The 135,129-nt window shown below is 42.3% G+C and overlaps 2 protein-coding genes and 2 pseudogenes across 18 annotated transcripts; 3 read left to right on the top strand and 1 right to left on the bottom strand.

Moving 5' to 3' along the window:
• The first annotated feature begins 25,000 nt into the window (after nt 1-25,000).
• Nucleotides 25,001-55,929, top strand: ZNF131 (zinc finger protein 131). Of its 13 annotated transcripts, XM_047866428.1 has the most exons (9): nt 25,001-25,204; nt 25,451-25,588; nt 26,109-26,247; nt 27,289-27,390; nt 34,032-34,176; nt 45,426-45,786; nt 45,889-46,111; nt 53,497-53,627; nt 54,296-55,929. In XM_047866428.1, the coding sequence occupies exons 3-9, from the start codon at nt 26,124-26,126 to the stop codon at nt 54,980-54,982; spliced, it is 1,773 nt and encodes a 590-aa protein (XP_047722384.1). In that variant the 5' UTR covers nt 25,001-25,204; nt 25,451-25,588; nt 26,109-26,123; the 3' UTR covers nt 54,983-55,929. The 13 variants fall into 13 exon arrangements, with proteins under 13 accessions (XP_047722384.1, XP_047722348.1, XP_047722395.1 ...); XM_047866392.1 differs by having other exon boundaries at nt 26,114-26,247; nt 45,426-46,111; XM_047866439.1 differs by having other exon boundaries at nt 45,426-46,111; nt 54,566-55,929.
• Nucleotides 55,930-66,001: 10,072 nt separating this feature from the next.
• Nucleotides 66,002-133,097, top strand: NIM1K (NIM1 serine/threonine protein kinase). 5 transcript variants are annotated; one of them, XM_047866469.1, is made up of 7 exons: nt 66,002-66,299; nt 70,865-70,979; nt 71,354-71,398; nt 82,364-82,457; nt 114,378-115,404; nt 130,001-130,269; nt 132,229-133,097. In XM_047866469.1, the coding sequence occupies exons 5-7, from the start codon at nt 115,113-115,115 to the stop codon at nt 132,976-132,978; spliced, it is 1,311 nt and encodes a 436-aa protein (XP_047722425.1). In that variant the 5' UTR covers nt 66,002-66,299; nt 70,865-70,979; nt 71,354-71,398; nt 82,364-82,457; nt 114,378-115,112; the 3' UTR covers nt 132,979-133,097. The 5 variants fall into 5 exon arrangements, with proteins under 5 accessions (XP_047722425.1, XP_047722443.1, XP_047722415.1 ...); XM_047866487.1 differs by lacking the exon at nt 82,364-82,457 and having other exon boundaries at nt 70,865-70,973; XM_047866459.1 differs by lacking the exon at nt 82,364-82,457.
• On the bottom strand, nt 70,942-71,498 carry LOC125170180 (N-alpha-acetyltransferase 20-like; annotated as a pseudogene).
• On the top strand, nt 121,788-121,869 carry LOC125147693 (uncharacterized; annotated as a pseudogene).
• Nucleotides 133,098-135,129: the final 2,032 nt, after the last annotated feature.

Raw genomic sequence — 135,129 nt, 5'->3', positions numbered from 1 at the left:
GCACTCGTTGGGCTCTGGCCGGCGCCTGAGGGTCCCTGAACTTCTGGGGGAGTTTGGAGAGGGGGGTGGGGGAGTGCGGTGGTGGCGGGGGCAGAGACATTTGCCGATGCCCCGAGGGCTTCTGAGACAGAGCCCAGCTCCGAGCGGCCAGGGCCCTGCGGCGGGGGCGTTTCCCCGCTGAGCGGAGTCCTGGAGGCCGCCGGCCGCCTGTCTGCTGTTCCAGGAGCCATCGTCTGCTGGACCCACCAAGCGCCACGCTGTACTCCTGGCTGCCCCCACTGCACCCTAATGCACCGCAGACCCCACCGCCTTCCCCGCGCGCAGCAGAGCCCGCCGGCCGAGGGTCCGGCGCGGGAACCGTCACCGGCCACCCGCACCCCTGCGCCTCGTCGCTCCCTGGCAGACGAACCGGGGACACGCGGGAGAAATAAAGACTTTGGCGTTGTTCTTGGTCAGTGAGTAGCGGAAAGAAAATTGTCTGCGGACTCCGAAGACAAGACTGCTTCCGTGGTTATCCTGCAAACGCACAGGTGTCACCGTAACGCCTTCCGTGCGCGAAGGATGGTGAGCGGAGAAGCGTCTCGGCAGAAATCTCAGGGCTCCTTGGTGGCCAGGGGCGTCTGGGCCACAGCGCTTCGGATCCAGTGCCTTGGGACGTGCGGTGGTGGCTCCTGGGGTCAGGAACAGGGCGACCCTCTGAAGGGTCCCCACCGTCAGAGGCCTCGGGCTCCTCTCGTGGGTCCCGGAGAGAGGCGACCGCGCCGCGGGAGGCTGCGGGGGCGGGCGGCGGCCTGGCTCCTGGCTGGCGTCCGGCTGACGCGGGGCGCCTCTGGCTCCTAGGGGGTTTCCTGGTGGGGGGGCGGACGTCCTGGGTCATGTCTTCCAGGCTCTCCAAGTGTCGGTTACCGGAGCAGCGCCAGCGCAGAAGCCCACGGGGACTGGAAAGCGTTTTTCCCAGGGGAAGTCTTGGCGGTCCCATGAGAGCCCTCCCAGGTCCCGAGAGAAGGGAGCGGCTGAGCTCAGGGTGGTGGTGCACTCAGCTCACACCAGATAATTGCATCAAAAGACCTGATGATATTCATACAAAACCCAATCACCTTGGATGAAATTATCCAGGGTCAAATTCTCTTCGTGATAGATTGAATTGGGTTTGACAATAAAAAGGACTAGTGCACCTGAGAAAAGAAAACTGGGGGGGGACATTGGTTTGTAGTGTTGGAATGGACACAGAAACCTGGGTTTCCAGGCTGAACACTCTGAATGGGGGGAGCGACAAGGGAATTTGTGACGTGAAGGAGGTTGCAAGGGTGGTGAGCCAGTTCTTACATTGGACTTTCACTTCCCAGTGTTGCCTTCTCCTGGTGATTGCTCAATTCCAAGGACCTCAGACTGTGTTTGGACCAGTGTTTCTCCCAGAAGCTGCAGAAACTGGACGGCTTGGGTGAAGGGGAAGTTCTCCTCAGCAGATTATCTCACCTCTCTAGGCCTCCTTTTGTCATCTGTGAAATGGGGACAAATCACCTCTCCTTACAAGGTAGCTGGAGCAGTGCAAGCGTGCACGTCCATGAATTTAATTTGCTCAATTATTACTGTGATTATCATCATTCTCAATATTATCATGGGTAGAATTATAATCTTAATGAGAACAAATGTTAAATACTGCCTCTGGGGGAATTTTTTTCTCTAAATGGATTATGTTTTTCCTTAGTATATCATGTCTATGGTGTATTGCATTGTAATACATTCCTCTTCATCTGTGTCTAACAACCTGTTGACAAAAGCATCTGTGAATACATTATAGGTTTCCTCAACTAGATATTCATCTTACTGTAATAAAGTCTAGTTATCCCCAACACTTAGGAAGCAAATTTTGATATCCTTCTGTGCTGTAAGGGTGCTGTAAGGGGAGCCACCCAACACAAAGACAATTGGCTGTAGCTTTCAGACCCTACCTTCTAGGGAGAGAGCAAAGACACAGTCAAGAGAACACAGCCAATGCTGTGAGCATCGCCAGACATATATTCCAAACATGATACCTCCCTTTAAAGTGAGACTTGTATTGTTTGTTTAATTGCAGGGGGAAAAAAATAGGCTACAGTAGAATAATAAATGAGAAATAACAAAACAGAAAAATCGAACAATAAACAGTGAAGATGGCAGATTGAAAGCTGTAGCTAGTTGAAAGGTTTATGGGAGCAATTTCGGATTCTCATAGCTGAGGTGAAGATCAGAACAAAGATACACAGAATAGGAGAGCTCAGCCTGGGTTCTTAGAAGGGGGAGGCCAAGTCAGAATTGTCTGAACCCAGTGACTGCTGAAATCCAAGGGAGAAGGAAGGCATAGCTGGCCCGTGTTACGGGTGCACCAGAAAGAAGTCGCTACAGAGAGAACCAGCAATGGCGTCCGTCTGCTCCGCATCCATTACCAACAAGGTACAATGGCAAAATGCATGATAATATTTCAGGGCCGGAACAAAGAGGTATCTGGGCTCTCATACTGGGTTGTAAACATTGACCTCCCTTTCGAATTCAGATGAATAGTACGTGCATATCATGTTAGAGATTTGCTGAATCTGACATTGGGAGGTCAACCAATTTTTAAACATATTTGGAATGTATCTTTTACATACACACAGATAAACTGTGTCATCAAGTTTTGAATTACTTATATTTATATATCTTGGACACCTTTTGATATGGTTCTAAGTTTAAAAATTTCATTTCAAATGTTTATTATGGAGAAATCCAAATATACCCATGGAGAAAAATAGTTTAATGAACCTTAATGTATCCGTCAACCAAGTTTTAACTATTTTTCAACGTTTGGCAATCTTATTTCACCTGTCCCTCACATTTTTCCCCCAGAGTATTCTAAAGCAAATAATAGACATCGTATCATTCACTCTGTCACTACTACAGCATCTATCTAAAATACACCAGGACTTTCTTCATAATCGTGTTGCTACTATTACATTTTATAGTTCTAACAATAATTTTAGTATTATATAATCAGTATGTGTTCAAATTGCCCCCAGTCTTAAAAATGTCCTTTTTTCACCTGATTTCTTTAAATCGGGATTCAAAGAAGATCCACACATTACAACACATGTAGTTGATTTGCCTCATAAATATTTTTTATTTGTGGCAATTTACCAAGGCCTTTTTTCTGGCCTTTTATTGTTGAAAATGTAGGTAATTTATCCTGTAGAATTTTCCACTTCCTGGATTTGACTGATCTCTTCCGGTGTTAATTGTTCTTTTATTATTCATAACTATAAGAACATAAGATCTTGATATTTGTTAGATTTAGTTTGAATTTTATAGGCAAAAATACTTCATAAGTGATGCCGTTTACCTGTTAATGAAAAGGTACATAATATCTTACAGTGAGATTAAGAATTATAGCTGGATTTAGGCGATATATGTTTGATGCCTCAGTTACATATTCTCCCATTAATGTGTTAATTAGTGGCATTAGCATCTGTTAATGATTATTACCTAGATCCATTATATCATGGGGGTTGGGGACGTGTTACAAAATGATGATTACTTCATCCTATCTTTCACCTTCATGTATTAATAGATGTCTACTATAAATATGTACTTTCTCTTACTAATTGTTTTCTTAGACTAAGATGCAATTCATATGGCAATGACTGAATAAATGCTTAATTCTTTTCCTTTATCAATTTGCAGAGAAAAGGTATGTCATAGCAACATCCAATGGTGATTAATAAATGTTCTGTTAGTTTATATATAGTTTATATAGTTTATAGTTCTGTTATTTTTTAATGTTTTTATTTATTTTTGAGACAGAGAAAGAGCATGAGCAGGGGAGAGGCAGAGAGAGAGGGAGACACAGAATCCGAAGCAGGTTCCAGGCTGTGAGCTGTCAGCACAGAGCCCGACACGGGGCTTGAACTCACGGAGTGTGAGATCATGACCTGAGTTAAAGTCGGATGCTTAACTGACTGAGCCACCAGGGCGCCCAGTTTGGTTAGTTTTAAGTATCAGTATGAACACTGGTTTTCTGGTATATTTGATGAGTTTGATACTTACTGTTCAGTTCTCCCCTGAATAAAAAGATTCGATGCCCAGCTGTGAGGAGCATAGCTATCTGACAAACCTCCAGCTCTCAGCTTCAGCAGAGACTGACTCAGTTTTTGAATCTACCCAGCTATATTTGGAAGAAAATCACCAGGTCCAGCCCACCTCAACAGAAGATGAAAAGACAGACATGAATACTAGCAGATAGTGATCATTAAGGCCTGGCTTAAAGACTACCTGCCCACTGGGAGAGGTTCTGAGCTCAAGTGGTGTGAAAAGAACATCCATTCATGAAAGCAATCAGGGTGTGAAGGGGGGGGGGGGGGCGGGCGGGTAGGAACTGGGAGGGACTGGGAGTGCCATAGATTAGGCATTGATTATATGCAGAGGAACTCTAAAATTTTTCTTATTTTAACATATTGGGAATCAGGATATGTCTCACAAATAGTGCTGTTTCTAGTCTATGAGACATGTGGTGTCCAGATTGTGCAGAGCTGTTTTTAGGCTCAATATTATGTTCCATTGGTCTGTTGGTCATGTCTCTCCATTTACATCACTGTAAATGGCATTTATATCATGGAATCTATTCTTTTCCATAACAGTGGACTCAGGTGTATCTGTGAGGGGCAGAGAGAAATGATAAAGAGAACAGGGAAGAATATGGGCTCATTTTATTATTTTTTAAAATATTTAAAGTTTATTTTGAGAGAGAGGAAGTGTGCATGCACAAGTGGGGCAGGAGCGAGCGAGAGAGAGAGAGAGAGAGAGAGAGAATCCTAAGCAGGTTTTGTGCTGTTAGCATGGAGCATGATGGTGGGGGGGGGGGGGGGTAAGGGGGGGCTCCATAAGATAGATCATGACCTGAGCCAAAATCAAGAGTCAGACACTTAACTGACTGAGCCACCCAGGCGCCTCCATGGGCTCATCTTGAATACACCTGCATTTATGCCACAACCCTTCAAGGCTGCACGAGTCTTGGTTCTAGACTTGGAAAAGAAGATGACACCGAGGCTTAGAGCTATCAGAGCAGGTGAATCGAGGGAGAAAAATAAGGTGAAAAAAAAAATGGGAGAGAAGGAAACCGTAAGCGGGGTACAGGGGTGCAAGAGCACCTGGCTCGGGGGCCCCAAACAGACCAGGTTTGGCCACACTGACAAAATCCAAAGGCAGAGAGACCAGCGGTGGTGAAACAAGAAAGGAATGTATTTCAGTGAGGCCAGCACTGGGACAACAGTGGACTAATGTCACACAGCCTGTCCAAAGTGCTGGAAATACTTCTAGGTTTATATAAGGAAAATGTGAGACAAAGTTGCTGGGTATGTGCAGGTGGGCAGTAAAGGTCAGATCGGTCATCATCTTGGGATCGATCACAGGGTCTTGCTGGCACAGGGCAGTGCTTATTGCTTGAAGGGGTAATTTCGGTTCCCATCACAGGATGCTCTGTCCACAGGGTCTTTTGTCTAAGTTAAGAGATACGCTGGAAAGAAGAACTTAATCAATTAGAAAGTACAGACTGGGGTCAAAATGGGGGTAGTGGAAGTCCTCTTTCAAAATCTAGGGCTGGGAAGCAAAAACAAACAAACAACCCCAAACTAAAACAACCAAAACACCTGTAGAATTGAAAGGCGAACTAGAGTGTGACACACGTGTCACTTTTGATCCATTAGAGACACCCGCCCCCGCAAACCAACAGTCACCTGAATTCATTTGGAAAAAAAAGAAAAAGACCATTTGGCCCTGGGTCACTGCGAGCAGATGCGCTCCGTCCTCTTTCCGAGTCGTGTTCATTTTGCATACACACAAGTAGGGGAATGGCACCGACAGATCCTGCAGCTCCACCGAAGAACCACATCCCAGCCCTCTTCCCAGTGCAGGCCCTGACGATTCCTCCTGCCTGACTCCAACATCTCCCGAGGCTTGAAGGGAGGATGGTGGACTGTGGCTGGTTTCAATAGCCCAGCCAATTTCAACGTTTGCTAACTTTCTGCCTGGAAGTTTCGCATCCCCTCCAGCCTTAGAGAAAAGCTGTGAGGCCTGTGCCTGCTCACTCACCACTAGGGGGCAGCAGCACGCAGGGCTTCAAGCAGGACCTCCTGGTTCCCTGGAGAACCTGGGACTTGCAGGGGCCTAATGCTACGCAGTCCTGAAGATTGATCAACGTTGCCATTCTTGATACAGCCACTAGGAGGCGATGCTGCCTTCCCCCCAAAAAAGTGGAATTGAAAACTCATTTTGTTTTGGTTTTTCCAGCTTTACTGAGCTGTAATTGACATATAACATCGTGTCAGTTTAAGGTGTACAAGGTATTGATTTGACATACATTGCAAAATGATTATTACCATAGCCTCAATTAACAGTTCCATTACCTTGTATGATTACCATTTCTTTTTCGTGGTGAGAACATTTAAGATTTACTCTCTTAGCAACTTTCAGTACACAATGTAGTGTTGTTAACTATAGTCACCATGCTGTAGATTAGATTCCCAGAACTTTTTCATTTCTAACTGGACACTTGTACCTTTTCACTGACATCTCTGTATTTCTCCCTGCACCACCCCCCCCCCCCCACCAGGCCCTAGCAACCACCATTCTACTCTGTGTCTATCTTTTTTAGATTCTACATGTAGAATCTACCAAATAATATTTATCTTCTCCACCTGACTTATTTCTCTTATATAATTTCCTCATGGGGCTCCTGAGTGGCTCAGTCGGTTAAGTGTCCAACTTTGGCTCAAGTCATGATCTCACGGTTCAGGAGTTTGGGCCCAGCATTGGGCTGTCTGCTTCCTGTTGACTGGGAACCTACTTCTCATATTCTCTCTCTCTCTCCCTCCCTCTCTCCCTTCCCTTCCCCCACTTGCGCCCTCTCTGTCTCAAAAATAAACATTAAAAAATACTTTAGAAATAATATAATGCCCTTAAGTTCCATCTATGTTGTTGCAAATGGCAGGATTTCCTTCTTTTTCATGGCTGATTCATATATGACACACACACACCATATCTTATCCACTCACCTTTTGAAGGACACTTAAGTTATTTCCATATCTTGGCTATTGTGAACAATGCTGCAATGAACATGGGAGTGCGGATATCTTTTTGAGGTCCTGATTTCATTTGCTTTGGATGTATACCCGGAAGTGAGATTGATAAATCATATGATAGTTCTAGTTCTAAGTTTTTTAGAAATCTCCATACCATTTTTTATAATGGCTGTACTAATTTACATTCCCACCACGAGTGCACATCCACATCCTTAGTAACACTTATCTCTTGTTTTCTGATGACAGCCACTCTAAGAGCTGTAAGGCAGTATCTCATTGTGGTTTGGTTTGCATTTCCCTGACGATTAATAATGGAGTATCTTTTCGTGCACCTATTGGCCATTTGTATGTCTTGTTCAGTTCCTATGAGCATTTTTTAATGAGTTTTTTTTTCCATTGTGTTGTAAGAGTTCTTTATATATTTGGATATTATCCCCTTATAAGACCTATAATTTGCTAATATTTTCTTAGATTCTGTAGGTTACCTTTCATTTTGTTGGTTGTTTCCTTGGCTATGCAGAAGCCTTTTATCAGATATACTCCTACTTACTAATTTTTGCTTTTGTTACTTGTGCTTCTGGTGCCATATCCAAAAAATCATTGACAAGACCAAAGTTAAGATTTTCCCCTATAGCTTTTCCTATTTTCTTCTGGAAGTTTCAAGGTTTCAGGTCTTATGTTTAAGTCTTTCATCTATTTCGAGTTAATTTTTGTGAGGGGTGTAAGATAGGGATCCCATTTCATACTTCTGAACGTGCTTTTCTTTAGACATAACACATATATAATATTTATATATTTATTTTATATTATATATGTTTATAACATTACATATATATGTATATATACACACACACATATATATATATAATCATCTGTAAACAAAGACAGTTTTATTCTTCCTTTCATATTTAGATGCCCTTTATTTCTTTCTCTTGCCTGATTATTCTGGCTAGGACTTCCACTACTATGTTAATATGAGTGGTAGGAGTGAGCACCCTGTCTTCTCCCTGATCTTACAGTAAAAGGTTTCAAACTTTCACCATTATCATATTGGCATGGGCTTGTCATATGTGGCCTTTATTATGTTGAGGTATGTTCCTTCTACACCCAATTTGTTAGAAGTTTTTATCATGAAAGTATTTTTCTCACATGCTATTTCTGAATCTACTAAGATTATCATAATTTTTACCTTCCATTCAATTAATGTGGTATATTACATTTATTAATTTGTGTATATTGAGCCATCCTTGTATCCCAGGGATAAATCCCACTTGATCATGGTGTATGATCCTCTTAATGTGCTGTTGAATTCCGTTTGCTAGAATTTTGTTGAGAATTTTTGCATCCGATTTATCAGGAATATTGGCCTGTAGTTTTCTCATATTGTTCTTATCTGGCTTTGGTGTCAGGGTAATACTGACCTCTTAAAGTGAGTTTGGGAATGTTCCCTCCTTTTCAAATTTTTTTTTTTTTTTGAAAGAGTGAGAAAGATTTATGTTAAATCTTCTTAAACATTTGGTAGAATTCACCAGTGAACCATCTGGTCTTGGGCTTTTCTTTGTTGAGAGGTTTTTGATTACTGATTCCATTTCCCTACTCATTATTTGTTCAAATTTTTAACTTCCTAATTCAGTCTTGGTAAACTTTAGTGTCTAGGAATTTATCCATTTCTTCTAGTTTATCCACTATATTGGCGTACAACTCTTCACAGTCATTTTTTATGATCCTTTGTATTTCTGTGGTATTCATTATAATGTTTCCTTTTCATTTCTGGTTTTATTTATTTGAGTGTTCTTTTTTTCTTGGTTAATCTAGCTAAAAGTTTGTCAATTTTGTTTAACTTTAAAAACAAAATCTGCTCTCATCGGGCACCTGGGTGGCTCATTCGGTTGGGCATCCGACTTAGGCTCAGGTCATGATTCAGAGCTCGTGGGTTTGAGCCCAGTGTCGGGCTCTGTGCTGACAGTGCAGAGCCTGGAGTCTGCTTCAGGTTCTGTGTCTCCCTCTCTCTCTGCCCCTCTCCTATTCATGTTGTCTCTCAAAAATAAATAAAAAGTTAAAAACAAAATCTGCTCTCAATTTTGTTGATTCCTTTTGTTGTTTTTCTGGTCTCTATTTCATTCTTTCTGCTCTGTTTGTTACTTCCTTCCTTTGCTAGCATGGGCTTAGTTTGTTCTTTGAGTTCCTTAAGATATGAGTTAGATTGCTTATTTGATAGATTTATTTTTTCTTAATGTATAAGTTTATTTGTCACTGTAAACTTCCCCTAGTATGGGATGTCTGGGTGGCTCAGTTGGTTAACTGTCTGACTCTTGATTTCGGCTCAGGTGGTTCCTGGGATTGAGCCCCGCATCAGGCTCTGCACTGAGTATGGAGTCTGCTTAGGATTCTCTCTCTCCCTCCCTCTGCTCCTTCCCAGCTTGCACTCAGGCATGCGCAATCTCTCTCTCTCAGAATAAATAAATAAACTTAACAAAAAGAGAGAGTCTGTTTCTTGGTTTCCATCTCTTTATAAATTAAAAAAAAAAAAAAGAAAAAAAACTTCCCTCAGAACTGCTTTTGCTGCATCCTACAAATTTTGGTGTGCTGTGTTTAATTTTTGTTTCAAGATTTTTTTTTTAATTTCCCTTTTAATATCTTCTTTGACGTGTTGGTTGTTTAGCTGTGGAATGTTTAATTTCCACATATTTGGTAAGTTTCCCGTTTTCATCCTGTTATTGATTTCTAGTTTCATAGCATGTGGTTGGGAAAGATATTTAGTATGACTTCAATCTTCTTAAATTTGCTAAGACTTGTTTTGTAACCTATCATATGGTCTATGCTTGGTATAGATCTTGTATTTTGGTGTATCCAAAATACATCACATGTGCTTGAGAAGAATGTGTTGGATTGAATATTCTGCATATGTCAATAAGGTCTATTTGGTCTACAATGTAGTTCAAGTCTAATGTTTCTGTAGTGATTTTCAGTATGGATGATCTATCCATTGTTAAAAATGGAGTATTTAAGTCCCCTACTCTCACTGAATTGCTGTCTATCTCTCTTCAGATCTGTTAGTACTTGATTAATATATTTAGGTGCTTGATGTTGGAGTTATATATATATATATATATATATATATATCATACAATTGTTGTATCTTCCTGATTAATTGACCCTTTATGATTATATATTGACCCTCTTTGTCTCTTGTTACCACTTAGCTCAAAGTCTATTTCATCTGATGTAAGCATAGCTAGTCCTGCTCTCTTCTGGTTCCACTTGCATGGAGTATCTTTTTCTAGCCTGCACTTTGAGCTTATGTGTGTCTTTAAAGTTGAAGAGACTCTTTGGCAGGCAGTATAGAGTTGGGTCTTATATTTTTATTCATCCAACCTCTCTATACCTTTTTTTTTTTTTAATGTATATTTATTTTTGAGAGAGAGTGAAAGCGCGTGCACACTAGTGGTGGAGGGTCAGAGAGAGGAGGAGACAGAAAATCTGAAGCAAGCTCTGTGCTGACAGCAAAGAGTCCTATGTGGGGCTCAAACTCAGGAGCCTCGAGATGATTTGCTGAGCCGACATCAGATGCTTAACAGATTGAGCCACCCAGGTACCCCTCTATACCTTTTGATTGGAGAATTTAATCCATTTACATAAGTAATTATTGATAGGGAAGGACTTACTAAAGCAATCTTATTCATTGCTTTCTGGCTTTCTTGTATTTCCCTTGTTCCCATCTTTCTTGCTTGCTGCCTTCCTTCATGAATTGATGACCTTCTGTAGTGGTATGCTTTGATTCCTTTTTCTTCCTCTTTTGTGAAATCTACTATGGATTTTTGCTTTCTGGTTACCATGAGACTTATGTAAGACATCTTATAGCTATATCCATATTTTATGCTGAGAACAAGTGAACTTTATTCACATACAAAAACCCTACCCACTTACTTCCCTGTTTTATGTTTTTGAGGTCACAACTTACCACTTTGTATGCTGTGTATTCATTAACAAATTACAGCCATGCCTCATTTTGTTGCACTTCACTTTACTGTACTTCACGGATACTGTGTTTTTTACAAATTGAAGATTTGTGGCAACCCTGCCTTGAGCGAGTCTAATTGGTGCCATTTTTCAAACAACATTTGCCCCTGTCATATTTTGGTAATTTTCACAATATTCCAAACTTTTTCATTATTATTTGTTATGGTGACCTATGATCAGTTATTATGACTTGCTGAAAGTTCAGATGATGGTTAGCATTTTTTAACAATGAAGTTTTGTTTTTTTGTTTTTTTTAGTTTGAGATAGAGCACAAGTGGGGGAAGGACAGAGAGAGAGAGAGAGAGAGAGAGAGAGAGAGAGAGAGAGAGAGACAGAATCCAAAGCAGGTTCCACACTGTCAGTGCAGAGCCCAACACAGGGCTCCATCCCATGAACCAAGAGATCATAACCTGAGCTGAAATCAAGAGTCAGATGCTTAACTGACTGAGCCACCCAGGCACACTAATAAAGTATTTTTTAAGTCTATTTATTTATTTTGAGGGAAGGGGAGGGGCTGAGAGAGAGGGAGAGAGAGAATCCTAAACAGGCTCCTCACCACCAGGGTGGAGCCCAATGTGGAGCTTGAACTCAGGAACCATGAGATCATGACCTGAGCTTAAGTTGGACACTTAACCAACTGAGCCATCCTGGTTCCCCCTCCAATAAAGTATTTTTAAATTAAGATATATATATTAGAATGCTATTGCATAGTTAATAGACTACAGTATAGTGTAAACATAAGTTTATATATGCACTGGGAAACCAAAAAATTCATTTGAGTCACTTTGTGATATTTGCCTTATCAAGGTGGTCTGGACCTAAACCTGCAATATCTCTGAGGCATACCTGTATCGTAGCTATAGCTATTTTTAATATGCTTAGCCTTTATACTAGAGTAAGGGGTTAACATACCACCATATTACAGTTTTAGAGTATTCTGAATTTGACCATGTATTTGTGTATATTTTCATATTTTTCGTTATTCATTAGTGCCCTTGCATTTCAGTTTACAGAACTCCTTTCAGCATTTCTTGTAAAGCAGGTCTCATGGCAATGAACTGCCATGAGTCTGGTCTCAGCTTTTGTTTATCTGGGAATATCTTTATCTCTCATTTCTGAAGGTTAACTTTACCAGATGGAGTATTCTTGATTGGCAGATTTTTCTTTCAGAACCTTGAATAGTATCATTCCACTCTCTCCTAACCTCTAACATTTCTGCTGGGAAATCTGCTGATAGCCTACCAGGCTTCTCTTGTAAGTGATGTTTTATTTCCCTTACTACTTTTATGATTCTCTCTTTGTCTTTGATTTTTGACATCTTTATTCAAATGCATCTTGGAGAAAAACTTTGTAGGTTGAATTTGTTTGGGGTCCTATGAACTTCCTGAACTTGGATGGACAAATCCCTCCTTCAGATTTGGGAGTCCAGTCATTATTTCTTTCAATTAACTTTCTTCCCCTTCTGATTCTCCAATAATTTGCAGATTGCTTCTCTTCTATCAAGAGAAAGCTTTCTTCACACCTTCATTCTTCCTTTGTTCTTTTTTGTTCTCCTCTGAATTTCTCCTCCTGTTTTCTACCTCACAGATTCTTTATTCTGCTTGATTCATTCTGCTGTTGGTGCTGCTCTCTGTTGCATTTTTAAAAATTTTATTCCCTGTACTCTTTACCTCCAGAATTTGTTTTGTTCCATTTTATGTTTTTTATCTCTTTATTAAACTTCTCATTTGATAATACACTGTTTTCCTGATTTCCTTGAATTGTCTATTTTCTTATAGCTCAGTGACCTTCCTTAAAATTTTGAGTTCTTAATCAGGTAAATCACAGATTTCCATGCCTATGGGATTTGTTACTGGAAGATTAGTGTGATCCTTTGGTGGTGTCCTGTTTTCTTGATTTTTCATGTTCCTTGAAGTTTTGCATTGCTGTCTTCCCAATTGAAATGGCAATCACTTTCTCCAGTCTTTACTAACTGTTTTCGGGAGAGAAGTGCCTTGTCAGCTGTGCTAGAGATTCTTAATCTCTCTTAGACCTGCTAAAGGTACACCTGCTTCATGCTTTTTGCTCCCTATTGTGGCAGAATTCTTAAGTTAGTATGCCTTCTCTGGATCCTACAGTGAACCTCGCCTAGTGCTGACCTAGTGCTGAGAGTTTCTCTTTTGTTTTCCCAAAGGTGGCGCTAAAGCTCAAGTTTATGGTCTCTGCCTTGCTGATTTGAACTGGCTTTCTGTGCATGCTCACTAGCCACCAGCCAAAACTTGTTCTTGTTGCCACAGTAGGGAGAGTGCCTCCTTCTGGGCATCCTGCATAGCTGGGGTGGTGTGGCAGGCAGGGCTCACTCACATGCGCATTCCCTGCCCCCACTCCAGAGAAATCACAGGCCAAGATCTTGGCCCCAAGCTGTGCTCGCTTAGGGGAGGGATGATGAAGATAAAATCAAGCTGTTTTCTTACTCTCTCCAATGCATCCAAACTTTTTTTTTTCTTCTCCAACGTCATGGTAGAACTTCTTCAGAAACCTAGATTTCCACAAAAGCTCTTTTTGTCTGTTGGTGATTGTGTAAGACAGTGTTCTCCAGGGTCTCCAGGACCACAGCTGAGAGGGGCTGGAGCTGGTTCATGGACCATTGCAGGGTCCACAGTCAGGACCAAGGTATGTATGCTTATTACCTCACATATAGGTGGGCAAGACTTCGCCTGGGTCCCTTGGTGTATGGTGCTGCCTTCCACAGCTCCCACAAACCACTTTTGTCTGTGGATGGATGTTGAATCAACGTTGTTGAGAGGGCAGCCAAAAAACAAAGGAAAATCTCTTATTCCACCATGATGCTAATGTCACTTCTCTGAAAACTCATTTTGGACCAATCTGCTTAGCAATGCCTGCAGAAGAACTTGAAAGGAAAGAATAGAAGGCAAATACTTGTAAGGTTTGGGCAGAAAAAAAAAAAAAAACAACAACCAAGAGCCAGGAACCACTTCTGCAGGCATGGCCACTGCTGACCATTTCAGCCACAGGTGATCTAAAGGAAAGGATGAATAATTTATTAAAATAAGATACAATCCAAGAAGAGGATGAAATGGAATTTTAGTACATTTAATAATTTTCGTATGACTTTTTACATGATAAAGATACATTCATTCGGGGCATCTGGGTGGCTCAGTCAGTTAAAGCATCTGACTTCGGCTCAGGTAATGATCTCGCGGTCTGTGAGTTCGATCCCCATGTCAGGCTCTGTGCTGACACTTCAGAGCCTGAGGTCTGCTTCAGATTCTGTCTCCCTTTCTCTCTGCTCCTCCCTGCTCACATTCTGTCTGTCTGTCTCTCTCAATAGCAATCATGAACACATAGACTGAGAAACATAAAAAAAAAGATTCATTCATTCAACAAACATTTATTAAGCACCTGCCATATATAAGATACTGTTCCAGAACTTCAAATACGTAAGTGAACAAAAAAATTGTATCTGACTTCATGGGACTCACATTGAATAACACATACTTGGTGTAAAACATTTAGAAAATACTGAACCTTGTAGAAAGAAAAATATTCTCTTATTCTACCATCAAAAGACAGCCAGTATTTTTTTTTCAATTTTTTTTAACATTTATTTATTTTTGAGACAGAGAGAGAGAGAGAGAGCATGAACAGGGGAGGGTCAGAAAAAGAGGGAGACACAGAATCTGAAACAGGCTCCAGGCTCTGAGCTGTCAGCACAGAGCCCAACGCAGGGCTCAAACCTATGGACCGTGAGATCATGACCTGAGCCGAAGTCGGACGCTTAACCGACTGAGCCACCCAGGTGCCCCAAAAGACAGCCAGTATTGATATATTGTTGCATTTTCTTAATGCCCACTCTTGCCATGCCCATACTCACATCTATATACTTTAAAATTGGGGATTTTACTGTACCCTTGACTTACATAACACTGTACAAATTGTGGGGCACCTGGATGGCTCAGTCAGTTAAGCATCTGACTCTGGATTTTGACACAAGTCACGATCTCACAGGTTCGTGGATTGGAGCACTGCATTGGGCTCTGTGCTGACAATAGAGCCTACTTAGGATTCTCTCTCTCTCTCCCCCCCACCCCCATGTGCTCACAGGTGCTCTCTCTCTCAAAATAAATAAAATTTTAAAAAATATTATACAACTTGTGGAAGGATATGAAACTGTCAAACTTCCTCTATAAAAATGGCCACACATCTTTCCAGAAATACCGTTAATCAGTTGCCTGAGAGTTATTAAGGTTTAAAATAAACAGGACTGGGTAATATATCAATTAGATGTTTGTGTGGGAGAGAAGTAGGGAAAAAAAGAAAGTTTCAGGTTTCTGAATTATTCTACTAATGGGTAGATGTAGGTATCAATAACCAAGAATATAATTTTAATGAGGGTAATGAATCTTAATGTACATCAGATGTGGTTTTGAGGTACCCTAGGGGCATCCCAACAGAGCCACCAGCCTGGGGCTGAATATTAATGTCAAAGCTGGAGATATAGGTGTGGATTATATATTCAGCAAGACCAAGAATGAGTTTACCAGGCAAAAGTGTATGGAATAAGATGATAGAAGCTGAGTTTCAGGGAATTCCCACTGTCCCAAAGACTTGGTGTTGGTCTTCCTAGTCTGGGGGAGCCTGGGATGGCTAGGATGTATCTAGTACATTCCAGAGTCTTTATCTACCCTAACATACACATAAGATGGCTCTAGAGTTCCCTGATTCAGTCATCCCTTGGATTTATCCATAATAACATGGGCTCATGGGGTCAAAAGTTGAGGTAGAGATTTTCTGTGTTTATTTGTTCCCCTGCCCCTTTCTCATTACACATACAATCCTTGAATTCAGCTTAGATTTTTCCAAAGGAGAATTATGAATCATGCTAGGAAAGCCTGAGGGAAAGTCATGCACTGGAACTATAGTAAAAGCACTTCAAAGTCTCAAAATCATGTGTAAAATGGAATTTTAAGAGTCCTAATAGAAAACTCATATTCTGGTACCTTGACTTTCAGAAGTCAAATGAATTGAATCATTCTTGAAAGATTTGGTTTCAGAAAAAATGTCAACAAACATTTGTTAAATGTCTGCTATGAACCAACCACTATCCTAGGCTTGAGAGTTGGTGCCAGAGGAGGCGGGAGGCCCCTCTGAAGCGAGGCTTCATCTACCTGAAAGGCCTCAACCACAGAGCTGCAGTGACAAGAATGATATATGGTAATTCTACAACTTTACATTTTCGTGCCTGTTTGGCACTATGAATTAATATCTTCTTTCCGAAAATCCTGTCATTTATCTTTCGAAAAGCATAACTACATTGTATTATATTTTGATTTGTGAAAAAGTAGAAATCTGTTAAATATTTTAAACAGGTCACAGTTTTTAGAAAGTTGTTTTGAGATTTCTTAATTTTTTTAATATACCTGGAACCTCCAAAGGTGAAAGTGGTCATGCCCTGTTGACTTTTGAGAGACCACAGATCAGACATATTATCAATCCTCAAGAAAATTCCAATCTCGGGGACAGACATATCAATGGGTCATTTCAGTGTTGTGTGAACCCTATGCACAAATAGGGTTCTTTCTTAAGCCCTATGCACAAATCTTTCAAGAAAAACCAATAGCAACAACAATGACGAGTGGGTCAGAAACAGATCTTAAATTGCAGTGTTGAAGGCTGCTCACCAACTTCTACTGATCCTATCAATGCTACTGTGATATTACTATGCCCAAGATCCATTTCAAATCTTTTCCATTTTGTTCTGTGATAGGCAGCTCCAAAGATTGCTTACAATGATTATATCTCCCAGAATGTGCCTTCCTTTGGCTATGGGCTGCACACAGTGACTTGCTTTTAACAAAAAAGATACAGCAACAGTTGTGGAATGCCACTTCTCAGATTAGGTTACAAAAAGACTTTGGCTTCTGTCTTGCTCACTTTCTCTTGCTCTTTGATGGAATCTAGCTGTCATTCCCTATGGTGAGCCCCACATGGAGGGAGGCCTTGCAAAGAAAACTGAAGTCTTCAGTCTAATAGCCCAGGAGAAACTGAATTCTGTCAATAACCACTTGTTGTTCCAAGTGACCTTGGAAGCAGATCCTCCCCTAGCCAACCCTTGGGGTCACAGCAGCTGACATCTTGACTGGAACCTTGTTAAGAGACCCTGAAAACCCACCTTAGTAACATCCACACTCCTGACTCACAGAAACTGTGAAATAATAATGTTTTAAGCCACTACATTTGGGGGCAATTTGTTACACAGTCTTAAATAACTAAAACATCTTCCAATCTCAAACTTCTTCTCCCCAGCACGTGCGCACTAGTGTGCGTATGCGCGCGCACACACACACACACACACACACACACCTCCTAATCTTGGCTTTTAGTAGATAACAGCCACCTATTTCATGGAAAAAGTAAATGTTTTCAGTTATAGAGGAATCTCAACCTCTTGAAAGTGAATCTACACTCCTAAGAGCATTCACTCTATTAATCTTTTCAATGATAAGACATGTCCTTCCTTCTGTCTAAGGCTGATTCATTCACATATCCTCTCAACATCACTTTCTCTAGTTTCTTCTTCTCTTACACAATTAGCCCCTTTTCCTTATGTATTTTCATCATCTTCCTCTACTGGATCCTTTTCCATCAGCTTTTAAATTGCTTAAGTTTCTCCCATCCCCAAACACAAAACTAGCTTGACCCACATGTACCCCTCTCTTTCCTCCCTCATTTTTTAATGAGAATTCTATCATTATCCTTTCATTTTATTTTTCTAGTTATTCCTTAACCTACTTGGATACAGGCTTCTCACCACCACTACCACCTTCCAGAGAAGTTAACTAAAAACTGTTCTTGCTAAGGTCTTCTACCAAACACATCATGATACTAAATCTAATGGACCAACCTTTGCTAATCTTTATTTAGTTAGCTTGACCACTTGGCAGCATCTGGCACTGCTGACCACAACCTCTCTTTTGAAACATTGACCTGTTCTTCCTCCTTTCTCCAGCTGCCATATTATCCTTTGAGGTTCTTCTTTTGTACTCAACCCATAAACATCGATACTTAGCAGGGATAAAATTCTACACCCTCTTCCATTGTGATCGTGTGTACCAAGAGTCCAAACTCATATGCTCTAAAAACATGGCAAGTAAAAATGAATGATATGAACTAGATTTAAGACCTTAGAAAGTGATGAAGACTGTGAACTAGATAGTTCGAATCCCAAATAGAGAGAGTTTCTATTTATCCTAACCCAATTGTTGTATAGGAAAGTAGTCCTATAGACTAGAATTTTCAAAAGCCTATTTCTGTGTGCAGTTTCTTCGCCTTGAAAAACACCATGTGAATAATGATGATAATTTTAAACAACAGCCAAGAATACTCTTTCCAGCAAGGCTATTATTCAGAATAGGAGAGATAAAGAGTTTTTCAGACAAACAAAAACTAAAGGAGTTCATGACCACTAAACTATCCCTACAAGAAATATTAAAGACTCTGTGGTGGAAACTAAAGGCCATACTTTCCAGTAAGAAAAGAGAGTATAAAAAAAAGGAAACACAAAAGCAGTAAAAATAAGTATTTCTGTAAAAACTCAAAGGATTCACAAAATAAAAGGATGTAAAATATGAAATACAAATACATAAAATATTGGGGAAAGAGTAGTAAAGAATGTGTTCAAACTTAAGCGACCATCAACTTAATATAGACTGCTATATGCAGAAGAGGTTATATACAAACCTAATGGTAACCACAAATCAAAAATCACTAACAGATATGCAAAGAATAAAGAGAAAGGAATCAAAGTATATCACTAAAGAAAAAGAGCAAACCAAAAGGATCAGAGAAAAACTACAAAACAACCGCATAACAAGTAACAAAATAGCAATAAATACATATCTATCAATAATTACTTTGAATGTAAATAGACTAAATGTTCCAATCAAAAGACATAGGATAAAAAAAAAAAAACAAGACCTATCTATATGCTGCCTACGAGAGACACATTTCACACCTAAAGACACCTGCAGATTGAAAGTGAGGCTATGGAAAAATATTTATAATGCAAATGGATGTCAAAAGAAAGCCCGAGTAGCAATACTTACATCAGACAAAATAGATTTTAAGACAAAAATTGCAAGAAGAGACAAAGAAGGACTATATAATAATAAAGGTGACAATCCAACAAGAAGATATAACAATTGTAAAAATTTATTCACCCAACATGGGAGCACCCAACATAAAACAGTTAATAACAAACATAATGAGACTAATTGATAGTAATACAATAATAGCAGGGGACTTTAACACCCCACTTACATTGATGCATAGATCATCCAAACAGAAGACCATCAAAGAAACTGGGGCTTTGAATGGCACACTCAAATGGATTTAACAGATATATTCAGAATGTTTGATCCTAAAACAGCAGAATACACATTCTTTTCAAGTGTACATGGAACGTTCTCCAGAACAGATCACATATTAGGCCACAAAACAAGCCACAACAGATTCAAAAAGATCAAAGTCATACCTGCATTTTTTCTGACCACAATGCTATGAAACTAGAAATCAACCACAAGAAAAAGTCTGGAAAGACCACAAATACATGGAGATTAAGTAACATGCTACTAAATAATGAATGGGTCAACCAATATATCAAAGAAGAAATCAAAAAGTACATACAAATAAATGAAAATGAAAACACATGAAATGGTCCAAAATCTCTGGGATGCAGCAAAGGTGGTTCTGAGAGGGAAGTTCATAGCAATATAGGCCTACCTGAAGAAGCAAGAAAAATCTCAAATAAACACCTTAACTTTACACCTAAAGGAGCTAGAAAAAGAACAAAAAAAAACAAAACCAGCAGAAGAAAGGAAATAATAAAGATTAGAACAGAAATAAATGATATAGAAACTAAAAAAACCCATAGAACAGATCGATGAAACCAGGAGCTGTTTCTTTCAAAACATCAGCAAAACTGATAAACCTCTAGCCAGATTCAGACAGAGAGAGAGAGAGAGAGAGAGAGAGAGAGAGAGAGAGAGAGAGAGGATTCAAACAAAATCACAAATGAGGGAGGAGAAGTAACAACCAACACCACAGGAATACAAACAATTGTAAGAAAATAGTATGAAAACCTATATGCCAACAAACCGGACAACCTAGAAGAAATGGATAAGTTCCTAGAAATATATAACTTACTGAAAGTGAAGCAGGAACAAATAGAAAGTCTGAACAGACTGATTACCAGTAAGAATATTGAACCAGTAATCAAAAAACTCCCAACAAACAAAAGTCCAGGACCAGATGGCTTCACAGGCAAATTCCACCAAACACATTTAAAGAAGAGTTAATACCTATTCTCAAACTATTCCAAAAAATAGAAGGAAAACTTCTAAATTCATTCTATGAGGTCAGTATCATCTTGACACCCAAACCAGATAAAGATACCACAGGAAAAAATAACTACAGGCCAATATCTCTGATGAACATAGATGCAAAAATCCTCAACAAAATACTAGCAAACTGAATCCAACAATACATTAAAAAAAAATCATTCACCATGATCAAGTGGGATTTATTCCCAGATTGCCAGGGTAGTTTAATATTCTCAAATCAATCAACATAATACATCATCTCAATAAGAAAAAAGGGTTAAAACCACATGATCATTTCAATAGACACAGAAAAAGCATTTGACAAAGTACAACATCCATTCATGATAAATGCCTTTAATAAGTAAGTTTAGAGGGAACATACCTCAACATAATAAAAGCCATCTGTGAAAAATCCACAACAAACATCATACTCAGTGGGGAAAAACTGAGAGCTCTTCCCTTACGGTTAGGAAGAAGACAAGGATGCCCACTGTCACCACTTTTATTCAATATAGTACTGGAAATCCTAGCCACAGCAATCAGACAAGAAAAACAGTACACATTCAAATTGGTAAGGAAGAAGTAAAACTGCTACTATTTGCAGATGACATGATACTCTAGATATAGAAAACCCAAAAGACTCCACCAAAAAACTACTAGAACTGATAAATGCATTCAGTAAAGTTTCAGGATACAAAATCACTGGACAGAAATCTGTTGATTTCTGCAGCAGAAAGAGAGATTAAGAAAACAATCCCATTTACAACTGCACCAAAAATAATAACATACCTAGAAATAAACTTACGAAAGAGGTGAAAGACTTATACTTCGAAAACTACAAAATATTGATAAAAGATATTGAAGATAACACAAAGAAATGGAAAGACATTCCACGCTCATGGATTGGAAGAACAAGTATTGTTAAAATGTCTATACTACCCAGGGCACCTGGGTGGCTCAGTCGGTTGTGTCCAGCTCTTGGTTTCGGCTCAGGGCATGATCTCATGCTTTGTGAGTTCAAGCCCTGCATCAGGGTCTGTGCTGGCAGTGCGCAGCCAGCTTGGAATTCTCTCTCTGCCCCTCCCCACCTCACACACACACCTCTCTCTCAAATAAATAAATGAAAACTTAAAAAAAAAAAAGTCTATACTACCCAAAGCAGTCTACAGATTTAATGTAATCTCTATCAAAATACCAACAGCATTTTTCACAGAAAGATAACAAACAATTCTAAAATTTATATGGAACCACAAAAGACCCCAATATTCAAAATAATTTTGAAAAAGAAAGTTGGAGATTTCATGATTCTGGACTTCAAGTTATATTACAAAGCTGTAGTAATCAAAACAGTATTGTACTGGCACAAAAATAGACATATAGACCAATGGAACAGAATAGGAAACCCAATTATGTGGTCAATTAACCTTTGACAAAGCAGGGCAGAGTACCCAATGGGAAAAGGACAGTCTCTTCAACAAATGGTTTTGGGAAAACTGGTCAGATAAATGCAAAAGAATAACACAGGACCACTTTCACACATCATAAACAAAAATAAACTCAAAATGGATTAAAGACCTAAATGGGAGTCCTGAAACCATAAAAATCCTACAGAGAGCACAGGCAGTACTGTCTCTGACATTGGCCATAGTAACATTTTTCTAGATATGTCTCTTGAAACAAGGGAAATAAACGTAAAAATAAACTATTGGAACTACATCAAAATAAAAACTTCTGCACAGTGAAGGAAACATCAACAAAACTAAAAGGCAACTTACTGAATGGAAGAAGATATTTGCAAATGACATATCCCATAAAGGGTTAGTATCCAAAATATATAAAGAACTTACATAACTCAAACACCAAAAAACCCCAAATAATCCAATTTAAAAATGGGCAGAAGACATAAAGAGACATTTCTTCAAAGAAGACACATAGATGGCCAACAGACACATGAAAATATGCTCAACATCACCCATCATCAGGGAAGTGCAAAGTAAAACCACAATGAGTTATCACCTCACACCCGTCAGGATGGCTAAAATCAAAAACACAAGAAACAACAAATATTGGTGAGGATGTGGAGAAAAAGGAACCCTCCTGCACTGTTGGTAGGAGTGCAAACTGGTACAGCCACTATAGAAAATGATATGGAGATTCCTCAAAAAATTAAAAATAGAACTACCCTGCAATCCAGTAATTGCACTAGTGAGTACCCACAGAATACAAAAACACTAATTCAAAGGGATACATGCAGGACAACCGCATGGCTCAATCAGTTGAGTGACTTCAGCTCAAGTTATAATTTCATGGCTTCTTGAGTTGAAGCCCCACATTGGGCTCTTTGCTGTCAGTGCAGAGCCTGCTTCTGATCCTCTGTCCCGCCTCCCCCCCCCATCCCTCCCCCACTTGTGTACTCATTCTCCCCAAAATAAAGAAACATTTTTTTAAAAAGGGATACATACACCTCTAAGTTTATAGCAGCATTATTTACAATAGCCAAATTATGAAAGTGGCTCAAGTATCCATTGATAGATGAAAGGATAAAGAAGTGACACACACACACTGGAATATTATTCAACCCTAAAAAGAATGAAATCTTGCCATTTGCAATGACATGGATAGAGCTACAGAGTATAATGCTAAGTGAAATAAGTGAGAGAAAGACAAACACCAGATGATTTCCCTCATGTAGAATTTAAGAAACAAAACAAATGAGCAAAGGAAAAGAGACAAACCAAAGAACAGACTCTTAACTATAACTATACAGAACAAACTGATGGTTACCAGGGGTAGGTGGGTGGAGAATCAGGTGAAATAGGGGATGCGTATTAAGAAGTGCACTTGTCTGATGAGCACTGGGGGATGTATGGAATTATTGAATTACTATGTTGCACACCTGAAACTAATACACTGTGTGTTAACTATATTGGAACTAAAGAATGAATGAATGAATAAATAAACAAAGTTTGCATTAGGATAGATGAAAAAAAAAATCTTATGTTTCCATGGCTTTAATATCCACTTTATGCTAAAAATTTCCAAATCCCTATGGCTAGCTCTCTCCCCTAAATTCTATACAGGTCCATATATAAAATGCCTTGTTGACATCACCTGTATTTAGTTGTCTCCTTAAAATCATCTCTCCCCTTCCCATCCTTTCTCCCCATTTTTTCCAGTTATATTCTCTATTTTGGTAAATTGTACCAACAATCCATCCACTCAAGCCAGAAATCTAGGAGCCATCCTTGAGTGTTTTTTCTCTTACCATAAATATATCCAACATTATTTATTTAGTACCCATGACATGTTTCCAGTCAATGTTGATTCTATTTCTAGATTCCATCCAATTCTCTAATCCCACTTGCCACCATGATATAATCCAGATTACTAACAGCTTCCCTCTGGTCTCTACTTGCATCTTCACCTATTAGACTATTCTCCATATTGGGGCTGGAACTACCTCTTTAAAAAGTAAATCTTCGTATGTCACTATCCTGCTCAACCTTCAAGGTTTCCCTTTGTGATTACAATAAAATCTATCATCTTTAACACTGTTTACCAGGCCCCGGTGGGTCTGCCCCACCAACATTCTTTTTTAGTTCTTCGAATGCTATAATCTCGCTGTCTCTGAATGCGCTGTGTACCCTTGCGTAAAAACACTCAGACTTTGGGGCGCCTGGGTGGCGCAGTCGGTTGAGCGTCCGACTTCAGCCAGGTCACGATCTCGCGGTCCGGGAGTTCGAGCCCCGCGTCGGGCTCTGGGCTGATGGCTCAGCGCCTGGAGCCTGTTTCCGATTCTGTGTCTCCCTCTCTCTCTGCCCCTCCCCCGTTCATGCTCTGTCTCTCTCTGTCCCAAAAGTAAATAAACGTTGAAAAAAAAAATTAAAAAAAAAAAAACACTCAGACTTCATATTGCTTCTTACAGGTCACTAGTTTTCCTCAAGGAGCCCTACTCCCCGCCCCAGATTACCTTGTTCTTCACATCTCATATAACACTCAGAAAGCTGCATCCAGGCAATTAACTGTACAAAAGATCTATCTACTCCATCAGACTAAGATTAGAAAGGAACAAACTACATACGCCTTATTCACCACTTAATTTCTCAGTCCCTTAAACAGTGCCTAGCACAGCGCTGGCTCTCAATAAATGTCTGTTGAAACAATGATTACACTCACCCTTGCATACAGCCAGGTATTTTGAGTCTTTCCCTAATCCTCACTCTATTTTCTTCTGAGAGAAAAAAGTAAATCTCGACTGTTACCCTCCAAAAGCATTTTTTTCGGATGAATGAATGAATGACCCAGGGAAGAGAGGCTGATTGTAGGTCACTGGTCTCTTTAAGCGCAGGGGTTGCGAGTGGAGAGCTGTAGTAATAGCATCATGTGTAAATAATCCGAGCAGATCCAGGTCCCAAGCCTAGCAAGCACGTGCCGCCTGCAGAGCGCGGAGAGGGCGGGCACCGGGGAGGAAGGTCCCAGGCGGCCGGAACGTGCTCGCGCCCGTGGCCGCCGCCCGCGCCGCGGCCGCCCGGGTCTCGGAGCGAGCGCACGTGTGCCGGTCGGACCCAGCAGAGGCAGTGCCCGGGCAATCGTGAGGAAATGGAGGGCGAGGCGCTATTTAGGGGTAGGGAACAGTGTGGGTTGAGTTTCGCCCAGAGAGGTGAGAGCGGGGAAGATCCGAGGGCCAGAGAGGAGAGAGGGAGGATCAAGAGCTAGGTAAGGCGGGCCCACCCAAGGCTTGGGAGGGAAGGGGGCGGGGCGGGAGGAGCCGCGGAATAAAAGCGCACCGGGGACGAGTTGTGAGTTTATTCCGAGGTCCGGGTCGGAAGCGCTCACACCTGGAGTCCTGCGAAGGTGGGTGGAAGGGCGGGGTTTAGTATTTATGATTTAGGATCCCTGCCCCGGGTACAGCCTGGCCCACAACTGGCTCTACCCTAGCACAGCCCGACTTCCTCCTCCCAGCGTTGGCCGCCTCACCCTCGCCGAGCGCCAAATCCGCCACTAGCCGGGCGGTGGAGGTGTGGCCTCTTCGCTCCGTGGTCGGCGCTTGGTCGGCGTCCGCGTCAGCCGGAGCCCAGCGCGGTGACGCAGTACGTCGACGTAAGTGACGCGCAGGCCCGGGCCGCTCCTCCTTCGCTGAGTGAGTGCCGGCCCGGTCGGGGCGGGGGAGAAGAGGGAGGGCGGGGGAGGGAGAGGCGACCCGGGAGTCGTTGTGGGCCGCGGGCCGGACCGGGTCCGGGGCCGCAGGAGCCAGGGCCGGGCAGAGGGGCTTGGCGGGCCGTTAGGGCGCCGCCACGGCTGTCGGGTCCCTTCCCCTGCCGGACTTGCGCGCCCCGGCGCCCGGAGCCTCCGGCGCTCTGCCCACCCCGCTTCAGCTCGCGTCTCCCGACTCCAATTAGGTCAGGCTCGGAGTCCCGCGGCCGTGGCTCCGGCCCCCAACGCGCGGCGGCCACCCGGCTCGCCTTTCTTTCTTCCCTCGCCTTCCTCTCCTCTTGCCTCACCCTCCCCCCACCCTTCTTTTCACGTAGCTGGGGTTTTGGGTTTTGTTGTTTTATGCTTTAGGGGTTTTGTGCCTCGGCCCGAGCTCATGGGTGTACATTATCATGCTCCTCTTTTGTAGAGCAGCCCGACGGCCATGGAGGCCGAAGAGACGATGGAATGCCTTCAGGAGTTCCCGGAACATCATAAAATGATCCTGGACCGATTGAATGAACAGCGAGAGCAAGATCGGTTTACTGACATCACCCTGATTGTCGATGGTGGGTAGGGTGGTGGGCAGAGCAGTGAATTTGTGGCTACCGTTCTTCTCTCCCCTTCCCCCGCCCGCCTTTTATACCCAACCCTCTGTGGACTGTGCCTATTGAGTGTGCGCTGGGACGAGGGGGGACTTGTCAGTGGCCACTCACATAGACCGTGTTGCAGAAGGCTAGTTGGCTAGTCATGCTTTCAACATAATCATCACATCTTAACTTGTTGCAGCCTCTTGAAGTTTCCCTATTGCACACATTAGTGTAAGATGATGGCGTGGAGATAGAGAGGATGTCTCTAAATGTTTGGTTAATAGCTTTCTTCTCATAAACTTCTTTGAGGAGCCTTTCACAACAATCATTTGAGAAGTGTTGATTGTTTCTACCTTCCCAAATGGTCTTGGAGGGAGAACGTGAGACATACCTTTGCAGCATTTGTACCCTCTTTGGGTACAAATCAAATGGGGTCTTTACCAGTGTTAGGAGTTGTCATTATAATGGAGACAAACGTAGCTTGGGTATCTTTTCTATTTAGTGAAAATAGACTCCTCAAGGCAAGGTATTTATTATAGATCTGCTTACTGTAGATCTGCTGCTTCCAAATATTAGGCATATTAACATGTTTTCCGTAGCAGATACATCCAGCATTATGTTTATTCTGTTGTTTTTTTTTTTTGTTTTTTTTTTTGTCTCTTTCCAAGTGATGTATAACTTTTTGGGTTGTGTTTATATTTAGCAGTTTAAACTGAATCCGATATGTCTTTCACTCTTTAGTAAGAAGCTTCTCTTATCTCTTTTAGTTTTATAAACTGCCTTTTATAAATTGACTTTATGAGGTCTTTGAGGTAAAGATTTGGGTTCATGTCTAATTGAAATTGAAATTTATCAAGATAGCTGCTTAGAATATTCTGACTTTAGTTTCATAATTTATATAGTCTTATGATTGTATTATGAAGAAAGATCTTTATATAATTTACTACTTTGTTTTATGGTTTTACTTTTGATTTTTGAATACATATACTCTTTTTTTTTTTTTTTTTTTTTTTAATCTAGGACACCATTTTAAGGCCCACAAAGCTGTTTTGGCTGCTTGCAGTAAGTTCTTCTACAAATTCTTTCAGGAGTTTACTCAGGAACCTTTGGTGGAGATTGAAGGTAAATGCTTGTTTTTGTTTGTTTGTTTTTTAATTAATTTACTTATTTGGAGAGAGGGCCCATGCGTGTGCACACATGCAAGTGGGGGAGGGAGAGGCAGAGAAAGGGGAGGGAGAGAATCCCTGGTAGCCTCCTTGCTGGCAATGCAAGCCCGACACAGGGGACAGGGGACACAGGGCTTGGGACTGGATCTCACAAACCCATGAGGTCATGACCTGAAGATGCTTAACCAACCGAGCTACCCAGGTGCCCTGGTAAATGCTTGTTATAAATACAATATTTAGCAAACATTATAATTAATGAAGAAGTGTTAATTTAGCAAGATACTGTAGGAAATAGGTATCAGTGGTTCCTATTACTTGACTGGATAAATTGTTCTTTTGACACTTGAGAATTCTTGCTTTCCGTAAAGTGCATGGTAAAATGATCCGCCAGGGAAAACCCTTACTTTAGATGGTAGATGTTGATCTCATAAAAGAGTCTTTTTTAACTTCTGAGACCAGTGCTCACTCTTTTGAAAACGTGTATTAGAAGTGAATTCCCATTTTTGTTCAGTGGGCTTATGTTTCAGACTGGTGGGGATGCCGCAGGTTATAGTAGAGCTGCTTTACTAGCAGAGGTACTTACGACATGCGCAAGATGAAGTGTGCTGCCACGATATGGAAAAGGCTAGGGAAGATGAACCGAAGCAGCATTCAGAAGTTGTAGTGGATATAGAGTCTGGGATGGAAGGAATCATTCAGTAGATACACCCTTAAAGTAGAAAGTGATTTTTGTACTTGTTTGACTTTTGTGATAATAGCTTCCCAAGTGCTAGCTATAGTGCTATTTAGGTGCATTTTCTGAGGTTTAAAGCAATCCTTTGAAGTAAGTGGTATTATTTCCAATTTATACATCAGGGAACAGGCTCCAAATGGTTACTTGCTCAGTGTTGCCCAGCTAGTAAGGGATTCACTTTGTGTATTAATTACCATGCTTTTGTCTTTTGATATGACATTACTTACCCCTCCCCACCATCCAAAACTGTAGGAAATACTTGTCTACATAAATACAGAACTTTAGCTTTTCCAGTGTTCTTGAGCTTTGGTTTTGTATCTTCTTCACTGTGTGTGTGTGTGTGTGTGTGTGTGTGTGTGTGTGTGTGTGTATTATGAATGGGTTGCCTAGAAACACTGTTCCCTTGGGAAAATTTGGTGCCCTGGGGAGTAAAGAAAATGTGAAAACTTAAACATATTCCTTTTGGGGAGGTGGCTTTACATTCCAGTTTACTGGCTGATACACCCATAGATAATCTTTTCATTATCTGTGATGGACAGCCACAGGCATAATGGAAATCCACGAAGCTTACTAAAGTGAGAATCTAGCTGCCTATACGGTATTAGTTTCTGTTACAGGGCAAGATTTCATCCATTTATATACCTGAGGTACTTTGTGATGCCAGGCAGGTTACTTTACCTTAGTTGCATAGACAGCTCGCCTTGAGGCAGGGCTGAGAGGAATAAAATTTTCATCTGAAAATTCCTCATTTCTTTATAGGCTTGTCACAATTACTTGAAATAACATGTGCAGAGCGCTGAGCATAGTGTTTGGTACATTGTCAAAGTTTAATAAATTGGGACTGTTTGTCAGAATTAATACTTGTTATGTGTTATGTACTGTACTGGACCCAGGAAGTAAAAAATTGATGAATGAGACAGACTTTAAAGAATTTGCAAATTTAATCACAGATGAGCGACAGATGCAGAAAAGAGAGCAAAGAGTGTTGCAGAGACTTTTATTGTGGAATGGTGTCGCCGAGGAGGGAGGACGAGTGGTTTAGTCTACCTTGGTGAGATAAAGATTTCAAAGAGGAGCTGACTTCTGCTTTTTAAACAAATAAGTGGCCCAGTCTAGAATATGCATTGCTTTTGGAACAAGGAATATACCTGGAGAAGTAGGGTCTTTTCTTCTGGAGACTAATCACCTTGAGATTCTCTTGCACTTCTTAGCACCTCTGACCTACCGCCTTCATTATAGGATGGCACATACGAGCCTTCAGTACTTACTTAACATGACAAATGAGAAAGTGTAAGAGCATTTTCTGTTTTTGTTATTTGCCAGGTTCAGGTTTAAAGAATCAATTTGGCTCAGTGTGTTTTTGTTTTTCTTTTGGTGTTTTTTTTTATTATTAAAAAATTGTTTTTAATGTTTTTATTCATCTTTGAGAGAGAGCACATGCACACGCGCATGTGAGCAGGGGAAGGGCAGAGAGAAAAGCAGAGAGAGAATCTCAAGCATGTTCCACACTGTCAGTGAGGAGCCTGAAGTGGGGCTCAAACTCATGGGCCACAAGATCATGACCCAAGCCGAAATCAAGAGTTGGACGCTTAACTGAGCCACCCAGGAACCCCTTGGCTTAGTGTTTTCTTTCTTTTTTTTTTTTTTTTTTTTTTTTTAACATTTATTTATTATTGAGAGACAGAGCATGAGCATGGGAGGGGCAGAGAGAGGAGACACAGAATACGAAGCAGGCTCCAGGTTCTGAGCTGTCAACACAGAACCCAAAGTGGGGCTTGAACTCATAAACTGCGAGATCATGACCTGAGTCGAAGTTGGACACTCAACTGACTGACCCACCCATGCACCCCTTGGCTCAATGTTTTCTTAAGCCCTTAACTTCAGGATCACTGTACAATCTGTCTAGGTCACTTGGCTATAAAGAAAGCCCTGGACATGTCATTAGACAACCTGCCTTGTAGTCCTGGCTTTACTGTTTTGTCAGTTATATAACCTTGGACATGTTGGCTTTTCTTTTTCTTATCTGCGAGATATGTCAAGTAAGTTTTCACTATGTCACGGACATTTTAATGTTATGACATGCTGTGCTGTTAAAATTCTCCGGAGAATGCTGCTGTTGTTGTTTCGATTTGGTTTTGTTTTTAGCAGGCAGTCAGCCTGGTTTAGGTTCAGTCTGGGCTTATGTGGGCTGTGGATGCAATGCCAGTTTATTTTTCAAAACCTTTGTTGTGCTGCTCGGGTGCCAGGTGTGCCAGCCTGGGTCCACATCATAGTGCAGGTCTCAGACCCTTTACTGTGCTGCCTCAGGTCAGTTCCACATGTGTAGCTCAGTGGCTAGTGCTAGGCTGCATTCACAAGGACCTTTCTCTAGCTCCCTCTTCTGACTTCTGTACTTTAGCTCCTCGGGGCAACTTTTCCTGATCCTCTGGCTGGAAAACTGGGATTTTTAGCTTCCCTGTGCTGACATAGACTTCCCGTAGTGGGATCCATTTTCTAGACAAAGCGATGAAAGGGGGGAAAAAAAATTCTCTCCATGTTCTTGGAGATCATTGCTAGTTTTCTGTCAGAAAGAAGAACCTTTTCTAAGAATTAGTGTCTGCTTGGCGGCCACCAGCCACAGGTGTGCAGCATCAGAACTGGGACTTGCCTTGAGGCAGGGCTGAGAGGAATAAATCCAAGTATCCCCCGCCCCCCCCCCCCCCCCCCCCCCCCCAATGTACTCTCTGTTCCCTTTCCTGATTCTCTAGCCAGAGTTTTCTTCTGTACCTGCTACACAGTTACAGGATTTGGGCTGTCTTCAAGTGTAAGCTGGGATATGTGAGAGGAAAAATAAAAACCAGGAAACTCACTGCTGCTCTTTTGAGTTTTGATTTCTGTCCCCAGCCTGCTTGTTTCTATTTATGTTTCAGAGTCCTTATATATTCTGCCCAGGATTTTTAATTGTAATCAGTGGACAAGATAGGGTGGAGTGTGCTTTCTCCATCTTAGTTATAATTTTAACCTCTCTCCGTAAAATATGAATAATGACCTCTATATGTCTAGAATGCTGCCCTGTTTTGCTTCTTCCTAAGGGAAAAAAAGAAGATTCAGGCTAAGGTGTTCATATTAACAGTTTCCTTAGATAACTCAGAAAGACTATATTCTCTTGCCCACTTCTGTTATGAAAGGAGCAAGGGATTAGTGAAGTAGACTGAGATTTGGAAGTTACCAAAGTAGTCCTGATAGAGAACCAAGTGTTTTCGCAGCTGTCACCACATCACTTCCCTGGGCACATGTTAGCCGTTTGGTCCATGTTAGCTAATTAGGTCAGTAGTTTATTCCTAGGACTAGTGCTGGACTGGCGACTTAAGCACCTAAGGTGCTTATAAAAAAAAAAAAGTTTCCTATCCCGGTTTTGATTCTAAGGATCGGAGACCCATGCTTTAAGTCTGCGATGATTCTAATTAACCAAAATTGGGAACTAAGTCTGTAATTCCTTATTCAAATCCTTGGAGGCCAGATGTTTCTTGAAATTAGAAATTTTCTAAAGATAATGCAGTCTGTGTAGTACATTATACTCCCAGTGGGGTCTAGGGGGGTGACATTCTATAACCAAATAATACTTCAGCAGAGTAGCATATTAATATTTACTCTAAGTGGGATAAAGACTAAAAATAGCCTAATGTCCATTCAGATCAAATATTGCTGCCAAATTAATGGGAAAACTTCTGGTCTTAAGAGATTTGGGGGACTTTGGAATTGTGAATAAGAGATTGTGGGCCTGTAGTGAATTAAGCTGTGGATATTCAAACTCTTCCAAGCAGGAGTGTTTCCTGCCATCATCTTACTTAAAAATCTTATGTTGGGGGCGCGTGGGTGGCTCAGTTGGTTAAGCATCTGACTTCGGCTCAGGTCATGATGTCACGGTTTGTGAGTTTGAGCCCTGCGTGGGGCTCTGTGCTGACAGGTCAGAGCCTGGAGCCTGCTTCAGATTCTTTGTCTCCCTCTCTCTCTGCCTCTGCTCTCTCTCCCAAAAATAAATAAACATTATTTAAAAAAAAATCTTATGTTGGGCTTAAGAGTAGAGCCATCTGTGTTTGATTCTAGTTTCATCTCTTCAGTAACTTGCCAAAGTCACAGTTATTAACTTCTGTGTGCCTCAGTTTTCCTGTCTGTGAAATGGGGATTATTATAGTAAGTTCTCCATAGGATTGATATGAGGATGGAGTTAATACTTGTGACGTGTTTAGAGTCATGCCTGGTATTTGTAGTATTATATGTGTCATTCCATTTCGAGAAAAATACACATTTAAAAAAGTTTTTTTAATGTTTATTTTTGTGAAGGGGAGGGACAGAGAGAGAGGGAGACACAGAATCCAAAGCAGGTTCCAGGCTCTGACCTGTCAGCACATAGCCCAGCGTGAGGCTCAAACTCATGAACGGTGAGATCATATCCTGAGCTGAGATCAAGAGTCAGACACTTAAACGACTGAGCTACCCAGGCATCCCAACAAAGGTGTTTTGTTATACTTTTAAACATTTGATCAAAACTCCTTAAATTTAGTTATCTGTACCTCAGGCTACTCTCATATAATAATGAATACCATGGTGAAAAGACAACAGGAAAACAAAGATTTAGGGGAGACTCAAATAAAAGCAACCTGAAAAGAATCCAGTCATTTTTAGATTGCTTATTCAGGTATATAAAGTGCATAGGAAGAAAATAAAAGTATTTTTGTATTTGCAGTTATGCAAATTGTGTGCAGTTTAGACTTGGGCATTTCTTAGTGTAAAAATTCAGTGTTGAAAGTAGCTTTCTCTTGGAGTGCCTGGCTGGCTCAGTCGGTTGAGCATGTGACTTTTGATCTTGGGGTTATAGGTTCAACCCCCCACTTTGAGTGTAGAGATTACTTAAAATCCTTAAATAAAAGTGGTTTTCTATTTCTTTCAATAGATTTTTGTAGTCTTGCATTAGCAGACTGAAACAATAATATATAGCATTGAAAAGAACAAAGAAATAGAGTATCCTTTTGGGCCAAAATCTAACCATAAAACTTGTAAAGAAAAGTTGGAATCATGGAAATTTAATTTTGGAAGTGACTTTAGCCCTTATTCACTCCTACTTTGTGTGTCTGCATTTTAGGGAGCCTTGTTTTAGATACTGGGAGGTGAGTGTACAGAGACAAAAATCATTTCCCTCGTGTAACTTAGAGTCCAGAGATGCCCATGGGTTTTAATTACCAGAACAGGTACAGAGTTCAGCCTGGGGGAAGTATTAGAAAGTTTCATTAAGGGTGTGGCATTAGAATTGGGCCTTCAAGGGTGATAGGACTTATACAAATACAAACTGAGCATTCATTAAGGAAGGTGAGTGTTAAGGCAAGGAAACTTTTAGAAGTGAAGGGTTTGTTTAAAGATCAGTATATAGTATGGGATTGATACAGTTTAAAATTTGGAAGGGAAAATAGTGGTAAATAGAAAAATAACGTGAAGTACCTTGAAATAAAGGCAGACTGGTTTGGAACTTTTTTGCTGAGCTGTGGAAAGCCCTTGAAGATTTGGAGCTGAGTTGATGTAGTGATCCCTGGCAAGAAACATAGCATGTCTGACATGTAATAGTTAGCCAATTCATGTATTTAAGTGATAGATTTTACTATTCATAAGAGTATTAGGAAACCTTTGGGAAAGATCTTAAAATAGTTTGGTAGGAACTTTGGCTATAGTATTACTGTACTGTTAATGAGAATTCCACCAGGAAATAATTTTCTGAAATTCAGATACTAATCAGGTTTTGAACACTGAGCTTTTTTTTTTTTTTTCTTTACTAAATGTTAGAAGTTTTGAATCAATGGGCAAACGTGCTAATGCACATCTTTGTTTTACAGGTGTTAGTAAAATGGCCTTCCGTCATTTAATTGAGTTCACATACACAGCAAAATTAATGATACAAGGAGAAGAAGAAGCCAATGATGTATGGAAAGCAGCAGAGTTTCTACAAATGCTAGAAGCTATCAAAGCCCTTGAAGTCAGGTAATTACTTATTTTCTTAGTGATGCGCAGATAGTTCTGTTCAGTCATGTACATCCTATTAGTCAAGAATTTATTGTATGTGTTATGCCATAAAGGATTGACATTTTGAAATTAAGAATATTTAAGGATCTATAAAATTCTGGATACTGATTGCTCTTTCTCTCACACTTGATTTCTTGTCCTTCTATAAAAACTGCTAAGGGTAATTAAAGTAGCATCTTTTGTATCTAATAAAATCGGGAAGACTAGGCAGCTTTTAAGGAGTTGTTTCATTGGGTTTGAGTTGTTAATTGTACCAAGCTTTATTCTAAAAAGAATTTGGCTTACAAAGATTAACATAGTCCTGTTTAAAAATAGTGAGGAAATGGATGAAGATGAATAGGCCACATGAGGTGATAATCAGTGAAGTTAGAAATACAGTAGCCAATATGCATGGCATTCAAGTCTATATACTTGCTAGGTGGGCTAAATCTAGCTCTGAATTCTGAAGCACCTAATGGAAAGAAAAAGGAAAGAAAAACCTTAAGTTACATTACTCATGGCTATGAGAACAAATCAGTTGCTTCGGAGCCATTCCTGGCATTAAGACACAAAATTTCTCAGAAAGTATTAAGAAAACATTAAATGACATAACAAAGACTCAACATCTTGCATAACAAACAGTGGCAATATAACAGTGACCAGGGTGCCTGAGTGGCTTAGACGGTTATGCATCCGACTCTTGATACTGGTCAGGTTGTGATCTCGCATTTGTGAGATCAAACCCCTCTTGGGACTCCGTGCTGAGCGTGGAATCTGCTTAGGATGTTCTCTGCCCCACCCCTGCTCATGCACATGTGTACACACAGTCTCTTTTTAAAATAAAGATAATGCATATGTTAACAAAATAAAAATAAATACAGTGACTGAGAGCAAGAGTTCTGGAGTCAGGCTGCCTGGGTAATAGCCTAGCTCTCTACCACGTAATGAAGTTACTCAACTTGTCAGCACCTCAGTTTCCTCATCTGTCAAAGGGGGTAATAGTGGTACTTTCTACACAGGATTATTTATGGGCATTAAATGAATTAATGCATGTAAAATGCTCAGCATGGTGTCTGGTATAAGGTACTCCGAATGTGAACTGGCATTGTTATTAATATCTCCCGGCTGTGTTTCTTGTGATGTCATTGGCGTAACACTAAAGTGCAGTTTGGTAAAATCCATTTGCACGTGGGGCAAAATAATTTAGTCCAACTTACTGGTATGGTTTAGTCAAAAGATGCAAATTAGAATAATTCTAAGAAATAATTGAATTATAATTATCCATAAGTACCATTTCTCCTAATGAACTTGTAATTAGTTTGATGACAGAGTTCAAGATTAAACCACGAGCTTGGTATGTATGTATTCTCTAATGCCTAGTGCCTGGCACATAGTATGTGTGTGCACATTTGTGAATGGATGGGTGGGTGCATACCGGTTAAAACCAGGTCAGCACTCCTGCAGAGAGAGCTGAGACCTGGGTAGCAAAATATAGGTATGTTGAAGATAGTACCTGATGTCATACCTTTTCAGAATGAAAGTAGAAAGGGAATATAATATGGATAGGGCAACATCAGATGTGGTTAAATCCTGGCTGAGAATCTACTGAAAAAGTGTTCTATCTGTGTAGTTCTCCTTGCTGCTCATACTAGTAAGTTAGTATCCAGCTGTGGGGAAAGTCCTTGGCAGCAGAACAGTGGAACACATTCTGACAGCCTGGGTTGGATTCGGGAGAGTTAGGACTTGAGTTCATTGTGTATAGTCACTGTGAGATGAAGGTAAGAACAACTGGGCATGGCTCTTTTCCCAGGCCTATTTAGAAACTTTGGGAAGATTTATTATTATAAGAGTGGGATCCTTATAAGTAATTACAACTATCAGTGAATGCTTTTCAATGTAAATACAGTAACATACTGAATTGTTTCTTGAAGCAGTTAGGCATGCAGTGTCCTCTGAAGAGTTCTTTAAAGACAAGACAGCAAGCAGCATTACATGTTGGCTGTTACGATAATGCAATTAAGGAATAAAAATTAATTTAGTTGTGGTTAAATTGACTGGTTAAGGCAATTCTATACTGAGAAGATTATTGTATAATTGTTTTGTGGATACAGAAGGTGAAATAAGTGCTCTTCTCACATTCGCACTATGCAAGTATTTTTGGCATACGGTGTTGGGGCGCCTGGGTGGCGCAGTCGGTTAAGCATCCGACTTCAGTCAGGTCACGATCTCGCGGTCCGTGAGTTCGAGCCCCGCGTCGGGCTCTGGGCTGATGGCTCAGAGCCTGGAGCCTGTTTCCGATTCTGTGCCTCCCTCTCTCTCTGCCCCTCCCCCGTTCATGCTCTGTCTCTCTCTGTCCCAAAAATAAATAAACGTTGAAAAAAAAAATTAAAAAAAAAAAAAAGCTGTGTATGAGAAGCTTCCTGATACTTGTTAGGGAGCAGCAGTTGCCTTATAGATTTTTCCTCGCCAGCCTATTGAAGTGTAATTTACATGTCAAACAATTCACCCAGTTAGGATAGAGTTTGAATTTTGGCGTTTGTATACAGTGGTGTAATCACCACCATAATCAAGACATAGGAACGTTTCCATCATTCTGAGTTTCTCATGACTCTCTAGTCAGCCCTAATCCCCAGCTTCAGTTATCCACTGCTTTTGATTTTTATCACTGTAGTTTTATCTGGGATGTCATATAAATGGATTCCTACAGTGTAGTTTCTGGTTGACTTTTTTCACTTAGCATTATGTTTTAGAGATTTGTCAGTGTTGTCGTGGGTATTACTATTTCATTACCTTTTATTGCTGAGTAGTGTTCCCTTGTATGGCTATACCACCTGTTGATGGACATTTAGGGTTCCACCTTTTACAAATAAAGTGGCTATGCTTTTATTTCTCAGTAAATACCTAGGAGTGGAATAGCTGGGTTGTATGATAGATGTTTTTAATTTTTTTTAAGAAACCGCTAAACTGCTTTCCAAATTGCTGTGCCATTTTGTATTCCAAATTGAAGTGTATGAGAGTTCCTGTTGCTCCACAGCCCTGCTGATACTTGACATGATCAGGCCTTTTCATTTTAGCTGTGCTGATGTAGGTGTGTAGTGGTTTTAGTTGGCATTTCCCTTACGACTAATGATGAACATTACTTCATGTGCTTACCTTCTTTGGCAAGGTGTCTGTTCAGATCTTTTGCCCATTTTTAAATTGGGTTTATTGTCAAGAACTGTGAAGGGTCTGGGATTTTATCCTATTTGCAAACTAATAAATTGTCCTGCCACTGTTTTTTGAATGCTGGCAGAAGACAGGAGACTCCTGAGTCAGAGAAAAAAGGACTTCATTTCTCTCACAGCATAAGGAGCAGCATGAACGCTCACGTTCACATCAATTTTTCTTATCCTCCTTAGCCCACCTGCAAGTCCCATGGGGGTGGCAGGGTGGCCTAGGTGTGTGCTGTACTCACAGTGGTTTGCATCACATTTGAGGAACACTGAGCTGTAGGAAACCCAAATCTTTTAAAATGAGCTATAGATGCACCTGTCCCCCACTTGGGAAGAGCAGTTCTCTCTTCTAAGGCTATTTGCTATACAGGCAGCATTGAAAAGATCCAGAACAAAAGGCTATCAGTGTCTGTTTACAAGACATGCAGAAACATGAGGGATCCATAACTATCTTCCAACAATATCCTTGTTTCTGTATTATTTTAGCTTCTGGTAAATTGTTCCATGAGTACACTACTCTGACCACTCTGATTAATCTGACCAATAGGGGCTGGGTCCTAATCCATTGAATTTTTTTCACACTGGATTTAATGAAGGCAACTATAAACAGAATTTGAAGCAGCAGGATGTGGCCACCCTGCACCACTGAGCCTACCCATCCACCCATTTTCCTAAGGTCCTAGACTCAGCCAGCTGAACAAATTCCTAGAAAGCCAGGTAGCTTTATTCTTTAGCCCTAAGTGAAAAGTGACCTTTTTCACTTAGCCCTAAGCATTAATCCAAGTATAGCAAGATCTTTTAGCACTTGCACAGTCCCTCATTGGCCCACAGGGAGGAGGTCTAGGGCAAGTCTATCCATAATAACCCTGGCCAGTGATTTGAAGCTGACATGAATGCCTTCCAGGGCCCAAGTGGTGTCCTTGATTACATAGGCTTACGTCAGGCACAAATTTTGTGTCACTTTTTTATTTAGATGGTTCGCGTTGTTGAGAAAACTATGCGTGGAGCACACATAAATAACAAGTCAGTTATTCCTCCAGGAAGCTCCCCCAAATAACCAAAAGTTGCCTCGTTTTGGGGAGATCTCTGCAGTCATCTGAGAACTAAACTGATCTACTGGTGGCGTTTTGTTTTAATTTTTTTTTTTTTTTTTTTCAACGTTTATTTATTTTTGGGACAGAGAGAGACAGAGCATGAATGGGGGAGGGGCAGAGAGAGAGGGAGACACAGAATCGGAAACAGGCTCCAGGCTCCGAGCCATCAGCCCAGAGCCCGACGCGGGGCTCGAACCCACGGACCGCGAGATCGTGACCTGGCTGAAGTCGGACGCTCAACCGACTGCGCCACCCAGGCGCCCCTGGTGGCGTTTTGTTTAAACAGGATGATCTCTTCTACCCACTCCTAAAGTGCAGGTCATCATACTTTAGAGAGGGAAAGAAGTTAGTACCTGGCTTGCATATGAGAAGTATGGTCCTAAGGGATTATAGGTAGGTTGGAAAGAAAGTGGTGTTTACAGTTGTTTGTGCCCAGTAGGACCTTCATCAGTTAGGGGCACAGGCCTCAAATGTGGCTTTCCCCTTTCCGTGATTGAATCTGGTCCTTGTTTTTAGAAGGGATTGTCTAAAGGTGGTCAACACCTGAGTTAATTACCTGAGTGGTAATTAATTATCCATCTCACGAACTGAGCCTTAGCTTTGGGAATGGTAGTGGGGCAAATACTTGTTTTTGCATGGAACATGCAGAAACTTGGCCATCCCCTGCTGTTTGCAGAAGACTTCTTGGTAAAGTTAAGAGAGATGATCGTCAAATCATGGTCCGAGTCATTTGGCAGGGGAGGGCAGATCTAGCAGTCAGTTTAAACGTTGGCTTGCAACAGATGGGGAGAACTGCATCAGAGGATTTTCCTACCCAAGGAAGGCTGTGGGGGCAGTTTGGAAGGATAAGAGAAGGACAAGTCTCCTCAGGTGCCAGGATTGTTGCTCTCTCTTCACCTCCACAGAATCATTGTGTTACATTCTGGTAGCTATAACCTCATTCTTTTCCAGTCATCCATTCCTCTTACCCAGACCTTTCATCCAGAAAGGTCAGGGACACAAGGGCATTTTCATAAAGCTTCTAGACCCATTGTGTCTTCCACTTTGGCTCACAAGGGCAGTCTTAAGTGTACTTGGCAACCAGTATATTCAGCCAAGTGGTCATTATTTTAGGATGTAAGATGATGTCGGGTCAAAAAGAGACTCTAGATGGCTGAACTAGAATTAAGTTTGAATCTCCTAAGCCCACTTTTGACTGGGCTGTCACCTGGAAGAGATACCAACCAGGCTGTGCCGGGGTTGCCATTGTGGTGGGAAAGAAAAGGATTGTGTCTAAGAATGGTCAGGGCAGAATTCAAATTTCCAATTAGGCTTCTATAACTTTCCACCCATTTTTGTCTTGATCATTACCCAGGAAGCAGATGAGAAGAGATAATCCCTTTCTGGAGACAGCTGAGTCTGGTCATCACAAAGTGCCTTACTCAGATTTTTGGACAAAGGATGGGAGGGAAGTAGAGTTAGAAATCTTCCTGAGTCAGTGTTTGAGGAGGCTTTGCAATGCTGTCTGTATTACAAGTGTCTGTGGGTGGTGGGGAGCTTAAAGCGTTCCTCAATACCTTGACTGTTAGCCAATTATTGAGTAGGTTTTGGCACAAAATTATCAGACTGCAAATGATCTAGAAAGCTAAACAAGACACAGATTAGTCTCAGGGGCCACAGTGGGGTGGCCAGAACCAACAGATCAGTCTGGAACCGCAGCATTATGACCTTAAAAAGTGTCAACACTGGTGAGGCAGTACTGATGGCTCTAAAGTGGGGTCAGAGGTCCAGTGGCCTCCTTCACGGTGAGACAAACAGGCCAGCTTTCGGTGGGTGTCACAAGTCTGGCATCCAGTGGCAACTTCCACATTGGAAACATAGGCTACTTTATGCTTAAAATATGATGGTGGATATGTCACCATGTTCAGGATAATATTGGATCCTAGGAGTCCGTGATGGAAGTCTAGGCAGTGCAGCCTTGATCAGCCTCTTCCTTCTGGTTGGTATCTGGTTGGTAGAGAACGGGCCCTTACCATGGGCATGAATCAGTGATCCAGATAGTTTTGATCAGCAGCTGCTATTTGTTTCCACAGTTGTGGTCCTGAAGATAGAGGTCTTTAATCTGCCAAGATTTCTGTGTCTTCCAAACAGCTAGGCCACTGGCAGCAGCCCAGGAGTCAATACAGTATAACATGGTTCATTGTGGAGAATGTTGTCTAGAGCTATGAAGAAAGCTTTTGAGTTCTGCCCTCTGAGCACAGCAACCGCATCCACTTTTGGTTTTGTGTAGTTGGTGCTAAAGCTGAGCATTTGCAGCAGCCCAGGGAATACCATCAGTCGTGAGTTTAGCCAAACCATTAGTGAATCAAAAACCCCATTGATCTAGTGGCTTTCTTTGGGCATCAGAGTGAGGGAGCAACCTTTTTTTTTCCCCCCCCATGTAGAGCCAAGAGGTCAATTGCTTTCTTGAGTATCTTATTTTGAGAAATGAGACTTAGTGGGCTTGTTTTACCTTGCTATTCGTTAAAGTCCTAGTTGACGTGCTCCCAAATGGCAATATCAGGCTAGAGAGAGCCTCAAAGCCTCACTGAATCAGGCATCAGTTTCAACAAGAGCCCAACAGCACACTGATCCTTTCTTTTCAAAGGGAGTGTGCCGTGCAGATGTGTCAGGGAATTGACCAGTACAAAACTACAAGGTCTACCTTGTGGGTGGAGCCTGCCTCCCTTGGTCAGAAGCTCTACTCTGCAAAAGCATCAGTGTCAGACTTGTAGTTCAGAGGGGTCATTAAGAGTTATAGGACGGGGCGCCTGGGTGGCTCAGTCGGTTAAGCGTCCGACTTCGGCTCAGGTCACGATCTCGCGGTCCGTGAGTTTGAGCCCCCGCATCAGGCTCTGGGCTGATGGCTCAGAGCCTGGAGCCTGTTTCTGATTCTGTGTCTCCCTCTCTCTCTGCCCCTTCCCCGTTCATGCTGTCTCTCTCTGTCTCAAAAATAAATAAAACGTTTAAAAAAAAAAAAGTTATAGGACCTCCGAAGTAGAGAATGTACCACAGCTTGATGGACAACTTCCAGTGCAGCCTTTTGATTAGAGCCTCACTTAGAAGATGCTGATTTGCAGATGAGCCGATACAAAGGAGTAGGATGCCCGAGTGAGGTACATGCTGTCTCCAGTAACCCCAAAAAGTACAATAAGATGCTGATCATCATTTTTAGTAGGGAAAGGAAGGAGGTGAAGGAACAGTTTTTCTTTTACTGCTGGAGGGATTGGGTGTTGTGAATCTACTCACTTAGTCCCAAGAAACGTCACTCGGTGAATAGGCCTCTGAATTTTGTTGGGGGTTTATCAGCAACACCTACTGATGGAGGTGTGCTAACACTGAAATCAGGGCCTTTGAGACAGACTTATAGCTTATAAGTCAACAGGACATCCGTATAGTGTAAACTTTAGGCATCACAAGATAGAGACACTTGTGCTAAACCTTGACCAGCTGTTGGTGGCATCTGTCAGGGGAGTTTCTTCCAATAGCTCCTCTCTACCTGTGGCTCTTTTCCGTTTGGGACAGTCTATCTCTGGTACTTACAGAATAGAGCAATGTAAATACCATACCAATTCCTGCTATACATTCAGATGTCAAGGTAACACCAGTATGTAGAATCGGCTCTACCCACAGGGTTAAGACAGCCTCCCTTTCCTGCTGTGAACTTTGCCTAAACCCCTAAACCTTGAATGTAAGTGCCTCCTCTCCCTGTGATAGGATGGTCAGTTGGACACCTGAATCTAATGGAGCCATTAAAGTTTGAATCTCTTCCATTCCTAAGTTTCCCTCAGCATACTTGGATACGTATATGGCGGTCTTCACTATACCCTTGGAAACAGGGAGACCTTGTTATCTTCCTCCAAGCTGGTGAAGTCAAGGCATCAGGCGAGGGGAGGTAGAAGAGAAAGAGATATGGAGGGAGAAAGTAACTCCATGCCAGTGAGCTTTAAAGTGTGTACGTTCAGGGTGCCTGGCTGGCTCAGTCGGTTGAGTGTTGGACTCTTGATTTTAGCTCAGGTCATGGGGCCAAGCCTCACATCAGGCTCTGTGCTGAGCATGGAGCCTGCTTAGGATTCTTTCCCTCCCCAACTCGTACTCTGTTTCTTAAAAAAAAAAAAGTATACCTTAATCCTAGACATTTGCTGCCCTGTTGTTATAAAACATCTCTTATGTTTTTACCTGGTTTAACATAAAAGTTGGGATTTTCAGGAGGCTTGACCACAGGAATTTATATTATTTTGGATTCTTATTCCCCAGTGACTCATCTTCATGAGCATTGTAAAATCCAGTTGGCGAGAAGGCTTACTAGACAGTGCTTCATCACGGGAGTTTGTCTCTGAGAAATCTCCCCAAGAGCACCATGGCACCTTTATGGCAGCCAGGACACACTGCAGGAAAAAACCCGAGACCTTTTACTGTCCTCTCCAAATGAATCTAAGGTAGATGTGACACTGCAGGAGAGAGAGCCCTGCCCAGGTGTTGCCATTCTTCCTTGGCAAGCATCGTGTTGCCCTTCGTCTCTCATGTGGACCAGCCAAAGTTCTAATGACTCAACTTGTTTTTGTTAGTAGCAGTTGCAAATTTCCCTCTTGTCACCCTTGGTTTAGATAACTTGTCTGTAAAGGGGTGGAACCTTCTGTCTCCACCCCTGTTCCCACCTGTGGATCTTAGTTGTTTTGATGGATTGCACTTATAACAGACCACTAGGTTGGCAGAGAGGTCCTCTTCCAACACTGGGAGAGTTTGCAACAACCAGGAACCGTTCTAGCAGCTGTCCTTGAACTTACTCTCTAGTATTCATCCTGCAACCACCCTCCTAGTTTTTCCTCATTAATAGATGTTTTAGTTTTCTGAGGCTGCCCTAACAAAGTACCACAAACTGGGTATAACAGAAATTTATTGTCTCACAGTTCTGGAGGCTAGAAATTTTAAACCATGGTATTGGCAGGGCCATGTTCCTTCAAAAGCCTATAGGGGAAGATCCTTCCTTGCCTGTTCTAGCTTCTGTGAGCTCCAGGTGTTCTTGGCTTGTGGCAGTATGACTGCAGTCTTTGCCCACATCTTCATTCACGTTGCTGTCTTCTGTCTCTTTGTATGGCTTTCTCGTGTGTGTGCCCAAATGAACCTCTACTTACAAGGACGGAGTTGTATTAGAGGAGGCCCACTCTAATGACCTCATCCTTGATTACATCTACAAAGACTGATTCCCAAATAAGGTTACATTCACACGTATGAGGGGTCAGGACTTCAGTGTATCTTTTTGAGGGACACAGTTTAACTCAAAGCAGTCGGCAACTAAATGGAAGATGATGCATTGCCCACTTGATTGTGCAGTTTGGTCAGCATGTTTATTGCCAGCTCCAATGCACTTCATCAGATCCCATTAATTGCTCTGTGAGGCCTGATTCTTTGTCTTCTGGTAAACCTGTTCTTTTTCAGCATCTTGTCCTTGTTGCCAAAACCTGGCAAGAACTGTGACAGATCTGAGATGTTACCCTGTTTGCAAGCCAACAGTTTATCCTGCACAGTTTTCATAGATACTGATAGAGGGTATGAGACTTTTAGGTTAGAAAGATTTTCTTTTTTGCACAGCAAGCAGCATGAGTTTTGTATTTGTGCCAGTTTTTCCTTCTCCCTCACAGGGGTGACATAGAGTGGCCCAGGTGAAAGCTGTGCATGTGGTTGGTTTATATCACAGCCGAAGAAACTCCAGCTTAAGAAGCCCAATCTTAGATAACGGGCTGCAAGCAAACCTGACTGACGTTGCCCAAAGGGGGATATTATTATATGGACAGTAAGCACAGCTGCCCTCTGCTCTAGAGGGAGCCATACTCTCTGTCTTTCCAGATTGCTGGCTCTACTGCAGACATCTTTGAAGAGAGTCCAGAACAAAAGCTGTCAGTTCAGAAGATGTGCAGAAACATGAGACTCATGGATAACTGTCACCTAATAGTTATCTTCTTTGTGTTTATTGGATTGTGGCAGTTCTTTTTATACTGTCTATATAAGACCTTTGGCAGATATACGTGTGCCCATGTTCTGGTCTGTGGTTTGCCATTTGTTTGGTTTGTGGCTTGCCTTTTTGTTAACTATTTCAAAGGGCAGAAGTTTTTAATTTTGATGAAATCTCTTTTGTTAATTTTTGCTATTAAGGTTTCTGTTTTTGTGTGCTATTTAAGAAATCTTTTTTTTTTAATTTTTTTTTTTTTTAACATTTATTTATTTTTGAGACAGAGACAGAGCATGAGCAGGGGAGGGTCAGAGAGAGAGGGAGACACAGAATCTGAAACAGGCTCCAGGCTTTGAGCTGTCAGCCCAGAGCCCGATGCGGGGCTCGAACTCACGGACCGCGAGATCGTGACCTGAGCTGAAGTCGGACGCCCAACCGACTGAGCCACCCAGGCGCCTCTAAGAAATCTTTTAGTAACCCAATGTTACAAAGATTTTCTCCTATTTTTTCTAGAAGTTTAATTGTTTTAGTTCTTCCATTAAAGTCTGTGATCCATTTTAATTAATTTTGGGGGGTATGATTTGAAAGTGATGGTTGAGATTTATTTTCTCCATTTAAAGACCAGTTCCAGTACCACTGTTAAAACATTCTTTCCTCCATTAAATTACCTTGGAGCCTTTTTTTCAAAAATCAGTTAACTGAATAAGTGTGGGTCTATTGATGAACTTCATTCTGTCCCACGAATCTTCTCGCCTTGTCTGTCCTTTCACCAGTGTCGCATCTTAACTCACTGCATTCTACATTAAGTCTTGAAATCAGGTAGTATAAGTCGTCCAAGCTGGTGTTTTGCCTTTCCATATAAATTTTACTTTGAGCTTACCAGTTCTTCCCAAAAGCGTGCTAGGAATTTGATTGACCTTACAGATTTTTAAATCCATACATTATGTATTTCAGGAACAAAGAAAACTCAGCTCCACTAGAGGAAAATACCACAGGAAAAAGCGAGGCAAAAAAAAGAAAGATTGCAGAAACTTCAAATGTTATCACTGAGTCATTGCCATCTGCAGAGTCAGAACCTGTTGAGATTGAGGTGGAGATTGCCGAAGGCACCATCGAAGTGGAAGATGAAGGCATCGAAACGTTGGAGGAAGTGGCTTCTGCCAAACAGTCCATAAAGTACATTCAGAGCACAGGTTCTTCTGATGATTCCGCCCTGGCACTGTTGGCAGATATTACCAGCAAGTACCGTCAAGGTGATAGGAAAGGGCAGATTAAGGAAGAAGATGGTTGTGCATCTGACCCCACAAGCAAACAGGTAGAAGGTATTGAAATTGTGGAACTTCAGCTGTCACATGTGAAGGACTTGTTCCATTGTGAGAAATGTAACCGTTCATTTAAATTGTTTTACCATTTTAAGGAACATATGAAATCACACTCCACTGAGAGTTTCAAGTGTGAAATATGCAATAAAAGGTATCTTCGGGAGAGCGCATGGAAACAGCACCTCAACTGTTACCACCTCGAAGAAGGTGGAGTCAGTAAGAAGCAAAGAACTGGGAAAAAAATTCACATATGTCAATACTGTGAAAAACAGTTTGACCACTTTGGACATTTTAAAGAGCATCTTCGAAAACATACAGGTAATTAGCAAATACTTTATGTTAAAAGTATATTTTTCCACATTCACTTCAGGTCTCAATGTCTAAATCCTTTTTTTTTTTTTTTTTTTTTTTTTTTTATTACCACAGAAACCATCTACTGTTTTTTCTAATATGCAGGTTGAGTTCACATTGTTCTTTTGGTATTAGTTTGTTGAAATATTGATACTTTAAAAGCAAAATCAGTATCAACTTTGAAAGTAGTTGTCACTCTTGCACCTTGCCAATTTTTATATATATATATATTTTTTTTTTTTTCCTGGTCCATTTTTATTTTTTTATTTTTTAAATACAATTTATTGTCAAATTGGCTTACATACAACACCCAGTGCTCATCCCAAAAGGTGCCCACCTCGATGCCCATCACCCACTTTCCCCTCTTCCCCACCCCCCATCAACCCTGTTCTCTGTATTTAAGAGTCTCTTATGGTTTGCCTCCCTCCCTCTCTGTTTGTAACTATTTTTCCCCTCTTCCTTTCCCCCATGGTCTTCTGTTCAGTTTCTCAGGATCCACATATGAGTGAAAACATACAATATCTGCACCCAGCAGACTGACTGCACTTAGCATAATACCCTCCGGTTCCATCCACGTTGCTGCAAATGGCCAGATTTCATTCTTTCGCACTGCCAAGTAGTAGTCCATTGTATATATAAACCACATCTTCCTTATCCATTCGTCAGTTGATGGACATTTAGGCTCTTTCCATAATTTGGCTATTGTTGAAAGTGCTGCTATAAACACTGGGGTACAGGTGCCCCTATGCTTCAGCACTCCTGTATCCCTTGGGTAAATTCCTAGCAGTGCTATTGCTGGGTCATAGGGTAGGTCTATTTTTAATTTTTTGAGGAACCTCCACACTGTTTTCCAGAGCAGCTGCACCAGTTTGTATTCCCACCAGCAGTGCAGGAGGGTTCCCGTTTCTCCACATCCTCTCCAGCATCTATAGTTTCCTGATTTGTTCATTTTAGCCACTCTACCCGGCATGAGGTGGTATCTCAGTGTGGTTTGGATTTGTATTTCCCTGATGAGGAGTGACATTGAGCATCTTTTCATGTGCCTGTTGGCCATCTGGATGTCTTCTTTGGAAAGTGTCTCTTCATGTCTTCTGCCCATTTCTTCACTGGATTATTTGTTTTACAGGACCAGTTTTTATATTTTTTAAAGAAATACATATAACACAGCTTGTGATTACTTACCAAGGATGATAAATTATGAAATCCTAATTATAGGGAAACTTCACTGTTCCTGTTTTTACATTTCCTATCTCATTTATATGTTACATAGATCAGTATGTTTACAAAAATCCCTGGCACGTTTATCCATTTGTGTACACTTGGTCACCTGTTATGACCTGGTGGTGAAGTAGTCAGCATATGTTCATCTTCCCACCCCTCTCCGAGGGCACACAGTGTTGGCACTGATGGACAGCAAAGGGGATGAGAAAGGTAAAGTCTTTTACTGCCTTCCTCGTGGGAGCCATCTCAGGCATGCAGGAGTGATTCCAGGGAGTGTCCCACTCAGCCTCTGGTCCTTATAGCTCTGCATCCATCTCCTGTGCCTGTTTTTGTCCTGTCAGACACCCCGTCCTTCTGCCTGCCACACACAGGAGCTTCTGCCAATGCTTTGAATCTCGGGTGTGGGGAGAGCAGTGGATAAGATGTGCCAAGTGTCAGACTCTGGACACGCGTTCCCAAGTTCTCTGTGGTGGCTAATGCTGTCTAGATTGTTTAATACAGTGAAGACAACACAGGGGTTCCATACTATTCAAAATCTTTCTCTTTGCTGGAGTTTGGAGAATTTTGAAGGAATTTTTTCATGGATTTCCTTGCTGTCCTGAGTTGCTTGCTGTATACTACTTGAAATTGAGGAAGCGGATAGATTCAGATAAATGTGGCATCCCTCACTTAAATGTTTAGTATCCATACTCGGGGACTGAATAAATGCCTAAGATCAATACTTAGTGGTTACATGAATAACAAGAGAATCTCATACTTTAATTTCATTTAGTATAGATGTAAAAAGCTTTAGGGTACTGGTTTGGGTAACTAATAGGTGTTTATGAAACCTTTTGGGAAAATGCTTTCTGATTTTCAAACATAGAGGTATATTGTATATTTAGAAACTGCCTATAGTAATAGTTTTTAATCCTTAAAACAAATATTCATCTGTTTTAATGTAGTTTTGCAAAAACGATCGCTATACCATTAAACTAGTAAATAAATGTTAATTGGTAACTAGTGTGTTTTAATAGGGGTTTCCTGTGTCCCAACAGATAATCAGTCACTTTCATATTATTTTCTAGCATTGTAAAAGTAGAAGCAATTGTCTCTTTTACCTAAAACATAACCTGATAACTTGCCTGTTGAAAACAGGCAACACAAACTATTTTGGAAGTTAAAATGTGCCTTTCAAGTCCTATACGTTGTATTTTGGATTAAACACAGAATATAGAGCTAAAGTATATTATGTTGTATGTCTTTATCTTTAAAATTATGTGAGATAATTACGTTGTTACAAATTATAGAACTAGATGTCAATTTGAAGAACAGTTTAACACATAAAGCAAACTGAACTTTTGTTGGCATTTAACCTCAATTAACTGTATTAGTAATTAGTAACAAGATAGTTGCAGATGTGATCAGTGACTTGGTGAATTCAAGAGGAGCATAAGTAAACAGCTTTAAATTGTGCTTATGTTAATGAAGGATGGATCGTTTTTTGCTTATAACAAACTAAGTGTAAAGATAAGGAACAATCCCATTCCTGTTTTCCTACCCTCAAAATATATATAAATCCCCCTCAGTTTCACATTTTGCATACTTTTATTAGTTTAGTGGTTTGATTTCTTCAGTGTTCTTAAAGCATGCACTATAATCTATGACTTGAATTGCAAAATTTTGGCTGTTACTTGTCCTCTGAATTATTTTGTTTCCATTTGGAAAATAGTAATGGTAATGCCAACCTGCTAGGTCGTGGAGATAAGGAATTTTTAGAGTCTCTGCCTTCAAGGAGCTCACAGTTATGTTGGGAGAGACAAGCAGGCACAGTCACATGTGACGGGCTAAGTGCTAATAGAGGTAAGCACACAGTCTTATGGGAATGCCTGCCTGTACTGTTTGTTTATGATGGAAGAGACCAGGATGGTTTCCTGGAGTAGTCACCCTATAATGACACCCAAAGGAAAAGGAGTTTGCCAGGAGATGGGCATTCCAGGCAAAAGAAATGAAGCATGCACAGGAATGAAGCATGCACAGGCATAGAGGAAAGGGCGTAAGCAACTTGTTTGGAATGCTGCTGGTAGGTTGAGGCTGGGGGATTGGGTCCAAGTTGAGGAATGCCAGCATGTGTAGCTGTTAGGAAGGGCTGCCCACATGGCATGCACTTAGGCATCATGGACGATCTACCAGTGGTTCAAGGGCAAGAGATGAGAAAGTGATGGGAGATAAAGCCAAGATCATATAGTTATTTTTCATAAGTGCTGTAAATGAATTCAGATTTTATTTTGGAAAACTGTGTCATTTTAAAGAAGTTTAAGCCAGGATAACATTTCTGTTTTAGAGTAATGACTGGCAGGATAGAGTGGAGCAAGATGAAACCTACAAGGTCTAATTAAGAAGCTGTTGGAGCAATCTAAGCAAGAAGGAGGGGCTGAGTAAAGGCAGTAATAGTGGAAGAGGGTTGGAAATGTGAAGAACATTAAGGAGGCAGAGTCAACAGGATTTGGTGACCATTGAGATATGGGGGTAAATCCTAGCTCTTTGGTTTGGGTGGCTCCATAGTTGGAGGTTTATTATTAATTTAGAAAAATATAGAAGGGTAAGCACTTTAGCGGTGGGAGGAGATACCAGAACTTTTGACAGATTTACCAGTGGGACACCTCATATGAAAGAGAACCTAAAGGTGACCTTTAATCATGTCTTTATTTTTTTTTTTTTTTTTAATTTTTTTTTTTTTTTTTTTTTCAACGTTTATTTATTTTTGGGACAGAGAGAGACAGAGCATGAACGGGAGAGGGGCAGAGAGAGGGAGACACAGAATCTGAAACAGGCTCCAGGCTCTGAGCCATCAGCCCAGAGCCCGACGCGGGGCTCGAGCTCACAGACCGCGAGATCGTGACCTGGCTGAAGTCGGACGCTTAACCGACTGCGCCACCCAGGCGCCCCTTTAATCATGTCTTTAAATGATAGTACCTCGTTTGCCAGAGAGGTAATGTGGAATTATAGAAACAATGTGGGTCTGGAAATCCTGACCTGACCCGAAGTCAGACGCTTAACTGACTGAGCCACTCAGGGGCCCTGGGTGGGTCTGAAAATCAGATTGGATTGCAGCTCCAATTCCAACATTTGACAGTATGATGAACTTAAATGGTCGCTTTATCTCTGGGCCTCTTTCCTTGTTTGTGTAAATAAGGGCAATAACTTACTTTACAGGGAAAAGCACTTTGCAGGCTACTGTCCACACATCTAAAGTATAATTAATCTGTTGCTATTTCTAGACTTCATCGGACTTACTGTTTTTAAAATGCAAAAGCTCAAATGACATAAAAGCTGAAATGACAATGAAAAATGAATCTCTTTTCTACTTCAGTAGATCTCTCCAAAAGCAGTTACTGCCATCATTTTCTTACTTATCCTTCCATATCTATTCTTTGCGTTTTTGAGTAACCATACATAGGCGTGCACACAGAGGTTTTTTTGGGAAAAAAAATAGAGGCATGTAGTAGTGTGATGCCATTTTACACTACTTAAATTTTTTTTTTTTTAACATTTTTGAGAGAGAGGGACAGAGAAAGGAGAGAGAATCCCAAACAGGCTCCACACCCAGTACAGAGTCTGACATGGGCCTTGAACCCACAAACCGTGAGATTATGACCTGATCTAACCAACTGAACCACCCAGGTGCCCCTGAAGTCTTTTAATACATGAAAATTCAGGAATCTACTTTTTTTTTTTTTTTCTCACTGTGGCTGCATGGTGTTTCAGTGTATGGGTGTACCATAATTTATTTATATTGATACACATTTAGGTTGTTACTAGTCTTTTACTGTTACAGGCTATGCCTCAGTAAACTTTTGCATATATCTTTGTGTACATGTTCAAGAGCAGAATTGCCAAGTCAAAGAATATGTACATTTTAAATCTTGGCATTGTTATGAAATTGCTATTTAAAGGAGCTATACCAATTTATATTTGTAGGTTTTATTTTTTTAAAAAAAAATTTTTTTATTTCAACGTTTTTATTTATTTTTGGGACAGAGAGAGACAGAGCATGAACGGGGGAGGGGCAGAGAGAGAGGGAGACACAGAATCGGAAACAGGCTCCAGGCTCCGAGCCATCAGCCCAGAGCCTGACGCGGGGCTCGAACTCCCGGACCGCGAGATCGTGACCTGGCTGAAGTCGGACGCCCAACCGACTGCGCCACCCAGGCGCCCCTGTAGGTTTTATTTATAGTGAAAAATTATGTACTACTGAAACCACAAAACGTAACCATTGTATTTAGCAGTATCTTGCAACATTGGGGGATATGATAAGGAATTTCTGTACCAGCACTAATTCTAGGTGATTAGGTCTTTCTAATTTTCCCATCTCATGAACATTACACAAAAAATAGAGGGTTTTTTTTGTCAGGGAAAAACTATAGCTCGAAGTAACTTGACTAGTATGAAGGTCACAACTAGGATCTCATCACTGGAGCCTGTTTCTCTGCAAGCGTCATGCTGTCCCTTGAATCCTCTCTCTTCTTGCCTTACTCCAGACTGCTGGAGTCTACCTGTTAGCCTGCCAGTCATTTCATATTTCTTTCCATCTAGCTTATTGCCCTATTTCTGACTTCTCTATCTTACCTTGTCCTCCTTGTATACAACTTGAATCACTTTTTCTTGTACTCTAAGCACATTCCCTTAGCTTTTGAACCCACTTGCTCTAAAAAGGCCTCTAAAAAATCCTGGAATTATTGCAGTCAATTACCCCTACTCCCTGCTGAGCACTGTTGGAAAAAATTCATATCAGACCTTAAATTAGGCCTTTTTGGTGTCTGATTTAAAGCTTTCTTTGCCAGATTGCTATTTTGGGCCTTCAGTCCGATACTCAAGACTCTGCCCACACCTCACCCCAGCAGATGACATACCTGTCATCTTTCAAAACCCTCCATCCCCTTTACTGTACTGTTTTCATGGGCTTGCCTCTCATCCCACTGTAGTCTGGCTTCTAACCCCACCATATTACTTACACTATTCCTACTAGAGTTAGTACAATCCCCTGTTGTTATTCTACCTGACATCTCTGTTCAGTTTAGCACTGTTTACTGCCCTCATCTTCCTGAAATTTCTTAATTTCCGCAGTGTTCTTTCCTTCTGCTTCTGGCTGTTCTGTTTCTGTTCTCTTTGCTGCTTCATTTACCTGGTGTTTTAACTTGGTGTTTCATTGAGTTCTGTCCTTGATTCTGTTATCACATAACATACTTAGAGTTTTCACCACATCAAAGGTTTTTATTACTATCTAAAGTAACTCCTGATCTGTATATCAGTCCACCCTCTATTTGACTTCAGAGGAGTCTGTTCAACTATTTACCAGACTTTTCCACCTTGAGTACCTTCAAATCAACAGATACAAAACTAAATCTATAATCTTTCTCAATACACTGCATTCCAAACCTACTTGGATTTCTGTGTTCTTGATTCTGATTGGCATTCTAAGCTAGAGGTCTGAGAATCATTATTAATACCTTCTCCCTCTTACTCCTCACCCATGTTGTTCTGTACCTCTGTGTCTCTGCCTAGAATACATTTCCTTCTTTCCTTCACTTACTCCATTCCAGGCAGAATTAATCCCTCTCCTTTTGTGCTGCTGCCTTACATTTTCCATTGCCCATTATTCTGAAACAGGTTTTCTACAGTACATTGCAGGTGTTTATTTGTATATATTTCACGTTCATAAGATACTGTGGCCTGTGATACGAAGTTTTTAAAGAAGGGCAATTTATCTTCATCACCTAGCACATGGTCTGGCACATAGTAAGTGCTCAAAAAATACTTGTGGAATGGATAGTGATGCATTTCCCCAAAATAGAGACTGAGCTTGATTTTTACCTAAGGGAAAATGTGCACTTTTAAGACATGCTAAAACATAGAACTCAGATCCAATTTTTATTTCTTCCTCAGAGTACAGATTCAATTATAATAATCACTGGAAACTTATTATTTTCACCTCTAGAAGAGTCTTTTGGATGTGATAGAAAACATCTGAATTACAAATTCAGACCTTCCTCTCAAGAAAGTGCTATTAGAATTAACCAAAAAGAAAAAAATTTATTTGCTTTTTCTGTTTTTCTTGATTTGCCAATAGAATTTTTTTTCTATTCGAATAGGTGAAAAACCTTTTGAATGTCCAAATTGTCATGAAAGATTTGCTAGAAATAGCACCCTCAAATGTCACCTGACTGCGTGCCAAACTGGAGTGGGGGCAAAAAAGGGAAGAAAGAAGCTTTATGAATGTCAGGTACGTGTGGGTGTATTCTGTCCTTAGCAAAGGAGTTGGGTGTTTGAAATCATTAAAAGTGAAGGGTAGCAGAGTCTAGAGTAAAAGTATAGAGCTGGCAGTTTGGAAAGAATGAGTAAAGAACATCATCCATCGTTTTGATTTTAGAAGGGAGATTAGAATAGAGTTTTTTGGGTTGTTGCCTTTTTTTTTTTTTTTCCATCAATGTCAATAAAATTATGTCCTAAATAACAGGTAACCTGAAACTATTCTTCACCGTTGAGCAAACAATAGAATTAGGGAGTGGAGCAGTGGAAGGCTCACTGGCTGTGATCAGCTCTTTTTCCATGATTAGTGTATATGTATCCCAAATAATGTAATGGTTCTAAATGCTAATGATATGTAGGAAATTATAATATTGGTACTTTATATCCCTTGAATTTATATGACATTTAAGCAATGAAGGCAGTATTATGTTTCCTACATTTCATCTAAGTTGTTAGCTACATCAGCTAAAAGACCAAATAAACAACATAATTATGAACTCTCTTAGATCACATTATAAATGTCATATTCATAACATTTTTCAGAAAAATCTTCAAATTTTTCCTTAACAGAGAATAAATGCATTCATGCTTTCTTCGGCTTGAATATTAGTAGTGTTAAAACCATATGTTTGGTTATTTCAGGTCTGTAACAGTGTGTTTAACAGCTGGGACCAGTTCAAAGATCATTTGGTAATACACACTGGTGATAAACCCAACCATTGTACTTTATGTGACTTGTGGTTTATGCAAGGAAATGAATTAAGGAGGCATCTCAGTGATACTCACAATATTTCAGAGCGTCTAGTAACCGAAGAAGTTCTTTCAGTAGAAACACGTGTGCAAACTGAACCTGTGACATCAATGACTATTATAGAACAAGTTGGGAAAGTGCATGTGTTACCATTGCTTCAGGTTCAAGTGGATTCAGCACAAGTGACTGTGGAACAGGTCCATCCAGATCTGCTCCAGGACAGCCAAGTGCATGATTCACATATGAGCGAGCTTCCAGAGCAGGTTCAGGTGAGTTATCTAGAAGTGGGTCGGATTCAGACTGAAGAAGGTACTGAAGTACATGTGGAGGAGCTGCACGTTGAACGGGTAAATCAGATGCCAGTGGAAGTACAAACTGAACTTCTGGAAGCTGACTTGGAACAAGTGACCCCTGAAATCATGAACCAGGAGGAGAGCGAGACCACCCAAGCAGATGCTGCTGAAGCTGCCAGAGAAGATCATGAAGATGCTGAGGGTTTAGAGACCAAAACAACAGTGGATTCCCAAGCTGAAAGGGCAGGGAGTGAAAACAGAACACCTATGCCTGTTTTAGAGTGAAATAACAAATGAATATATTTTTAAATTAATGTGTTGGGTTTTTGAACTGATCATGGGCAGTGTGACTGTCCTTAAGCTAACAGACAAGTGGACCAAAGTTAAAGTCTTTCCTGTTGTGAACTGTTTCTATTGAAACAAACTGATTCCAATGCCCACCCCCCCCCCCCCCCCCACACACACTTAATGCCACACAGGAGGGATCTTTCCCGTAAGTAATGGGAAGCTTTGAGAAGTATTATTTCTGGAAACTTAAATGGATTATATTCTTATTATATAGTTGGGTACGAATGTATCTATTTTCATTGTGATAAGGGTTCTCCCTTCTCTCTTTCCCAGGTCACGTCCTTTCTCAGATTTTTTCCATGTTGTAAAATCAAAAGTAAAATCATTAGAATACAAATTCGTGTATTCTAATGCATGTTAGAAAATTGAATATATAGGAAACACAAGGCTGCATGAAGAAAAGTACATTGTTACTGTGCAGTTAAATTTTGGCTTCTGGCTTTCTTTAGTTTGAACAAACTTCTTGTCTATACTGATAGTCACAAATGTCATCTCTGCAACGGAAACAGTGGTGGTGGCAAAATTTGTAGAATGTAAAACAAAAAAAAAAAAACAAGAAAACCCCACACACACCCATGTGCCTTTTCAAAGCCAACTACTATAAAACATCTCTGGTTCTTTCAAAGTTTGTGTTGTAAGGAGCGATGTAGGTGATGCTGTAGTACTTTGTTTTTGCTTATAATGGCAACTAGCAATTCTTTTTCTTGGTAACTTAAGGTAGGGTGAGAAATAGCATTTAATGGCAACTGAAGGGCCATTTCCGATTGGGAAAATTCATTTATATCTGTGGTAAACTTTTTTTTTTTTTTTTAATGAAAAGTTGCACTAATATTTTACCACCAGATGAAAAAAAGGAGCATCATTTAAAAATTAATGTATTTAAAGTAAAGTACAGAGAAAAACATGTATATAATATATCAGGCTTTGTTTTGAATGAATCTTTTTCCCCGATCCTTAATGTAAAGATCTTGTGCTATAACTTTTAAAGCCATACAAATAAGAGTGCTAAACTGTGGACTTAAAAGTAGGTGTGTAAATATTTTTAATCAGTATTACTTGGAAAATAAAATATAACAACCACATAAAATAAACCAATATGCTATTTTCTTTACCTGTTAAATATTGGGAGATATTTACATTTTTAAAGTAAAGTTTAAAATTATGTGTTCATGACTCGTTTTTCTCTTTACTAGTATAGAAGTGGTTTCATGGTCCAAGATCTTCACTCGTTTGTATTAACATGACTGATACGTGAATTAAGATATGCCGTTCTCAGTATGCACCTCTAATCCCCAAAAATCAGTTCAGAAGAACGGGAGGAGGAAGAGGTTGGCATTTGTGGTTCTTCCACGGTGGGGCACAACAGCCAATGGAATTTTTTAGGAAGAGCCTATTTTTAATACACTTTCTCCTCTTACCTAGTGTGTTTAGTTTAAAAGATCAGTTCGGCTTCTCCTTTGGTAATCCTAGTGGTTCAGTGGTATCACATTTATGACCTGTCTCAAAGGGAATGGCTTCCCACAAGTGGAGAGGTCACAGATTTAGAGAATGCAGGAAGAGGAGATTGAGTTTTTATTTTACGGTTAAAAAAGTATATGAATATTTCCAAGTCTGTTCTGTTTGGCAATTGGACACTTACACAAAGCTTACATAGGTGTTTTCTTTCTTCAAAGTCAGAAAATGATAGAATTATATTACATGGAATTTTCAGTTTGCCTTAAGATATCCAGGTTCCTGAGTTAGTTATAACTTAAAAAGAAAAAAAAAAATTCCTGACAGATAGTGGTTTCAGGTATGTAAGTTACTAGTTAGTATCTAGTGAATTTTGAATGCTGAAAATAGCTCATGATGTCCCCTTTAAGCCAAGATATGAAGCGAGGTTTATTTTTAAACATAATCTTAAAAAGGCTCTGACCACAACGTCGAGATCATGGACAAAGGCACAACAAAGTATTGAAAAGCACAACAAAATACTAAAAAATTAACATTTGAGCGTTCAGATTTGGCAAGGCCTTTCAAAACAGGTTTGAGGGTCAGATACAGTTCCTTTTACTTTTCCCAAAAGGTATATAGGCTTTATCAGTGTATCCTGAATGCCGGTAAATTTGATTGCAGAAGGAGAGGAAAACTACCCACTGGTGGTAAACCATATGTTGATTAGGCTTTGCAGTTTGCAAAGCATTTTACATATAATAAAACAACTATGAAAACCCATGATGTGTATTTAAGAACTGAACTGAATATTTTGTTCCTCTCATTTTACTCCTAGTGGGGTTTTTAGGTCTACAGTGGCAGCTGGTCCTTAGAGTGCCAGACACTGATCAGCAAAGGAATCCCACGTGCACGGCAGAATGATAGGTAGGAGAGCCTCTTCTGTCTCCCCTATTCCACCGGTCTAACACACAGCAGTGCTCGGATTCTCTAACACCAACTGGGTGTCCAACAAGTCACTTTTTTTTTTTTTTAATTTTTTTTTTTCAACGTTTTTTATTTATTTTTGGGACAGAGAGAGACAGAGCATGAATGGGGGAGGGGCAGAGAGAGAGGGAGACACAGAATCGGAAACAGGCTCCAGGCTCTGAGCCATCAGCCCAGAGCCCGACGCGGGGCTCGAACTCACGGACCGTGAGGGACCGCGAGATCGTGACCTGGCTGAAGTTGGACGCTTAACCGACTGCGCCACCCAGGCGCCCCCAACAAGTCACTTTTGACAACAGCCAGAGTTAGCGTAGACTCCACAAGTTAAGTGATCAGTAGTAGTAGCACAAGACTGCCCTTGCTTCAGACGGTAGCCAAAAATGGGGTACCAAGGATACCTGCACTTCTGCCCTGCCGACTACAAATCAGGGGTCCCCGCCCCCTTGTCAGATTCAATACACTAGAACAACTCAGTACTGAGGAAGGCACCACACTTCTGAGTATAGTTTTATCATAAAGGATACAACCCAGGGGCTCCTGGCTGGCTCAGCTGATTAAGAGTATGTGTGCGACTCTTAATCTCTGAGTTGTAAGTTTGAGCCCCACGTTGGGTGTAGAGATTACTTAAAATCTCTTAAAAAAGAAAAAAGGAGGGCGGTGGGGGGGAATCCAGGAACAGCCAAATGGTTGCAAAGGGCAAAGGGGTTTGGGGGAGTGGAGTGGGTAGAGCTTCCAGGCCCTCCTGGTGCTCCACCCTCCCTGCACATGGATGTGTTCACCAACCTGGGAGCTCTCGTAACCCCTTAATCTTTTTCTTTTTCTTTACTAAGGTTTCATTACCTAGATGTGATTGATTAAATCATTAGCCCTTGATTACTGAATTCCCTGTCCAGCCCTTCCATCCTGGATATCTTGGGGTGTGGCTGGTAGTTCTAGCCCTCTAATCATGTGGTTAGTTCCTCTGGCGACCACTGCCAAGATCACCTCGTTAGCATAAACTCAGGGATGAGCGAAAGGGAGCTTATGATAAAAGGCATCAGGAAATTCCAAGGGTTTTAAGAGCTCTGTGCCAAGAACCAGGGTCAAAGACTGGATACATATTTTTTATTATACCACACCTACAATCTGAGATTCAAAGGAACACTAAACAGAACTCTAATAATACATGTAAAACCCAGAAGTTTTTTGAATATGTACAAAAAGAGAAGGTTCTTATAGTCTTACTAGTTTAAAAATGCTACCATCCCCATACACTATTGAAAGTAGGAATATTTTCATGGAAATGTAAATGCTTCTGTTTCTGCTACATTCAACTTGGAATTAAAGATTTCAAGATTGAAAGGGTTTTTGAAGGTATAGACTACCCACTTGATAATTGGAATAAGCCAACAGTACTGAGGCCTAAATATAGATAAAAGTCTACACCAGAATATCAAGTGCGTCTTAATGAACATCTTCAATTTAGCATGGGTTGTTTTATTTTTTATTAAAATTTTTTTTAACATTTATTATTGAGAGAGAGAGAGACACAGAGCATGAGCAGGGGAGGGGTCAAGAGAGGGGGAGACACAGAATCTGAAGCAGGCTCCAGGCCCTGAGTTGTCAGCACAGAGCCCGACATGGGGCTCGAACCCACAAACTGAGATCATGACCTGAGCCGAAGTCGGTTGCCTAGCCAACTGAGCCACCCAGGCACTCCTAGCATGGGTTGTTTTAAACCCATGATCAGATGACCATTAAGGTGTTCACGTGGAAATAATGTTTTATAACTACATCATGCAAAATTAAAAGGAAATGCCTGACCCTAAAAGTTTAGCCTGATTCTGTTGGAGAAAATAGCTTTGCTTTCATTAGGTTAACACTGTTGGCTGCATCAGGAGAGGGGAGAACCTAAGCTCAATGTTTATCAGATATAATGTTCTGAGCTGTGCTATGGCTCTTACAGAATTTGTCATAAGAGATCTAAATGAGAAGCAGCAGGAATTAAAACTATTAAACCCTCACCACCAACAACAATCAATAGGATCCTCTGTAGTTAACTGGAGGCCCAGAAGTGTATTGCTTTAAAATGGTAAATGCAGAGGCTGTCATTATAAATGTATTCTGACCTTATGGGGATATCTTAAAACTACTCCGTGTTGTATAAACATTGCTTCGTTAATCCTGTTGACACGGTAAATAGGAAGGCAGGCTGTGAATGCAGTGTTTTCTTCTTCTCACCTTTCCTAAAACCTAATATCACACATAATTATTCACCCACCTTGTTGGGCATTGCACCAAAATATAGGCCAGGATAGAAAAATCTTGTAACCTATAAGCATCATTTATGAATCACTTACTATATGTCAAACACTTAATCATCTCAATGACCTCATGAGGTAAATATAAATGGAGGAAATTAAGAGAAGGAGGAGATGAGAAACAGCTGGTAAAGAATGGAGCCAGTATTTGAAACCAAGGAAATTGACTCCATAGGCACAGTCTTGATCACTAAAATACAGTTACCTTTGTATGAGATCTCTTTGTGGTTGACAACATGGGATTGCATAGAGCAAAAGCTAAATACCCATTTTCTTTTTGGAATCCACATCAGCCCTTGATAGGTTTTGGGGTGGAGGGAGCAGGAGATCAGAAAAGCTGGCAAGATACGTGCAGCAAGTTGTCTTTTTTTTTAATTTTTTTTTACATTTTATTTATTTTTGATAGAGACAGAGCACAAGTGGGGGAGGGGCAGAGAGAGAGGGAGACACAGAATCCAAAGCAGGCTCCAAGCTCTGAGCTGTCAGCACAGAGCCCGACGCAGGGCTCGAACTCACAAACCGCGAGATCATGACCTGAGCCGAAGTGGAATGCCCAACCGACTGAGCCACGCAGGCGCCCTGTGAATTGTCTTGACGTCTCATTGCTGACTCCTTGCCCTGAGACCATACTGTCTAGGTAATTGTTCTCCAACTTAGTGTGCGTCAGAATCTTGCTAAAACACACATTGATAGATCCCACACCCGGAGTTGCGGATTCATTTGGTCTGGGTTAGGGCCCAAGAAATTGCATGTGTAACAAGTTCCTGGGTACTACTAATACCGTCAGTCCTGGAACCACTATCAGTTGAACAGCAGACATAGGACACTTCAAGAAAGCACAGATGAGTAGCCAGTGGAATGGACCTTTTTGACAGTCTTCTTTTTTTTATGGTGTAGTCAGGTGCTACTCTAAAAATATCCTGTTAACTATTGTTCATGTTTATCATTCATGTAATGGACTGGACTAAGGCAGTTGTCTTAGGTTTTATAATTTCAAGCAAGAACATTGTGCTTATTTTCAATAAATCATTGCTTTTCTGTTTCTAAAGTGAAAATGCCACAAAGACAAGAAATGTTAGAGAATAATAAGAAATTAAAAGCCAGAAAGTCAGAATAATGGACTAGGAATACTTTGCTTCTGGGTAACTCAAATACACTTTAGACACAAAATCTTAGCTAATATCTGTTGAGAAGTAAATGCCAATATATGAATTCACTTAAGAGAATAGCTGATCATTAGCTGTGGTTTTGCGGTCTGGTAAACTGCCTATATGAGGACAGAAACTGTCCTGTAAAATAATAGTTATCTATTAGACACAGCTAGGAAACACTATGGAGGGAATACTATGGGTTCAGTACCCTGGCCCAATTAAAATGGGGCTTATTTAAAACTAAAGACTCAAAGGTAATGGTTCAAATTTGATTTTTATAAATTTTCATAATAATTTTGCTCAAGTATCAATGGACCCGGGGCTCTTAAACTATTCTTCCTTGCCCAATAGTAAGTAATACCCAAGTGCCAATTATAAGAACATATTACACTAATTGCTGTATGTGGTTACACGGTCAAGAAAAGTGTGAGTAAAATTGCTACAACCGTGAGAATCTCAGCGACTCAAATTTCATGGTGAAAATTACATTTTAATGAAAATTTCTCAAGATCACAGGGTTTTTTTTCTTTCTTTTTCTTCTCTATTTGTTGTATTTTACCTATGGAAGAAAGTTCAATATTGAACATTAGACTAAATGACGAGGCAGGAAGATCTCAAGTGAATTAAATAAAGTACCAAGAATATCGATAGAATTTAAGCTGACTGGCAGAGGCAGGGGCAGTGGCCCCTCATTCAGCCACTGAAATTTGTGACCTCTTTCTTTTTTCATTTTGTTATTAATATTAAATTACACCTATACAAGTAATAGATTCACATATTTTAGGAAATAAGAAAGTAAAAAAATCTACTCTAAGACCCATTAACCAGAAATTACTGTTAACATTACATGAATATATTAATATCTATCTCTACACACACACACACACACACACACACACACACACACACACACACACGTGAGAGCAAGAGAGAGAGAGAGAAGGAAAAGGAGAAGAAGAAGAAAAAGAAGGAAAAGGAAGAGGAGAGAGGGAGATGCAGAGAGGACTTTTTAAAGCAGGATTACCATGCTAGTTTTAATTCTTTCAGTTTTATTTTGCTTAATTTAACAAATAAGCAGAATAAAATGGTAAAGCTCAGAAAAATCTTTCTTTATTGCAAGAAATATTAGTTCCTTTTTTTTAAATTTTTTTTAACGTTTATTTTTGAGACAGAGAGAGACAGAGCATGAACGGGGGAGGGTCAGAGAGAGGGAGACACAGAATCTGAAACAGGCTCCAGGTTCTGAGCTGTCAGCACAGAGCCCAACATGGGGCTTGAGCTCACGGACCGTGAGCTCATGACCTGAGCCAAAGTCGGCCACTTAACCGACTGAGCCACCCAGGCGCCCCAAGAAATATTAGTTCTTAAAAGATTCTTATAAAGTTAAGGACAAAGGATTTCAATAAATACTGATTGTGATTCATTTTTAAACTGTCAATTGACCCCCTGCTGTGATATGATGAAACTGGCATTCTCATGCTTCCACCTTGTGATCTTGTTGTATTTGCACTGACAAGGCTTATAAAATCAGTGTGCAGGTTCAACAGCTAATCAATTACAGCCAAGAGAGAATTCGTGAAATATCAGATCTGAAGAAATTACCAGAGTGTAAAAGAAGTTAAATAGAAGGTAAAAATCTGGAAAACATGAAAAAGGACATGAGATAGAATGAGCTCTGACATACATAATGTCCAACTCGAAATCCTAAAAGAAAGGTAAAACATGGGAGAGGAGTCATATTCAAAGAGATTGGGAATTTTTCTGAATTGTGGAAAGACATGAATTATCAGATTTAGGTAGCACACAGATCCTAAACAGGATAAAGACTTTTTTTTTTCTGGAACCACATATGCCTTTTGAGTTGCAGATCCAGCTCTACAGTGCGATGCAGTCTTAGAAAAGTTTTGTTTTATCTCCTCTCCCAAGATTTGTCAAATATCCCTATCAGAGGAAAGGAGGAAGGAGAGTAGGAATAGTCCAACCCCAGGAATAGCCCAAGTTCACATTCAGCAGGGATGCAGTGTACCAGGTAACAATATCCAGAAAATGAGTAGAATGTCCCCATACGCCCTAGAATAGTACCAAATGTGGAACGATCCCTCAGAACTTGAAATAGCAAAAGTAGCTACCACTTATTAAGCACTTATTAGAAGAAGCGCTGACCTGCTTGGGGCCCCAACTACTTAGAGATTGTGATGAAAGGAACATACTTTAAACACTTTCAGTGGGGGATCCTCCCGCCAACCACTCCAAGCCCATGGACTCCAGGTTAAGACAACCTAGTTAAACTGTTCGCCAGTAACTTTATCTCATTAATTCTCACAATTCCCAGAGGACAGATGAAAAAATTGAGGTTAGAAGATGCTTGCAACTAAAGAGTTCATACAGCTAATGAGTGGCAGAGCTGGGAGTCAAGGTGTAACTTTATGACTCAAAGGTCTAAACTTTTAGCCACTGCCAGGAGGCTCTCAAAGCACAGAACAAGTACCTCCTGGGTTAGAATCATGCAGGACTACTTTCTGCCAACACAATGGAGCAAGGTTTAGAAAACCGAGACTAAATGGACTTTATAGGTTTTTTCTTTTGGAAAGTAATATTTTTCTGACATTAAAATATTTTTTTCTGACATTAAAATATTTTTTTCTGACATATACGTCCATTGTAGAAAAAAGAAAAAATGCTGAAAATATTAAGGTTATTTAAACCACCTGCAATTCCACCAGTTCACAAAAAACATTACCAATATCTAGTGTATTTCCTTCTGCTCAAACGTATCACAAATTTGTATCATTCTGCTTTGTAACTTTTGCTTTCACTTAATATGTTGAAAATATTTCCCCATACTCTTCAAAACAACAATTTTTAACTTCTATATGCTGTTACATTGTAATCAACCTACTGAATGGCCCTTTCTAGGAGAAAACAACACTTCTTTCAAGTGGAGGGAACTGAATGAACAGTCAGTCCTATATGACTGGGTTCCCAGGACTTTCAAGGGAAAGGAAAGCGTGAAGGAACAGTTCTGATTTGAAAGGGAGTAGACCCCAGCAGAATAGCTGCAGGAGAAATAGGGGTGCAGGAGGCTTCTGGAATGGAATCTGGCCAATGGACTTTAGAAGTCGTCTCTGATGCTGAAGTTTTCCTTTTCTGTGATAGCCTCAGGTCTTCAGTAACCTTCCAAGCCACTAGAATCTAGTATCTATGATACTCCATGGGGGCATGATGTAAGGGTCTATGAGAGAGTCCATGTTCGGTTGTGAGTTTGAAGTTCTTGGCTTCCAGGCAGTTTCCTTATGAACTCCTATCCTGTGTATTGTCCTGTTATAGGATTCAAGGAGTATTTTATATGACATTTTTAAACATGTAAACTCTTACCCTGCTTTAGAAAGAAAACAAGGGGCGCCTGGCTGGCTCATTCAGTGGAGCATGTGACTTTTGATCTCCGAGTTCTGGGTTCCAGACCACAGATTACTTAAAAATAAAATCTTTCAAAAAAGAAAGAAAGAAAACAAACTGATGGCATGTGCTATCTTAGAGACTGCTCTTTGATAAGTTTATTTTTGAGAGAGAACGAGAGTGTGAGTGCATATGAGTTGGGGAGGGGCAGAGAGAGAGGAAGAGAGAGAATCGCAAGCAGGCTCCACACTCAGCACAGAGCCCAATGCCGGGCTGGAACTCACAAATGGGGAGATCATGACCTGAGCCAAAATCAGGAGTTGGATGCTTAACCAACTAAGCCATCCAACTAAAGACTGCTCTTAAAAGAAAAAAAAAAAAAAAATGCCTCTTATCTTTTAAGGAAAGGGCCTCCCTTTAAAGACAAACCTTTCTCACAGAGAACTTTTATCCTGTAAAGTAGATAACCACTCTCATCAAACAAGGAAGCAAACATTCCAGGTTGTTTTGGTTTCTCGCCAATCTCAGTGGCCAGTCCCTGGAGCTGTCCAAGGTTTTATTTCTTCCTCTTCCTGTTCCTGGCCCCTTCAATCACACAAAGAGGCATCAGAGTGAGGAAGAAAAGCACTGACTCTGGAGTCAGACTGCCTAGGTTTGAATTCCAGCACCAGCATTGGACAGCTGAGCAGTCAAATAACCTTTCTGAGCTGTTTCCTCATCTGTCCAAAGAGATGGTAGTAATACCTAAAATAAGGTTATTGTGAGGATTTAATCAGTTACTCTTTTGAAAATATTTATAATAAGGCCTGGCAAATAGCAAAACAAGGAATCTTTGGCTTCCCTAATTTCTACCATAAATAGATTTAAAACTCACTCATCTACACTTTTGCTTTCGTAAATATTGCCCTGGCAATCAGGAAGACAGAATCTGGGAGCATGAGGAGGTGAAAGAGTGCTTGCTGAGCTGCGACTTAGGGTGCTGGTCTTGGCTTTGCCATTAACCAAGCTGTGTGATCCTTGTTAACTGACCTCTCTGATCTCACTTTCCTCCTCTGTAAAATGAAGGACTTGAACCTCAGTGGATAACCTCTGGTTATCCTACGGGTTTTGCTAGTCTGTGAATCGCATTCTCCGCTCAACACTCAATTCAGTGACTTGGCTTCCTTGTTTGTAAACTGTAAAAATATTTGGCACCTACCATTAGCCGGAGGGTTATAGCTGGGGAGTAGGCAAGAGATTAGGGACTCACAGTCTAAATGACACCATAGGAACTGGATATATTGTATGGGAGGGATCCGGGCAGAGGGTGGCATTAGCACTTCTTTCTGCAGAGCCTAAACCCTGCCAGACTCACCCGAAGGAGCTGTCACGGTGAGTTTGCTGGAAACCCCGTTCTGTTGGTAAGCTTGCTGGGTCCCGGTCTACCAAGGACACGGGAAACCTTTGATCAAGAGGCTCGAGAGGCTCAGTACGAGGCGTGAGCAGACGAGAGCTGTGTCAACCCTCTTTTGGCTGTGTCGCCTGTTCTCATCCATCCCGTAGGAGGGACTCTCTCTGTGAGAGGGCCAACCCCCCCCCCCCCTCCTCCAGTGTCTGCGATGGGTGTCCCCGCGCCGCGCACCCTCCTCCCTCCTGCCCCTCCTTCCTGGCTGCCATAGAAACCGGCCTACGAGGTCCGGGCCCGAGTCCCGGAGCCTGACCGGCCCCTGGCCCCCTCCCCCGGGCCAGCCCCCCGCTCCCTATTGGTCCTCCGGGGAAACGCTGCGGGGCGCCTCTGTCCCCGCTGCAGAGCCCGGGCCGGGGCCAGCGGGCGGGGTTTGCCGGGGCCGCTGTCGGTCAGGTCCGCGGTCCCTGACAGCTCAGGGAGCCTCCCGCGCGGCCGCGGCGCCCGCCACCCACGCACCTCCCGCGCCGCGCCCGCTTCAGCTCCAACCGCCCCCAGCTCCTGGCCTCGCGCAGCCGAGTCCGTGAGCCGGGCTCGCCACGAAGGTAAGCGAGGGCCGCGGGGCTCGCAGCCAGCACCTCCACCCCTCCCGCCCCTCCTCCCCCAGGCTGCTGACCTGGTGGCGGGGGGTGGGGGGGGGGGTGGCTGCGAGCAGCGCCCGTCCCCGGCAAGCCGAGGGGGAAAAGGGGGCACGGCTCCCGGAGGGGCGAGGGCGCGAGCTGGGCGCGGGAGAAAGGCAGGCGCTCCCGAGGGCGAGCACGAGCAGAGGGCGTTGTAGCGGGAGGCGCAGGCGAGCCGGTGCCCGTGCAGTGTGCGGCGCCCCTGGGTCTGCGCGCGCGTGTGTCCCCGCGTCCCGGCACCGTGCGGGACCCCGCGTCGGAGTGCGCGCCCGCACGGGAGCCCGGGAGGGCGGCTTCGCGCCCGGCCCGGCGCGCACCTGGCGCGGGGACCCGAGCCCCAGGACGTGAGCCCAGGTGGGGACCTGCGTGACCCGGACTGGCAGAGAGGGCGCTGACAGCGAACGGCTGTGGCCCACCACACCCCACACCACGACGCTCCCTAAAGAATCGTGCTTTTTTAAAGACTAAGGAGGAACCTCGTCTCTTCCCGGATGTCCCTTCGGGAGTATTAGGAGCTCCAGGATGACCAGGAAAGAATGGCAACGGGGTCTGTAAAATGACATTTCTGATCAGCTTTTGTGTTCCCGACACAACACCTGGGCAGATGGAGAGGTCAAAGTAACAGATAAAGGTGCTCTTGGGAAGGCAAAGATTCAGCCTTCCGCATTTTTTCCTTCCCTTCCTTCCCTCCCTCTTCTTTCCTCCCTCCTTGCCTCTCCTCCCCCTACCCCCTACCCCCGTTTCACCCCCCCACCCGCGTTTTCGTCCTCCAGAGTTTAGTAGACAAGAGGGCTCTCTGTTAGACCCACCCTCCCCCACCCCACTTCTCATCCCGTTTCAAAATGGGAGCAAATGAACCACATTCTTAGCTCTTACCCGTGCAATTCAGACAAGTTTGGAAATTAAACAAATCGCGTTTGCACTCGAGTCCGCGGGAATCCAAAAGGGAAACAAACAAAACCAGACCGAAAAATCTATTCCAAGTTAAGTCAAGATTTCAACGCGGGATCTAAAAGGAGTATTTGTGTATGGCAATACGTTGTGTGTGTGTGTTTTAATGTTTGAAAAATATGTATCACTCAAGCTTGCATCATCAGTATTCAATGTGATTCACAGAAGCGCTTCAAAAGATGGTTTCTGTTAGTGTTGCAAAAAGCACTTCTAATTTTGGTTGCCATGGTAACCGAAGAAGTTGCCCCGCGCCGTTGATGCGCAGCCTGCCTGGAACCAGGAACTGTTCGTGAGATCTCCTCACGTCCCCTCATGTCACCATGGTAATAACAAATGAGCTTATAAGATACTTGTTTCTTTTCCTTAAAATACTAGAGCCCAAGCATGTTGTTTTCAAATTTTATCTTTCCAGAGTTTGCAATTTGTGACACAGACCTTCCTTCTTAGACAACTGAGTGTAAACACTGCCCTCCAGCCAATCAGCCCCGCTGGCCCAGCTCTCTTCCCACAGCTGCTGCAATAAGGGGGGGGGGGGGGGGGGGGTGTTGGGGAAGCATGAAGGAGGAGAGTGTCTGGTGTTAAAGGAATCCCGGTCTTGCACCACATCCCCCTCCCCATTTAGCGTTTTATAATTTGGAGTCCTAATCAGCTCTCTAATTAGGAGATGGGGAATGTGGGTGGGGGTCCCAGAAAGAGGTGAATGGAGGAAAAGCTAAGTCCTGCTCTCCATGGACTCCTGTTTTGTGCGCTGTTGAATTTGCCTCATGGGTTTATTTTTGGCTTGACCACTGTTAAGTGGTGAGCTTGGAAAAACCTTTAGAGAGGCCTTCTTCTGTGTTAGGAAAAAATGTGGATTGGATATTTAGTTTGAGGTGTGCGTTTTTTTCTAGTAACTACATTGCATTTAAAATAAAGGCAGGTTTGTATGAAATCTACATTTCCCAGTAATAACTACATGTAGGCCATAGAGCCCTCTATGCTCTTGATTTAGCCTGAGGTTTTCAATTAAGATGGATTAATTTGGGGGAAGCAGTAGCATCATTCAGATACTTTTCAGTAGCAAATGTTGGTGTCTTCAAAGAACTATAATCCTTTATACAGTACATCCACAATTTCTGAGCAGTGAATTCTATAAAATCAATTTTGTACATTGATGGCACATGATTGGGAAATTTGGAAGCCCCTAGACTTACAGTTTTAAAAGAAGAAAAAAAAATACTTCGTCTTAGTAGGTTAATGTTTATAGCCAAATACGTAGTTTCATTTTGAAGAATTTAAAAATTAAAATATAGCGTGAAATCCACCTTCATTTTTTGAGTCTCATTATGGTGTTTCTCTAAGGACTAAAATAACCTCAATTCATTGGCTGATTTTCTTTCGGTTGCTGAAAGGACCAGCTGTTTACAAAACTAGTCTCATTCTATTGTTGCCATCTCCTATTATCATTCTTTAAAAAGTTTTTGTGGTGGGGCGCCTGGGTGGCGCAGTCGGTTAAGCGTCCGACTTCAGTCAGGTCACGATCTCGCGGTCCGTGAGTTCGAGCCCCGCGTCAGGCTCTGGGCTGATGGCTCAGAGCCTGGAGCCTGTTTCCAATTCTGTGTCTCCCTCTCTCTCTGCCCCTCCCCCGTTCATGCTCTGTCTCTCTCTGTCCCAAAAATAAATAAACGTTGAAAAAAAATAAAATAAAAAAATAAAAAGTTTTTGTGGAGAAAATAATTGTTTTTTACTTGCTTAATTTTTAAGAACCTCTGGCTTTTTCTTATCAAATATTCTAATGGCTCTGTAAAACACCTCTCCTTGGTATTTTCTATACAACGAAATGCATCAGACAGTCCTTAGATCCTTCTAGGCCCCCCAACCCCCACCCAGCTCTTCAAAATGGAGCCCCAGTCTGAACCAGTTCTTTCCTAGTCCTGACATACACCAGCATTCTGAGATTTCCCTTCACTTCCTTTTTGTCCCCATTCTCTGTTCTCTGGTTTTCCTCTGTTAGTTTACTGCTTCATTTTCTGAAGCACCCACTTCGGTAGCTTCTTAAGAAAGAGTTATGGGCAATAAAATTTTGAGACCTTGCATGTCTGAAAATGTCCTTATTTTACCCTTGCACTTAATTGATGGTTTGCTTGGGTGTAGGATTGACTGGAAATTAATTCCTGCCAATTTTGGAAGGTATCAGTTAATTGTTTTCAGCTTTCAATGTGGCTGAAAGTTCAATGCTATTCTGATTCTTGATTCTTGTCATGATATCTATTTTTTTTCTGTCTGGAACCTTGTAGGATTCTCTCATTGTTTTGTGAAGTTTCACTAAATATGAACTTGCTTTCTACAGATTATGTTCATCTACCTACTGGTCCTGAGGAACTTGTATCCTGCTCTTCTGGGGAATTAATGATATAGACATACTTGGAAAATCATTCCATTTTATTGGTTACTTTTCATTGTCACATACTGATTATTCTTGATTGCATCAACTCAAGATATTTAGTTTTGAATACTTGGTTGCTGCTCTTTGGAATCATGCATGCTGCCAGACCATCCTGCATTCCATTTCTGTTTTCTTACCACTTTTTGTCTTTTAACAATGATCAGTGCTCTCATTCGTTAGGGTCCTACCCTTAGCTCTACAAATAGTTTTTTTTTTTTTTTTTAATTTTTTTTTTCAACGTTTATTTATTTTTGGGACAGAGAGAGACAGAGCATGAACGGGGGAGGGGCAGAGAGAGAGGGAGACACAGAATCGGAAACAGGCTCCAGGCTCCGAGCCATCAGCCCAGAGCCTGACGCGGGGCTCAAACTCACGGAGCGCGAGATCGTGACCTGGCTGAAGTCGGATGCTTAACCGACTGCGCCACCCAGGCGCCCCTACAAATAGTTTTTATATTCTTTGTGTATTTGCTTTATGGGACATGTTGGTTTTACAATTAAATTAGAGCACAGCGACAGTACATTTGCTGTGGACTAATCAATGCTGTGATGGCCAAGTCTAAAATAATGAGGCATCCTCCATGCCAGCCATTGGTGACCTGCAAGGTAAATATTTCTCTAGAATGTAGACTTGTTCACCCTCTTGTTTTGCATGTGAGGCAACAAATCCAGAGATATTAAGTGTGCGGTCATTTCTCCGGAGTCCCTTTTATTTATTTATTTATTTTAGGGTCAACAATGCATTTTATTATACATCTTAGATTTGTACATTTCACATATGCTTTTAAAGCTTCAATTAACAGACAATATAAAACAAATATATATATATATATATATATATATATATATATATATATATATATATATGTAGCAGTGGTTCTCAGGCACAGAATGTAGGAGGAGACTGGAGCATGTTTTTCCCCTTAATACAGAGTGAATATTCTGAACCCAAATAGTGAAATGTTTCCATCTGACCTAGCTGCCTTTTTGATTGAATTTTATTACACTGAACTGCTTTAGTAGGCACGATGTTGCTAACAGGAAACAATGAGACTCAAATTTGTAACCTGTATTTTCTTGAAGTAAGACCTAAATGATTACTTTTCTCCCGATAGAGTTCCAGGATCATCCAGTGAAAATAATATTGCCCCTAACATATCTGGAACATCAGCCTCAGAACCACTGCCCATGGTTATTCAACGTCTTCAGGCCTCACAGGATGACGTAATGGTATGATGGATTTCTTCTCAATGTTTCTGGAAGGTGCTTTCCTCATATCATAAACGTCCTCATCACGTTCCCTGTTGCTGGCCAAATAGTACTCTATGACTGTCCCGTACACACTGTAGCCCAACTGCTTGTACATGTTGACTGCAACTTGGTTAGATACTCTTACAAAGAGATCAACAAAAAATCCACCCTTTCTTTCTGAAGTCTCCTCTAATAACTCCATAAGTTTAGCAGCCAAACCAAGGCGTCGAAATTCTGGGGGGGGGGGGGGCAGGGGGGACAGAGAGAGCCGTGACATGCCCGTGCCATTCTTCCTTCCCTAGCTTCGGAGCCTTCTGCTTTACCCATGATCTAACCCATTAACTCTCCACCAGGTGTCTCTGCAATGATGAAATACCCTGGCCAGTGGGCGAGGTGCTGTAAGTAAAAAGGAATCCGTTACATTTCTGTAGGTGGATCCAAGTTAATGTTGTCGAAGCGGAACAGGTCGTTGCACGTGAAGGCCCAGAGTGTGGTCATCGGCCGCCTCCTAGGCCAGCTCGCCGGGATCCCCACCTGCCCTGCCTGAAGTCATTCTGCCCTGACTCCCTTTTAAACATTCTTTTACCCAGCCTCCTCTCTCTCCTTGGTTACTTTGTCATATATTCTTTTTTCATTTTTAAAGTTTACCTATATATCTTGAGAGAGAGAAAGAGGTAGAGGGAGGGAGGGGCAGAGAGAGAAGGAGAGAGAGAGAACCCCAAGCAGGCTGTGCACCTTGAGCACGGAGCCCTTATGTGGGTCTCAAACCTACCAACCATGAGATCATGACCTGAACCAAAATCAAGAGTCAGAGGCTTAGCTCATTGAGCAAACCAGGCTCTCCTCTGTTCCTTTCTTTAAACCTTTTTTCTTTATTATAAAGAAATTATCTACTTCTTTGTTAAAAACTATGTATTATAAAACAATATATATTCCACAGGTAGCAAGAAGTAGTGGTTAAGTCTTATTTAGTTTTAAAAATAAATTTTATAGTTAACATACAGTGTAATATTAGTTTCAGGGGTACAGTATAGTGATTCAGTAATTCTGTGCGTTACCTAGTGCTCACCACAAGTGCTCTCTCTAATCTCCATCACCTATTTCACCCATCCCCCTGCCCACCTCCCCTCTGGTAACCATCAGTTTGTTCTCTATGCCAAGGCTGTTTCCTGGTTTCTCTCTCTCTCTTTTCTTTGCTCATTTGTTTCCTAAATTCTACATGAGTGAAATCATATGGTATTTGTCTTTCTCTGACTGACTTACTTCACTTAGCAGTATATTATCTAGCTCTATCCATGTCATTGCAAATGACAAGATTTCGTTCTTTTTATGGTTGAATAATATTCCATTGTATATACATATGCCATTTCTTTATCCATTCATCTATTGATGGACACTTGAGCTGCTTCCATAATTCGGCTATTGTAAATAATGCTGCTACAAACATATAGGAGCATGTATCCCTTTGAATTAATGTTTTTGTATTTTTGGCATAAACACCCAGTAGGGTGATTTCTGGACTGTAGAGTAGTTCTATTTTTAACTTCTTGAAGAACCTTCATACTGTTTTCCACAGTGGTTGTACTGGTTTGCATTCCCACCAACAGTACATGAGGGTTCCTTTTTCTCCACATCCTCACCCACACGTGTTGTTTCTTGTGTTTTACTTTAGCCATTCTGATAGGTGTGAGGTGATATCTCATTGTAGTTTTGATTTGCATTTCCCTGATGATGAGTGATGCTGAGCATCTTTTCATGTGTTTGTTGGCTATCTGGATGTCTTCTTTGGAGAAATGCCTATTCATGTCTTCTGTCCATTTTTTAATCAGATTATTTGTGTTTTTTTGAGTTGTATAAGTTCTTTATATATTTTGGGTATTAACCCCTTATTGAACGTGTCATATGCAAGTATCTTTTCCCATTCAGTGAGTTACCTTTTAGTTTTGTTGATTATTTCCTTCACTGTGTAGACGCTCTTTATTTTGATGTAGTCCTAATAGTTATACATTTGCATAGGGGTTAAGTCTTAATTCTGGAAATAGCTTTGCTGCATTTGAATCCTGGCTCTGTGACTTACTTACTATAAATGTGACCTTGGGCACATAGTTTGATCTCTTTGTGCTTCCCTTTTTTGGGCATAATAACAGCAGGTACCTTCTAGGATTGTTGTAAGACTTAAATGAGTTGGCTCATGTAAAGCTCTTAGAATGGTGCCCGGCACAAAATAAATGTCATTGTTGCTAGTATTTCATTGTCAAAAATACAGAAATAAATGTTAAAATGAAAGAAATAATCATGTATAAATCTCTCTCTAATCCTGTGTATAATCCCAGCTAGAGAGATTATCATGGTTAACATTTCAGAGGGTTGTTTTTGGTAGTTAAAAACAAAGAAAAAAAATTGAGATACCACACATACAATTTTATTTGTTGCTCTTTCCATTTATCTTTATGTTTTGAGCTTTTTTCCTTGTTGTTGGATAGTCAGTATTCTCTGTATGACATATTTGTTTTCTTTTCTGTATTGATGCTAACACAGAGCCTTACAAATTAGGCCCTCAATAAGTACTAATTGTCTGGGAAGCCAGCCCTTTCTTCTGGACCCTTTGGGCTTGGGGCAGGTGTAAAGAGAGTTCCTCCCATCATGAATTTGAGAAGTCCCCCTGCAACTAAGACAGGTCTTATCTTTTCCTACGCAATAAAAGCATTCTGGAGATGGCACCTGAAAAGTGTGGATTCAGCAGAATGAGGGAATACTCGTGTGAAAATATGATGGAGGAGTGGGGGGTGGCATGGACAAGAACCTGAATGGAAGTAGCGAGGCATGACTCAGTAGGGCCACCAAGCTGGGAGGTGTGGATCTTGGCACATGCACAGCAAAGGCCAAGAGAAATGGCCTGATGTTTTGGTTTTTCCTTGCAGCCTCAGTGATTAGTTGAGGCTAGGAAGCCAATGAGAAAGCTTCTGTGTATAGACACTTCCAGAAGTCCGGCCTGCTTTGATCTCCCCCATCTCCTTCTGAGAGATCTGACCCAGTTTGGCTCTTCCACAGTACATGACAGTCACCTGCCTGCTTTCCTCACACAGGACACGTGTGGCCAGAAACAGTCACTTAGCAACTCTTTCACGGTTTTGGAATTAAGCCTTGAGCAGCCCCAGTGAGGATTCGTGTCTCCTCAGAGCACTGCATGTAGCATGGAGGCAAATTTATGTTGGCGTTTTTGTGTTCTGTCATTTGCACATGCCAGAGAGTTACTATATCCCAGGAAGCAAAGATGTTATTCAGAAGAGTGTGGACTGGGTAGCTGGCTGTGGCCGGAGACATTTAATAGTTCATTTAGAGGAGTGCTTCTGTCTTGCTTAAACTCAGGCTTCCTTAAGAATCACCCTTTTTGGGGGCACCTGGGTGGCTCAGTCAGTTAAGTGTTGACTTCAGCTCAGGTCATGATCTCGCGGTTCGTGGGTTCGAGCCCCGCGTCGGGCTCTGTGCTGACAGCTCAGAGCCTGGAGCCTGCTTCAGATTCTGGGTGTCTGTCTCTCCCTCTCTCTGCCCTCCTCCACTTTCTCTCTCTCGCTCTCTCTCTAAAAAATAAATAATCATTAAAAAAATTAAAAAAAAAAAAAGAATCACTCTGTGTAGCACATAACACCCATGTGAGAACCATTCTGTGTGGTCTGGTGGCTACTGTCTGGCAAGGAAGGTCAAAAAGATTTACTAAAGCTCTAAAACAATTGCATTGGTTAATATCTATAGAAAACAGGACATGACACTTTCAAAGGTTACTATATAGCAATGCTAAGTAAGGATGCTCTTGGCTTAAACCTGTTTGTCACACTGCTAGAATATTCAGTGAGTTGCAGATCAGTGACTTAAAATTCTTTTGTTCGAGATTTTGTGCAAAATGCTAGATTATTTTGCGAACATTGCCCACAGAGACAACGATTCAAATACAGACTATTAGTTCCATTCTTGGTTAACAAAATACACTCTGATCATATTTATTGAATCATGAGGATTTCTTTTAAAGCCTTTTAAACTTGGGGTGCCTAGATGGCTCAGCCGGTTAAGCATCTGACTCATGATTTCAGCTCAGGTCATGATCTCACAGTTTGTGAAATTGAGCTCCGCATCAGGCTCTGTGCTACAGTGTGGAGCCTGCTTGGGGTTCTCTCCCCCCTTCCCCCCCAGCTCATGCACTCACACACACTCTCTCTCAAAATAAATAAATATTTAAAAAATAATAAAGCCTTTTAAACTTTTCTGAGCTTTTTGTTTAGACAAATACTCTTTGGACATAATCAACACCACCAGTTCGTGAGCTGGTGTAGAAAGCGAAGAGGTACAGATTTGCTCACCCTTTATATAAATGCCTCAAATTCAACAAGACATTTTAATTTTTTTTAACATTTATTCAATTTTGAGAGAGACAGAGCACAAGCGGGGGAGGGGCAGAGAGCGAGGGATACACAGAATCTGAAACAGGCTCCAGGCTCTGAGCAGTCAGCACAGAGCCCGATGTGGGGCTCGAACCCACAAACCATGAGATCATGACCTGAGCCGAAGTCCGTTGGTTAACCAAGCCACCCAGGCGCCCCAACAATACATTTTTAGATGCCGCGTTTCCCTGTTTTCCTCACCTATGTTTCCTTACCTTAGTACTTGCTTGCCTTCAGGCCTCATCTGCTTCAGGAAGTTTTCCCTACACATTCACGACACGCTAGCTGTTCTCTGAGCACCCACTCTCCTGTGCGCATCTCTAGCCAACTGCTTTGTCCATTATATTTAACTGGTCGGTTTATGTATCTACTTTGTCCCGCCAGCGGATGACTTATTCACATCCACATGGCTCTTGGCGAGCACCTCAGACGGTTGGCATAAAGTAGGCAGGCACTTAAAAATAATGTTTGCTCAACTGAACATTTCATTGATGTTGACAGAATCTTCCATAATAGAGTGTGAAGGTAGCGACCTCACATTGCTTAGGGTGGCAAGAAGGTCAGGGAGAATCATCTCGCTTTCATCCTTCTTCTTTCTAGCAACATCTTTTCGGGGGATTGCCTGCGACACTCACGGCTCCTGCTCGTGAGACCAGGTAACGCAGCAGCATCTGTTGTGTGTGAGGCACAGGCTCTGAGGTCAGAGAGGCCTGAGCTGGAAATCCAACTGATATTTCTTGCCTGTACAACTTTGGACAAGTTATCAAGTCCTTCTTGCGTTCAGTTTCTTCATCGTAAAAATGAGGGTAAATTGCAGGCACCTTTCAGGGCGGTTGTAAGGATTAAAGAAAATCTGTATCAACTAATTGGAACCAAATAATAGTAGCTATTCTAAGTTAAGGATGCTTTTGGCTGCAAGGAATAAAAAGAGGTCTATTAGCTTGGCTAAAAGAGGTTTATTTTCACATAGAAAAAGAGATCTAGATAGGTGTCTTGGTCTGCTCAGGCTGCCATAACAAAATACCATAAAATGGGAGCCTTGAACAACAGAAACTGATTTTCTCACAGTTCTGGAGGTAGGAAGTCCGATACCACGGTGCCAGCAAGCTCGGGTTCTGATGAGCACTGTCTCTGGCTTTCAGATGGCCACGTTCTTGCTGTGTCCTCACATGGCAGAGAGAGGGAACTCCCTGATCTCCTAAGGACACGAATCCCATCGTGGGGGCCCTACCCTTGTGGCCTTATCTAAACCTAAATCCTGTCTCCAAATACCAACACACCAGGGCTTCGGGCATCAATGTGTGAATTCTGGGGAAGACACAATTCATATATAGCAAGAAGCCATTGATAGCTTTGTTTTAGTTGCCATCAGAGACCTAGTTTATTGCTATCTTTCTGCTCGGCCATTCTTCCGAAGTCTTGCTGTCATGGTTATCATTTCAGTGTGCTTAGCTGGCCATGAAACCTCCAGACAAGGTCCACACAGGAAGAAAGGGAAAGGAGCTGGGCCACTTACAACTATGCCATTTTATCGGGAAGCATAAGATATCAAAAATCCCTTACTAAGGTCCCATTTGCCAGAACTGTGTCTCCGGGCCAGCCCTAGCTGTCGGGGAGAAAGAGCACGGGGGCCTTCCAGCTTCTATAGCAGAAGTCGAGGAAGGGAGAAAAGAGTTAGTAAAGATGTTGACTGAGCCAGCCAGCAGTGGCTCGTCACTTATTGATAGGGTGCTCATATGTCCCACTTTGCCAGCGACAGCCCTGGTTTGCACCTGTTGTCCCAGTGTGATTATTAATAGCAACCCCTTCTATGCTCAAAAGTGTCTTGGTTTGAATGACAAATGCTATGTTCATTCCACTTATTGAGGGCTTGCTATTTACTGTAGGCTCTTATTAAATGGTAGTTGGAGATAGAAGGCAACCATACGATAAATAATAAGGCAAGATTACATGTGGCGAATGCCTGTGATGCCACTTCATAATATGGGATACAATACTACGATATTGATTTGGCCTAGGAGTGTTTTGAGGACTGATGACACAGACTAGAAAGCCACTTACATATTAAGGGAGATATACTTTTCTGCCGTCACAAAATTTATCAGAGAAATTTTGCACATGAGAAGAAACGTTATTTTATCTTCTAGATTATTCTCTTGTGGAGAATGTAGTAGAGTGTGGCCTTGGGCTATTTAGTAATAAAGCCCTCCTTAATCAGGAGGAAATATTTGTATCTTCCAAATATTCTTTCGAGTTGATTTAAAATAAAACTATTTACTAAACTGTTTATTTTTTTCCCCTTAGCTCTGTTTTAAAATCCTAACAATTTGTTTTACAAATGCATATATTCTGTTGGGCTGACACAGTGGAAACAAACAAATTAAAGAAATTTGGTTCTTGTTTTGTCCCTGGCCACCAGTTAGTAAGTCTCTTTCCTCTCTGGATCTGTTTCTCATATACAAAGTGAGAGATGAAATAATCGTGGGGGGTCCTCTACTTTGTGTTCCTAAGAGTCCACGAGTGTGTTTGGGTCATCAAGGGAAACCAGGAAACAGCCAATCTGCTTGTGGCCTCAGGTCACTTGGGTCTGAGGATGTGTTAAGAAGTAAGACTGCAGAGGAAAACTGACATGAGGTCACAAAGCGCATGCATATCCATCCAGCCAAGCAACTTGCCGTTCATTTTTGGCAGAAGGAAGGCATTTCCTAAACAGCATGGAAGGTCAGTGGTACTTGATGGGCTGGAGGGAAGAAAGACACGGGAGGAAAAGACTTGTTTTATTCCGGGTTCTGAATTCTTTACACGTTCAATGACCTAACATCTCTGGTCCAAGGAGCAGAGTGGCCGTGAAGCGTAACTCACCTGTCCCTGGGTTTGTGTTCTGAGAAATTCTAGCAGCACGTCACAGGTTAATAGTTTTGACACAGTGTGCTGTTGGTGGTTCAACTCCAGCCCTCCCACTTCCATTCTGCTCTTATAGGTATCCCCCGCTTTTGTAAGTTCACATTACACCATCCCGCTTTTACCAAAAAACCTACATCGGTACCTGTTTTCACTCACCGAGAGAAATCTGCAGAAGATTTTGGCTTTTATGAAAAAAGGCAAAAAGTGAACATGGATTCAGCATCGGCTTTGCCGTGAGCCTCTATGGGGGCAGTACACCCGGAACAGTGGCAGAGGCCACACCGAGCTCCTTCCTCGGGAACTACACTGGGCACACGAGCCTCACAGAGCTTTGAGCTGTTGTCTGTGAGCATCTGTGCTTTGTCGCAATTTATTTTGAGCATCTGCTAGCAAAACGTGTCCCAAAGGATTAGAAAAGCCCAAGAAGGGTATTTTGGGGGTCTGGGAATGCTAAAAAAAAATCCCATAAAAATGAATGGTAATGGCTCCTTCACTTTTCTGCCATTTCAGCTTATGAAAGGTTTCATACGAACCCTCTACTTTTGGAAAGTGGGGGAAAGCTGTATCTCCTTTCTAAATGACACCACCAATGTTCTACAACCTTAGTTCCTTATTACTTTTATGTTTGAAATGAAAGATTTAGAATCTAGATAATTTGCCTGCTCAGTCAACCCAACCAATTTTTGTTTAGATTTTCTCATGGGAAATAATGTTATCAAATAGCTGAAGAGCTTAAGCATTCCAATGTCTTTCTGCCACTTTTAGGAGTCACTGCACCCTGGATTTTGATATCTAGGTTGCTTGTTGAAACAGCGATGCCTGATTGATATCTTCAAAGTTCTAAGGACTGCTGTTCCAAGGTCATTCCATGCTCCCCATCCCTGACCACCTTCAATGTGGTTGGCAATTATTTTCGAGTTTTTTTTCTCCTTATAAGACCTCATTGGCACTTCCTTTCCTACCTTATCTTCCCCCTTCCTAAAAGCTCATTTACTTTTATGAAATCTTCCTTAGGTAGATTTTGATTTTCTCAACTTTTTTTTTTCTTTAGTTTTTTAAAAATGTTTATTTATTCTGACAGAGAGACAGAGTGTGAGTGGGGGAAGGGTTGAGAAAGAGGCAGACACAGAATCTGAAGCAGGCTCCAGGCTCTGAGCTGTCAGCACAGAGCCCAGCATGGGGCTCAAACCCACAAACCGAGATCATGACCTGAGCCAAAGTCGGATGCTTAACTGACTGAGCCACCCAGACACCCCATCTCAACTTTTCAACTTGTCGGGTTTACAATCATCTGCTGAACATTTCCTGCTTTAGCTAATTCATGGAAATGCTGAAAAAGATTCCCCCCAGTTCCATGCCCAGTACAACTCATTGCCTTGTCCAAAATTGCTCAAAACTCTGGGTTTCTGCGGCTCTTCTGAACCACCCATATGTAATAGTTTTGCTCATACCTCTTTTAGAAGGTTTAGATGTTTGCAGTACCAGTCTGTGTTGTGAAATTCAAACAGGTCTGTTTGCACGTGGGTGCCATGGAACAAAAGACCAAATATACCGTTTTAAGCATACCACCACGCAAAAACAGAGAACAGTAGAGATTTCAACTGAAATCCCTTAGGCTTATAGGTTCGTTTGGGGGAGAGTTTACATCTTTATGATGTTGAGCATTCCTTTACTAAACATGGTGTCTTTCCATTTATTAGAACTTCTTTTATGTTCTCCCATAAGCTTTCATAATTTTCCTAATTTATGTCTCTCTCAGCTCCTTTATTGGATTTATGCTTAGGTTTCTCAGGAATTTTATTGCTACTCTTGTCAATGGAATATATATTATTTCTTTATTGTTACCAGAGTATTAATGGTGAATACGAATGTTACTGGATTTACACTAATCTTGTGTCTAGAAACACTGTTAAACCTACTTATTAGTTCTAACGGTTTCTGAGTAGGGACTCTGGGATTTTCTATGTTTAAAATATGTGTCTGAAAATAAGAATAATTTTATTTCTTTCTTTTCAATATTTAGTTATCGTCGTCTTTCATTGGCTAGAGGTTCCAATAAACATTGAATAGAAGCAGTATTGGAAGGCATCCTTGTTTTCTTCCTGACTTTGTAGGAAGAGACAGCTTGTTGTTTTTTTTTTTAAGTTTATTTATTTTGAGAGAGACAGAGATAGCACGAGTGGGGGAAGAGCAGAGAAAGAGAGGGAGAGAGAGAGAGAATCCCAAGCAGGTTCCATGCCGCCAGAGCAGAGCCTGGTGTGGGGCTTGAGCCCACAAAGCCGTGAGATCATGACCTGAGCCAAAACCAAGAGTTGGACATTCAACTGACTGAGCCACCCAGGCACCCCAAGACTGCTTCTAATATTGAGCCACTTAAAAAGATATTTGCTATAGGTCTTTGGTAGATAGACTTAACTTGTTTGAGCAAGTTCCCCTCTGCACCTAGTTTGCTGATATTTTATTAATAATGAGTGTACAGTTTTAACAAATGCTTTTTCTGCACCTGCTGAGATACCCTTTTGCTTTTCTCCTTTGATTAATTTATGTGCTTAATAAAATTCGTACATCTTCTATTGTTAAGCAAGGCTTATATTCTTGGGAGACATTTTATTGAGAGATGCCTTTATAAATATATTGTTGGATTTGATTTAGCACTACTATTTTATTTTACATTTTTGATATCTATGGTTAGGGAGTGAAATTGGCTTATAATTTCACTTTCTTGTAGAGGCTGCCAAACTTTCAATCGGTATTCTATTCCAAAATGACCTGAATTGTGGTTGTAGCTTAAAGTATAGCTTGTTTTTTCTATGGCGTGTACATGTATAGCAAGGATTGCTCTTATTTATTTATAACCTTTGAGGCATTTGGACTCATTTAGCAATAATGATAATAATCATGACCCATTTTGAACTTTCTCACTATAGGTTGTCATTCAAAAGCACAGAGTTATCTAGAGTTTCATCAAGCCAATTTGGCTACTTTGCAGTGGTGATAAGCCCATTACGAAGCTGGGAATGAAGAAAAAATTAATTTGTGTATTAACTGTTACTGATGTTGATCGGGCCCAGTGGTTTATCCAAAAACAAAGAATACTCCTTTCTGATTCTCCTGCCTGCCCTCGCTACTATGGCTGATTCATGTCATGCCCAAGTCTGGACTTCGTGGTGGTTGCTGGTTCCCTAGAGCATTAAGTTCCACAGTAATATACAGCAAAGAGAGGCAGCAAATGGAGTCAGGTAGGCTTGGGTCCCTTGTCCTCCCTGCTACTTGCCAGCTCTTTGAGTTTGGACAAATTCTTTCACCTCTCTAAAATGTTAGTTATTCATCAGTGCAATGGGAATTTTAATATCATCAAACAGAGTTTGTTATAATGATTAAATCCATAACAGAGTGCAGTATCTGGTATAGTGTAAACGCTTAAAAGAAGTACCTTTATTTTTTCACTGTTAGAATGAATAAAATGCTAACAATACTATGCTAACACCAACTGAAAGTGTGGCTTCTGTCAAATGTCCTTCAAAATGTGCTATTAGTTTGCAGTTTACAAGTTTCTGTTACAGTGCCTTTCATATATTATGTCTTAATCCTTTTTCTTTTAAAAAATATTTATTTGGTGCCTCTCATATCCTAGGGTTAGATGCTGGGGAATATTGAAGATATGAGATAAATAAGCAGCAGAGATCAGTCTAGAGAGACAAAATACAATTAGAATATGAACTGATAGAACGTAAGATGTGGGATATCAAGATGACATAAGATATGGGAATATCAAGATTGAACTCAGTGGGACTGAGGAAGAAGCAACTAATTGTGTAGGTAAGTAGAGCAAAGAAAACATGAAGAAGGTCATATTTCAGTAGGGTCTTAAAGGCTGAAAGAGGTAAGGAGCAAATGTGTTCCAGTCCTAGCAAGCTAGGTAGGTAAAACTACCCTGGCAGGAAAAAGATATTTTATGATAGGAAAGATAAAACTTTAGGAATAAATTGCATAATTGATTCTGATCTCAGAACTTCCCTTCAGGGCTGGATATTTAACTGTGAGTCTGAGCCTGTGGGAAGGAGAGCAGGGATGCCTTGGAACCCTGGGTAAACACTGACCCTCTGGTGTCCTGGAGGTAAGATTTAATTCACTGCTAATTAGTGTTGGCTTTGGCTCCCCTGGGGAAGTATAAACATAAAGAAGGAAAGGAGTAGGGAGAAGGGCAAAAGGCAAGTGCATGGATGTGTATTTTGCAGAACTGCTCTGGAGGAATTGAGACGTGCAGAGAAGGTCTTGAAAATAGAGCAGGGATTATTTCGCATGCTTTAAAATAAAGCAAATTCTGCTGGAGGCTGCTAACATATCACACCCTAAAAATAAAAACAAAGGAATATGGAGCCTTTTTTATTCTTACTGTGATCATTTTAACCTTCCAAAAGGAAGCCATAATTGGGCTGTTTTTATTGTCTGTGGGCTGGAGCAAATGCTGGTCTGTAAACATTCTGATGCTTCCAACTCAAATAGCCTTCTTAGGAATGTCTACCCACATTTGAGGTGTGCTTCACTGGGAACCTTAGAATGTTCTAGAAAAACAACAGGGCATCTCACCAAACCCACAATGTTTCAGAAATTTTCCAGCCAGAGTTATTCCGGCTGGGGGCACATGTAACAAATGTGCCCTTGTTTCAAGAGAAGATACTTCAGGGGCGCCTGGGTGGCGCAGTCGGTTAAGCGTCCGACTTCAGCCAGGTCACGATCTCGCGGTCCGTGAGTTCGAGCCCCGCATCAGGCTCTGGGCTGATGGCTCAGAACCTGGAGCCTGTTTCTGATTCTGTGTCTCCCTCTCTCTCTGCCCCTCCCCCATTCATGCTCTGTCTCTCTCTGTCCCCAAAATAAATAAACATTGAAAAAAAAATTTTTAAAAGAGAAGATACTTCAAAGAGTTTTGGGATTTTGTTTGGTTGTTTTCAATTTTTTTTTTTGCCTTTATATTTTCTTTATCATAGAACAGTTGTTTTAGTGTTGTGGTTGCTGTTGCTGTTGTTTTTCCACCAGAGAAGTATATGAAAGAAATATCTATTTCTGTATCTTCTGGGATCCACACTACCCTTTAAAATATCTGCACAACTCAGATCAATTCACGTGGCATTTATGAACTCCTCCTGGGTACTCGGTGTCCAGAATCCTGAAGTTAATAAGATTGAGGACTTGCCCCATAGAACCCCACATTCCAGTAGGGAGGACAAATATGTACACAAGTAGCACAAACACTAGACAGAATGTGAAGATGTTCAAGGAAAACACAGGGTTCGTGCGGGAAATACCAGAGGAAGAGCTGTGTTCTGCCTGAAGTATCGAGAAGAGAAGAGAAGAGAAAAGAGAAGAGAAGAGAAGAGACGTTTGAATAATAAGTAGAATTTTAACCATTAGATGATTGAAATAAGAAAAAGGATGGAATTAATCTCTTGTAAAACAAGAATTTAAAATAATTGTTGTGCTTACCAACAAAATAACTCTGTTTTAATTTGTTTACTCATTCATCTATTCCATAAACAAGTATTGAGTACCTATGATGTGCCAGGCACTATTTAGAGAGAGAGGTGAATAGAACATCCTCCCTGCCCTCAGTACCCTTATTGTCTAGACAGATAGAGATGTTCACACAAGAGACAGATGTGCACAGACAGGCGCATGAAATACTCTGAGAGTACCGTAGACTTAAAGGAGTTGAGGAAGACTGCACAGCGGGGTAGAGTTTGGAAGGTTCAAGGGGGAACAGGTTAAAGAAAACAGTCCCTGTAGAAGGAACGTCATGTACCAAGGCGTGGAGGCGTGAAGCAGCATGGGATGCTTGTGGGCCCTCAAGTATTTTGATGTTCTCAAATATAGGGCTGTAGGGGAGGAAAAGTGCTCCTGGACCTTCCTAGAGTCCTTGGCTGGGTCTGAAAAGTAAATTGACAAAGATTAACAGGAGAAGAATGTACACAAGTGTTTAACCTAAGTTTGATGCAACATGGGAGCCTTTACAAGGAAATGAAGACCTACAGAAACAGAGCTGAGTATTTTATGCTGGGTTTGATGAGGAGTGGAGAGTCGTGGAGGAACACTATGATAAGTCAAGGAGTACAGTGGTCCCCCCTTATCCGCGGGTTTGCTTTCCACGATTTCAGTTACCTGAGGTCAAGTGGGGCCCCGAAGTAGAAGATTCTCCTTCTGTCTTATCTGCAGAAGGTCAAGGGTAGCCTAACGCTAGGTCACCACGCCTACGTCATTCACCTCATCTCACCACACAGGCATTTTATCATTTCACATCTTCACAAGAAAGGTGAGTACAGTCCAATAAGATATTTTGGCAGACCACATTCACATGGCTTTTATGACAGCATATTGTTGTAATTGTTCTATTTTATTATGAGCTATTGCTGTTAATCTCTTACTGTTCCTAACTTATAAATTAAACCTTATCATAGATATACACATAGAAGAAATATCATAGTATCCACAGAGCTCAGTAGTCTCTGTGGTTTCAGACATCCACTCAGGGTCTTGGGACACATCCCCCAAGGATAAGGAGGGACCACTGTATGAGGTAAGTGTATAAATTGGGGGAAGCTTAGCAAGGCCTAATTGTTAGGATTCTAACTGGTGCCCCTTGTCTTCAGAGATAAGGATGCTCCTTTTCTTCAGGTACAGGGAGGGCACCCCTCACCTGAAGATTTTATAGCATGTTTCAGGGGAGAAGGAAGTCAAACGGACTCTCCTGCTTACAATACTCAATATATCAAGGTGCCGTATTTGGGGTAGCATGCCCTGGATCCTATCAGGGCATATGGAGTGGGGCAAGTGGGAGCAGGGGACATGAGAAATAAGACTAGAAATAAAATCAAAAGCCAGATCTCGAAGAGCTTTCTAGACCATGCAATGGAGATTGAATTCCACCCAATATTCATTTTAAATTTTGTTTAAAAGTTTACTTATTTCTTTGGAGAAAGACAGAGTCAGCACGAGTAGGGGAGGGGCAGAGAGCAAGGGAAACAGAGAATCCCAAGCAGGATCTGCACTGCCAGCACAGATCCCAATGTGGGGCTCGAACCCACGAAGCCGTGAGATCATGACCTGATCCGAAACCAAGAGTTGGATGCTTAATCAACTGAGCCATCCAGGCACCCCTGTTCCATATTCATTTGAGTGAAGTTCGTTTAAGCAGAGCAGTAATACCTAAATTTTAGAAAGCTCCTGCAGATGGTTTCCTGGAGGATAGAGTGGAGCTGGGAAAGACAGCATGCAGGAAAGGCTGTCAGGAGGCTGTTTCAGTCAGCTAGGTCCAGGGCAGGATTTAGACCATTAGGGGGCAATTGCCCTCATCAGCCTAACATGCAATTTAGAATTTAGGCAAAGATAACCATAAAATGCCTAATAAAGTGCATGTTCTGATTTTTCTTATGATGATTGTTGAGATGCCTTGAAAAAGATAGATCAAATTTCAAAATATTTTAAGACTTTTATTGGCTCGTCCCTGCATGTGCCTCTCCGTCTTCTGTGGGATCCAGTCGTGCAGGAGTCAGGCTGATGGGTGAAAGGACTGGGGTGGTATTGAAGTGGGGGGGCTTACAGGACTAGGTGAAGGGAAGAGAGAAACCTGGGATGGCGCTTAGATTCTGACCCGGCCCACAGGGTACTGGCCAAGCTCTGCCTTTGGAGTGCTACTGCCCGAGGCAGGCACACCTCTCACATCTGTTCCCCCTGCAGAGTCCCTCCATGTTTTGCACTTCGTCCAGGCTCCAAAGAGTGTTTTAAAATGCCCTCCTCTGGGGACCCTCACAGACTTTAAAATCCTCAGGACCAGATTCAGCCTCTGACACGACCACCATTTCAGCACAGCTCTGTCATGAGGCTCCTGACTCAAGTTGGCTCAGGAGAGGAGGGCTCAGCAGGACCTCCCAATCCTCTCACCCATCGCTTGTCCTCCCCTGGCAAGTGCTCCTCCACGCAGAGGTAACCTGGTCCCCTTACTCTGGGACTCCTGCTCAGTGGCACAAAAGAGAAGATGCCGCCTGACAGAGACTCGTCTTTCTCCCAGCGTCATGCACCACCCACTCCCAGCCCCCAAATCTGTCTGGGAACAAAGTCCCAGGCAACAGCTAAATATATCTCTGGGATTGTTCCTGAATATTCCAAAGCATCAGGGACTGAGAAGAGAATTTTTCCCCATGATCCTGGGCCCAGGGCTCATTGCACTGTTTTCTTCAGGATTCCCAAAGCCCCAGCTTCAAGAGAAACAAACAACAAAATATTTACAGATGCCTTCTCGAAAAGAGGCTTAGCTCCCTCTCCATGGTCTTCCAGGCCCAGTGCAGGATACTGGCTCCCTAAGTGTCATGTATGTTCATCACCAATATTTGAGTGTCTACTTCTGTTTGGGAATCTATTCTGTATAAGCAATGTCACCATTTCAACCACTTGATTTAATGTGGTGCCAAGTTTCATTTCTTTCTAAGCCATCTTATTTCTGAATTGCAAACTTTTAAAAATCGCAACTTTGGAGTAGTGGACTAGACCATCTCAGTCCGGGGTGGGGGGAGTGGTTTACCATATCGGGGAGGAGTCACTTTTACATCCATGGTCATCAGAGACAGGCCACAACCTCCAGATATTGGTGGAGATAAACGTATATTTTTAGCCCCTAGGCCAAGAAAATCTCTGTGGTGATCATAGTAAAAACGGCACACGCAGAAGTATACAGAGTAAAATATGATAGAGCTCCTCGGATTCTCCACCTTCAGCCCAATTTCATTTCACTGTCAACGGTTGGGAACTCGTGGGTCCAGAACTTTTCCTGCACTTGGCAGATATCTTTCCTTATGTAGGACTAGATCCCTGCTTCAGTGAATAGTGAGTGACTATTTTCATGAAGCTCTCAGAAATGTGCCCTTTCGTGGACCTTATGGCTGTTCGCCTATACACGCCTTATCTTTACAATTATAAATAATTCATAAAATTATTCCAACTAAGGTAGTACAGGGCCGGGAGAGCGGAGTGTGGGCTGAGAATCACAGTGGAAACCTTGATGCACCTACCGAATCGTTTTGTGTTCAATCGGTGATCTTCTTGCCATTTGATGCACTGAAATAATATCTAGTCTCCAGAGCTCAAACTCTGCCTCTGAACTGCTCTGTGAGATGAGAGATCCTCATTATCTACTTTAACACCACTCCTTGGGGAAATTTTTTCATCCAGAAATACCGGGTCAATTAGCAAGCACTATGGAACAGTATGTCATTCTCAGAACTGGCTTCCAAAGCCTCCTGGCTCCCTGGTGGGCAGCACTTAACCTGCCTCTTCAGCATTGTGTAATCACTCCCTCAATCAGCCCCCAAACGGTGCCGCTCTAGGGAACAAAGTGTCTCTAATTACACTTGCCTTTCTCTTCCTCAATCGCGAAGGTCCTCTGTGCAGAAGCCTGTGCCAAGCAGTTCTTGGAGCAGGAGGGGCACAGTCAGACGTGGGAAGGCCCTGACTCTCCTTTTTCTTTTTTTAATATTTAAATTTTTAATTATTTTTTTTTTAATTTACATTCAAGTTAGTCCGCATATAGTGCAACAATGATTTCAGGAGTAGATTCTTTAGTGCCCCTTATTCATTTAGCCCATCCCCCCTCCCACAACCCCTCCAGTAACCTTTAGTTTGTTCTCCATATTTATGAGTCTCTTGTATTTTGTCCCCCTCCCTGTTTTTATATCATTTTTGCTTCCTTTCCCTTGTGTTCACCTGTTTTGTATCTTAAAGTCCTCATATGAGTGAAGTCATATGATATTTGTCTTTCTCTGACTGACTAATTTCGCTTAGCATAATACCCTCCGGTTCCATCCACATAGTTGCAAATGGCAAGATTTCATTCTTTTTGATTGGTGAGTAATCCTCCATTGTGTATATATACCACATCTTCTTTATCCATTCCTCCATCGATGGACATTCGGGCTCTTTCCATACTTTGGCTATTGTTGATAGTGCTGCTATGAACATTGGGGTGCATGTGCCCCTTCGAAACAGCATACCTGTGTCCCTTGGATAAATACCTAGTACTGCAATTGCTGGGTCATAGGGTAATTCTATTTTTAATTTTTTGAGGAACCTCCATACTGTTTTTCAGAGCAGTTTATTTTGCTTTTCCAAGCCAGGTAGGCCTGTGTGATTTTTGACTCCACAACTCATGTTCATTAATGGATTTACATCATTATATATCAGGCTCCCTTCAGATGAAAGGCCAGTGGGGTTTTGATGTATTTTCTCTTCATGTAAAGTCCAGAATGACTGCATGATTTATGAATTTCCTGCCCCCCTAGAAGCTTTTCTGTTTCCCATCAAGATGAATACTTATTTGTTTTTTAAAAAGCAACTTAGTCTTTGATCCTGGTATACTTCTAGGTATAAATGGATAAAGAAATGTAAATGCCCTTTGTTACCATTTTCTTTCCTGAGAGCATTTAAAAATGTAGAGATGCCATATTTTATATGCACTAAAGTGCTCTTTTATGAAGACCTTAGGAATGGTTCTCTGTGAGGTGAGTTGAGGGGGTGTCCTTTATGGAAACCAGGCAGGGAATTGATCCCTATGTCTTCTCCAGGCTGTCCAAGCCAGGAGTCAACTTGGAGCTCATAGGAGCCAGCCTCCCGTGAATTTTGAATTGTTCCTCGTAACAACAAATGAAAAGCTGCAGCAGCTGAGAGCAGATGTAGTGGCTACAGAGATCAAAGAATTGCTTTTATCCTCTGGTATGCAAGATTTGAGTTTAAATGTGAATGATGTCTTGTAATCAATGCATTTGATACCTGTGAGTAATGCGGTAAAGAAAAGTATCAGAGGTTGGGTAGAAAGATAAGGAAACATTTGCTTAATTAAAGAGGGCTTTTGGGGGAAGGAGAGCAAGGACAAAGTATTTTGGAGACCATGGAGAAGTCATATAACCTCTCTGGGCCTTTGTCCTCTCATCTCTGAAATGAAGAGGTGGGAGAGAAGAGCATGGAGATGTCTTCCATTTCTAACATTCCAGGATTGCATAATTCTTTATTCTATGCATTTAGACAGTCTGGGCAAAGACCTGTAGGCAAGAAAGGGGAGATAGCTATTAAGAATGTGAACAAGAATGGAAGTTACAGGTAGAGATATAAATGGCCGAAAAGAGAACATGAATCGTCTGGGAGCAGAAGGATATTTAATCCAAAACATGGTCGAGGTAGTTATGGAAAAAGATTTGGAGGCAGCTGGCTGGGTAGTCTGCATTAAGTGAATATTTTCTAGTGTAACATTTTAATTCCTCTCATTATTTTAAGTGTATTTTAGTAGCTTTATTGAGATATATTTTAAATTTTTTTTTTCAACGTTTATTTATTTTTTGGGACAGAGAGAGACAGAGCATGAACGGGGGAGGGGCAGAGAGAGAGGGAGACACAGAATCGGAAACAGGCTCCAGGCTCTGAGCCATCAGCCCAGAGCCCGACGCGGGGCTCGAACTCACGGACCGCGAGACGGTGACCTGGCTGAGGTCGGACGCTTAACCGACTGCGCCACCCAGGCGCCCCGAGATATATTTTAAATATACAATTTACTCATTTAAAGTATATGATTCAATGGCTTTTCATACATTCACAGAGTTGTGCATCCATCACCACAATCAATCTTAGGACATTTTCATTACCCTAAAAAGAAACACTGCTGTGCCTAACAGCATTCCCAACCCCTCCCGAAACCCCAGTCAACTACTAATCTGCTTTCTCTTTTTAAAGATTTGCCTATTTTGAACAGTTTATGTACATCGTATCATACAATATATAGTCCTTTGTGACTGGTTTCTTTCACTTAGCACGATGTTTTCAAGGTTTGTCTATGTCACAGCATATGTCAGTACTTCAATTCTTTTCATTGATGGCATAATAATATTCTATCATCTGGGTGTACCACATTTTTTTTTTTAAATTTTTTTTTTCAACGTTTATTTATTTTTGGGACAGAGAGAGACAGAGCATGAACGGGGGAGGGGCAGAGAGAGAGGGAGACACAGAATCGGAAACAGGCTCCCGGCTCTGAGCCATCAGCCCAGAGCCCGACGCGAGGCTCGAACTCACGGACCACGAGATCGTGGGTGTACCACATTTTATTGATCCCTTCATCAGTTGATGGATATTTGGGTGTTTCTACTTTTTAGCTATTATGAATTATGTTGCTAGGAACACTTGTATAAAAGTTTGTGTGTCAACATATGTTTTCATTTCTTACAGGTATATACAGAGGAGTGAAATTGCTGATAACTATATTCAGCTGTTTTTAAAAACTGACCAATTGTTTTTCAAAGGGCTGAACCATTTTACATTCCCCTCAGCAGGATACAAGGGTTCTAGTTTCTCCACATCCTTGCTAACACTTGTTAGTATGTCTTTTTGATTCTAGCCATCCTAGTGGGTGTGAAGAGGTCTTACTATGATTTTGCATTCCCTGGTGACTAATGATGTTGAGCATCTTTTCATATGTTTATTGACCATTTATGTATCTTCTTAGATAAATGTCTATTCAGGTCCTTTGCAGGTTTTAAATTGGATTATTTATCTTTTTATTATTGTGTTCTATTTCTAGACTCTAGATACAAGTCCCTTACCAGATACATGATTTGCAAAAAATTTTTTTCCTCCATTCTGCAGGTTGTATTTCACTTTCTTGATGGCATCCTTTGAAGCATTACAGTTTTTAATCAATGAGACCAGTTTCTATTTTTGTTTTTGTTGCTTGTGCTTTTGTCACAGGCTGACAAATGATTGCCTAACCCACAGTTGTGAAGATTTATGCCCATGCTTTCTTCTAAGAGCTTTATAGTGTTAGCTCTTAATTTGGGTCTTTGATGCATTTTGAGACAACTTTTGTTTACGGCGTGAGGTAGAGGTCTAACTTCATTCTTCTGCATATTCTTCTGCCTTTTAATGATTTTTAACTATATATTTCTAGTTATTTTCTGAAAGGTTACTCTAGGGCTTAAAATATATTTTTAACTTATCAGAACCTATTTTAAATTTATACTAACATAATTGCAGTGAGGTCTAGAAATTGTACTCCTTTAGAGCTCCATTCCCATCTCCCCCTTGTTTTGCTATTATTGTTATAATTGTTACATCTGTATGTGTTAAAAATGCAACATACTGTTGTAATTGTTACTTTATGTAATTTTATGTTCTTTAAGGAAACTGAAAGAATGAAGGATAGTTTTGAATGAATAGTCTTGGAGGTTATTATGAACCCCGTTAGTACAGAAGTGCTTTCCACGTTGCTCATTATCATATCCCCTACACCTAGAACAGTCTTTGTCACATAGTAGGTGCTCACCTAATACATAAATGAATGAATAATGATCTCCATGCAGGTACTAAGTGGAGAGAGAGAGAGAGAGTATCCCCAAAAGATGTGGAGATCAATAATGAAGAGATTAAGAGAATAAGATTACATGATTGTGGAGCTGTTGTGGGAGAGGTAGTGATCACAGTAAAAAGTAAGACAATGTCTTTCTCATTCAATGTCTTATGTGTCTGATGTGTCTGATGTCGGGCACAGTTGACATTTGGGAGAGGCTCAGTAAATGTTGAATAAATAAGTGAAGCATCCTATGGCTGGTGCAGATCTTGGGGGATGAGGCAAGAGAGTTTCAGTCTTAGAAGTCCCTGTGCTCCCCAAATGGACAATCTCTGCTTCTTCTCAGTGACCCTGGTGCTTCTTCTGGGCTGACAGACCCCCCTGGATTGTCAGCTGCCTTTGTGTGTTCTCAGCAGGATGTCTGATCACTGAAAGATGAGAAGTACAAGCCTGTTGGTTAGGACTTAGCAGAGGGAAGACAGGATAAATTTATCATTAACCAAGTTGGTAGGGTGGAGGGTGGGCAATAAGAAGAGGAAGAAGGAAACTATTGGTAATAGACAGTGAGGTAACTAAGAGGAAGCCTATGATAATTCTAGACTTAATTAACTCATTCATTCACCCACAACACCTATTGAAAGCCTGCTTTGTACTAGACTAGAGATGGATATAACAACGTATTCAACTTTCCTTATGCCAAATGTTAAACCCTAAACAAAAAAATGTACTTCACTGTTGTAAGAACATTCTGGAAATAACTATATAGCCCTTTATAGTGGTTAAGATGCCCAAGTTGAAGCCTCACTGACTGGGTTTGAATCCCAGATGGGTAGAGTTGCCTGATGACCTCCCTATGCTGATTAAACCTCCCTTTTCTGTAAAGTAGAGATATTAATACTTACCTCCCAGACTTCTAGATTAAATCGTTAGTACACATAAAGCACATAAGATATTGCCTACCATGTAATATGTAATATATAAGAGCTAGCTATTATTATTGCTGTAACAATTATTATTAAACAAAGGCCACAATAGTTAATTGAGATCATCTAGTAAATTTCAATGCAATTTTAAAGTTCCCATTATCCATAGTACCTAGCTACCTACCTAGAAATTTTCTTAGTAGCAGCCATTTATGTATATATGAATTGATTTTGAAGCTTGAGCTGTTAAGAAGAAACAACCCTCTTCTTATGTATTCATTTTGTTAAATGATTACTATGGCAAAGAGCTGTTTTCTACCTTTAAAAACCAACTCCATTCCAGAGGTTACCAGAACAGAGAGGAGCCCTCATAATTCAGAGGGCTGGAAAGCAGTTGATTTATTTTCAAATTAGGTTAATATGAATGGATTGCTGTCTGAGATTTCAAAGCTGTGGCAGATCAATTGGCTCAGGAATCAAAGACACCAAAGGTGATGCTGTTAATGTAAATGTATGAGCCATTCAAAATACTAATTAAAGACTGTAGTTGGTTTTATCATGTAAAAGAGCAGCATCATGAAACATTCTTTTTTAAAGTTTATGTATTTATTTTAAGAGAGAGAAAGGGAGAGAGAGAGAGAGAGCTACCAAGAGCCAGGGAGGGGGCAGAGAGAGAGGGAGAGAGAATCCCAAGTTCCATGCTCTTAACGCAGAGCCTAACATGGGGCTCGAACTCACGAACTGTGAGACCATGACCTGAGCGGAAACCAAGAGTCAGATGTTTACCCGACTGAGCCACCCAGGTGCCCCTGAAGGATTCTTTTTGAGACTTACAAAAGATATTTAGATTAGAAAGATACAGTAGAAAGGTTGAATGTTATTTCCATCACTGGATGTAAGAACCTCTTCCCTCTGCCCATCAAAGTGCTCCATAACCCACTATTGCTTGAACCCTTAAAGTACAAATTGGGAGTACAAGTAAGATTTGTCTTACTGCAGGGGCACCGGGGTGGCTCAGTCGGCCAAGTGTCCAACTCTTGATCTCAGCTCAGGTCATGATCTCACAGTTCATGAGTTCAAGACCTGCATTGGCTCTGCACTGATGGTGCGGAAACTGCTTGGGATTCTGTCTCTCCTTCTCTCTGCCCCTCACCTGCTTGTGCTCTCTCTCTCTCACTCTCTCCAAAATTAAATAAATAAACTTGAAAAAAAAAGATTTGTCTTACTGTAAAACTGCAGGTTCCTTCTGGTCAATTTTTTTTTTTTTTTAAGTAGAAGCATGGAACTTACTTCAAACATTGAACATTAGCACCTGACATTCTTTTCCCAGCAACAGATTGCCTATGTTAGACCATGCGTATGCAGTGACTATCCAGGACTTAGGGTCCTGAATAACGCATCGTGTGGAGAGGACATTGATGGCACATAATAGGTGTTTCATACGTGTTTGTTGAATGAATGATGGTGGTGAGGGTGAACTGAAAATAAATTGATCATAAATAGGAGTCTCATCTGATAATTTTACCCCAGATTATGATCCCAAACAAGTCATTTAACTAGATCATTCCATGCCTCAGTTTCCATGTCTTTAAAAGAGAGTCCCGATGAATAATATATTGTGGTTTAAATTAAATTGTGGGTTAAAATATTGATTAAAAAGTTGGTGCTTTTCGGAATAAAATAGAACTATATAATAACACTGAAGACTCCCCCTGCCCAGCTCACCTGTTTAGAGTAGGGAGCAAGGAAGCAATTTAAACACCAGCTTGTATAGTTGCTCAACCCAGTCTTACACTGGTCATCAGAATGAACACTCACTCTCATTTGGCCTGAGATTCCTTCCAGAGAGTGATGCTAATAGGTAAAACAAATAGTACAACCGATATGCAACTACGTGATTATTTTTATCCTCAGTGACTACCCAAATAAGAGGAAGAAGAAAACAAACAAAGTAAGAGGAAGGAATGCCACATATAAGTAGGATGATCATATTATATATGGAAACAAGGACACTTTTGAGAGTGAAAAAGCAGCTACTGTTAATTGCATCAGGACACGCTTAGACAGTCTTATGCAAACCAGAATGTATGTTTAGCCTCGGTCTATGCCATGCCCAGAAGCAGTTTCTTAAGCATGTAGGATCAATTTAACCCTTTTTACCCAATGAAATTTTTTTCCTTCCTGACCCCTTGTTTTGTTGATAAAACTCCTCCCACTTCCTCTAGGTAGAACATTGGTAGCTTCACCATCTTGTGCTAGTTTCAATGTCTCTAGTTCTCATTATAACATCATTGGCATTACTGAGGCAATGAGGAAGGAGGTATATGCTTCCTGCTCCATTTGGTGAAATTCCATCTGTATTTTTAGCTAATTTACTCATGTGAATGTTCTGCAGTTACCAACTCCTTATTTTATGTGATTCACTACAGGTCCTTGTAACCTGTAGACAAGCTCTTGAGTTTGCTGACTTGACACATTTTATCTCAACTGATAAATAGCCTTGATAACTTTTCTTTCCCTCCAGTAGGATAGATTTTCCCTCTAACCGGCACTGCCCACTCAACAGTCAGAGTGTTGACATCTCTTGCACCTGTCAGGATAGCTGTATGTTGTGACAAGAAGGAGGCAGGTCTTTTATACATGTGTTCAACAAATACTTAATTGAGCATGTATTGTGTGCCAGATGCTGTTTAGAGCCCTAGATTTTTAGTGTAGTCTGTGATTTCTCTATTGGTTTTCTTAATGGTGTCTTTCGATAACCCAGAAAATTTTAAGTCTGATGATGTCGAACTAACCAAATTTTTTCTTTTCTATGGTTTGTGCTTTTTGTATCTAGTCCAAAAAGCTTGCCCTGCTTCAGTGTCATGGATTTATTATCCTGTGTATGCTTCCGGAAACTTTTTGGTCCTAGGTTTTAAGTCAATGATCCATCTCAAATTCATTTTTGTGTATGGTATAGGATAAAAGTCAAGGTTCAACTTTTATTTACACAGACATCTAGTTGATTCAGCACCATTTGTTAAAAAAAGACTTCCTTCTCCCCATTAAATTGGCTTGGTGCCTTGGTGGAAAAACAACTGACCATGTATGTGTAGGTCAATTTCTGGACTCTTTATTGTGATCTATTGGTCTATCCTTACACACCATCTTGATTACTGTAGCTCTTATGAATATAGTTTAAATAAGTCAAACACAATTACTACCCTTAATGGGCTTACAATCTGATGAGATGAACAGTCTGATGTAGAAGTCATAATAGTACAAAAAGATGGAGAAAATCACAGTACTAGCCACAGATGTTGGAAGTACAAACGAGAACTCCACCAGGTTTAAGGTGGGCGGATGGGGAAGATTCCTGAAAGAGGTAATACTTAAAGTGATCCTTAAAGGGTAAGGAGGAGTTTGCAGAAGGTAGGAGCAGGCCTGATCCCCTCAAGGAAGAGCGAGAAGGCCAGTGTGGCTGGAGTGGAGTAGGTGAAAGGGAGACTGGAGATGATGCCGGAGGGAGGACCACCTTGGACAGAGCTTTGAAGGCCATTTTAAGGGTCTTGGCTTTTATTCTGAGGAAGAAGGGAAGCCACCAAAAGGGTTTGAATGGAGAAGTGATTGGACATCCTTTATTTATTTACTTGTAAGTTGATTTATTTTGAGAAAGAGAGAGAGAGCATGTGCATGCCAGTGGGGAGCAAGGTAGAGAGAGAGGGAGAGAGAATCCCAAGCAGGCTCTGAGCTGTCAGTCAGCACAGAGCCCAACATGGGGCGGCTCAATCTCACGAACCATGAGATCACGACTTGAGCTGAGATCAAGAGTCAGACGTTTAACTGACTGAGCCACCCAGGCGTCCCTGATCTGACATCTTTTAGAAGCATCTTCCCAGATGTTGTGTTCAAGACAGACCATGTTGGGGGTCGGCAGGGGGCAGGTAAAGACAGAAGCTCTGAAACCAGCTGTAAAGACCACAACTGTAATCCAATTAAACCCGGCTGTGGCTTGGACTCTGGTAATAATGGAATGACTGTGATTTGGGTAATAATGGGATAAAATGATCCCGTTCTGAATATATTTTGAAGGTAGAGCCAAGAAGATTTGCTGACAAATTGAACACAAGACATAAGGTAAAAAGGAGAATCAAGGGTTTTGGCTTCAGCTATAAAGATGTGTTGCAATTTACCAAGATGTGAAAGAAGCACATTTGGAGAAGAAAATCAGAAGCTTGATTTTTCTACTTTAGAGTAAATATGAGCGATTGCTACCCAAAGTACAAGCAATTTCCTCTACAGAGGAAGTAGTTGGAGGATGCAGTAGAGATAGTCATCTTGTGAGTCAAGCCCCATGCGAGCAGCACTGTTCTAGGTGATGCGGAATGGGAGAGGGTGGACGTGATGCCCTGCACATGGACCCTGCTCTCAAGGAGAGTTTGTGGGAAGGCTTGACTTCCACGAGATGGAAAAATCATGAAGTCAAGGACCAGATTATGAGATGCAGGTCTCAAGTGCTCCAGGATAGTAGTGGGGCCGTATGAAGTAGTCAAGAATGCTTCTAGAAGGAAATAAGAAAGGAACCATCTTCATAGGATGGGAAAGACTTAGAGGAAAAAGGGCATAATTGTGGGAATAATCAGGAGCCGCTCAGGACACAGATGTTCTTGGCTTGGCTGGAAGAATTGTTGGAAGGATTTTTTTAATCGGTTAAAAAATTGGTTTTTGGCACATAGTAGGCATTTGATAAAGATCAGCCAATACCACTTATTATATTGGGAGAAGAGATGGAGATAACTACTGTGTCTTGAGTCCACCCCCACCACCATATCAACACCTGCAGCTGCTCCTTTAATGCTTTTTGCCCTCTTTCCTGGCTCGTCTTCTATTACTTCTATTGGAAAATACTCAAACTGGGTTTTCTAAATTGTTTATGAGGGGGAAGGAGTTGGACTAAAATATATTCAGCATCATCATGTAGGCTTATGGGTTTTTAATAATCTCATTCAGGTGAATGTTACAAAGGTCCAGAAGGGGGCAATGTGACACTTGGACTTCAGGAGGGCTTTTTTCCTATGTTAAAATCAAGAATCTCAGGACAGGGAAGGATTCTGTAGACATCATGGGGTCCATCACTCTCACTTGCCAGTAGAGAAACTGAAGCCCAGAGAGGGGAAGGGACTTGCTCAAGGTCACACAGGCATTTAGTGGGAAGGTCTAGACCCTAATCTCTTTCTAACCCTAAGTCTTTTTCCTTATAGCTTATATACAGCTGTGAAGCAAAACAAATTTTATCAAGTTAAATACAAACAAAACTTCAAGCCAATGAAATTTAGATTAACAATATTACTTGAAAAGTATAGATGGTATTGTTTTGTTGAAATTAATTTGTTACTCATAAGTAAATTAAGTAAATGTGGTGCTTTTAAAAACAGCAACATAGTTATTCATATAACCTTAGTTTCTTTCATATGACCAGTCCTCCATAAATATTTGTCAATTTTCTGTGTATGAAAGTATAAATAATTTGGAATATTTTGGGATATCAGAAAACCAGTATCTGACGTCTGCAGTTCTTATTCTCTCCTTGACCCAGGTACTTTCTATCTATAGATATGTACATTTCTAATTTTTAAAGTAATTATACATGTTCTAAAACATTCAAACAATACAGAAACCCAGGAAGTAAGAAATGAAACAAGTTCATTTTGTAAACATTATAAACATTATATAACATTAGGTTGTGTAAACATTAAGTTGCTTTAGCAAAGGTCAAAACAACGGAGACATAAAGAAGGTAGAATCTTAATTCTCTCACAACCAAATCTACTAGTAAGCAATCCAGGGCTGATATGGTGGCTGTGTAGTGTTGCGGGCCCAGGTTCCTCCTGTCTTGTGGCTCTGCCATTCTCAATTCATGGCTTCCATCTTGGTCTAAGATGGCTATTTCCATTTACACTGTCATATCCATATTCCAACCTACAAGAAGAAGGGAAAAATGAAGAGGAGAATGACATGTTTCTTCCCTTTTAAAGGCACAACCTGGGGGCGCTTGAGTGGCTCAGTCAGTTAAATGTTCAACTCTTGATTATGGTCGCGAGTGTTGGGCTCCATGCCAGGCCTGCTTGGGATTCTCTCCCTCCCTCGCTCTCAGCCCCTCCCCTGCTTGCACTCTCTCAATAAATAGAGACAAAAGAAAGAAAGAAAGAAAGAAAGAGAGAGAGAGAGAAAGAGAGAAAGAAAGATGATAGATAGATAGAAACTTAAAGGCACAACCTGGTATTGCATTTATCACTTTTGCTCACAGCTCATGATCAGAACTCAGACACGTGGCCAAGCCAAACTAGAAGGGAGACTGGGAAATATATCAGTTGGATAGCAGTGTTCCTAGACAGAACTTTGTCATAGAATAGTGTTTTTCAAAGCTGGCTATGCAATAGAATCACCTGAGAAACTTAAAAACAGACAAAAAACCATGCCCTCTCTCAAGATCAATGAAGTCTGCATCTTTGGGAGCAGGGCTTGGGATTACCCATTTGAAAAAAGCTCTATGGTGACTTTGATGTGGGTCAGAGCTAAGAATCAGTGCCATAACAAAGAACCAATAGAGATGGGACAACTCACAGCCTCTACCATACCCTCCCTTCATTACTCTGCCCCTTCGGGTTGTCATCCACTAGTTCAGTCCAGATCTTTTACTGTGAATATGCAAATACTTTTTCTGTGGACACATACATACATACATACATATGTGCATGTCTAAACACCCAACAGTGACTTTAGAATTTCTATATGTATGGGTCTTAGGGTAGTAATATTACTGGAAAAGATGTGAGCCTCTGTGTTAGTCGGCATGGCACTTTATATTAGTTTAAGAAAATATGAATATCAAAGAATGGAGACATCTGATGGAGAATTTTGGGTGTTGGATGAACTAACGCCTACCTGAGCCACCTTTTGGGTCAGTCTCCACAAGCATCATGTACTAAATCATTTATCTTTTGCCAGCGGTTTGGAATGCCATGTCAATTACATAGGAAATTTCCATGTCTATGAGATGGTTTTTTAATTCTCTATTCTGTTAGTGCAGATTGCTATTGTACACCATCCCAGGTCTTTTTTTTTTTTTAAGTTTTTAAAGTGTATTTATTTTGAGAGAGAGAGCAGGATTCGAGAAGAGGCAGATAGAGGTGGAGAGAGAGAATTCCAAGCAGGCTCCATGCTCTCAGTGCAGAGCCCAACACGGGGCTCAAACTCTCAAACCGTGAGATCGTGACCTGAGCCAAAATCAAAAATCTAACACTTAACCGACTGAGCCACCCAAGCACCCCCCGGTTCACTTTTTTATATTCAATAACTTCTCTCCTGTTTACTGTCATCACTACCCCTCATTTACTTCCACTACTGGGTATATTTATGAATATTTAAGAATTTATTTATTTATTAAATATTTAAGAATTTATTTAAGAATCCCTTGTTTCGGATTCTGTCTCCCTCTCTCTCTGACCCTCCCCCGTTCATGCTCTGTCTTTCCCTGTCTCAAAAATAAATAAACATTAAAAAAAAAAAAAGAATTCTTGGATTTGTTGTTTATACTGTGTGAAGGGATCACTTATGAGGTATGGGGGGCTTGTGATAAAGGTTTCAAATCCACCTGAACTTTTTACATGGTAAAAGTAAGAGCTTTTCTTCTGGAACACTATTCTCTCCCTCCCTGACCATAGCCCTTCAGCCTCCTGTCATGACAGATCTTCTTGAGTTCTGCTCAGATAGAGAAGAACAATGTTTTCCTATCACCTCCTAAGGCCAGCCTTCAAATGTTATTCCCTGCTTCTCAGTGAACATACTACATCAGAGTTGAAGGAAGTTCTAAGGCAGAAAAGAGCAATGTCTGCTTTGACTTGCAAATATTTTTAGACCCCTAAAAATAAACGATAAGCTGCAAATAGGCATGAATGTTCGCACACTGTTTCCTAAATTCATTATTTCTGAGGAAACGAAGACTACATTTTGTTTTTCTGGTGTGATTCAATCCATGATTCCATTCTGTACCTTAATGCTATGCCTTAATCAACCCTGTGCCTTAATGTCCTTCCTTATTTCTTTAGAGGCTGGCATATTCCCTCAGAGGAGATGGGAAGATTTGTGTTTTGGAAATGAATTATGTATGAGATTGAAGTCTTTATGGGGAAGGCCCTGGGTTTCTGCTATGTCCTGATTGGAGCATGACAATGTTCTCTTCCCTATGTGTTTGAAATTCCTGGTTCCACATGTTATAAGGTTTACTTACAGAGCCTCCACTCTTATGGAGTTAATAATCAGGACATCAAAGGCAACTTTCTTTCTCTCTCTCTCTCTTTTTACTTAAGTGCATATTTCCATTTTTTTATCATTTTATTTTTTTCATCACAATAAGTGTACTCTTTAATCCTTTCCCTATTTCCCTCATCCACCCCACTCCTCCCCCTGGTTACCATGAGTTTATTCTCTATAGATAACAATCTATTTCTTGGGTTTTTTTCCTCTCTTTTTTTCCCCTTTGTTTTATTTCTTAAATTCTACATATGAGTGAAATTATATGGCATTTGTCTTTCTCTGACTTATTTCACTTACCATTATACTCTCTAACTCTATCCATTTCATTGAAAATGGCAATATTTCATTCTTTTTTATGGCTGAGTAATATTCCATTGTATTTATATACCATATCTTCTTCCTTATCCATTCATCTATTGATGGACACTTGGGCTGCTGCCGTAATTTGGCTGTTGTAAATAATGCTGCGACAAACATACAGGTGCATGTATCCCTTTGAATTAGTGTTTTTGTGTTTTGGGGTAAATGCCCAGTAGTGTGATTCCTGGATTGTAGGGTAATTCTATTTTTAACTCTCTGAGGAACCTCCATACTGTTTTCTACACTGGCTGCCCCGCTCTACATTCCCACCAACAGTGTACAAGGGTTCCTTTTTCCCCACGTCCTCGCCAACATTCGTTGTTTCTTGTGCTTTTGATTTTAGCCATCCTGACAGATGTGAGGTGACATCTCATTGTACTTGTGGTTTGTGGTTCCCTGATGGGCGATGCTGAGCACCTTGTGATGTGTCTGTTTGCACAATTAGCTTTTTTAACTTTCCTAAGGCTTCGTTTTGTTTTTTGTTTTTGCTTCAATATATGAAAAGAGAATGACAACCCCCCACATCGTAGGACCCACATCGTAGGACTGTCGTGTTACGCATCCATCCATCCGTTTGGCACTGTCACCTGTTGTAAAATAACTAACGTTTTAAAACTACGAATGTATTTTTGACCTAGTGGATTGTAGCAATCTTCTTCTGAAGCGCATTATAGAAAAGTTTAAACAGATGCAAAAACGGTGCAAAGCATGTGGTAAGTCTCTGGGTGCTCGTCATGCAGCTTTGAAAGTGATCAATTCATGACCCGTCTTGTTTCATTTAAATTGCCATCATTCCCTTCACTCCTGATTATTTTGAAGGAAATTCCAGGCGTATCATTTCACCTAACAACGCTTTTTCCCAGAACTTTGATTTTTTTAAATTGACTTATAGCTGACACACAATGTTACGTTAGTTTCAGGTGTAGCACATAGGGATTCAACAAGTCTATACCTTATGTTATGTTCACCACAGATGTTGCAACCACCTGTCACCACACATTTTTACAACACTATTGGCTATATCCCCTATGCTGTACCTTTTATTCCTGTGACGTATTTGTTCTATAACTGGACACCGTATCTCCCACTGCCTTTCACCCATTTTGCCCATCCCTCTCACCACCTCGGTCTGGCAACCATCCATTTGTTCTCTGTATTTATGGATCTGTTTCTGCTTTTTGCTTGTCTACTTGTTTTGTTTTGTTAGATTCCCTATGTAAGTGAAATTATAAGGCATCTGTCTTTCTCTGTCAGGCTGATTTCACTTCACATTCTACACTCTAGGTCCATCCATGTTGTTGCAAATGGTAAGATCTCATTCTTTTTTATGGCTTAGTAATTTTTATGGCTTATTGCTTGTATATATGTACCACATCTTCTTTATCCATTCATCTATCAATGGACACTTGGATTGCTTCCAATCTTGGCTAACATAAATAATGCTGCAATAAACATTGGGGGCGCATATATCCTTTTGAATTGATGTTTTTGTTCTCCTTACGTAAATACCCAATAGTAGAATCACTGGGTCATATGGTATTTCTGTTTTTGTAGGAACTCCATACTGTTTTCCACGGTGGCTGCACCAATTTACACTCCTACCCATAGTGTGTGAGAGTTCCTGTTTCTCCACATCCTCGCCAACACTTATTATTTTTGTCCTTTTGATTGTAGCCATTCTGACAGGTGTAAGGTGATACCTCATTGTGGTTTTCATTTGCATTTCCCTGATGATTAACAATGTTGGGCATCTTTTCATATGTCTGCTTTCCAGCTGTATGTCTTCTTTGGAAAAATGTCTGTTTAGGTCCTCTGCCCATTTTTTTAAAATTTTTTGAATGTGTATTTATTTCTGAGACAGAGACAGAGCATGAGCGGCGAGGGGCAGAGAGAGAGAGGGAGACACAGAATCTGAAGCAGGCTCCAGGCTCTGAGCTGTCAGCACAGAGCCTGATGCAGGGCTCGAGCTCACAAACCGTGAGATCATGACCTGAGCCGAAGTTGGTCGCTCAACCGACTGAGCCACCCAGGAGCCCCGATTCGCTGCCCATTTTTAATGAGATTATTCGTGTTTTTATTGGTGTTGAATTGTATAAGTTCTTTATATATTTTGGATCTTAAACCCTTATCATTTATATCATTTGTGAGTACTTTCTCCCATTCAGTCGGTTGACTTTTTGTTTTGTTGGTGGTTTCCTATGCTGTGCAAAAGCTTTTTCTTTTGGTGTAGTCCCAACAGTTTATTTCTGCTTTTGTTTCCCTTGCCTCAGGAGTCATATTTAGAAAAATGTCGCTAAGGCCAATGTCAAAGAAATTACTCCTTATATTTTCTTCTAGGAGTTTTATGGTTTCTGGTCTCACATTTAGGCCTTTAATCCATTTTGAGTTTATTTCTGTGCAAGGTCTAAGAAAGTGGTCCAACTTCTCATCTAACAATTATTTTTAAAGATTTATGTTTGAGCCCACTTAAAACTTTAAACCTTTTTTTAAACAAATTTTTTTAATGTTTCTTTATTTTTGAGAGAGACAGAGACAGAATGCGAGTAGGTTAGGGGCAGAGAGAGAGGGAGACACAGAATCCGAAGCAGGCTCCAGGCTCTGAGCTGTCAGCACAGAGCCTGATTGTGGGGCTTGAACTCACAAGCTGTGAGATCATGACCTGAGCCAAAGTCGGTCGCTCAACCGACTGAGCCACCCAGGTGCCCCTAAACCTTTTAAACATTTTAAACTGCATTTATAATTTATTTCATTTCCTTTTAAATAAAGCATTTTATATGATTAACAAAAAACTTCCAAAATACTAATAATTTTTTTAGTATAGATGACTTAAACATCTAAACAGGGTAAACCTTATGTTTTCTTAAGTACAGTCCAATGCTATTTATAAACAATAAAATTCCAACTCAAAACCACAAATCTAAACCAATTATTCAATTCTTCATTGAAAATTAGCATCACAAAACTTTTTTTACTTTATTCTGCTAAATTTTCTTCACAAGTACATAAAATACCAGTTTTATACATCATCAAAACGAAAGTACTAATACTATGGGATTGAGTCTCTTAAACATTTCTGTTTTTAATGATAAATCTTCCCAGAGTTAAAAGCTACTCGATCACTGAGGAACTACTATGTCATTCTAGATGTCACAGAGACAGGCATTTCCCAAGCCAGTCTGCTATGTGGATTAAACTCAACAAATTTGTTTTCTGTTTTGTTCCATACTGAATAGTTTTACTAATCTTCTTGGGACCCAAATTCCTACAGATATTTTAACCGACAGTTGAGCATTTTATAGCTTTGTCTAACTCTGAGGTCAGAGTTATAAGAAAAATGCCCATGACAAAAAGATATTCTGGGAGAACAAATTACATGGCTAAATAAACTTCAAGGACATTGCATTAAACAAACAAATAAATAAAAGACTGATTGTGTGTGTGTGTGTGTGTGTGTGTGTGTTAAATATTACAAGACTGTGAGGTACTAATGCAGATATCTGTGCCACTCCCAGGTGACCTTGACTGTGGACCTCTGGATGACCCTCCCCTTTTCTTCTGGTGATGGCCCTAGAAAACCTAGAGCAGACTGCAAATTGGCAACCTGAATGCCAAATCTGGCCTGATGGTTCAGTTTCACTTGGCCACACAGTATTTTAAAAATATTTAATACACACACACACACACACACACACACACACACACAAACTCACACACTTAATCTACCATTTAAAAATTGAGAGAGTTCACCAAAGATTTCTTGATTTCCAGCTGCTTTTAACAAAAGACCAAGCAAAAGTAAGCCTGCATTCTAGCATGGCCTCTCTGGCTTAAACTGAGTATGGACTTCCTTGTCATGCCGAGATGGGCACTGTGGAAGGCATGGGCCTTGCGCTAATCCCCATAGAACACCTGCATGGCCCTCTAGGTGTTTGAGTCTGTGACCTTGGTGGCTGAGGTTGACCTTGATGGCTGAGGGAACCTCAAGTGTGGTAGAATTCTGTGGGAGAAGAGCTGATGTCATAAGCTCGTCAGACTGGGTGGATTGGCCATGGACGGTGGGTGTCCGTGGAATGGAGGAGACCTGGGCTGAGTGGCTGGCAAAGTAGCCTGGGATGTCAAGCAGGGCAAGGGGTAGTATTAAGAACAGCTCTGCTATTCATCAGTAGGGCACACCCAGTTCATACTGATTTTCCATTTGCTTCAAAATTTCCCAACTGCTCCCCATGGAGATCTTGACATGTGTGTTGAGAAATAAAGAGCTAAGAGCAAAAGCTAAGACAGTGCAAATGATTTTTAAGTTGTAAAATATATTTTTTAAATGAAGCCTATTTGGGGCGCCTGAGTGGCTCAGTCAGTTGGGCCTCTGACTTCGGCTCAGTTCATGGTCTCACGGTTCCTGGGTTCGAGCCACACATCTGGCTCTGTGCTGACAGCTCAGAGCCTGGAGCCTGCTTCAGAGTCTGTATCTCCCTCTCTCCTGCCCCTCACTGCTCGTGCTCTATCAAAAATAAATAAACATTAAGAATAATACTAGTAAGTGAAGCAAACTATTTGCTAAAGGTTCTCCCAGGAATGCACCATGCCTGAGAAGGATTACGTGGGATTCGGCTATCAGTGCAGCCAGTTGCCGCACAGAAAACCCAGCTTTACTTCTAAGCAAACCAGTGCCTGCCCTTGCCAGCCAGGGGAAAAGGTCCTCAGAAACCCTTGCCTAGTTTTGCAATTTAAACTCAGACAAAGAGAACAAAGGCCAGATGGTTTTCTTTGATTTACTCTTCGCAGTGGGTTGCAAGTCAAGAGCATGAATTACTAAGTAAGTTCAGTTTTCTTTAATCTTAATGCATTGCTATGCAACAGCAGTAAGCTAATAATTAAGGACCGATCTGCCTCCTCCGGAAGCTTTGAGCTACAGTGATGTGACTTCATGTTTTTGGCTGATTGGGTTTCTAAGCTTTCATAAACATTGGTCGAAATCAAATGGGCAAAAGGGAAAACCCTTAGCAAATGCATCTGAGAAAAGGAAGATTTCATCCACAACTAGATATGTCATCATTTCCATCATTTGCATATTTTTGGCATGATGTAACTTGACATTTTGGGCCACTACTAGAAAGTAATGTAAATGTAAGCTATTTGTAGCAAGCCCACGACCTGCCGTCAGGATTTCTGCTTCCGAACATCTAAGAAAAGTTTTTAGGGGAAAAAAAAAAAAACATTCTGCAAAATAAAAACGAGTATTCATTATACACATATCCAAGTGGGATTTATGTTTCCGTTAGATTTTTTCTTCTACTTTTTTATTGTATTGGAATATCTGGGAATCTGGAGCTTTCCCTCATTCATTACTATTTTTGAAATTTGTTGGCAATTCGAGTACAATAGGAGTCATATGTCTTACTTTACTGGGGACACGATAGTGTGACTCTGGGAACTCTAATTAGATGTTGGACTTTCTTAAAAAATTTTTTTTAATATTTATTTATTTTTGAGAGAGACAGAGACAGGATGCGAGTGGGTTAGGGGCAGAGAGAGAGGGAGACACAGAATCCGAAGCAGGCTCCAGGCTCTGAGCAGTCAGCACAGAGCCCGACGTGGGGCTTGAAATCACGAGCTGTGAGATCATGACCTGAGCCGAAGTCGGTCACTCAACCGACTGAGCCACCCAGGCGCCCCAGATGTTGGACTTTCTAAATGGATTGCCAAATTTTCTTTTTTCTCTATTGTTCATCTCTTCTAGATTTTTTTTTTTTTTTACAAATCTTCAATTGAAATATTTAATTTCCCTTTCCAAAAGAGTTTTCTTGTTCTCTGAGGGCTTGTGTTTGTCTGTTTTAGCATTTCGTCCTGGTTTTATGGATGCAATGTCTTATCTTTGGTCTCCTCCTTCCTGCATTGCTGTTCCCTTCCAGCTCCTTTTGGTTGTTGTCGTTTTAGTTGGGCATGGTTTCTTTCTTTCATTTCGGAGCCTTTCTTCAGGTGCCTGGTCCTTCTTGGCTGGACATGCATTGTAAGCAGAAGGCCCTAAAATCTGACTGGAAGCTCCCTGCCTGCCAGGGAACCTGGCATCTGGGGGACTGCATGGCAGGTGGTCAGGCGGCTTTTGTGTTGAAGAATTTGCGTATATTGGTTTCAGGAGGTCTTTTCTCTTGAGCTGTTTGGTTTATCCAAAAGAGGAATCCAGGGCACCTGGCTGGCTCAGTCAGTAGTACAGTGACTCTTGATCTCAGAGTTGTCAATTTGAGCCCCACAATGGGGGTAGAGTTTACTTAATCAACAAACAAACAACAAGGGGGGGGGGGGTGAGAGGAATCCCCTGCCTGGAAGAGTATATGCTTGTTTCCCTCCATTCTGGGAGCTCAGAGTGCAGGGGTGCAGAGAGAAGAAGGGTCCGGTGTATCCCACAAAGCAGAGTCTGACTGAACCCTCTGTCCTGCCTGGGCCTTGCATTCCTGAGCTGGGCTGGGGGTAGGAGGAGAAAGTAACAATCTGGCTTTGAAAAGGGAAAGGGCTGGGGCTCTAATTGCACCACATTTCAAACAATCCCCATCATGTTTTTGTCTGCTTCATGCCCCCAAACGTGGAGGCACTCGGTCTATCCTGGTCTGAAATCTTCTGAGCATTCAGAAAGGTGACTCTCAAATCTCACCGGCATGCCAACGAGATGGAGGTTGCGGGTTTTGTCACTGTCTTTGCCAAATCACTCCCGGCTCCTCAGTTTGCTTTCCTACCCCGCAAAAACACGTTGACATCTCACATTGGCTGCTCTCCTCTCTCTTACTCTCTTTGTCCTTGTGAGTTTATACCCTTTTCCCTCCTATTCCTATTGTGGGTGTTTGGAAGGAAATAGAAATACATGGAAGGGGAAAATTTCCTGTATTTAACCAGAATTCCTAATTATGTTTTGATTTTTTTTTTAATTTTTTTTTCCAACGTTTATTTATTTTTGGGACAGAGAGAGACAGAGCATGAACGGGGGAGGGGCAGAGAGAGAGGGAGACACAGAATCGGAAACAGGCTCCAGGCTCTGAGCCATCAGCCCAGAGCCCGACGTGGGGCTCGAACTCCCGGTCCGCGAGATCGTGACCTGGCTGAAGTCGGACGCTTAACCGACTGCGCCACCCAGGCGCCCCTATGTTTTGATTTTAAAAGCAATCCATTAGATATTAAGAGAATTAGGTATAATGATTTCCCTGCATAACCAAAAGAAAGCAAACATATTGTGTAAGATGGCAACACATCACATTTTTTAAACTGTTTCCTTTTTTAAGTGTAAATACATGCACATGGAAAAAATGTAAATCATATAAAAGAGTAAATAGTAAAAAGTACACCTTTCTCTCCCTCCAGCTGTCCATCCAGTTCTTTTCCCCAGATGCAGAACTTCCTGCCAGTTCCTTAGATATTGTCTCCTCTCTCTTACATTCTTTTTATTTTTTTTTTAATTTTTTAATGTTTGTTTATTTTTGAGAGACAGGGAGAGACAGAGCACGAGCAGGTGAGGGGTAGAGACAGAGGGGAAGACACAGAACCTGAAGCAGGCTCCGGGCTCCGAGCCGTCAGCACAGAGCCCGACGTGAGGCTTGAACCCACGAGCTGTGAGATCATGGCCTGAGCCAAAGCCAGACGCTTAACTGCCTCAGCCACCCAGGCGCCCCTCTTACATTCTTGCTATCCCATTTACATACACTTTTCTGTCTTCTTAACAGGACATTTTGCAGATTGCAACACATTCTTTTTCACAAGTGCATAGCAATCCATTATATACGTATTATCATTGATTTAACCTGTTCCCTATTGATGGCCACGTAAACAATTTCCAGCTTTTGCCACAAAACAACCCGGTAGTGAGTATCAGTCTCTCAATCCTCATATTAGAAACAGGCATATTTTTGTGCGGCGTGCATAAGATAAACTCCAGAAGGGGACTCCCCGAAGTGAAGGGTATGTGCACGTGTGCTTTCAGAGCTAGAGCCCAGTCGCCCTCCAGGCACGTGGACTCACAGTAGTAATGAATGTAATGGATGAGAGTCCCTGTGTCCCCAAACCCTATCTTGCCGGGACATTACCAAAAATGTTTTTGTAGTTTCCAAATTTCTTTGTAAAAAAATCTAATTTCCGTGCAGTTTCATGTGTATTTCTCGGTTGTGAGGTTGAGCATCTTCTATATTTTAGAGCCATTTGTATTTTCTATGCAGTGTCTGCTCATGTTCTTTATCATTTTCTTTGGGGATATCGGCATTTTTCTGATCAATTTGTAAAATTTCTTTATCTAAAAATTAGGCCTTTGTCTGTCATACTTGCTGGAAAGCTTTTCCTATCAGTTTATCATTTAATTTGCCTTATTGGTTTATGTTACCTTTTGGCAAACAGGAAGTAAGCATTTGATGTAGTCAAATTTAATGTTTTCTTTTCTGACCATCTCTGAGATCATAAAAAAATTTTTTTTCTAGTCTTTTATGGTTTCATTTTTTTACATTTACTCGGGTGGTCTGTTTGGAATTTATTTTGGAGTAGGATGAGTTAGGGGTTCAGTTTTTTCCAGTCAGTTTGCAACTTGTTTCAACAGGTTGCAATTCATCCTCAATACAAACCCATGGCAACATTTTTAAAATTGCAAAATTTCTTTATCTGATATAAACAGAAGACTAACTGTCTCCCTCGCCATTGTGGAAAGACAATTGGTCTTAAGGTCATTGCGCAAGAGATTTAATTTGCAGGTAGAGTGTGTGTTATGCAAGATAACGCCTGACACCTGACAACTGAGTCTGACCTTCTTTTGTCGAATTAGGGAGAGAAAGAGGAGCAATTCCTGGGGGCACCTGAAACTAATCAGGGTAGCAAGCCCAAAAGCCAATTGTAAATCCCAGGCCTGAATGGGGTTCAAGATACGGAGCTCAAATCAGGAGACGGGAGAACCAGCAGAGATGGCCGAGCTTGGGGAGGCCTGGGTGGGAGGCCAGGAGGCCTGGGTGGCGTGGGTGCCTGGGGAGAGCTGATCCTTTGGAAGGGGCAAGGAGGAGGAAGATTTTGCATTTCTAAGCAGCCCTATGGTAATTCTCCGTGGGATGTCGGAATTCCCATTAAACTCTCACCTACACTAGGTTGGGCCCAGAATCCTAACAGCTGGGAGAGGTTAGCTCTGGCCTCGGAAGTATGGACTGAAATAAGCTTTCTGAATAATTCAAGTAAATCTTGGGATAGCGTTATTAGTTTATAAATAAAAATCTTTACCTCTACTAAATCATATCCAAATGTAATGGTTGATAAATTGGTAAATTAATGCATTCCCTCTTCGTCTACATTTATCAGATACGTGCCAGGCAATGTGCTGAGCTCTGGGAAATAGAATAAGGTGCAGGTCCTTTCCCTCCAGGTGCGTATCTAGTTGGGGTACAAGGAGGTCAGCAGCAGAGACTGCAGAGCGGTGAGGTGCTCTGGAGTTGCATGAAAGGCCCAGGAAGGACACCAAGCCAAGTTCTTCATCGAGTTTGCTGGAACAGGAGGTGATCAAGCACTGCTTCCTGTCTAAAATCCCTACTCTCTTTATGTAGGTAAAGCTAGAGTTATAATTTCAGAATTATAATTCATGTTACTCCACTTGTCATCTGTGTGGTAACTTTCTGCCAGGGATCGGGGGAGATCTAGTGCCACTCCATCTGCATTGAGATTCTTAGTCTGAGCATGGATTTCAGGGGGTCTGTTAACCCCTTAAAATTGGATGCAAATTATACGTGCGTGCTGTTTATTTCTGGGGATAGGACCATAGATTCCATGAGAATCTCAAAGGAGAGTGTGATCCCAGAAAGCTTAAGAACCAGTGACTAGGGGCACCTGGGTGGCTCAGTCGGTTAAGTGTCTGGCTGGTGATTTCAACTCAGGTCGTGATTTCAGGGTCATGGGATTGAGCACTATGTTGGGTTCCATGCTGAGTGTGGAATCTGTTTTGGATTCTCTCTCTTTCACCCTCTGTCCCTCTCCCCTGCTTGTGCTCTCATTCTCTCTCTCTCTCTCTCTCTCTCTCTCTCTCTCTCTCTGAAAAAAAAAAAAAAAAGAAACAGTGGCTAGATTTTCTTAAACCTAATTAAGGATCTCTTGTCTTAACATTTTAAAAACATTGTAATCAGACCCTAATCTAGAGATGTGTGTGGTTCCTAACACCTGGCCCCTTTTAAACCTCTATCCCTTATCCTTTTTCCAGCTTCCTCTCTCCCTGTGCAAAAAGAGGAACAGAGCTGGGTGGCACTTGACTCTTTTCCTGTCTTTAGCTTATTTGGCAACCCCATACTTAACGACAGTAATAATGTAAGCAACTCCGTACTTAATTGTAATAATGTGATATTATCAAACAGAATTGGAAATTCACATTCCCAAGACAATCTCTTATGTTCACTCAGGCTTTTGGTTCAGAATGCTCAAGTTCAAAAATCATGTTCAACACACACTGGGCAAAGACTTTGTTTTTTTAGTTTTTTTAAATTTAATTTTTTTTAATTTACATCCAAATTAGCATATAGTGCAACAATGATTTCAGGGGTAGATTCCTTAATGCCCCTTACCCATTTAGCCCATCCCCCCTCCCACAAACCCTCCATAACCCTCAGTTTGTTCTCCATATTTATGAGTCTCTTGTGTTTTGTCCCCCTCCCTGTTTATATTATTTTTGTTTCCCTTCCCTTAAGTGTATCTGTTTTGTCTCTTAAAGTCCTCATATGAGTGAGGTCATATAATATTTGTCTTTCTCTGACTAATTTCACTCAGCATAAATATCCTCCGGTTCCATCCACGTAGTTGCAAATGGCAAGATTTCATTCTTTTTGATTGCCGAGTAATACTCCATTGTATATATATACCACATTTTCTTTTTTTTAAATTTTTTTAATGCTTATTTATTTCTGAGACAGAGAGAGACAGAGCATGAGTGAGGGAGGGGCAGAGAGAGAAGAAGGCACAGAATCTGAAGCAGGCTCCAGCCTCTGAGCTGTCAGCCCAGAGCCCGATGCAGGGCTCCAACTCACAGACCACGAGATCATGACCTGAGCCGCAGTCGGACACTCAACCGACTGAGCCACCCAGGCACCCCTATACCACATTTTCTTTATCCATTACATCCATCGATAGACATTTGGGCTCCTTCCATACTTTGGCTATTGTTGATAGTGCTGCTATAAACATGGGGGTGCATGTGTCCCTTCAAAACAGCATACCTGTATCCCTTGGATAAATACCTAGTAGTACAATTGCTGGGTCGTAGGGTAGTTCTATTTTTAGTTTTTTTAGGAACCTCCATACTGTTTTTCAGAGTGGCTGTACCAGTTTGCATTCCCACCAGCAGTGCAAAAGAGATCCTCTTTCTCCACATCCTCGCCAACATCTGTTGTTGCCTGAGTTGTTAACCTTAGCCATTCTGACAGGTGTAAGGTGGTATCTCATTGTGGTTTTGATTTGTATTTCCCTGATGATGAGTGATATTGAGCATTTTTTCATGTGTCGGTTGGCCATCTGGCTGTCTTCTTTAGAGAAGTGTCTATTCATGTCTTTTGCCTATTTGTTCACTGGATTATTTATCTTTTGGGTGTTGAGTTTGATAAGTTCTTTATAGATTTTGGATATTAACCCTTTATCTGATATGTCATTTGCAAATATTTTCTCCCATTCTGTCGGTTGCCTTTTAGTTTTGCTGATTGTTTCCTTTGCTGTGTGGAAGCTTTTTATTTTGATGAGGTCCCAGTAGTTCATTTTTGCTTTTGTTTCCCTTGCCTCTGGAGACATGTTGAGTAGGAAGTTGCTGCGGCCAAGATCAAAGAGGTTTTTGCCTGCTTTCTCCCCAAGGATTTTGATGGCTTCCTGTCTTACATTGAGGTCTTTCATCCATTTTGAGTTTATTTTTGTGTATGGTGTAAGAAAGTGGTCCAGGTTCATTCTTCTGCATGTCGCTGTCCAGTTTTCCCAGCACAATGTTGCTGAAGAGACTGTCTTTATTCCATTGGATGTTCTTTCCTGCTTTGTCAAAGATGAGTTTGTGGGTCCATTTCTGGGTTCTTTATTCTGTTCCATTGATCTGAGTGTCTGTTCTTGTGCCAGTAGCATACTGTCTTGATGATTACAGCTTTGTAGTATAGCTTGAAGTCTGGGATTGTGATGCCTCCTGCTTTGGTTTACTTTTTCAAGGTTGCTTTGGCTATTCAGGGTCTTTTCTGGTTCCATACAAATTTTAGGATTATTTGTTCTAGCTCTGTGAAGAATGCTAGTGTTATTTTGATAGGGAAAGACTTTCTTTATGTAAGACATTGTGCTCCATGCTGAGGGAGAGAGGAGGGGAGCAGGGAATACAGATGAATTAAACCCAGTGCCCACTTTCATGGCGAGAAGACATTTTGGAAAAAAGCACAAAGCACAGTAGGGATTCAGAAAGTGATTATTTCTTACTAGAAGATGCAGGAGAAAAAGTCATGAAGATATTCACACTGGACAGTATTTCTTATCACTGAGGATGCCATAGACTTTTACCCTCCAGTAACATTATCCTCTGTTTCTGCACCTTCAGAATGAGCTGTTGGGCCTGGAGGCTAATACCTGATTAGAAATACCCAGAAAATAAGCTTGGAGACAAATTAGCCTTTGTCATCAAATGGCACAGAAAAAAAGAGTGGGAACCACCAATATAGGAAAAATTGTAAAGAACATTGTTCTTTGAATCAATGTAAGAATTTTTGAAAACTGATATTAATAGGAAACCTTTATCATCATTAATGCCATATCATTATTTTAAAAGTCTGGCTTTAAAGCAATTTAAGGCAACACGCATATTTCCTAAACATCAAGAAACAGAAAAATAGTTTTGCTAAAACTATTTACAGGCTGTGAGCGCTTTTCTAAAGTGTAGATTGAGGAGTGTGTGTATACATTTTCTTCTTACTAAATCATCTATAATCAAGCATTTACTACTGACAGTCATAACTGAAATTTGTACAGTGCTTTTTTTTTTCTTTTTAGATCAATGCTTACAAGGCAGTTTCACATTCATTATAAATCCTGTACAGTACATTGGCATAGGCTAATGAATTTTCTTATTCTCTGTTCTTAGGGTGAATCAGCACCTGCCAAACTTTTGAGACAGCTCACGGCTTAGAGGAAGCCTCATCTAAATAAAGGCCGGCTAAAGTGACATTGCAGGGATTTAATCCTTCTCTGGCAGCCCGTGTGACCAGAAGGCTGATTTGCAAGTTTCCACTCTCCTAGGGTCCAGATCACTGGGTCTCGGGGGCCCTGAGGCTGGCCAGCAGGAGAAGTGCAAAATGAAGCAGGTCAGAAGGGAACGTCAGCAGCAGGGACCCGGGGGCCTCCACGGGGCTCTTACACACCACAATGAAAGATTCTCCGGCCATCAAAGGAAATAGCAAACTGGAGGCTTTGTCTTGGGACGCAGCCACCTTCCACAGAGCATCAGACCGCATGGTGGGCCAGAAAGTTCCTGGAACCTGAGCAGGAGAGTGGTTATGGTAACTGGATGTGCGGGCCTAGACAGTGAGAGCTGGGCAGTGCCACGTGAGGGAAGGTGGGAAATGTCTTGAGTGAGGTGGGTGGCTCCTGGCCTGGCTGGGCAGACTCTGCTGGCCCGTGTGCCTCTGCCCCCCTCAGACCAAGAAGGGGTCTGCTCATCAAGGAGCCTACCCGGATCTGCAGGCCAGCAGTCACAGACACGGGGCTCTGGCAGGCCCTAACTCCCATCTCCCATCCCCCGGGCCCTTGACACTGCTCCCCAAGCCTGCCTTCGATTGGTGCCCTTGGCCGAGACGGAGATGTGAGCCTGGGGTGGACGATGACTGCAGTGTACGTGAATGGAGGTGGCCTGGTAACCCCCCACTATGCCAGGTGGGAACGGCGGGATAGCGTGGAAAGTGGCTGTCAGACGGAGTGCAGCAAGGAGGATGAGGAGGGGCAGCCCCGCCAGCTGACACCCTTCGAGAAGCTGACCCAGGACATGTCCCAAGATGAGAAGGTGGTGAGAGAGATCACGCTGGGGAAACGTATTGGCTTCTACAGAATCCGAGGGGAAATTGGAAGTGGGAACTTTTCCCAAGTCAAGCTCGGGATTCACTCCCTAACTAAAGGTAGGATCTGACCTTCCTGGATTGTCTCCTGTGGTATCAGGACCTAGTGCGGGGACAGGGGTAGGAGGCCAGAGCCAGGGAAGCAGATGAAGCGACATCACGGTGGCCCTGCTGGGCACAAGCCCTGTGCCACACGCCTTCCATTGTGACCTCAGTTGGTTTCCACAGTAATGGTGTGAGGTCAGGATTTGTATTTCCATTTGGAGATATGGAAACTAAGATCCAAAGAAGTCAAATGTGGTTTTTGGCAGTTCAATCTCAGAGGATTTTGACTCTAAAACCTCTCCCACTGTACCGTGTGGATGAGCTCACTCAACGTTGAGGGGACTGTGTCCAGTCAGGCCATGGAGAAGTGGGGTGGGGTAGGGCTTGGTTCCCAGGCAACTCATATTCCAAGTCCTTATTTATCACTTCTGTTTGTGTTTGTGTGTCAATGCAAATGGCACAGGAGGCCTCCCAGGTCACCACTGCCAGTAGCTAGCAGGGTTCAGTCTCCCCTCCTCACCTGAAGCTGCTACTTCTGTTATCTTTGGGGGAAAGGCTTTTGATCTCGGGACCTTCTCTGCTTCAGTCTACTACTCTGTGCTAGTTCCCGTTGTTGCTTGGCTCCTTGCCGTCTAGCAAAGACCCATGTTTCCTTGGATCCAGACACTCAGGACCCCAGACCAGCAGTGCCCATGACTCTGGCTTCAAGGAAGAACTCTGCAGAGAGCCCGGCAGACCTTTGTTGGCCCAGCCCAGTGTGGACTCTCCCCCATGCCACGTGTAACTTAGCTGAAGCCTAGAGATTATCATAAGGGAGTTGTAGGGCAGGAAAATAACATTTGTGACTTGATATAATTTACCAACTTCCTAAAGCCCATGGACTCTATCCTGTTCCTGAGAGTACTGTACTGACCTGTTCTCACCATAGGCCCAGCCTGCTACCCTATCTCCAGTGTCACTCTTCTCTCATATTAGAGTTGACTCTTATTTTCTTCTCTGCTCCAACCTTCAATTCCATCTCTATGTTTGGCCCCTATATAAAAGTCACCCCTGCCCCCCAACACATATACACACATGTGCACACATGCATAGTCCCAAGTCACTGGAGCTCCAAGTCTCCTGCTGTCTTGCTCAGAGCCCAAGCATTTGGGTTTACATCCTCACATCTTGGCTACTCACCTTGCTTCCCTGGGTAAATGACAGTACTTCAGCAGACAGTGACAGTGCTGACTTTATCCACAAAAGTAGGTCTAGTGCTGTAACTCGAATCTAATTGGGACATGTGTTGCTTTTCAGTGGTCTGGAGCAAGAATGAGAGACAAAGGGGACACAGGGAGACGAGGGGCCAGAAACTGGGAGAGAAGACATGATTAGGAAGGAGAGAAGAGAAGTTGGGTAAAGGCAAAACAGGGGAGGAACTCAGAAAGGAGAGCATGTCCAGCGCATCAGAAAGGCCATGGGGCAAAGGCTGAGCAAAGGCTACCAGATGTGGCCAACTTGGAGCTTTTTCCTGGGTGTGAGTTCAGGTGTTAGATTCCAGTGGTGAGGAAGCAGCGTGGGGCAGTGGAAAGAACAGGGATTCAGAATCAGATGAATTTGTTTCAGGTCCTGGTTCAGTCCCTTCCTAGGCACTTACTCTTTGGTCCCTAGTTAGTTGCCTCAGCCATAATATAGAGATAATGATTCTTACCTTAGAATTGTTGGGAAAATTAGAAAAAACGTATACAAAGTATATGGCACATAGTAGCCACTCAATAAAGGGTAGCTATCATTGGTGCAACTCGATTTTTTTACTTAAATAAACTTACTTCGGAAGGAAATGTAATGTTATTTAAATAATGAAAAACCAACGTCACTTGCTATGAATAGAAGGTAATGGCAAAAACAGATATGATGCAAACAAATTTAAAAGATTTATTATTTATTTATGTATTTGCCCAGCTTTATTGAGACATAATTGACATATAACATTGGGTAGGTTTAAAATATGCACCACAGTGATTTTATTATGTCTGTATGTATTGAAAAATGATTACCTCAGTAAGGTTATTTAAAACATCTGTCACCTCACGTAGTTAGGATTTTTTTGTGTATGGTGAGAACTTTTAAAATTTAGTCTCTTAGGAACTTCCACAAAGTTTTAAAGGAAAACCGCCAAGTAACAAAAAAGTAAAACATTCCAAAAACCGATCTGAGACTTTCTCTTTGCCTTAATTAGGAGAATTCAAGAATAACTGAAGCAGGAATAGTGTTTTTATGCTGTGCATCAGTGCCATTTAAGGCGGTTTCCATGCACAAAAATCATTTTGCGCCCCGTGAGTGTTACCGGCTCCACTTTGGGAAACACGGACCTCATCTAGCCCTCCCGCGTGTCCCAGAAGTGACACGGGTTCTTCCTGCAGCCTGCTTTCTGCCAGCCCTTCTCCCTGTTCAGACGGTGCCTAAGTGAGAGCCGTGTCATTAAGTAGCAGAAGGGCATGGAGTGAATATTGTGGAAAGACACTGGCTTTGGAATCAGTGAGACCTGGGTGGGATTTTTATTCTTTTTACTTCTGTGTGACCCAGAACAAGTTACTTTATCATTCTGTGCAATTTTTTTTAATGTTTACCTATTTATTTTGAGGGGGCAGGGAGCATGAGCCGGGGAGAGGCAGAGAGAGAGGGAGAGAGAGAATCCCAAGCAGGCTTCTCGCTGTCAGTGCAGAGCCCGATGTGGGGCTCAGTCTCACAAACCGTGAGATCATGACCTGAACCGAAGTCGTGTGGGACACTTAACTGACCGAGCCACCCGGGCACCCCTGCGCCTCAATTTCTTCATGAGTAAAATTTAAAAATCTAACACACTGAATATCTACCATGTGCCTAGACAGAGCCACACTAACCATTCATCAGATGCTATTATTAGTCTGATTTCAAAAAAGTCTCTGTTCTTTAGGCCTGCCGAGTCACACATAGCTGGGTTCGTGGAACAGAAGCCTACTCAGATTAGTTCGTGTGGGAATTGGAAGCAGAGCCGGGTCTCAAGATATCACACTCTCCATCTCTTCTTTCTCTGGGGCTCGTGGTTGCTCATTTCTGCTTCCCTTGATGAAAGTCGTGCCCCTCTATACTTCCCCCTGCAGAGTGGCTTTCTCTGCATGATTATCGGAAGACGCACGGCCACGAATGGTTGTTGCCAGTTCCACGTCTACACGATGTCCCAGCTTTATGACCCATCTCCATACCACTAGTTTCATTCTATGACAGCTCAAATTTTGAGGAGAGAGAATGTGACTGCTCAGCCACCAACCGATGACAGGCCGCCGCTGGGTTCAAGGGCACGCCTGCATCGGGTCAGCTGCAGCCTCTAGGGCCACAGGTCCCACGGCTCTCTCAGCAGAGCCTGAGGTCCAAAGTAGTGTCTCTGAGAGGGGAGAGTAGAGAGCACAGCAAATCAACGGACACATCCGCCAGAGCCGATAAGCAGCTAAGCACAGAAATCAGCGCAAGCCCTTAGCAAGCAAGTGTCTAAGTCTGCAGACAGGCTGTTAAGTAAGGGGGGCAGAAGAAGACGCATGACAGCAACAACTGGCATTTACACGGTGACTTCCTGCTCAAATGCCGAAGGCTTCTTGTCTGTTGTATTACAAAATTAACTGAATTCTAGTTCCTTGAGTTTCAGAGAACACGGCATTTTTCTGCTGTGCAAGTTGGGTGCCTCAGTGGCCTCACTGACATGCTCTCCTCAGTGCTGACCCACCACCAAGTAGCCCTGTTGTCAAAGGTTCAGTGTCACCCTCCGGCTATGGGACATATGTGCAAAAGAGGGGGACGAAGGCCAAAAGCACAGGGAGTGGAAAAATCAGTTCAACAAGCAAGTTTGAACAACAGAAAACGTAATGGCAGGTAATTGAGCAACAGAAAAGGAAATCCTGGGCCTCACTGGTAGGCCCATCCTGTAACGGGCTCGTCCTGGCTCTGCGCCCGGCCTCTCTTGGGTGGTTCTGCCTTCGGTGGGCCCCCCCCGTCAGGAAGGAGCAGGAAGGTGAGAATGAAAGGAGCTGAGAGGTTGGGCGGGGTAGCAAGGGGAGCCCCCAGATGCAACGACAGGGAAGGCTCAGGAAAGAGGAGGGTGGTTCCAGTACTGGGAAGTGGAGTCTCAGGGATCCGAAGAACTGGCCTGAGGAAAGGAGGAGGGACATTTGGCCACCCTGAGCTGACTGGAAAAGAAAGAGAGAAGCAACGTTCCTTCCAAATCTTTACCTCTGAGAGAGGAAGGAGATTTACCAGCAAGTGGCTTAGAAAGCTTCGCTGGGAATTTCAAACAGCTGTCCCATTGCCCAGCCACATCAGATTGTACAATGTGGACAGTGATTGTGTAAGTATGGTCCCCATCAAAGCCAGCTGGCCTGGAATTGTTATCAGGCTTTCTAGGCAATGGGGACAGCCTGGACAAGACAATGGAGGAGATTCCCGGGAAAGCAGAGAGTTTCAGTGCTGGGGGAGGGCGGGGGGTGGGGCAGCTCCTAGGACAGTCGTTTTCAAAGGGCACCAGCTGTTTTGGATCTCTAGAAGGAAGGCTCCAGTGGAGGCCCCTGTTGGCTGGAGTTTATTTTTATAGCTAACAGCTTAGATTCCCTTGGGCCTTGCAAGCTGATAGGGCAGAGCTATGAGTCCCCTTTTAAGCTGATTAGAAATTTCTCAAAAGAGATGATGCACTCAGCCTCTGAATATTTTATGTTCCATCTGTTGTCACAAACAAAAGTAAATGAGGCCACGGGTGCCTGTCCCTTTCTCTGTTGCTGCCCCTCCTGACCTCTTCTTCCCTGGTCTTCCTGTGTGTTGCTCTAGTCTCATGTTTCTAGAACCCTTTCTTCTTTTCTCTCAATTTACGTATTCATCAGTTTATTCATGCCCCCTCACCTTCCTTTTTAAAAATATAATAAACACTCCCGTACCGATATTTTGTTCTGGGCCTTACAGAGTCGAGTACAATATGGTGGTAGCCTATTAGGAACTCACGGTAGGTACTGGAGATGGGATATGACTGGAAGGTGTGGCCACAGAGTAAGGTAAATGGGTGTGTTCAGCTGTGCTCAAGGGGAGCAGGAAAGGGTCATTGACCGGGACAGGCTTGCAGTAGGCCTAGAGGTTTATGAAGCGCATGGAGGTATGAGCTAGTGAGGGGAGTATTTGGAAATTTAAAAGGAATTCGGCAAGGGGGATGCCGAAGGTGACACAGGCAGGGACTAGATCATGGAGAGTCTTCCTGTGCATTTGGGTTTTGTCATTTAGGTGTTGGGGAGCCACCGGAGAGCTTTAAGCAAGCAATTAATACAAAGTGATTAATATGATCAACTTTCAGTGAGGAAAGCAAATTGAAGTTGGGGCATGACAAGAGTCAGGGAAGTCAGAAAAAGTATTAGTCTAGTAGTCCAGATGAATGATGATGTCCATCTCAACTAAAGAAGTGACAGGAAGAATGGAGAGAAGGAGATGCATTTGAGAAATATTTCAGCATATTGGAAAACCCTGTGGTCAGTTGCATGGGTGAGAGCAGGAAGGGAGAAGAGGTATTGAAAGTGATCCCCAGGGTCCCATTTATTTAGCAACTCAGAAGTGGGTAGTGACTATAGAAAAAGAAGCAGATTTGAAAAAAAAAAAAAAAAATTAAAAAAAAAAAAAAAGGGCGCCTGGGTGGCGCAGTCGGTTAAGCGTCCGACTTCAGCCAGGTCACGATCTCGCGGTCCGTGAGTTCGAGCCCCGCGTCAGGCTCTGGGCTGATGGCTCAGAGCCTGGAGCCTGTTTCCGATTCTGTGTCTCCTTCTCTCTCTGCCCCTCCCCCGTTCATGCTCTGTCTCTCTCTGTCCCAAAAATAAATAAACGTTGAAAAAAAAATTTTTTTTTAATAAATAAATAAAAAAAGAAAAAGAAGCAGATTTGAGAGGGAAGATTTGGAAGCACTGATTTGGGGGAACATGAAGGTCACGGAGTCTAACAGCCACTCTGGAGCCCGAGGGAAAGTAGGAGCGGGAAATAAAGAGTTGGGGCTTAACACATCCAGGGGGTAGCGAAAATCTTGGGTGTTCTGGTTACAGGCTCCTTGGTGTCATTGTATCATTTTGATCCTTAGAATTTCCCCACATGGGTTATAAATAGTAAACATTCGACTAAACATTCAACGAATATTTGGTAACTTAAGTTAGTATAAAACTCCTCATGAGAACCCAGTGGGGGCAGGAAGAGATTTTAGAGGGAGCAATGCATGGCAGTACTCTCTGGTAAGTCCTCTCTGTGGTCACCTCCTGGCGGACAGGACTGGGGACTAACTCAGTCTAGAGTAAAGCTTCATAGAGAAGGCTCATGGATTTTAAAGAAATGATACCTCCCCTTGAACACATTCATTAAAACAGCAATTAATCGCTTCTCGGCCTTTTGGCTAAGATCAAGTGTAAAACAGCAATTAAAGCTTGTTTTCTTATTTTTTTTTTTTCAACGTTTATTTATTTTTGGGACAGAGAGAGACAGAGCATGAACGGGGGAGGGGCAGAGAGAGAGGGAGACACAGAATTGGAAACAGGCTCCAGGTTCCGAGCCATCAGCCCAGAGCCCGACGCGGGGCTCGAACTCACGGACCGCGAGATCGTGACCTGGCTGAAGTCGGACGCTTAACCGACTGTGCCACCCAGGCGCCCCATTATTTTAAAAACGGTTTAAAGCAGTTTTGGTGAATCCATCCTAAATAGGTCCAATATTGGAAATACTGTAACCAAAAAATGCTCATTGCGGGTGTTATTTATCATGCAAAGGACTAGAAATCCCTTATGTGATCCAATGATATAAGAATTGCCAGGTAAATGAAAGCATATACACTGGATAGAAGGTTACACAGCCATTAAAAATCAGGATTAATGAAGAGTCTACAGTAACGTGGAAGGTGCATGGAACAGAATAGTCAATGAAAAAGCAAAGTGCCAAATTGAGTTTACTCTGTGATGATATTCCTCACCCTGGGTTCTTGTGAGGTTAGATCAGAGCATTCATTCCACAAATATTTGTTGAGCACCTGCTGTGTAACAGGTACTCTTCTAGGGACTGGGAATACAGCAGGGAACAAAATAGACAACAACATGGTGCTATGAAGCTTACATTCTACTGGGGAGAGACAGACAAAAATAAGTCAGGAAAATATTCATTATGTTACATAGTGGTGAGTGATAAAAAGAAAATCAAACAAAGGGGATAGGGAACAGAGAAGGCCACATTTTAGATACGTTGGCAGGGACAGCCTTACTGAGGGGGTGATCCCTGACCTGAAAGAAGGTCACCGCCCACAGATGTGGGGGAGAAGTGGTCATGCAGAGGGGGTAGCAAGCCTAAGGAGGGGGTGTGACTGTAGTACTCCGGAACGGCCAGAGGGATGAGGCCATGGGACAGCAGTGACCAGATCATGTGGGCTCATTATGTCATAGGAAGGACTCCGGCTTTTCCTCTGAGTGAAACTGGAGCCAAGCATAGAAGTGACACGATCTGGCTTATGCTTTAATAGGATCACCCTGGCTGCTCTGTTGAAAATAGACTGCGAGGGGTCAAAGGCAGAAAAGGAGAGATCAGGTAGGTGTCTGTGCCAGTTATCCAGGCAAGAGATTAGTGGTGGCTTGGAGCAGGAAGTTAGCAGTGGAATGCTGAGAAGCGGCTGGATTCCGGCTGTATCTAGTAGGGATCTGCTGACAGATTCAAAGTGGGGTGTAAGAGAAGAGTCAGATCCTCAAAGGTTTTGGTCCTGACAAGTGTAAGAATAGAGTTTCCGTTTACTGAAACTGGGGAGACTGTAGGAGGAGCGCGTCTGGGGGTGGGGGGAGGAGACCCAGAGTACGGAACATGTTGTGTCGTACGTACTTTTTACACATCCATTACGCATACGTGTCGGGGCCTCACCCACGTCTCCAGGCACCTTACCACCTCGGTGCATGCAAGCCTAACCTTCACATGCCAGTCTCTCTATCTCTCTGCCTCTGGACTTTCTCTGGGTTCTGGAGCCTGCTCTTCCCGCAGGCATGGGAGGCCAGAAGGAGAGGGGAATTTACATCCCCCAGAAATGGGCAAAAACCAATTACTGGCAGTGGTTGATCCATAAATACACCAGCTCTTCTTGTGTTATCGAGGCACAGTAACTCAGCAGGATGACCGATAACTTGCTTAGTAACACATCATTTACTGGCCATCTTTCCTTTCCCATCTCGGTTCCTCATTCTTCTATCTGTATTTCCTGGGGTTATCTCCTTCGTAAACTGCTTGCACCTGCATCCCTGCCTCGGACTCTGCTTCAGGCAGAATCCAAACTAAGACAACTAAGTGGAGAGGTCATGCAGGCAGACATGCTTCTGCATCTGGAATCACCAAGGAAATGGTTGTAGGGAGGGAGTCCAAGGACTGTGCCTCCACGTAGCCAACACTCAGAGGCTACCGAGATGAAAAGGACACAGCAAAAGAGGCTTAGAAGTAGAAGAGGCAGGAGAAAAGACACATACCATGTGCATTCACTAATATGTGGAATCTAAAAAAAAAAAAACCAACAGACCGACTCTTAAATATAGAGAATAAGCTGGTGATTACCGGAGGCAGGGAGGGTGGGGGGAGGATGGGTGAAATAGACAAAGGGGACTAAGAGGCACAAGCTTCCAGTTATAAAATAAATAAGTCACGGAGATGGAAAGCACAGCACAGGCGATATAGTCAATAATAGTGCAATAACGTTGCATGGTGACGGGTGGGGAGTACGTACCGAGGTGAGCGTTATGTGTGGAACTTGAATCACTATATGGTACACCAGAAACTAATATACCATCGTATGTCAGCTTCAATAAGAAAAAAAACAAACACAAGAAAGAGGGAAGAGAAATGCCATAGAAACCAAGTGATAAAGGTGTTTCAAGGAGAAGGGATAAAGCCTAAGAAATAACAATTGGTCTTAGCAAATTGGGAGTCATTGCTGACCCCGAGAGGCCTCCAAAGTAAGGTGTACATTCCCTAGGGGATGCCCAAGATGATCACTGGATAAGGGAAGGCAATATTAGAATTTCCGGGGGCACCTGGGTGGCTCAGTCAGTTCAGCGGCTCACTCTTAATTTTGGCTCAGGTCATGGCCTCTCAGTTCGTGGGTTCAGGCTCCACACCGGGCTCTGTGTTGACAGCTCGGAGTCTGCTTGGGATTCTCTCTCTCCCTCTCTCTCTCTCTGCCCTTCCCCCATGCTCTCTCTCTCTCTCTCAAAACAAATAAATAAACTTGGAAAAAAGAATTTCCATTTATATTTATTTGTCATGATATCTTTTGAATTTCCATGATTATATATACATTTAAAATGTGTATATTAGTACACGTATATTATATATATATATATATATACACACATATATGTGCCCTCTCTGTGTATATATATATATATATATACATACACACACACACATATATATGTGCCCTCTCTGTGTGTATATATATATATATATATATATATATATACACAGAGAGGGCCACGTTTATTTGAGATAAGTTGGCAGTGACAGCCTTCCTGAGGGGGTGATCACTGATCTGAAAGAAATAAGGTTGCTGCCCACAGATGGGGGGGGGGGAAGCAGTCATGCAGAGAGGGTAGCAAGCCTAAGGAGGGAGTGTAGTACTGTAGTAGTCCAGGAACGGCCAGAGGGATGAGGCCAGGGGACAGCAGCCACCAGATCACGCGGGGTCATTATGTCATAGGAAGGACTCTGGCTTTTCCTCTGAGTGAAACTGGAGTAGTGCTCAAAAATATTTCATGGGTCAAGAAAGCCAATCAAAAGGTGTGTGGACCAATACCCCAAGGTATCAGGGCCTTTCCTGCTTCAAGATCTTCTTTCCTGTACATCCCACCCACTAGAACCTTCCCTCACTGCCTCTGCACTACCTTCCTCTAGCTGACACTTAGTCAGATTCCAGGGAAAGCACAGCCTCTTGCTTTTCACCCATATCACCTCCCGCACCTTTACCCTGCAAGCCTGCTGTGCCCAGCGTCTTCCACCTGCCTCTCCAGATCCACTCTCCACCCCCCATTCTGCTCTCTGCCCCAGACTGTGTTATGTCTCCGTAGTTCTCTGGGTTCCAGTTGGCTTTGGTCTCTTGCAGGGGATCAAAGGAACGAGAGGGAGGGCCTGATACCTATTCTCCCAGCCCCTGGCTCTGTGTCTGTAAAGACGATCTTAGATCCTCTCGTGGCAAATTTTTTACACCACCCTCTGTGTTCTAATATCGATTTTCTCCCCTTTTCCCTTTGGTCCTCCAGATATATTCTGCCTGGTTCACTTTAGGTTTAAAAATGTGAATTAGTTGCTGTCACTTAGCAATTGGAACGTTTGCATAAAAATTCAGAGGTCTGGCTTCTCTTGAAAAAAATCAGATGTGACAACACCGAGTCTCCGTGGCAAACAGCGACAACTGTCTGGAGTTGAGTTTGCACCAGGGCATGTCCTCCTCAGGACACCGTGGTCCCCACTGTTCCCGGTTGCTTTATGCAAGCTCGCCACCCTATCGCCACCCTGGCCTCTTGAGATATTCAAGTCTGCAAGTCCTAGCTTAAGGAATGTGTTGCCCACTACATGGGACCTGTGTCAGACTCCTGACTAGATTTGGAGAAAGGGGAGGATTACTCGAGTGTGTCCAGTCTCTCTCCCTCCTGCCAGCACCAGGAGAGTCCTCTCTCTGGGATCTCCCAACCCGCCAACCTGCTCCCAGGCCTATTCTTCTATCTGTTTCCCTCAGTGCAGCCCGAGTACTCATTCAGACACAGAAGTCAGATTATCCCTCTCCCGAGAACCGTGGACTGTCTTCCCGCTGTCCCACAGGCAGAGCCTATGTTTCTTAAGGCAGCCTCCAAAGCCCCGGATTTTCTCATCCCGCGTACCCCACTGGGCTCCCTTCATTCTCTGTGTCCAGCACAGTGGGCTCCCGCTCGAGTCCTCGAGCACACATGGTGTCCCTCTGTCCCTCGCCTGGGCCTGGCACACATGTGATCCCACAGCCACGTGCCTGGCCTCCCTCCTCACCTCTCGGTCACGGCTCAAATGTCCTTTCCCAGGGAGGCCTTTCCATGCTCCACCCGCACCCCTTCCTCACACGTGCTGCACTTGTAATATGGGCTTTTTAAAAGTCTCTGTCCCTTGCTGAGCTGCAGGGACAGTGTCTTCCTCACTGCCTGGCACGTTGTCCCCGTGCTCACGGAACCCTTGTTGAAAGAGTGGATTTGGAGACCTCGCTCTCCTTGGAAGAGCAGTTTCTTTCACTTAGTGACAATCCAGGATACTGGGGCCTTTTTCATGTTTTCTATGATCATACATTTATGTTTTTTTTTTTTTTTTTTTTTTAAATTTTTTTTTCAACTTTTATTTATTTTTGGGACAGAGAGAGAGAGAGAGAGAGACCATGAACGGGGGAGGGGCAGAGAGAGAGGGAGACACAGAATCGGAAGCAGCCTCCAGGCTCCGAGCCATCAGCCCAGAGCCTGACGCGGGGCTCGAACTCACGGAGCGCGAGATCGTGACCTGGCTGAAGTCGGACGCTTAACCGACTGCGCCACCCAGGCGCCCCTATGATCATACATTTATGTTAGGAGACATGGCAATAATCTGATTCGACACCAAGTAGAGGAAACAGGTGGACAGGAGTGAGGCCCAGGGGGGATCCAGGGCACAGAGTTTAAGAAAGGCTTCCCTCGGGGCGCCTGGGTGGCTCAGTTGGTTGAGTGACTGACTTCGGCTCAGGTCATGATCTTGCAGTTTGTGAGTTCGAGCCCCGCGTCAGGCTCTGTGCTGACAGCTCGGAGCCTGCCGCCTGCTTCGGGTTCTGTGTCTCCCCCCCTCTCTGCCCCTCCCCTGCTCATGCTCTGTGTCTGTCTCTCAGTAATAAATAAACGTTAAAAAAATAATAATAGGGGGCGCCTGGGTGGCGCAGTCAGTTAAGCGTCCGACTTCAGCCAGGTCACGATCTCGTGGTCCATGAGTTCGAGCCCCGCGTCGGGCTCTGGGCTGATGGCTTGGAGCCTGGAGCCTGTTTCCGATTCTGTGTCTCCCTCTCTCTCTGCCCCTCCCCTGTTCATGCTCTGTCTCTCTCTGTCCCAAAAATAAATAAATGTTGAAAAAAAATTAAAAAATAATAATAATAATAAAAAAGGCCTCCCTCTCGCAGCTCCTCTCCTGCCTTATTCTGGTCCAGGCCCTGGGAGGGCAGCCTTTGCCAAGAGCCACTCAAATATAAAATAAAATTTAAAAATGGGGCACCTGGGTGGCTCAGTCAGTTAAACGTCAACTCCTGACTTCCGCTCAGGTCATGATCTCATGGTTCATGGGAATGTGTTGGGCTCTGTGCTGTTAATGCAGAGCCTGCTTTGGGATTCTCTCTCTCTCCCTCTCCCTCTGCCCCTCCCTTGCTTGCTCTGTCTCTCTTAAAATAAATAAATAAACTTTAAGAAATAAAAGAAAACAAAAAATAAAATAAGACTCGAATTGTGCTCAAAGGAGGTTTGTGACAGCAGCCTGACCTCACCGCGACCTGATTCTTGGGTGCCCGCAATGTGGGCGACCACGTGCCTCTGCCTGCCACACAGCAAAGAGGATATGCACCCTAACAGGAGTCCGGGTCAGGTTCAGGGTCAGGATCAGGGAAGAGCGGCGGTGGGGGCTCTTCTGCAGCCGATCTGCCAGGTTAAAGGATGGGGCTCATCATTCCAGCTGTTAAAATAGCAACTCTACCTAACAGGCTACCCAAAACCAAGAGTTTCTGCTTCTGGTAAGCAGGTGGAGTGAATCTTACTCCTAAGGACGGAACAGTAGAAAAGACATGATGGGGGAGGCAGAAGGCCCGGACGGCTGGTAGTGGCAGTGCATCCCCAGGGCCGATTGCCCACTGAGGTGACACAAAACCCCAAGGGTTCTGCTCCGTTGTGACTCGCCTCCTTCTTCCCTAGTGTTGCCTCCTCTAGAGCAAGCATGACCTCAGAGACCAGAGAACCCTGCCCCTTTCCATTCCAGAACCCCCGAGGAGCTACTTTAATATACAAACAACACTCCTGTTTTTAACTAGCGGCATCTATTTTTGCGCCCACATCCACTGTGCCCGACTTCTTCAAAGCAGTTGTGGGTCTCCAGGGACCCTGCAATCCTGTTTTCCCATTTACTTGCCTGGAAACTTCTTTCTTCCTAATACAAAATGTGGTCCAATTCGAACCAAAAAAAAAAAAAAAAAGAATTGTTTTACTTTGGAGTAGATTCACTGTGTTCAAACATTAACCATTTTTATTATGCAATATATGTTAATTGATTAATTGTAGGAAAATTAGAGAATACAGATAAGTTAAAAAAAATTAACGGAAAGCCACCCGTGATCCCCCTATTAATAAAATAAGTATTCTAAACTTTTTGGTGAATAACTTGCCAGACTTTTTTCTATGCAAATGTGTATTTGTATTTTTTTTCTCACTTGTTCTGTATTGAACATCACCTCATGTCAATTAATAAAAATCAGCATCATTAATTTGACAGCTGCATGGTGTACCATTATAGAGATGGATGGACCACACTTCATTTTAGCTGTCTCTCTTGCTGGGTGCTGTTCCCAATGTCACCAAAGTCTTCTGACATGGGGAGTCTTGTGCCCACGTCAGATTATTTCTTTAAGGTTAATCGACCAAAATGGCTGGCTCAAAACATGCAGCCATGCTTAAGGCTCTCAATACATAACAGTAAACTGCAGTCCAGAGCCATCATACCAGCGAACCCTCCCGCCAGCCACATGTCACCCTGCCGGTCAGTCTCGTGCACCCCCTGACCTCTGCACAGACCTCTGTGTGGCCCATACTCTTACATTATATGCTTTGTGCTGCCAAAGTCAGATAAAACGTAGCCACGTGGGAAGAGGGAGGAGGGGGAGACAGACAAGGAATCAGCATCTATAGGCCGGTGTGCTGAGATTATCGTACGGAGAATACATGGAATTGACATCCTGGGACTGGTTCTGAGGCTAGCCTTGAAGGGTAATCAGGAGTTACCTGAGTACAGAACAGGGAAGCAGTGACGAGCCAAGCAGAGGAAATGATCCAGATGGAGGAAAGGTCCCAGGCATGGATGTTCAGTCCCTTTTCAGGGAAAACAAACAGTTGTGTAACGTTGTGCATGGGGCTGTGGGGACTGTGGATGGGAGCGATGCAGGATGAGGCAGAAGAGGGGGGTTGGGTCTGATGAGGAGGGGCTTTCTGGGCTAAGCAAAGAAACTTACACTTTACCCAGACAACTAGATAAAGATCATCAAACTGAAACTTCCTTGGAAGACAGGAGTCTTGGAAGTCCGGAAGTCCTAGAAGACAGGAAAACACACAAAAGCTGTGTGAGGAAAACTCACACCGATCCCAGGAATGAGCACTGTAGTGAGCTCAAGGAACTCCCGTCTGTCTGTCATCACCACTGACGAGCTCCAGGAGCTTGAGAACAGCCATTTAACCTCTGTGTCCAGTAAAACAAAGGGGCCCATGTGGGTTCCTCACACTTCTAGCTATCTATGCACCTGTGAACATGGGCACATCATCTCTTTTTTTTTTTTTTTTTTTTCCAGAAAAGGTGGCCATTAAGATCCTGGACAAGACCAAGCTGGACCAGAAAACCCAAAGGCTACTGTCCCGTGAAATTTCCAGCATGGAAAGACTGCACCATCCCAACATCATCCGTCTGTATGAAGTGGTGGAGACCCTATCCAAGCTCCACTTGGTGATGGAGTATGCAGGGGGTGGGGAACTCTTTGGGAAAATCAGCACTGAAGGGAAACTCTCAGAGCCAGAAAGCAAGCTCATCTTCTCCCAGATTGTGTCTGCCGTGAAGCACATGGTGAGTGGGTGTGAGGGATGGAGTCTTGCCCCCACGCGGCCCACAGTGGGAGCGTGGGCTCCAGTTGGCCACTCTCCAAGCGTCCCCAGAGGCTTTGGGTCCTGCAAAAGGCAGACAGTAGTCCCTTCTGTGAGAGTCTAGACGAGATTACACTCTTTGCCCGCATCTCGTCACTGCCAGACAGCTGGCTCCACGCTGCTTCGGAGCCCTGTCTCCCTGCCTCTGTGTCTCTCTCCCCTCTTACCACGTCTCACATTCCAAATCCTCTCCACCCTTCATGATTCCGCTCAGTTTTGTCTCTCTCTGGAATTTTCTTCAATGTCACGTCAGCTCATACAGACCCTTCTTGCCTTTGGTGAATTCCTTCAGCTCTGGCTCCCTCTGTGCTCAGTTGGTTAGCATTTATTATGTCATTCTTACTTCAGTCCTCTGATCATTTCTTTAGGTAAATGTGGACTCCTAAAACACACACACACACACCCCTAGTTCCTCCCAGAACTGGTTCTGCTGTGCCTCTCCACCGTTGGCTGTTTTGCCCCCACACACTGAGGAGCCTGACACGTGGGCCTGACCACCATCTTTACGGCTCCATTAGTGTAGAAGTCTGGGCGGTCCTCTTTACCTAGTGCAGTCTCAGTACCGTTGGCAGAAAAGAGACACTCGTCTGGGGTCTATGTGAGGCGAGAGGCTATTTCTAGTTCATTCTTCTGACTGGATGCTGTGGAGGCAAGGCTGTCATCAGTGACCTCCTGGACAAATTACTAAGGGAAATTAGTGACCCAGGGACCTGAGATAGGCATTGGGAGGGAGAAGAGAAGGAAAAGGAAGTGAGTGAGAGAGAAAAGCCCAACCGTAATGGGGGTGGGTGCTTCAGATCTTCAGTTCCACCAGGTGTCATTTAAGTGGCCCCATGCTGTGGTGAACTGTCCCAGGGCCAGGCAGTAAGCCAGACCGACATTGAGCAATGGAGCAGATGGGCAAAGAGTCTTCCACATCCTACTTGGAAAGGAAATTGAGTGGGAGAGCAGAGGGAACTCAGACTGAGGCCTCTGAAACTCCGTGCCCTGACATTTCTCCCATCTGTCCAGTGGTGAGTCATGGACACAGATCCAGATTCCACTGAGCGTGTCCACTCTGGGCTGGGACCTTGCTGAGCACTGCAAATACCGTACCACTGGCCACCCTCACAGCAATCTCACGAGGTGGCTCCCGGTATCTCGTTTTACACAGAAAGGAAACACTCATATTACGCTGCTGGGATCATTGAACCTAAAATTAACCCAGCCATCAGGCTCCAAAGCCCAGATTCTTACCCCAGGAAGCCCAGCAAAGTCACATTAAACCATCCCAAGAGCCCTCGGGACTAAGCAGGTCAGGGGTCTTCAAGGTTGTCTGTATGGATCCAGAATGCGAGAGTGGGGGTGGGGTACATGCTCGCCACCCACAATGGGACTTGCTAGAACTTGCTGAATATAGCCTCTTTCCTTCTACTGAATTCTGGAGGCGAGCCCCCACAAAGGAGCAGGGTTGAAAAGTTGGGGAGGGCTCTAAGTCCCGTTGGTGTTGGCTCTAGTCAAGAGTTGCTCAGCCAGAAAAACTCATTCATGGCCTCAAACATGAAGGATTACCGTTTCGTTGTGTTTTGGAGCATGTAGTTTCAAAAGATCTAAGTTTCATTCTGGCACTGATTCCTGAGTCACAAGTGTCAGACAGAGTCCAACCGTTGCCCCACGGAAGAACAGAACCTTTGGTCTATTTGGGGGATGTGTGGGTGTCACGTCGGCTAAAGGGCATGGCCGGGCGGCCCTTGAGGCTTGCAATCTGAGTTAGGTTGACATCCGCTGAACTGGTTATTACTCCGTCATCTATCACTTCACTGTTTCAGAGCAACTGACACATTCGCTTCTGTTAGTATTATTCCTTGAAAATGATAGCTTTTCCCTGTGTCTTCTTCCACAGCATGAGAAACAAATTATTCATAGAGACCTGAAAGCAGAAAATGTGTTTTATACCAGTAATACTTGTGTGAAGGTGGGTGATTTTGGATTCAGCACAGTAAGTAAAAAAGGCGACATGCTCAACACTTTCTGCGGGTCGCCTCCCTACGCGGCGCCCGAGCTTTTCCGAGACGAGCATTATGTCGGCATTTATGTGGACATCTGGGCCTTGGGGGTGCTTCTGTACTTCATGGTGACCGGCACCATGCCGTTTCGGGCAGAGACCGTGGCCAAGCTGAAGAAGAGCATCCTGGAGGGCGCATACAGCGTGCCTCCGCACGTGTCCGAGCCCTGCCTCCGCCTCATCCGGGGCGTCCTTCAGCCCGTACCCACCGACAGGCACGGCATCGATTCCATCATGAGCAATGAGTGGATGCAAGGGGTGCCGTACCCCACCCCTCTGGAGCCTTTCCAACTGGATCCCAAACATTTGTCCGAAACCAGCACCCTCAAGGAAGAAGAAAACGAGGTCAAAAGCACTTTAGAACACTTGGGTATTACAGAAGAGCACATTCGAAACAACCAAGGGAGAGATGCCCGAAGCTCCATTACAGGGGTCTATCGGATCATTTTACATAGAGTCCAAAGAAAAAAGGCTTTGGAAAGTGTCCCGATAATGATACTACCAGACCCGAAAGAAAGGGACCTGAAGAAAGGGTCCCGTGTCTATAGAGGCATAAGACACACATCTAAGTTTTGTTCAATTTTATAAATTGCGTTAACTGCTGATAATTAACCAAGAGCATTGTTGCTGCTTTTAAATTTTTTCATGGACAACTTGGGTGGAGACATTTTTGTAATTTTTAAATAAATTTAAATTTAAGATCTGCATTTCCCCCCCAGAAAAGCCTAGATTTGCTTTCTTGTTCTTCAACTCTAGCATTCATTCATTTATTTAATCAAGAAATATTTCTGCCAGGAACTGTTTAAGGTGCCGAAGAAAGAGCAAAGAATGACACAGGCCCGGCCCCTCCCCTCCTGTGCAGGATATTCTAGTGCCGGACAAAGGCACCGACAAAGACATTTTTTACAGAAAAAATGTCAGATAGTGATAGATGCTTTAAAGAGAATGCAAATAGGGTGATGTGATATTAGAGGTTTGCTACCTTGGATGGGACCGTTAGGAGAGGATACTTGGAGTAGATAGTCTGAGATCTGAATAGGAAGCAGCAGTGACCCTTGGAAAGCAGGCCAAGAGCATTCCAGGCAGCTAGGGGTTCAAGACTGGGTTCCTCCCAAACAAAGCCTAGGACAGAGGCTCCATGTAGAATAGTTTCTTTGGGAAATGATCCTGGAGAGGAGAGAGGGGCAGGGGAGAGAAACAGGAAAAGCCAACACAGACTGGCCAGAGCTATGGGTGGTCGGCACTCAGTCCTGCAGGACGCTCTGAGGAGCCTTATGGAACACATCTCAGGTGTCTGCCTAGGGCACAAATGGAGAAACATTTACCCATCACCTCCTGTTCACCACTAGTCAAGAGTGGTCCCATGGTGTCACCTGCCCTGCATCCCCAGAATTTGCTGTGTGTAAGTACCCCTGGAGCATGCTTTGGAAGAACATTTGCAGATTATGATGTGTGAGTGCCAGATGAGTTCCTGGTGCTTCCCATGACATAGTGTCAGAGAAGCCCCGGAGGTGGCCAGGGTCAGGTGACAAGATACGATCAAGTAGGACCTGCGTAAGGTTGTTCAAACTTGCATGGAAACAGTCACAGCCTCAGTGGCTGGAGGGAGAAGCGTGGCTGGAAGGATCTGATGGGCACATAGCTGCTACCTGGCACACACACCACCCCAGGCTCTGCCCCGACCCACCCTCTGTTAAATCCAAGTCACTGCTGGCACTCCATGCAGGAGGAGTTACAACAGTGGTTCTCAGGTCCGGTGCATCAGAATCTCCTGGAGGCTTTGTTAAAACAGACCGTGAGAACCCACCCCCAGAGTTTTGATTCAGCACATCTGGGGCGGGGCCCAAGAACCTGCATTTCTAACAAGTTCCTAGGTGATGCCGATGCCATTAGGGACCACGCTTTGAAGACTATGGAGCCACAGTCACTACCGCAGCTGGTCCCGAAGCTAGGATTGGATTCATCCCTCCCTCCTCTGTCACCCATTCTAAAGGTCCCTCACCTTTGGCCAGCATTTCAGCTGGCCTAGATTGGTCTAGTATGGTGTAAATCTTTATCATCAAAGATTTGAGCCTCTAGGGGTGCCTGGATGGCTAAGTTGGTGGAGCATGTGACTCTCGATCTTGGGGTTGTGAGTTTGAGCCCTACATTTAGTGTAAAGATTCTAAAAAAATCTTAAAAAAAAAAAATGGATTTGAGCCTTGAGTTGCCTTGCCCTTGTCAGGCTGTGGTTGCTGCAATTGCCTGTTCACTGGTATCATGAGGCCCCAAAGGCTCCAGTGAACTTCCTGGGTTCCAGACATTCTCCTCTTTATCCCCTTATGATGATCAGGGTGAATAATCTCCACGAGTATGATAGCTCCTCTCTTTGCTTGTCAACTGGCACAGAGACCTCAAAGTGACCATGAGATAGTCATGGATTCCAGTTCACTGGACCTTTACTGGGTCCCCTGGTGAAAGCATCCCCCTGCCCCTGGGAACCCAAACCTCTAATCTAGCTGAACCTGGGTTGTAGGAAAGAGAAGTACAAATTCTGCAAGTGGGTCACTCCCACATCACCGATGTGAGAGAAGGCTATCCTACTTTTACCTGTTGATTCCCAGGCCTATAGTTTTTTGTTTTTTGTTTTTTTTATAAAGATTTTCTTAAGTAATCTCTACCCCCAATGTGGGGCTTGAACTTACAACCCTGAGATCAAGAGTCCCATGCTCCACTGACCAAGCCAGCCAGGCACCCCAC

The sequence above is a fragment of the Prionailurus viverrinus genome, chromosome A1, assembly GCF_022837055.1.
Source record: "Prionailurus viverrinus isolate Anna chromosome A1, UM_Priviv_1.0, whole genome shotgun sequence".
NCBI classification, from domain to species: Eukaryota; Metazoa; Chordata; class Mammalia; order Carnivora; family Felidae; genus Prionailurus; species Prionailurus viverrinus.
This window is presented reverse-complemented; position numbering and strand designations above follow the sequence as displayed.

Coding starts and splice junctions, on each gene's coding strand:
- ZNF131 (XM_047866401.1), top strand. CDS start 26,124: ATGGAGGCCGAAGAGACGATGGAATGCCTTCAGGAGTTCCCGGAACAT. Junction 26,248..27,288: donor CATCACCCTGATTGTCGATG/GTGGGTAGGGTG, acceptor TTTTTAATCTAG/GACACCATTTTAAGGCCCAC. Junction 53,628..54,295: donor AGAAGCTTTATGAATGTCAG/GTACGTGTGGGT, acceptor TGGTTATTTCAG/GTCTGTAACAGTGTGTTTAA.
- NIM1K (XM_047866496.1), top strand. CDS start 115,113: ATGACTGCAGTGTACGTGAATGGAGGTGGCCTGGTAACCCCCCACTAT. Junction 115,405..130,000: donor GATTCACTCCCTAACTAAAG/GTAGGATCTGAC, acceptor TTTTTTTTCCAG/AAAAGGTGGCCATTAAGATC. Junction 130,270..132,228: donor TGTCTGCCGTGAAGCACATG/GTGAGTGGGTGT, acceptor CTTCTTCCACAG/CATGAGAAACAAATTATTCA.